At 42.4% G+C, this 144,179-nt stretch overlaps 1 protein-coding gene and 1 non-coding gene across 5 annotated transcripts; both read right to left on the reverse strand.

Moving 5' to 3' along the window:
• Positions 1-4,903: 4,903 nt before the first annotated feature.
• On the reverse strand, positions 4,904-117,696 carry TMEM150C (transmembrane protein 150C). 4 transcript variants are annotated; one of them, XM_060417309.1, is made up of 8 exons: positions 117,397-117,696; positions 25,957-26,053; positions 24,805-24,858; positions 24,644-24,676; positions 24,111-24,178; positions 13,581-13,708; positions 10,657-10,834; positions 4,904-7,099 (listed from the first exon to the last, which is right to left on the reverse strand). In XM_060417309.1, exons 2-8 carry the CDS (start codon positions 26,034-26,036, stop codon positions 6,891-6,893), a joined length of 750 nt encoding a protein of 249 aa, XP_060273292.1. In that variant the 5' UTR covers positions 26,037-26,053; positions 117,397-117,696; the 3' UTR covers positions 4,904-6,890. The 4 variants fall into 4 exon arrangements, with proteins under 4 accessions (XP_060273292.1, XP_004009996.1, XP_027826939.1 ...); XM_004009947.6 differs by lacking the exon at positions 117,397-117,696 and adding an exon at positions 117,328-117,375; XM_027971138.2 differs by lacking the exon at positions 117,397-117,696 and adding an exon at positions 117,063-117,171.
• Positions 31,660-31,800, reverse strand: LOC114115469 (U4 spliceosomal RNA). Its single transcript, XR_003589806.1, has one exon. It is a non-coding gene; the product is annotated as a U4 spliceosomal RNA (small nuclear RNA).
• Positions 117,697-144,179: the final 26,483 nt, after the last annotated feature.

Here is a 144,179-nt window from a genome sequence, read left to right on the forward strand (position 1 = left end):
CACTTGAGGAGGCGAAGAAGGTGAGAGTTTTAAACATCTGGAGGAAGATTGCCAAGCCAGAGGTTTTAACAAATGCAAAGGTCCTGAGGTCAGAGCATGCCTGGCTCTTAGGGGAACATATGGAGTCAGAGGGACTAGATCAGAGAGAATGAAAAGTAGAGAGGCAAGGACTTCCCTGGTGGTCTAGCAGTTAAGACTTCACGCTCCCAATGCAGGGGGCCTGGGTTCCATCCCTGGTCAGGGAATTGGACCCGACATGCCATAACTAATCCCTCATGTGGCAATAAAGATCCCAGGTGCTGCAACTAAGACCTGGCTTGCAGCCACATAATTTTTTTTTTTAAGGTGACGAGGTAGGTCCTACTGGCCTTTGTAGGGCATTTCAGTGAATTGGGCTTTTAGTCTAAGTAAAAGAGAAGCCGTTGGAGGATTTTAAGTGGAGTGTGATGATCTAAGATCATTTTGAATGCTGTGTTGAGGACGGTCTGAAGGGAGCAAATGAAAAGGCAGAGAAACTAGTTTTTGTAGGCTATTATAAAAATCCAGGAGAGATGGAAGTGGTTTGGACCAGATGGTAGCAGGGGATAAACTCTACTATAATTTGAAGATAAAGCTGAATGAATTTGCTGACAGATGTGGGTGTGAGAGAAGGAAGAGATAAGAATGACTTCAAGGTTTCAGTCTGGCAACACAAAGATGAGTTGTCTTTAACTTATACGGGAACATGCCTGAAGGAATGACTTTAAAGGGATCAGATCAGGACTGTTAAACTTGAGGTGCCCTTGAGGGGAGATGCCACAAAGGTAGTTGAATATATGGGCCTGGCATTTAGGATAAAGGTCTGGGCTAGAGAAGCTGCGAGAGGTGAGTAGATGGCAACAGTCCAAACTGGAAGACTGGACGAAGTCACCAAGAGCAGGAGCATAGACGAGAAGGAACAGTTCCAAGGCCCGAGCCACGGAACCTGGGTTAGGATGCTCATCCGACGTTAGGATGTCTGGGAGAAGGCGGCCCAGGAAAGGCGTCTGAGGAGTGGAGAGGAGCAGGAAGGAGACTAAGAGTGTGATGTTCTGGAAGCCACATGAAGAAAGTGTGGGTGATCCAGTTGTGAAGCTGCGTAAACTATTAAAAGAATGAACTGTGTCTACAGCATGACAAGGAGCACTTGAGGGAAGCAGACCCAGTGAAGTGGTACAAGCAAGAGTGTGATTGGCGTGGGTTCAGCAAAGCACTGGTCCTACTGTGTAGCACAGGGAACTATATTCAGTATCCTGTGATAAACTGTAATGGAAAAGAATATGCGAAAATATATATATATGGATAACTGAGGTCACTTTGCTGTTCAGCAGAAATTAACACAACATTGTAAATCAACTGTATTTCAATAAAAAAAAAAGTGGGAGAGGGGCTAGGAACAGCAAATATGGACCTTTTGTTGTTTCTTTGTTTGCTTTAAAATTGATTTATTTATGACTGAGCGGGGTCTTCATTGCTGCCTGGGGGCTTTCTCTAGTTGCAGCCGTCTGGGGCTCCTCTCGTTTCGGTGCACCAGCTTCTCTCTGTGGCTTCTCTTGTTGCAGAGCGTGGCTCTAGGGCACCTAGGCTCAATAGTTGTGGTTATGGGCTCAGTTGCTCCGCAGCATGTGGGATCTTCCCGGACCAGGGATTGAACTCATATCCCCTGCATTGGCAGGTGGATTCTTAACCACTGGACCACCAGGCAAGTCCCTGCTTACTTTTTAAGATAGGAGAAATAAAACAATATTTATGCTCATGGGAAGATCTTTGCTTTTCCAGCGACGGACCTAACCTTCTCACTCACCTTCCCTTCCTTGCGCTTCAGATATGGATGTTTGCTGTTTCTTGGAACCCTCACTTTGAGGAATGTTAATAGGGAATCTGAACAGATAGAGAACTAGTTATCGTTGCCATGATAACTAGCAAATTGCAAATTTCAGGATATGCAAGTTTTGCTTTTCTATACCATGTGAAAATCAACTTGTTTCATATGTGGAATTCTCTTTCTCCAAACTTCCCACTACTTTGGAGGACATGACACATTTTAAATGTGGCTGAGAGTCCTTAGACTTGGTGGAATTGCACTTCTGTCATTTAGCTGCTGTTTGGATGGTTCTTCACACTTGTAATAGGTGTTTAACCAACCCCACAGTTGGCCTCCTTCCTCCATTTCTGTATCATGATAAGTTTCTTTTTTTTGGCTGCACTGGGTCTTAGTTGCAGCATGCAAGATCTTCCATCTTGGTGGTGGCATGTGGGATCTTTAGTTGTGGCATGCAAACTCTTAGTTGCAGCGTGTGGCATCTCATTCCCTGACCAGGGATCAAACCTGGGCCCCCTGCACTGGGAGCGCGAAGTCTTAGCCACTAGACACCTAGGGAAGTCTCTGTGATGAGTTCTTTAACAATTCTTCTCCCATTTCAAAGGAAGGACAGTAACTCAAAAAGTCTTTAAAACTTAATGTGAATCAATTAGATTTCAATAAAATAAATCAATAACATCCCCCCTCCAACCCCCCCGCTGCTGCTGCTGCTGCTAAGTCGCTTCAGTCGTGTCCAACTCTGTGTGACCCCATAGACGACAGCCCACCAGGCTCCCCTGTCCCTGGGATTCTCCAGGCAAGAACACCGGAGTGGGTTGCCATTTCCTTCTCCAGTGCATAAAAGTGAAAAGTAAAGTGAAGTCCCTCAGTTGTGTCCGGCTCTTAGTGATCCCATGGACTGTAGCCCACCAGGCTCCTCCATCCATGGGATTTTCCAGGCAAGAGTACTGGAGTGGGGTGCCACTGCCTTCTCCCCAACCCCCCTAAAAAACCTAAATATGAATCTTGTGGCAGTAAGTACAAGGTTGTTCACAGAGGCTTCTCCCACTCTGGGCACACGGCCAGAGGGCCACCCTTGGCTATGGGGATTTGCCCTCACCAGTGAAATGTAAGCTAAGTGATGTTTGTCCCTTCATAGTGGTTTTAAGACCAGTGAGCAGTCTCCCACATCTTCTTGGCTGTCAGCAGCTATGGAAGCAATGTCAAGTTGAAGACTTAGAAGTTCCCTGGCAGTCCCATGGTTAAGCCGCCACGATTCCACAGCAGGAGGGCTTGAGTTCGATCCCTGGTCAAGAAACTAAGATCCCACATGGTCCGTAGTTGTGGCCAGGGGAAAAAATAGAGGAAACCTCTATCAGCCAGTATTTGAGTCATAATGATGAGCAGAGCCTCCTTGCTCATCCAGGATAGACACCTAGCATGAGAAATAAACTTTAGTTTCGTTAGTTTTATTTTGGGAAGGCAAAAACCTAATTCATCCTGACACAGTGCCTAAGGACAAAAATAAGCAGTGATGTACCAGTCTCCACGATAACTAGCAAATTGCAAATTTCAGGATATGCAAGTTTTGCTTTTCCGTACCATGTGCAAGGAAAATCCAATAAATAACACAGGTAACACAACTTGACCTCACTGTCAGTTCTCCACTGAATCAAAAACTATTGAACCTTGAATGCTGTTTTTAAAATATTTCTCTCCTAACCAAGAAGGGTACTTTTCAAGAGACTTAGCTGATTACCAGAAACACAGTGTAGTGTATTTCCTATTGTGTTCTCTGGGACGTCTGCATTAGCTCCTCTAAGAATGCTCACTCCAAATGCAGGCTCCCTGGTCTTGTCCTAGATGAATACTGTGGCCTTAACTCCTAGGAGGTTCTGTCATCTGGGTCTTTAAGGGTCTGTGTGCTCTGATACAAAATTTTATTTGGTCTTTGTCTTTGGTTCCTGCCAAGAGCTCCTAAAACTCTTGGGATTTTCCAAGTGACAGGGGGAGCTTTTGTTTTTCATAATGAGCCCCTTTGGCCACACTTGAGTTTATGCTCCTGACATCACTATGGGTGGGGGCCTCTAGATGGCCTCAGGGTGAAGCTGGTCACCAGGAAGACCAAGTGGCCAGATCTCCTGCCGGACCTCCAGGCAGGGGTTGGGGAGGGGGCTGGAGGGGAAGGTCTATACCCACTTCAGCAGTTGAGATTCAGAGAGCTTCTGTGTTGGTGAGCACATTGAACCCTGGGAGGATGGCGTGCCCCTGAGTCCCTCGCTTTCCTTGTCCTTTGCATCTCTTCCACTTGGCTGTTCTGAAGCTATAGCTTTTTTTTTTTTTTTTTTTAATGGTTTCTTTATCTTTGGTAGCACTGGGTCTTTGTTGCTGCACCTGGGAGACTGGGATCCACCCTGAAGTTGTGATGCATGGGCTTCTCGTTGCAGTGGCTTCTCACGTCGCAGAGCACAGACTCTAGGCATGTAGGCTTCAGTCCTTGCAGCACGCAGGCTCAGTAGTTGTGGCGTACAGGCTTAGTTGCTCTGAGGCATGTGGAATCTTCCTGGACGAGGGATCGAACTTGTGTCCCCTGCATTCATAGGTGGATTCCTATCCACAGTGCCACCAGGAAAACCCAAGTGATATCTATTGTGATAAACCAGCAAATTGAATTAAACTGTCTTCCCAAGTTCTGTGAGCTGTTCTCAGGAAACCACTGAAGGGAGGGGTAGGGAGTTGTGGGAGCCCTCTAATTTTATTACCAGGTTGAACCTAAGGTAATCTGGAGACCTGACGCTTGTGACCAGCATAGGAAGTGAGGGCAATTTTATGGGGCTGAGCCTTTAAGCTGGTGGAGTCTGACAATAACTTTGGGTAGTGTCAGAACTGAACTGAATTGTAGGACACCCAGTTGGTGTCTGGAGAATCAGAGACTTGGTTGTTAGTGTTCCCAAACACCCTAGAAATATGCTATCGGTATAACACTGAAGTTCATTTTCAACATAATGTCTCACTGGGTTTACCTATGCTTCAGTATTAGAGAAGAAATGTTCTTTGAAGAGGCCAAAAAAAAAAAAATCACAATTCTGCATAAAAGAATTTTATTTAGCGATCAGATCTCAATGAATAATGCCAGTCATTGCTTGATTGTTAAAATGTGCTATTAGATATACTCTTAAAAAGTGTACAGTGCATCACCAAAAGCTATTTAACTTGGATTGTGTAGAGTAAAAGAAAACTTCATAGATCTTTGTTCTTTGATAAAATTTTTAAAATATAAAAATGAAAAAAAAAAAACCCTCCAAAGCAGTATTCAAAAATAACAAATGTCACCTTGGACTATTTACAGTAAGATGCCTTTCTAATAGGAGAACACTCTTTTTCTCACATTTTACTTGGCTGTTAGAGGCATTCTCCCTGCACCGCCTCATGATTTCTTCCATTCCTATTTTGCAGGAAACGGTTATCTTCTCTCTCATTCATCTTTGAGTCTTTCTCTGATACACCCTTTTCCTACTCTAAATTACCAGGAATTCTAGTCAACAGACGTTGGTTGAGCACCTAATGTGTGCCAGGCACTGTGCTAAGAAGTGGGGATAAATACAGAAGTGAAAAGTCATTGAACCCCCTCCTCAAGAAGCTCAGAGTTTGTGTTTAATTAAAAAACATTGTTCACATTATAGTCCTTGAAATCTCAAGTCCCTGCGAAGTGAATTTGGGGATTTCTTGAAACAAAGTGCACTCACAGCGTCTGTGAGCTTGGCCCACTCCAAGACATTTTGAATTTAGAATTCTGCTCATTTTTATGAAACACAGCCTCTATAAAGCCCAGGCCTACAGTTTGAGTTCTAAACTCTTTGCAGGTGGAAACTGCATGCTGGGTTGTAGGGGACCAGCTGAACCAATTTGTTTTTGGCGGGGAGGGTACCCTTCTAATTGGCTCCTACAAATTCTGAGTATGAAAAGCCCTTAACCTCCCCCACCCTAATACAAAATTTAAGCGATAGGTACATTTGAGAAACTCCCCTCTTATGTGAACCTCCAACAAGATGCTCTAAAACTCCTGTCTTTGACAAATGTCCAGGAGGAGTTCTTTTTCTTACCTGTGTGCTTTTCTGTGAATACTTAGCTTCAAACATAAAATTGAGCCTACAGGTGACCTTTCCCCCCCCACTTTATCATGGTTGAACCCCAAACAAGTTTATTTCTGGCATTTGGTCTACACCCTCTTTATCCATGAGACCTCGAAAGACCCATGGTAGTTACTTACGGAAAAAAAAAAAAAAAGGCAAATCATGAAGTAGAAAATAGAAACCAAACATAGCGTACTATGGAAGCAAAAACGAAACTACACCCTGGCTGCCCCCATCTCTCCATGCCTGGCAGACCTTGGTCCTGCAGATATTCACACTGGGAAATATTTCTCAGTCACAGGAAGTCCAACTCATGTGGTGGGCTTCCCTCTCACAGCTTATAGCGTCGAATCTGGTCAGCCAACTGCTGAACGATGATGAAGGGAGTTTCTTTGGGAAAGTTCCATCCTTGATCCCACATCGTCTGCAGGTTACGAGGGGTCACATCTCTATACAGTGCCTGTCCAAGTAAATGATACTTGGTCCATTCAAGAGCCAGATTCACAATTTCTTCATGAGCTGGTTCCAAGCCCTTTGGATCTGAAGGCAACGTTGGGAGTTGGCGTTGTTCCCACGTCACATTTGGCCTGCCCTACCCAAAGTAGGGTGATCACGGTGGCTAGAGTACGTGAAGAGGACAATAAGAACGCGGGTGTTGGGAGAGAGGGGAAAAGATGTGATCATGCACAAGCTTCTTGCTCTGTCGTGCGTTATATTTTCAGTGTAACAGCATGTGTTTCGACACACAGGGCTTGTGCTTTTTCGTTAAATAACTCGCCCTGAAAAGCTCATTTGGCAAATGTGGCCACGAATGTGTGTTTCTGCGGGTGTGTGTGTGTGTGTGGTGTGTCACGAGGTTATGTGTCAAGTCCTATGGGTGTGTCCTGGCCCCTCCCTCGCTGCCACACCCACCTCCCCAGCAAGGAAAAGCTGAAGGGTTACACTTGGTCGGTTTGATATTCGGAAGCTTCAGACAGGCTTTCTGAGAAGCTTAGGAAGTTCTCCTGGTATTCGGAGCAAACAATCTCGTAGCGATAATGCCGGAACTCCACAGCAAAGGTGCCAAAGTAAGACAGGAAGCACATGACCAGGCCCCACTGGACCCTGGCGGCGTACATGTGGATGCCTTGCGCCATGAGGATGAAGTCTGGGGAGAAGTGGTCAAGGAAAGTACCTCTGTCGGCCATGTTAAGGCTGGGCTCTTCTCTGGGCAGAGACAGGTTACAGAAAAGAGCCAAAGAACTTGACAGGGCCATCTGAGCCCTATCTACATAAATAATACATCATGCTGCCCTTCCTTTGTGCCAGACATGCTTCTAGGTGCTTTCATGGAGCACCTAGCTTGATCCTCACAACATCCTATTATCTTCAGTTTGTTTAAAATAGGGAGCACAGACTGATGAACCTATTTTCAGGGCAGCAGAGGAGACGCAGACATAGGGAACAGACTTGGCGGACACAGCAGGGGAAGCGGAAGGAGGGGGTGGGATGAATGGAGAGGATAGCATGGAAACATCTACACCACCATGTGTAAAAGAAACAGCCAGTGGGAATTTGCTGTATGGCTCAGGTTAACTCAAACCGGGGCTCTGTGACAATCTCAAGGGGGTGGGAGGGAGGTTCAAGAGGGAGGAGACATATGTATACCTATGGCTGATTCATGTTGATGTATGGCAGAAACCAACATAATGTTGAAAGCAATTATAATTAATTATTTAATTGTCAATTAAAAATAAGTAGATTAAAAAAAATTAGAGAGTACAGGGGCACGTATGCATGCTCAGTTGTATCCAACTCTTTGAGACCCCATGGACTGTAGCCTTTTATCGCTCAGTCACGTCTGACTCTTTGCAACTCCATGGACTGTAGCTCGCCAGGCTCCTCCATCCATGGAATTTTCCAGGCAAGAATACTGGAGTGTGTTGCCATTTCCTACCCAAGTCTCCTGCATTGCAGGCAGATTCTTTACCTATTGAGCCATCAAGGAAGCCCTTAATATAAGGAAATGGAGGCCAAATGGGTAACACACGTGTTAACTGGTGGAACTGGGGTTCAAAGACAAGAACTCTGACTCCTTGCCCATGCATTTGACCAGTATTCTCCATGGCGACCTAATATACTGTGAGACTAGCTAAAGACTTATAATTCCAAAGTAATTATTTGGCCAGAAAAATAATGTTATATTTTTAAAAGACACTGCAAATGACTATGGAGCAATGTGTACTTACCAAAGAGTGAACTACATCCATATAAGCTGTGTTTGTCTTTGCAATGCTACTAACAATGTTTAAGTGGCATTCCTTCCTCTCTCTAATTTTTATTATTGTTTTTCAGACAATATTATGTAGGCTGCTTTCATTCCTGGTGTTGTATTTAAACTTGTGCCCAAATAAAAATAGGCAACTAAGAAACCAAAGGAACAGATGATATGTCTATGCCTGAATATACATGAAGTATATGCATACACACACACACACACACACACACAAACACACTTCAGGATACATAAAGGTAGGCGCTTGGAAGAAGAAAGGTTCACAATATTTTTGATTGTAGGAGTTTGCAACCCCAGGTCATGGACCGCTGCTGGTCCATAGCCTGTTAGGAACGGGGCTGCACAACAGAAGGTGAGTGGCTGGCGAGGGAGCGAAGCTTCATCTTTGTTTACAGCTGCTCCCCATTGCTCTCATTATACCTGAGCGCCACCTCCTAACAGATCAGCGGAGGCATTAGATTCTCATGAGAGCGTGAACCCTATTGTGAACTGCCTGTCCAAAGCATCTAGGTTTGGCACTCCTGATGAGAAGCATCCTGAAACCATCAGCCTCCCCTCCACCACCCCAGTCCATGGAAAAACTGTCTTCTATGAAATGTCCCTGGTGACAAAAAGGTTGGGGATCAATGCTCTAGTGAAAGGCTAAGAGGTCAAGGACTAAATAAAGTTATTTAGAAAGTCAGAAATGTCCCCTTAGAATTAGTTCTACCTTCAGAACTTAGACTTAAAATCTTGGGTAATTTTCAGAGAGTAAAAAAGTATGTAAGAACTACTTCAGCTAAACTTTGCTCTCCTGACTAGACTTGAATCCATTCATCAGGGAACCAAGAAATCGTTCCAAGTCTTCAGAAATAACATGGATCAGAATTGTTTAGTATAAGCTCAAAATTAAAAATAATTCAAAACCCTTACATACTCTTCCGACTGAGGGTTCAAAATATTGCCGAAACAATACTATTATTACTTAATAGGGAAGGGATACATCTTCAGATCTCACACTGGCAGAATTCTAACCTGTTTACTCATAAAATAATTTTGACTTGTTTACTCAGATTGCTAGTAGTAAACAACTTTTTTGGCTTGAATTTCAAGTCCTTTGATGTTCTTTATCTAATGTGACCATAGAACTTCAGAAAACCCCTAAAATGACTGAATGGCAGTTTGGAAAGGAAGAAGAAATAAACACTTCCAAATAATCCACTAACTAAAGAACATCTTTGAACACTAAATGTTTTCATATTTTAAAGCCACTCTAAGTAAAAAGAACTGAGCCTGAGTTTAAAACAAACTGACACATTCCATGTGTGATCTTGGGTAACTAACCTCTGTTACTATTCTTGTTAAGTGAGGATTAAAAGTGTAGACATATTTAAAGTTGCTTAGAATAATGTCTAGCACATTATAAGTGCCCAGTAAATACTGGCTATTCATGAAGACTGTAACAGTGTTAGTTTACAGTTTGCCATCTAGGAACCTTATTCCCTTCTTCTCCACGGTTTCCAGAGGACCTATTGGAGGGAACACTTAGGAATGATTGACTGATCTGATTGGTGGGCTCAGAACTGGCCTGCTTCCACTGGGCTCTTCTATAGTAGGTGGGGTCACTGTGCTCCACCCTAGACTAGTCCCTCTGCAATCTATTTGGGGTTCAACTGAATGAAGTGCTATTCTCTGTCTTTCCCTGATTTCTCTACTTGTTACTGGGTGGATAAGTTGAATTCTAACATGTGAGATAGGAGACCTGCACAATTCTCCTTTCCAAATTTCCTAGGAATAAAGGCTGATTTCTTCACACCTATTTGGCACCCATTTGGCTCCTTGTGACTGTTCTCCATTGGTTCAAACTCCAAGGGAGGAAGGGAAATAGCATATCAAAATCTCAAAATTATTTGTTTGGGATAACAGTGCATGCCATGGTAATCTAGATCTTGAATTTCTTTTCCAGAAAAGCTTATTTGTTTTTCTGAAAGATAGAAATGTATTTTTGTCTCTCGAAATTCATTTTTACAGTTTAATAAATTAAATGAAATAACAGAGCCATGATAAAGTCACAAATGAAAAAAATATTGTCAAGATGGAAGAAATTAAGCATAATTCTCTCTCGGATTATGCATTCTATCTATTTCACAAAAGGAAGCCTTACGCCATTTGTGATAAGGGGAATGCATGACACCATTCCTACAGATTGAAACAGTTTTGAGCAGGCAGCGCTTGTTTTATTTTTAGTTATCCATCTCCTCTTTGGTATGAAAAGTAGGTCTGAGAGTTTTCAGTTTTTACTTTTACTTTTTGTTTTTGTCTAATATTCTGAGATGATCTGACAGTATATCCTAAGCAACTGAGAATGGCAATGTTCTCATCTTCCACAAGGACAAGTCATCTGTGTTTTAATCTCACTGGTAGAGACCCTTTTCACACTCAAAGGATACAGAGGACCACACAGAGAGTGATAGACGCTGAGAGAATAACTCGTGGAATTCCAACCTTCCGTCCTTCATTCTTGATGTTGACTTTGAGTGTCAATGCCGCCTGAATCCAGCAGGTCAACGTGCCAAACCCAAAAGTCAAGGAAGTTCCAACATTATGGATTTCTTCATCATTTGTGAGCTAAGGGATGAACAGACAATGACCTGTGGAGGCCCATTCAGAAAACACACACAGGCCAATGGAACACATGAAGGAGAACGAAACAGGTAGAGAGATGTTCTAAGAGTGGGCTAACAGATTGTAGAGACAGCCAAATCCTTTCCCTCCACTAGCTCTCTGTGTCTATTCTCCATTGGTTTGAACTCTGAGGGAAAGAAGGGAAATGACTGGTACCCTCAAACCTCAAAACATTTGCTTAGATGAGCCAATGAATGAACAGGCAGCGGTAATTTAATTTTTGAATTTAGTTTCCAGAAAAGCTTTGGAGAAAAGTAAAAGAATAAAAACAGGAAAGTTACCCATAAAAAGAGAAATGTCAAGTTTCTACAGACATAAACCCCAAACTCTGTTCTCTAGATTAAGAAATGAGAACAGAATCTGGCTGTGTATTTACTGATTGAGCATGGTCAATTCTAAGCAGGTCAAGGTTTCATTGGCCTGGACAACTAACAATGCTGGTTGTTATCTATTCTTATAGAATTGTCCATTTTCTGTAATATAGCCAATTATTGTTAATGGGGTTGAACCCGTGCCCCCTGCAGGGGAAGCATGGAGTTCTAACTACTGGACTGCCAGGAAATTCCCTTTTCTCCCTCATTATAATAAGAAAAATGCACTTATGAGCTTTCGCCATATCTGGAGACCCGTTAAAAGGCAACAGTGTTTGAAGATTCCTGGTCAAGACCTTCATACAGTTAATAGGTTAAAGGAGACCCATTTGGGTTGTTTCAGTTGGAAGTCAGAGATGTAAACTGCTCAAATCATTGTCCACTGATTTAAAAAATATACAGTCGTGCAGTAGGATTTTTTTCTTCTTTGAAAAAAACCACCAGCCCACAGGTCAAAACACATATTTTTAAAACACTTTAAATAATGATTCCCCAAGTCAAATTTTACTTCTAGAAAACTGGCTTTCCATGCTATACACAATCTGTTTATTTATTTTAAAAATCTAATTTTAAAAATAGATGGTATATTTAACTACATGGGTCAAATTTTAAAAAATTACGAAAAGAGTACAGGCAACTGCATTATTTGTTTCCCGTGTAATCTCTGTAGATACTCCAGAAAATGTTCTATGAAGAACATGTAGTGTCATCATTGATGGTTTTGAATATTTGTGGTTCAATCAAACAACCCCACCAATGGAATTCTTTAGGGAACTTAAGTGAAAGACAAAATGGCTACTCAGTAACTTCCATCCGAGACCCAGTTGAAAGAAATGATAGTTATTGAGCATTTTACAACATGCCAGCCCTTGTAGCACAGAAGCATAAGTGGAAGGAAGATTCCCACCAAAATCTCAACAAAAAATGCTCTGTGTCCTAACATTTTGGAGCTCAACAGATAAACTCTCAAATATTCTCCTGATAATTCACTGTCCAAGGCAATAGGTTCTAAGAATGCAGCTTTCTCATTATTGAGGTTGATGAGACCTTGGATAATTAGAGGAACTGGTGAGATTGCATGCCTGTCTGTCAGATGACCCATTAAGTAAAAAAAAAAAATACTGTACCAGGGGATGTCCAGGGGAATGAGATACTAATTTAATGGATTATCAGCACTGAGGACTCACGGCAAGAGTCAGTCTTAGAAAACCCACTACCCTATTTTCAGTGAGAACATTACGAAATGCTCACTGGAGTGCTGAGTGTCTGGAATGCCTTCACCATTTGGATTTCACTCAGTAGACAAGGGAGAAGTTTAGGATCAGCGTTTAATTGCAAGGAGGAGGTTTCTAGTAGCAGTATTTAGCAGGGCTGGAGGATGCTGGGGAGGAAATGGAGGCAGGGAAAACAGACAACCACTGTAAGAATGCAGTGGTCTCCATGACTTAAAAATGAAGTCAAGAGTTGGGTGATGGTGTTGACAAGGGAAATTATGCTTAAATGACCTTCGGTGTGTGTGTCAGTCACTCAGTCGTGTACGCCTCTTTGCGATCCTGTAGACTGTAGCCAGCCAGGTGCCTCTGTCCATGGGATTTTCCAGGGAAGAATACTGGAGTGGGTTGCCATTTCCTCCTCCAGGAATCCCTCCTCTAGGGATCAAACTTGAGTCTCCTGCATTGCAGGCAGATTATTTACCACCTGAGCCACCAGGAAAGTCCCTAAATGACCTGGCATTTTTATACTTCTGGGAAGAAGAGTTAGGGTTAATACATCTTTATACAAGTCATATTCTAAAGAAATTCTGGATTTTCAAACTAACTCCCACGTGAGCCTGCTAATGTGAAATGCAAGCTTTCATCCAATAAGGATGTTCAATGTTTAATTATAGAAAGGCAATGGTCCTATTAGTTTTCTAGAAAGATCGATTAGGTTACAATTTATTATGAAAAAAGTATACAGTACTTTGAAAGCCCTTGTAGAAAATACACAGCTATTTTAGTAGCTGCATTTCCCAGCAGCTGTGCTATATGTCTGAGGTACAGTGAGGACTTTCCCATGTATGGACAAGGGAAGCCTGGCATGCTGCGGTCCATGGGCTTGCAAAGAGTTGGACATGATTGAGCGACTGAACTGACTGAGGTGGGGCTCAATGATCAGACAGGCTGACTGCTGGAGAACCTGTGCATATTAGGAACCACTGTAGAATGTTTAAAAGTCCATGGAGAAGTTTATGGGCCACATAGTGACTATACCTCACTGGCTGTGATAATCATATAGGTGAAGCATGAGATGGAGATGAAAAAGGCCAAATGAAGTACCTGAAAATTACCAAGTAAGGTCATTCCAAAGGAAGCCAGACAGAGAGCCACCAAGCCACTAATATTCAGCCACGGATTTAAAACCTTTGGTTTCAGTTGTATGAAGCGCAGAACAGCTACCACAAGAGCTGGGAATAAAACAAAATGTTATAATTGAAAAATTGAAATCACACAGCCAGACTAGGAAATGGCATTCTAAAGCCACAATGTGCAAAAGTAAACTTGCCATTGTACATTTTAAAATCTCTGAAACGACCATTTTTAAAAGAAAACCTGCAGGCAATGTTTCTGATTATTGAGATGTTTTATTCTAGCTAACCTGGGGAAAGCAGAGAGGAACTGAAGCAGCAGTGTTACTTGGGTGAGGCAAGATGATAGACTGGTAATAGTGTTTTTCCCAGAGTTTTCAAAAACAAGGTCAGCACAAGACAGACTGGCTTAGGAGAGCATTGCAGAGGCTTGGCATACGACAAATCAGATGCAGAGAGTCGGCCCATGGCACAAGAATTCACTGATTCAATCACCCTTTAATTGAGAACAGTGTTAGGACAGACAGGGCAAGAAAAAATGGGGAAGAAGACGTGGTTATCAGTCTAGACAAATCTGCTGGTGCCTGTGCCAGAAATCATTCCTGGGCATGGGAAGGAAGATAAAGCAAGTATAGAAATCCCTTCGTTACTAGTTTACTCCCCCTCTCCTCTGATTCTACCTGTGGGTGTTCATTGTCAAAGGACAAAGATAGTTCATCCAAATTAGGGCACTGGCAGTAAGAAAATCATGGAATCTGTATTTTAACAGAGCAGATTTGGGGGTTTGGTATATATTAAAAATCATACTGTGATTATATTAAGAAAGCTCAGTTCTTCCAAATGATGTTAATTACTCATTTTAAAAGCCCACTCTTTTCAACCAAATTGTCATCAGAGAATCTGAAGAGAGATGAAGGAAGTTATTTAGATTTCAAATCTGACTTCTAATAGTGACTTTGAGGCTAGTCCATACTCAAGCCATTAATCTAAGAATCCCCTTTTATTAATTGCTTACTGCAGGGATATTTTCATATTTATACAAGAAGTTGGGAGAGCCTAGTTTACAAGTGATTTTTAAAAAGCACTTACAATTAATATGTTATAGCTAATATAAGGAAAGGCAGTTACTACTTCCTAAGGCAATTTATTTTGACATTAAGGTCTGGAGAAGGAAATGGCAATCCACTCCAGTACTATTGCCTGGAAAATCCCATGGACAGAGGAGCCTGGTAGGCTACAGTCTAGGGGGTCGCAAAGAGTCAGACACGACTGAGCGACTTCACTTCACTTTACTTCCTAAGGCAATTTATTTTGACATTAAGGTTTAGCAGGGAAGATGATTAGGAATTCAGGAATTATCCTATTTATACAGCAATTCAGTAGGTAGTTATTTGCTAAAAGTCTATCTTGATTACTGGCCAATATTCAGTTCAGTTCAGGTCAGTTCAGTTGCTCAGTCGTGTCCGACTCTTTGTGACCCCATGGATTGCAGCCAAGCACGCCAGGCCTCCCTGTCCATCACCAACTCCAGGAGTTCACTCAGACTCAAGTAGCCATTAATAAGAAACCATCCACAAATTTGCATTTCTCAAGTCTGCCGAATTTAACAGTTTCAAGCTACGAAGTTAGTTCATCGAATTGACTTTCAGTTCCAAGTACCTTTGGTGAAAGAGTGGTATACAGCTTGGATAATATTTGGATTTTGGAAGCAAAATAGAAATAAACCATAATTTATGAAATCGTAAACTGTTTGGCTCTGATTTAGCTTTTAGTATATTTATATTTAGCCCACGATTCATCATCAGATTAATAGATTATACTTGAGTTGATAATAGTTTTCCAACCTAATGGTTTGAGAGATCCAGTTGGGAGCTACAGGGCAATATTTTCAGAAGTCTATTAACAGTGACAACAGTTACCCTTGTTTAGTCGCAAAGTCGTGTTCGACTCTTTTGTGATCTCATGGACTGTAGCTCCTCTGTCCACATTAGGAGATGAAAAAATTTCTATTACTTTGGGGATGGAAATAGGAGGAAGAAGTGGGGAGAGGAGAAATTCACTACAAGCGCCTCAACACAAAGTGATCTTCAGAAAAGGAAGCCATTAGATTTAGACCAGAAATCTCCGCACAGGCCATCCGGGAGACACTTGCTGGTTACCTGTGTGTGGATATTAGTCAAGGCATAATGACAAAATCAATCCTAAAGGAGATCAGTCCTGGGTGTTCACTGGAAGGACTGATGCTGAAGCTGAAACTCCAATACTTTGGCCACCTGATGTGAAGAACTGACTCATTGGAAAAGACCCTGATGCTGGGAAAGATTGAAGGCAAGAGGGGAATGTGATGACAGAGGATGAGATGGTCGCAAAGAGTCAGACACGACTGAGCGACTGAGCGACTGAACTGAACTGAATGACAAAATACCAAGGCAAATATGACAAAATGTATTTGAAATACATTTCAAATGTGCTTTTAAAAATGACTAGTGGCGGGTATGACTCTGGGAACTCTCTGGCTGTCATTCAGTTTGGAGGGCTAGGATGGTGCTGGAACTCTGGCCGAAGCCCTGACTCACTGCTGAGGCAAACACCAAAATGGCTCTTCATGTTGGCCAGCCAGGTAGTTGGTGCCACTGTACCCCCAGGGACACAGTCACTGCCACTCTTTATGTTACTCATTTCTCGCCAGTGAACTTCAGACGTGCACCATTCCCCCGGCTCCAGTTATTCTAGCCTTCTCTTTTGTAATCTGGATGGTAAATCATTTCATCAAGAATAGATAATGAAATTAAGCAGGAAGCAGAAATCTTCCTGAAGACAGGAATCAACCCAAAACTTCCAGAATTGCATTCCAAACACCACACTTTGCCCTTTTCACCTATTAACTCCATTATAAATCAGCTGAGGGCTTCCCTGGTGGTCCAATGGTTAAGAATACTCCTTCCATGCAAGGAATACCAGTTTGATCCCTGGTCTGAGAAGATCCCACATGCCATGGGGCAACTGAGCCTCTGCGTCATAACTACTGCGCCTACGTACTGCAGCTCCTGAAGACCGTGGACCTAGAATTTGTGCTCTGTAACAAAAGAAGCCACTGCGATGAGAATCCTACACACACGAGAGAGTAGCCCCTGCTCACTGCAACTAGAGAAAAAGCCAGAGCAGCAACAAAGACCCAGCACAGCCAATACATAAATAAATCTTAAAAAAAAAATCAACTGAGACAAGGCACACTTTCCTTTTAAAATAAGATCTAGTTGAAATTTTATGGTTGTGGAAATAATAAAGTTTCTAGTCTGTTAAGAATTTTATTAAGAGGTTTAAATGGAGGCAGATTCAGACTCTCTGTTATGAAGTCCACTTACAACCAAGTAGTGATTTAATTATAGCTTCTTGAAAGGGTCTTCTGGGCAGTAGGGCAATTTCAAAGCTATCTTTATATATGCAAACCAATTTTTACCACATTAACATTCTGCTCAACAGATCTTTTTAAAGTTTCCTTAAACTTTTACAATTTTACTTACAGTTTTAGAAAAGATTTAAAAAATCCACCCATCTGTGGTTTTTGATACTTACAACAGTTCTTTGCTATAGAGATGCTCTTTTTAATTTATCTTTCTGTTAAAAAATACAAATATTAGAGAGTAATCGCTTATTTTCTTTGTTAAATTTTTTATGTTGAAGCTGATAGGGTTCTTCAAGTTCAGACTCAAAATAGCAGCACTTCACTGCAGTGGTAGACTGGTGCCTGGCCAAATTCTTCTTCATTTTGTTTAGCATCAATAATACCTATTTATTGATAGAATTTGTGCTCTAGGAATGGCAAACCACTTCAGTATTCTTGCCTTGAGAACCCCATGAACAGTATGAAAAGGCAAAATGATAGGATACTGAAAGAGGAACTCCCCAGGTCGGTAGGTGCCCAATATGCTACTGGAGATCAGTGGAGAAATAACTCCAGAGAGAATGAAGGGATGGAGCCATAGCAAAAACAATACCCAGCTGTGGATGTGACTGGTGATAGAAGCAAGGTCCAATGCTGTAAAGAGCAATGTTGCATAGGAACCTGGAATGTCAGGTCCATGAATCAAGGCAAATTGGAAGTGGTCAAACAGGAGATGGCAAGAGTGAACATCGACATTTTAGGAATCAGCAAACTAAAATGGACTGGAATGGGTGAATTTAACTCAGATGACCATTATATCTACTACTGTGGGCAGGAATCCCTTAGAAGAAATGGAGTAGCCATCATGGTCAACAAAAGAGTCCAAAATGCAGTACTTGGATGCAGTCTCAAAAATGACAGGATGATCTCTGTTCATTTCCAAGGCAAACCATTCAATATCACAGTAATCCAAGTCTATGCCCCAACCAGTAACGCTGAAGAAGCTGAATGGTTCTATGAAGACCTACAAGACCTTTTAGAACTAACACCCAAAACAGATGTCTTTTTCATTATAGGGCACTGGAATGCAAAAGTAGGAAGTCAAGAAACACCTGGAATAACAGGCAAATTTGGCCTTGGAATACGGAATGAAGCAGGGCAAAGACTAATAGAATTTTGCAAAGAGAATGCACTGGTCATAGCAAACACCCTCTTCCCACAACACAAGAGAAGACTCTACACATGGACATCACAAAATGGTCAACACCGAAATCAGATTGATTATATTCTTTGCAGGCAAAGATGGAGAAGCTCTATACAGTCAGCAAAAATAAGACCAGGAGCTGACTGTGGCTCAGATTATGAACTCCTTATTGCAAATTCAGACTTAAATTGAAGAAAGAAGGGAAAACTGCTAGACCATTCAGGTATGACCTAAATCAAATCCCTTATGATTATACAGTGGAAGTGAGAAATAGATTTAAGGGCCTAGATCTGATAGATAGAGTGCCTGATGAACTATGGACTGAGGTTCGTGACACTGTACAGGAGACAGAGATCAAGACCATCCCCATGGAAAAGAAATGCAAAAAAGCAAAATGGCTGTCTGGGGAGGCCTTACAAATAGCTGTGAAAAGAAGAGAAGCGAAAAGCAAAGGAGAAAAGGAAAGATATAAGCATCTGAATGCAGAGTTCCAAAGAATAGCAAGAAGAGATAAGAAAGCCTTCCTCACCAGTCAATGCAAAGAAATAGAGACAAACAACACAATGGGAAAGACTAGAGATCTCTTCAAGAAAATTAGAGATACCAACGGAACATTTCATGCAAAGATGGGCTCAATAAAGGACAGAAATGGTATGGAACTAACAGAAGCAGAAGATATTAAGAAGAGATGGCAAGAATACACAGAAGAACTGTACAAAAAAGATCTTCATGACCAAGATAATCACGATGGTGTGATCACTCATCTAGAGCCAGACATCCTGGAATGTGAAGTCAAGTGGGCCTTAGAAAGCATCTCTACGAACAAAGCTAGTGGAGGTGATGGAATTCCAGTAGAGCTATTTCAAATCCTGAAAGATGATGCTGTGAAAGTGCTGCACTCAATATGCCAACAAATTTGGAAAACTCAGCAGTGGCCGCAGGACTGGAAAAGGTCAGTTTTCATTCCAATCCCAAAGAAAGGCAATGCCAAAGAATGCTCAAACTGCTGCACAGTTGGATTCAGCTTACATGCTAGTAAAGTAATGCTCAAAATTCTCCAAGCCAGGCTTCAGCAATATGTGAACCGTGAACTTCCAGATGTTCAAGCTGGTTTTAGAAAAGGCAGAGAAACCGGAGATCAAATTGCCAACATCCGCTGAATCATGGAAAAAGCAAGAGAGTTCCAGAAAACATCTATTTCTGCTTTATTGACTATGCCAAAGCCTTTGACTGTGTGGATCACAATAAACTGTGGAAAATTCTAAAGGAGATGGGAATACTAGACCACCTGACCTGCCTCTTAAGAAACCTGTATGCAGGTCAGGAAGCAACAGTTAGAACTGGACATAGAACAACAGACTGGTTCCAAATAGGAAAAGGAGGACATCAAGGCTGTATATTGTCACCCTGCTTATTATTTAACTTCTATGAAGGGTACATCATGAGAAATGCTGGGCTGGAAGAAGCACAAGCTGGAATCAAGACTGCGGGGAGAAATATCAGTAACCTCAGATATGCAGATGACACCACCCTTATGGCAGAAAGTGAAGAGGAACTAAAAAGCCTCTTGATGAAAATTAAAGAGGAGAATGAAAAAGTTGGCTTAAAGCTCAACATTCAGAAAATGAAGATCATGGCACCTGGTCCCATCACTTCATAGCAAATAGATGGGGAAACAGGGGAAACAGTGTCAGACTTTATCTTCTTGGGCTCCAGAATCACTGCAGATGGTGACTGCAGCCATGAAATTAAAAGATGCTTACTCCTTGGAAGAAAAGTTATGACCAACCTAGATAGCATATTCAAAAGCAGAGACACTACTTTGCCAACAAAGGTCCATCTAGTCAAGGCTATGGTTTTTCCAGTGGTCATGTATGGATGTGAGAGTTGGACTGTGAAGAAAGCTGAGCGCCAAAGAATTGATGCTTTTGAACTGTGGTGTTGGAGAAGACTCTTGAGAGTCCTTTGGACTGCAAGGAGATCCAACCAGCCCATTCTGAAGGAGATCAGCCCTGGGATTTCTTTGGAGGGAATGATGCTAAAGCTGTAACTCCAGTACTTTGGCCATCTCATGCGAAGAGTTGACTCATTGGAAAAGACTTTGATACTGGGAGGGATTGGGGGCAGGAGGAAAAGGGGACAACAGAGGATGAGATGGCTGGATGGCATCACTGACTTGATGGACATGAGTCTGAGTGAACTCCGGGAGTTGGTGATGGACAGGGAAGCCTGGCGTGCTGCGATTCATGGGGTCGCAAAGAGTCGGACACGACTGAGCAACTGAACTGAACTGAACTGAATACCTATTTATCACAGCAGTAAAACATAACAATCAATATGTTTTGGCTGAAGGAGGGAGAGAGGCTAGTGTTAGGTGACCAAAATCATTCAGCTAATAACTTTATCCTCACAACCTCTCCAGGGAAGAAATATTTCTATTAAGAAGTGTGTCTTACAGCAAAAGAGATGCAGATGTAAAGAACTCTGTGGGAGAAGGCGAGGGTGGGATGATTTGAGAGAGTAGCACTGAAACATGTATATTATCATATGTGAAATATATCACCAGTCCAGGTTCGATGCATGAGACAGGGTGCTCAGGGCTGGTGCACTGGGATGACCCTGAGGGATGGGATGGGGAAGGAGGTGGGAGGGGGGTTCAGGATGGGGAACACATGTACACCCATGGCTGATTCATGTCAATGCATGGCGAAAACCACTACAATATTGTAAAGTAATTAGCCTCCAATTAAAATAAGTAATTAAAAAAAAAGAAATGTGTCTTAGATCACAAAAGTGCAGATTTAGGACAAAAAATATGAATAATTCCATAAAGAAAATCACTGAGCATTTATTGGATCTTTGCTTAGTCCATCAAAAAAAACACAAGATTTTTGCTAACTGATTTTAATAAATACCACCCCAACTCGTTTGTAAATTATAATCTATATGGCTGCCAACAAGCAGTGATTTATATGAGGTCTTTGTTGTTTCTTAGGGCTTCTTCCATGCCTCAGTAGTAAAGAATCTGCCTACCCTGCAGGAGACACGAGAGTCACAGGTTGGGTCCCTGGGTTAGGAAGACCTGCTGGAGGAGGAAATGGCCACCCACTCCAGTATTCGTGCCTAGAAAATCCCATGGACAGAACAGTCTGGCAGGCTACAGTCCATGGGGTCACAAAGAGTCAGACACAACTGAGTAAGCACACAGGATGCGGGCTGTTTCTTATAGTCAGTTACGTCATCTGAAACGATACTCTGAGATCTAAAAGGGACAGGCCTGGGGAGACAAAACCAGCCACAGTGCAAAGCAAGAATTATTCGGAAAAGGATTCTTTTTCCCTCCCAGATAAGTAAATAATAGATGGTTCGCTCTCACTGAACACTAATCTTACTCAGTTTTGTGTCTACCAGATGGCACTAAAAGTGATGAAATATAATTAACACCGGACGCTGCAATACCTTAGAGCAAAAGCCAGTAAAAACTTAATTGCTTCTTGATGGAGCAGGGGAGGACTGGAGAATCAGATGCTGACAGATGTCATCTGCAAGAGGGGAACTTGTTTTCATGACTGTGTTTTTGGAATTGCTTTTATAACAAGTTTACCATCAGCTTTGTAAAGGGATAAATTTGTGAGCTGGGAAAACCGGCATATTTTAGATGTTGCGCTAAGGACTATTGGGACATATCAATTTGTCTTAAGAATACAAAGGGTAATCTGTGGCTTCTAACATGTTCACTGGTTTCTTTAAAGCCCCATGGAGGACAGACATCCTGTGACATTTCCTCGTAAGGGAAGTCTCCAGTGTATTACGATTAAAAGAGGTAATGTTTGCAAAGCACTTAGCATTGTGCCTGGAATATTAAGGGACTGTCATTAATTACTGTTATTGCTGTGCTCCGTGGGGATGATGGTATGAGTTGGTACCAACCTGCCTATGTGGTGTGATTGCTGACGGATTGGGAAAGGTCTCTGACCCTGTGAGCCCAGAGTCACTCTTGGGACTTTGTGTTCTATTAGATGCAAATATCTCCTTAGAGGTCATTTACACCTTAGCATGAGTACATTTATTACATCTTTTCAGAAGGATGGTATGAAGAATAGGAAAAAAGAGTGAGTACTGAGTTCCTGTGCAGGAGACACGGGTTCGATCCTTGGGTCGCAAAGATCCCTTGGAGAAGGGAATGGCAACCCACTCTAGTATTCTTGCCTGGAAAAAACCATGGACAGAAGAGCCTGGCTGGTTACAGTCCATGGGGTCTCAAAGAACTGGACACAACTGAATGACTAACATGGAGACTGAAGGCAGTGAGGACAAAACCAGGCTGGCTAGTGTTTCCCCTGGGGGCTCAAGGGAACATTCCCCATGTTTCTCTGCCTTCTGAACCAACTGAGATTCTGCTTGTGGTGCAGGTTGGACCAACCATCTCTCTTGATTTTCCAGGGAATTTTATAGGTCTTCCCTTTTCCTATAGCAAAAATTTAAAAGAAACATGTAAGAGCCAGTAGAAAATTTTGGGGGTAGGAAAGTTATAAATCAATGAACTAACAGGCCACCTCTTTGGGGGACAGGTGCTACAAAGGTCAAACACTCCCTCAGTAATAACATCATCATTAGCTCTCACTTGGAGTGGAAGTTTCAGTATCCAAAAGGACCATGTCCAGAAAACTGCTGTTGAAGGATTTAGCTATCACTGACTGGACCCAACAAAATGCCAATGGTGATAATTGGTTGACCTTTCTTTCTTTTTTTTGGGCGCACTGCACGGCATGTGGGATCTTAACTTTCAGACCCAGGATCAAACCCATGCCCTCTGCATAGAAAGCATGGAGTCTTTAGCCACTGGACCACCAGGGAAGTCCCAGCCTGTTGAAAGACACAGAGGAGTCCTTGGCCTGGATGAAATGAGCTCCGCAATTTGAACTGTGGTGCTGGAGAAGACTCCTGAGAGTCCCTTGGACTGCAAGGAGATTAAACCAGTCAATCTTAAAGGAAATCAACACTGAATATTCATTGGAAGGACTAATGCTGAAGCTGAAGCTCCAATACTTTGGCTGCCTGAGGCGAAGAGCCAACTCCTTGGAAAAGACCCTGATGCAGTCGGTGATGGCATCACCGACTCGATGGACATGAGTTTGAACAAACTCTGGGAGATGGTGAAGGACAGGGAAGCCTGGTGTGCTGCAGTCCATGGGGTCGCAAAGAGTCGGACACAGCTGAGCGACTGAACAACAAGGCTGATTTGGAGGAAGACAGAGAGTATGGCTGGTTCCCACAGCCCCCGGAGAGAAGCACTCACAGAACAAAGAGGACAGGATATTAAATGAGAACTTTAGTCCCTGAAGGAAAAGGGAATTAGGGCCGGACATGAGTACAAAAGGTTTCTGTCTGTTTTTTATAAACCTGTGTTCCCATTTGCCAGCTTGATATGTGTATAGGAACAGGGGAGGGCATAATCCTAATGATAATGCCAATCTTTAGACTGAAAGATGATGTCTATACACATCAATATTTATCTCAGACCCTATGCATTTTTCATGCTTGCCAGTGAAAGACTACATAAAGCATTCTTTTTAAAGAAAACATATTGTACAATATTATAGTCTCATGCAGGATTTTATGGCACATGAAATATATTATTTCATGCAGCAAGAGAAATAAAGTCAAGAATTTGCTGTAATGATTGAAGATGGTAAAGGGAAAAGAAAATGGAAGGTAAGCAGGTGAATGTAAAGGGATTTATGAAAAAAAATGACCCTCAAAACAAAAAAAAGCCCACTTTAGCATACTGACATGATATGACACTAAATTATCAACTAAGCCCACCATACTTTTGATATGAGTTTTTGGAGACTTTAAAATAAAAAAGAAATATCCCAAAGCACGTAAAGCATTCTTCATGCTCTTCTTACCTAGGAATGCTGCCATGTTGACAACTTGACTAAACACACAGCTTGCAGGAGGTTCAGCACCTGCAATGCTTGAAAAATATGAAGTGTTTTATTATTTCTATGGTATAATCTATGACTTTGGAAGGGACTGAATGTCTATGTCCCCTCAAAATTCGTATGTTGAAATCCTAACCTCCCACGTGATGGTATTAGGAGGTGGGGCCTTTAGGAGGTGATTAAGTGATGAAAGTAGAGCCCCAGTGAATGGGATTAGCGCCCTTCTAAAAGAGTCCCAGAGAGCTTTCTAGTCCTCTTTCTGCCGTGTGTGGACACAATGAGAAGACAGAGTCTGAAATCCGGCAGAGGGTTCTCGTCAGACCCTTGACCATGCTGGCACCCTGATCTTAGACTTCCAGCCTGCAGAGATGTGAGAACTAAGTTTCTGATGTTTATAAGCCACCCAGTCTAGGCTACTTTATCCTAACAGTCAGAACTAATACATTCTGCCAACATTGCCTAAGATACAGCAGATCAGAAGAGAATTATCAAGTTACCTTATATATGGTGCATGCTTCACACCAGGTTTCCTGGATGACAGAAAAAACCCAGAAGCTCAGGTTAACACACAGTTACTTTTGCATAGTTTAACTTTACCAGTGGCAAAGGTTTGCTAAATCTACTGATGAACAAAGAGTTACCCAGAGATGAACTTTACCTTTCAGCTGAATTTAATGGGAAAATTTTGTCATCTTCCACAGCTATGAAGTATCTAGGAAGAAAAAACAATAAACTTTATAAAACAAATTAAAAAAAAGAATTATCTGATTCCCAATATTACTGGACTAACCACATTAAATCATATTTGCTTGTTTAACAGTCATTGAGTATAAGGACGTCCTTATACTCAATGACTGTTAAACAAGCAAATGTTTGAGTATACGTATGTGTGTGTGCTCAGCTGAGTCCGACTCTTTGTGACTCCATGGACTGTAGTCCGCCAGGCTCCTCTGTCCATGAAATTTTCCAGGCAAGAATACTGGAGAGGGTTGCCATTTCCTTCTCCAGGGAATCTCCTCGACCTGGGACTGAACCCTCATTTCTTGAGTCTTCTGCATGGGCAGGCAGATTTTTTACCACTGCATCAGCTGGGAAGCCCGAATCTGTAGCAGGTTAGCATCAAATTAGCAAATCTTGCAAATAATGAGTCCATATCACCAGTATTCAATATATGCTCTGCATAATTTATTACTCATACTTATTATTTACTTTGGGTGATAGAATAAAGAAAGGGAAACGGGGACTTCAGGAAGGCTGAGTTAGCAAACATTATTTTAAAGTGTTTACAGATACATTCATGAGAATATGACATAGACAGTCGTCCATCTGCATTTGCCGGGGACTGGTTCCAGGATGAGCAGTGGATACCAGAATCTGTGGATTCTCACACAGTCACCTCCACATCCTCGAACTCAACCAACCATGGACCACATAGTACTGTAGTATTTATTGAAAAAAAAATCCACGTATAAGTGGACCCTCACAGTTCAAACTACTGTTGGTCAAGGGTCACCCGTACTCTCTGCACATCCTCTTGTATACTTTCATTTCTAAGTTATTGATGACACTTAATACAATAGTTGTAAAAATAAAGTAAAATGCCATATAAGTAGTTGCCAGTGAGCAGCAAATTCAAGTTTTGCTTTTTGCAACTTTCTGGAATTTTTTTTTTTCCTGAATATTTTTGATTAGGAGTTGGTTGACTCTGAGGGTGTGGAGCCTGCAGACACAAAAAACGGGGGCTGTACTGTCAAGACTTTACTTTTTTAATCTACATTACACCTGAGTCCTTAAATAAGAGAATACTCACACTATCCACAATCCAGCAGATGTAAACAAGGTAAAAACAAGAGGTAAAAACATCCATACACTGCATTTCTTCCCATCCATGCCTGAGGCCTGTACCCCTGAAATAAAACAAACAAGTGTTAATAACTAAGGTAAAACTTGATCTCACTCTTTCAAGATAGAAAGGAAGCTTACTTTAATGAAGAAAACAAAAGCATATTTTATGAAACAAAGATTCACATGAGTATCATTACTGTCAACTACACAGGAGGAAATCCCTTGAGCAAGTAACATGTTTTCTATCATTACCTTAAATATTCCAGAATTTTAGTTGAGAATTGATGGAAACTTTCTCCTAAAGATGTGCATCCTTATACAAGCATCAGTGTATTCAAGAAAGGACCAAAGAGTTTGGATTAGGACTTTCAGGAGAAAATCCAGATACCAAAGGCATACAACCTACTTTTAGTGCTGTTAATATTACTTAATATAGTTTTCTTTTTAAAAATGTTTATGGATTTATTTGTCTGTGCTAGATCTTAGTTGTGGCATGTATGATCTTTGATCTTCCTTGCAGCATGTGGAATCTTGAGTTGAGTTATGCAAACACTTAGCTGCGGAAGGTGGGGTTGAGTTCCCTGAGCAGGGATTGAACCCTGACCCTCTGCACGGAGAGTGTGGGGTCTTAGCCACTGGATGACCAGGGAAGTCCCTAACATAGTTTTCTAATAATATGACATTTTGAAACTATCTACATTCATCATCTTTTTATTTATTTATTGGCTGCATGGCATGTGGGATCTTAGTTCCCCGACCAGGGATCAAACCCATGCCCTCTGCATCAGAAGTGCAGAGTCTCAACCACCGGACCACCAGTAAGTCCTAGCACTATTATTAACATTTATGGATTTATAGAGCTATGGACCTGGCATCCACATGTCTACAACTTGGCAGACAAGAGTGTGAGAAATGGCTACTAAACAAATCACCTGCACAGAAAGAAATGACAAATGCTTTGCAAATCTGGACTTTCCTCATGACATGTTATTGAGCAACCATCTTAGAAGACTTTGAAGATGAATGCTCTAGAAAACAATGTGTTGTGGATAACTTTAAATTTGCTTCAACCAACACAACAACAACAAAAATACAGATGTCAGGCATTTTGGATATTGTATTTTAAAGGAAAAATATGTGAACAAAACATTCTCCACAAAAATGAAATGAAAACCAGAAGCTTCAGATATATCTGTGAAAAGTTATTGGTATAGAACAGAAAGAAGTAACTAATTATCAGTTTCCTTCTTTGCCCAAATCTATCAGACAAAATTGATTTGAGACACTGGATGCCAACAATCCTTAAGGCAAAAAAGAAAGCTTGTTCCAAGAAACTAAAATGACCTCCACAGGTGACCTGACAAACAGGATAGTGTGATTAAATGCACCTCTAACAGTGGCTATTATTTTTGTTTGGCAAAGAGGGATGTTCACAGGGAGCTAAAAGCTCTGAATGCAGGTCTCTTGTTTGAACTGGTAGAAGGTAATGGAAATTTCCACCACCATCATCTTGCCTGCTTTAGCAACACTGTATAGAAGACATGATGACAACTAAAAGTCTCATGGCCCAGGAGTAAGAGCGGATGGCTCAGACAGTAAGGAATCTGCCTGCAATGTGGGAGACCCAGGTTCAATCCCTGGGATGGGAAGATCCCCTGGAGAAGGTAATGGCTACCCACTCTAATATTCTTGCCTAGGAATTCCCAAGGACAGAGGAGCCTGGCTGGCTACAGTCCACGGGGTTGCAAAGGGTCGGACACGACTGAGCAACTAACACTTTCACAAGGAAATATCACTGCTCATTATTAATATTTTGGGTTTTATAATTAACCACAAAAAGTTACTTACTGGGGTTGAACCAGTGCTGCCACATTTCTGATACCTTCATGATACCTGCTTTCATGTGCTGAGATTCCCTGGCTCTTCCGAGAGACAGAAGACAGACATCCCTTCCAGGCTGCTAACCTGCGAGGACTCAGGAAGATCCTAGTTCTCAGAACTGACCTACCTGATTAGGTACGTCTTTCACACTAAGGCACAGACGACTGGCCTAACACTGTGTCAGTGAACAATCGTGCTGTGGTCTAAACATCTGTCTGAGTAGGGGTGTTAAATAAATTACAGAATCTAGAAGTTGAAACACATTAGAGCCACTTTCAATCAATTTAATTCAATCGAATCCAATCCAAACCCGTTCATAACTGTTGACAACCTACTTGTGACAGGTACTATAACAGGTGGTGGAAATACGCTAATGAATACAGCTATTTATAGGCAGTAGTCTGTGTAATATATAAAAGCTGTTCTATGAGCCAGTGGTGCATAGCTATCCAGTTAATATAATATGAAAAATGATGAACGTTTTAAGCATTCACAATAGTTTTCAGTATCCATTCATTAATTTATGTACAGAATATTGTGGGCTCATTATAAAGCTACAAATAATGCTAACAAAAATAACTCCACCAGTACTCAAAATGCAGAGGGAGTACAGAAAATAAGGACGTTAACTGAGCATGTAAACCAATTTTTCTGGATCTGCCCCTGAAATAGGGTGCTCCATCAGGATAAGTAGAGCTGAAATGGTTATACCAGAGTAATGGGTAGGAGACCTATTTCTCAACCTTAGCTTTGCCAATAACTGATGCTGTAAGCCTGGGACAGTTACTTAAATCAGTAATACCATATCTCCATCTTGAAGACTGAATTCTGACACCCCACAGGGTGGTGGAATACCTTGGAAGTTAACCCAAGTTCAGTATCTTGTATTTTTACAGTAACAGAATTCTCCAGTATACCCAGAATTATCAGCCATAGAAGAACGCATGCCTATTAACCATTGTTAAAATGGACTGGTGACAAAATCACAATGTCAACCGATTCATGTACAGTGAGAAACTCAACTGCCAAAAGGACAAACACTCGCACTGGATCCCCTTTTAAGAACATCTATATGAGAAAGCAAAACTTGCAAGCGAGAAGAGAGAGGAGAGTTAACTAGACGATTCCAGGACCATGGCATCAAGCACGGCAGCTTCGCGCGCTCACTGCAGTGTGGTGGGCAGGAGATGGCATGGCAGGCAGGGGAGCGAAGCCCAGGCCTGGCATCTTGTAGCTGTGTGATCTCTAGCAAGTTTTTCCGACTCTCTCTTTTTATTTTTTTTAAATTTTATTTATTTTTTATTATTTATTTATTTTTTACTTTATTTTGTTTTACAATACTGTATTGGTTTTGCCATACATTGACATGAATCAGCCACGGGTGTACATGAGTTCCCAATCCTGAACTCCCCTCCCACCTCCCACCCCATATCATCTCTCTGGATCATCCCCGTGCACCAGCCCCAAGCATCCTGTATCCTGTATCGAACACAGACTGGCGATTTGTTTCTTACATGATAGTATACATGACTCTCTCTTTTTAAAATTTTGGTCATACTCCGAGGCACGCAGGACCTTGGTTTTTCCCAACCAGGGATCGAACTCGTGCCCACTGCATTGGAAAGTGATGTTTTAACCACTGGACCATCAGGGAAGTCCTAAGTTATCTCATCTCTTAAGCCTTAGTTTCATTATGGAGATAACTATTTTGTAGGGTTGTTCGGAGGATTAATGACAAGGCAGGTAAAGCACCTCATACATAATGCATGTTCTGTTAGTGGCATCTCTGTCAACTCTACCTGCCAAGCAGGCCAATACTCCTATAAGGACAAAGTACTCTCCCTCCAGGGCTGGGGTGAGGACGGGTTAATGCTTTCCGCTCTGGGCTCATGCTTTTCTAGAACAATACAGACACCCTTCCTGGTAGTAATAGTTTCTTTCTTCAGAGGACTTTTCAAAAGTTAGTTAACACCTTTTCCTTGCATATATATTGAAGGCCCACCTTTCTAAGTGTTTACTCTTTGGCTATCTTTAGTTATGCATTGCTTTTCTTATTTTGTTTTGGAAGCAGTTAAGGTGGCTAATGGCTACTCTCCTGAACTTTACTAGCTTAATTCTCACAAGAAAACCTTATGTTCAAATTAGGAAAAAACCAGACTGTATCCTTTGTCTAACAAGAAATGAAAATTTCCCTTTTTTAACCAAAGAGATGCCTTGGGAGGTGATAAGAATAAGTTTATGGATAATTGTTTTACTTGCTTCTAATGGATCTACTTTGTGCTTCTTCATAATGTTTACTTTGGTTATTTTTTTGTCTGTTTTAGAAAATTCCAAGTCCATGGGCAGTTGTAAGAAAGAATAGAGTGATCCTGTATATCCTTCACTCTTTATCCCCGTCCTGTATAACCACAGTACAATATCAACACCAAGATACTGACACTGATACAATGCTTCACTTTATTCAGATTCCATGAGCTTTACATGCTCTCCTTTCTGTGTATGTGTATTTTGTTGCTGTTCAGTCACTCAGTTGTGTCTGAATCTTTGTGACGCCATAGACTGCAGCACGCCAGGCTTCCCTGTCCTTCACCATCTCCCAGAGTTTGCCCAAACTCTTGTCCACTGAGTCGGTGATGCCATCCAATCATCTCATCTTTTGTCATCCCATTCTCCCCCTGCCTTCATTCCTTCCCAGCATCAGGGTCTTTTCCAGTGAGTTGGCTCTTCACATCAGGTAGCCAAAGTATTGGAGCTTCAGCTACAGCATCAGTCCTTCCAATGAATATTCAGGGTTGATTTCCTTTAAGATTGACTAGTTTGATCTCTTTTCTGTCCAAGGGATGCTCAAGTCTTCTCCAGGACCACAGTTCGAAAGCATCAGTTCTTCGGCACTCAGCCTTCTTTATGGTCCAACTCTCACATCCATACATAACTACTGGAAAAACTATAGCTTTGACTAGATGGACCTTTGTTAGTAAAGTGATATCTTTGTTTTTAACATACTGCCAAGGTTTGGCATAGCTTTTCTTCCAAGGAGCAAGTGTCTTTTAATTTCATGGCTGCAGTCACCATCTGCAGTGATTTTGGAACCCCCCAAAATAAAGTCTGTCACCGTTTCCACTTTTTCCCAATCTATTTGCCATGAAGTGATAGGACCAGATGCCATGATCTTAATTTTTTGAATGTTGAGTTTCAAGCCAGCTTTTTTACTCTGTGTCTTTAGTCTATGCAGTTTCACATGCGTAGATTCATATGGCTACCACTATAGTCGAGGCACGGGGCAGGCAGTTTCATCACCTCAAAGACCCCTAGTGCCACCCTTTTATAGCCACACCCACTTCTCTCCTCCACATCCTTCTTAGTGATCTCTGGCACTCAATAATCTGTTCTCCAATTCTATAATTTTATCATTTCAAGAAAATTATACAAATGGGATCATGCGGAATGGAGCCTTTAGGACTGAGTTTTTTTTTGTTTGTTTGTTTGTTTTTTAACTCAGCATAATTCCCTGGAGACCATCTAAGGTTTGTGTTGATCAGTAGTTTGGTACCTTTTATTATTGGATAGTATTCCCTGGTATGGATGGACTAAGTGTGTTTATTCACCCCTACAAGATACCTGGTTTATTTCAAGTTTTTGGCCATTGCAAATCAAGAAGCTATGAACATTAGTCTACAGGTGTTTGTGTGAACATAAGTTTTTATTTGTCTGGAATAAACACCCAAGATTGCAATTGCTGGGTCATTTGATAATACATATCTAGCCTTTTTTTTTTTTTTTAACTCGGTCTCCATAGAGAGTGTCAGAAATTGCCACTGCAGACTATATTTCAAGTCATCACAGTGGGGTATTGGGAAGAGCTTTCAATTAGCAATAATCACACTTTGGATAAACCTCATTGCCTACAAAACTGCCACTGTACAAAGCTAACAAGCATTTAGTTCTTTCTTAAAAATAATATATTTATCTTAATTTTATTTTTGGTTGTGCTGGGTTTTTGTGGCTATGCTCAGACTTTTGTCTAGTTTTAGCGAATGAGGGCTACTCTCTAGTTGTGGTGTGGTGGCTTCTCTTGTTTCAGAGCACAGGATCTAGGCACACGGGCTTCAGTAGTTGCAGAACAGAGGCTCCAGAGCACAAGCTCAGTAGCTGTGGTGCACGGGCTTAGTTGCTCTGCAGCAAATGGGATCTTCCCGGACCAGGGATCGAACCTATGTCCCCTGCATTGGCAGCTGGATTCTTATTCACTGTATTACCAGGGAAGTCCTACATGTTTAGTTTTTAAGGACTTAGTCAAACTGTTTCCAGAGCAGCTGTACCATATTATATTCTTACCAACAATGTATGATTGATCCAAGGTCTTCCTATCATCATCAGTACTGGTGATATCACTATCTGGTGTTATCATTAAATAATTGGTGTTAGCCAGTGCTGTCACTATTTGTTATGTTAGCCATTCTGATAGTTATATATTTGATAATTCATGTAGTTTTAATTTGCATTTCCCTGGTGCTAGTGATGTTGAATATCTTTCCCTGTGCTTGTTTGCCATCTGTATGCCCTCTTCAGTGAAATGTCTATTCTTTTTACCCATTTTCAATTTGGATTTCTTTTTTTTTTAACAGTTGAGAGAAAAAAAAAACAGTTTGAGATATCTTCATATATTCTAGATACTAATCTTTTTTGGGAGGATACATGGTTTGGAAATCTTCAAGCCTGTAGCATCTCTGTTCTCTTAAACAAAGTCTCTTATTAAAGAATTATTTTAAGTTTTTTTATGTATGTATGGTAAAATATACATAACACTAATTTTTTTTTACTATTTTAATCATTGTAAGTGTACGATTCAATGGCATCAAGTACCTTCATATCATTATGTAACCATCACCACTATTCATCTCCAGAACTTTTTAAGTACCTTCATATTGTTATGTAACCATCACCACTACTCATCTCCACAATTTTTTCATCTTCCCAAACTGCAACTATATACCTATTAAACAATAACCCTCTTTCCTCCTGCCCCAGCCCCTGTTGCCCACCATTGTACTTTCTATGATTTTTACTAGTCTAGCTACCTCATGTGAGTGAAATCATACAATATTCATCCTTTTGTGTCTGGCTTACTTCATTTAGTATAAAGTCCTTAACGTTCATCCCTGATGTGGTGCGTATCAGAGCTTCATTTCTCTTTAAGGCTGAATAACACACCATTGGATGTATATACACACACCTGTTTCGCTTGCCCATTCATCTATCAATGGACACGTGGGTTGCTTCCACTTTTTGGCTGCTGTGAGTGATGCTGCTATATATTACATCTAAACAAACTCACGTCCCTGTTTTCAGTTCTTTGGGGTATATACCTAGGAATGAAATTGGTCACATGGTAATTCTATGTTTAATTTTTTGAGGACCCCTCATGACGGCCACACCATTTTACACCCACACCAGTGATACACAAGAGTTCCAATTTCTCCATATCCTCACCAACTCTGGCTATTTTCTGGTTTCTTGATAGTAGCCAACCTAACGGGTGTGAAGTGAAGTGAATGTTGCTCAGTCATGTCCGACTCTTTGCGACCCCATGGACTACACAGTTTATGGAATCTCCAGGCCAGAATACTGGAGTGGGTTGCCGTTTCCTTCTCCAAATGGGTGTGAAGTGGTATCTAACTGTGGGTTTGATTTGCATCTCCCTAATGATCAGTTTTCATTCCAATCCCAAAGAAAGGCAATGCCAAAGAATGCTCAAACTATCGCAAATTGCACTCATCTCACGCTAGTAAAGTAGTGCGCAAAATTCTCCAAGCCAGGCTTCAGCAATATATGAACCATGAACTTCCTGATGTTCAAGCTGGTTTTAGAAAAGGCAGAGGAACCAGAGATCAAATTGCCAATATCCGCTGGATCACTGAAAAAACAAGAGAGTTCCAGAAAAACATCTATTTCTGCTTTATTGACTATGCCACAGACTTTGACTGTGTGGATCACAATAAACTGTGGAAAATTCTGAAAGAGATGGGGATACCAGACCACCTGACCTGTCTCTTGAGAAACCTATACGCAGGTCAGGAAGCAACAGTTAGAACCGGACATGGAACAACAGACTGGTTCCAAATAGGAAAAGGAGTACATCAAGGCTGTATATTGTCACCCTGCTTATTTAACGTATATGCAGAGTACACAATGAGAAATGCTGGGCTGGAAGAAGCATAAGCTGGAATCAAGACTGCCGGGAGAAATATCAATAACCTCAGATATGCAGATGACACCACCCTTATGGCAGAAAGTGAAGAGGAACTCAAAAGCCTCCTGATGAAAGTGAAAGAGGAGAGTGAAAAAGTTGGCTTAAAGCTCAACATTCAGAAAACGAAGATCACGGCATCTGGTCCCATCACTTCATGGCAAATAGATGGGGAAACAGTGGAAACAGTGTCAGACTTTAATTTTGGGGGCTCCAAAATCACTGCAGATGGTGACTGCAGCCATGAAATTAAAAGACGCTTACTCCTTGGAAGGAAAATTATGACCAACCTAGACAGCATATTCAAAAGCAGAGATATTACTTTGCCAACAAAGATCCGTTTAGTCAAGGCTATGGTTTTTCCAGTAGTCATGTATGGATGTGAGAGTTGGACTGTGAAGAAAGCTGAGTGCCGAAGAATTGATACTTTTGAACTGTGGTGTTGGAGAAGACTCTTGAGAGTCCCTTGGACTGCAAGGAGATCCAACCAGTCCATCCTAAAGGAGACGAGTCCTGGGTATTCATTGGAAGGACTGATGCTAAGGCAGAAACTCCAATACTTTGGCACCTCATGCGAAGAGTTGAGTCACTGGAAAAGACCCTGATGCTGGGAGGGATTGGGAGCAGGAGGAGAAAGGAATGACAGAGGATGAGATGGCTGGATGGCATCACTGACTCGATGGATGTGAGTTTTACTGAGGGAGTTGGTGATGGACAGGGAGGCCTGGCGTGCTGCAATTCATAGGGTCGCAAAGAGTCAGACACGACTGAGCAACTGAACTGAACTGAACTGAATGATTAGTGATGTTGAGCATCTTTTCATTTGCTTACTGGCCATTTATATTTCTTCTTTGGGGAAAAGTCTATTCATGTCTTCTGCACATTTAATTTTTTTTTAATTGTTGAGTTGTAGGAGTTCTTTATATATATAAATATTAATCCCTTATCAGATATATGACTTACAAAATTTTCTCCCATTATGTGAGTTGCCTTTTTACTTTATTGATAGTGACCTTTGATGCACAGAAGTTTTAAATTTCCATGAAGTCCAGTTTATCTATTTTGTTATTATTGTTGCCTGTGGTTTTGGTGTTCCATCCAAGAAACCACTGTCAAATCCAGTGTCATGAGACCTTCTCCTTATGCTTTATTCTAAAAGTTTTATGGTTTTATCTCTGCCTATTCAAATCTTTGCTATATCTTGATTTAATTTCTGTATGTGGTACAAGATAACTTCATCCTTTTTTTGCATGTAAATATCCAGGACCATGTATTTAAAAGAAAGTCTTTCTCAATTTTGATAAATTCTAACTTACCAAGTTTTCCTTGCGTGGATAATCATTCCAATGTCAAGCCTAAGAACTCTCTGTTTAGTGCTTAATATAGAAGATCTCCTTCTGAAGTTTTTTCTGAAAGATGTATAGTTTTAGATTGAAATCTGTGATCTGGTTATGTCTTTAAAACTATGGATCTTTACTATCATATTCAATTGGATTAGACTGCCAAAATCACTTTGATAGGAGTCAGGAAATAGGTGATGAGCTAAATCAGTCTTCTGACCTAGTAATACGTCGTAAAGAAGATTCTTACAATGAAGAACATCTACTCATCCATAATATATCCTAACGTCACTAGGTTCTTTGGCAATTGACGAGTATGAGCTTAAGGACAACGATAAGGTGTATGTGTGTAAATAGCAGAAGCTCCCTTACTTCCTCCACCTCCCTACCCACTTTTGAGTTAACATGGAGGCCAGAAGATCAAAGTAAAAAGCTTTTAGGACCAGCTTCAGTTTTGTGGTGACTCAGATGGTAAAGAATCTGCCTGCAATGCTGGAGATTTGAGTTCAATTGCTGGGTGGGGAAGATCCCCTGGAGAAGGAAATGGCTACCCACTCTGGTATTCTTGCCTGGAGAATTCCATGGACAGAGGAACCTGGCTACTACAGTTCATGGGATTGCAAAGAGTAGGATGCAACTGAGCAACTAACACTTTCTGGTTTTGTTAATCTACCAATACCCCATCTCACATATGTTGATCCTTTTCCTTCTTTCTCTTTCCCTGGTTAGAGAACAACTGTGGTAACTGAACCTGGTAACTGAACAACTATGTTGTTGTTCAGTCACTAAGTCCTGTCTGATTCTTTGTGACCCCATGGACTGTAGCAGACCAGGCTCCTCTGTCCTCCACCATCTCCTGGAGTTTGCTCAAACTCATGCCCATTGAGTTGGTGATTCTATCTAACCATCTCACCCTCTGCTGGCCCCTTCAATCTTTCCCAGCATCAGGATCTTTTCCAATGAGTTGGCTCTTCGCATCAGGTGGCCAAAGTACTGGAGTTTCGGCCTCAGCATCAGTCCTTCCAATAAATATTCAGGACTGTTTTCTTTTAGGATTGATAGGTTTGATCTCCTTGCAGTCCAAGGAACCCTAAAGAATCTTCTCCAGCACCACAATTTGAAAGCATCAATCCTTCCTTGATGCTCAGTATTGCCTTACGGTCCAGTCCTCACATCCTTGACTACATGGACCTTTGTCAGCAAAGTGACGCCTCTGCTTTTTAATTCACTGTCTTGGTTTGTCACAGCTTTCCTTACAAGGAGCAAGCATCTTTAAATTTCATGGCTGCAGTCACTGGCTGCAGTGATTTTGGAGCGCAAGGAAAGAAAATTTGTCACTTTTTCCACTTTTTCTCCTTCTATTTGCCATGAAATGATGGGACCAGATGCCATGATCTTAGTTTTTTTAATGTTGAGTTTCAAGCCAGCCTTTTCTCATGCCTCTTTCACTCTGATCAAGAGGTTCTTTAGTTCCTCTTCACTTTCTGCCGTTAGAGTGGTACTACCTGCATATCTGAGATTGTTGATATTTCTCCCAATAATCCTGATTCCAGTTTGTGACTCATCCAGCCCAGGATTTCACATGATGTATTTTGCACAGAAGGTAAATAAGCAGGGTGACAATATACAGCCTTGTCATACTCCTTTCCCAATTTTGAACCAGTCAGTTGCTCCATGTCCAGTTCTAACTGTTGCTTGATAGTCCATGGGGTGCAAAGAGCCAGACACGACTGAGTGACTAAGCACAAGATACCCACATACAGGTTTCTCAGGAAGCAGGTAAGGTGGTCTGGTATTCCCATCTCTTTTAAGAATTTTCCACAGTTTGTTGTAATCCACACAGTCAAAGGCCTTAGCATAGTCAGTGAAGAAGAAGTAGCCATTTTTCTAGAATGCCCTTGCTTTCTCCATGAGCCAGTGAATGTTGGCAATTTGATCTCTGGCTCCTCTGCCTCTTTGAAACCAGCTTGCACATCTGGAAGTTCTGAGTTCACATACTGTGAAGCCTAACTTAAAGGACTTTGAGCATCACCTTACTAACATGTGAAATTAGCACAACTGGTAGTTTGAACATTCTTTGGCATTGCCCTTTTCGGGGGTTGGAATGAAAACTGACTTTTTCCAGTCTCAGCAGTGGCCACTGCTGAGTTTTCCAAATTTGCTGACATATTGAGTGCAGCACTTTAACAGCATCATCTTTTAGGATTTGAAACAGCTCAGTTGGAATTCCATCACCTCCACTAGCTTTGTTTATAGTAATGCTTCCTAAGGCCCACTTGGCCTCACACTCTAGGATGTCTGGTTCTAGGTGAGTGACCACACCATTGTGGTTATCCAGGTCATTAAGACCTTTCTTGTTTAGTTCTTCTGTGTATTCTTGCCACTTCTTAATCTCTTCTGCTTCTGTTAGGTCCTTACTTTTTCTGTCTTTTATCATGCCCATTCTTGCAAGAAATGTTCCCTTGATAACTCCAGTTTTCTTGAAGAGATATCTGGTCTTTCCTATTCTATATTTTTCTTTTATTTCTGTTCATTGTTCATTTAGGAAGGCCTTCTTATCTTTCCTTGCTATTCTTTGGGAACTCTGCATTCAGATGGATATATCTTTCCTTTTCTCCTTTGCCTTTCTCTTCTCTTCTTTCCTCAGCTATTTGTAAAGCCTCCTCAGACAACTATTTTGCCTTCTTGTGTTTCTTTTTCTTTGGGATGGTTTTGGTCACTGCCTCCTGTACAGTATTACAAACCTCCTGTCATATCAGGAGGTAATTACCTATAGTGCCTGTCAGGAGTTCTTCAGGCACTCTGTCTATGAGATCTAACCCCTTGAACCTATTTGTCACCTCCACTCTATAATCCCAAGGGCCTGTGTTATACACACCCAAAGAACGGGACTCTGTTGTAAGCCCCATTTTGTCCAAAATAACCTGTCTTTCCTTAGCCCATACCTAGCTGATAATGTGACCAAAAGAAACTGCAATAGAAAAAACACTGATGTGCTCTATTCTTTCTGTGCTGGAAGAGGATTCCTGGATGTGCCAAGAGATGAAAGTTTGATTTCTTTAAAAAAATATTTCTTTATTTGGCTGCACCGGGTCTTACTTGCGGCACATGGGATCTTTAGCTGTGGCACGTGGGATCTAGTTCCCTGACCAGGGATGGAACCCGGGCCCCTTGCACTGGGAGCCCAGAGTCTTCGCCATTGGACAACCAGGATGGTTCCTGGTTTGGTTTTATAAGCTGTTCTGACTTGGTAAGTTCAGATATTGACTGCAAATATCTTTCAAAGAAAAAAAATGAATAGGTCTATTCAATCAACTCTCTTCACTGCCTCAGTGTTACCTGAGAGGTGGTTCTCTTTTTCTCATCTTTCCTGACACCATTAAAATAAACTGGCCCAGTGCTTCCAGTCACAGAAGCAAGCATCACAGAAAGTTTACTTACATTTCCTAGTAAGGACAAGTTCCACTCTTTCCCTGAGTTGTATCAGTGTGGTACCTACCAGCTAGGAGGCCACTTTTTTTTTTTTTTTTGCCTTTTTAAAGATAAGAGGGGAAGAAGGAAGGACTACGCCATACTTCTAAGATAGCTTTATCTTTGCATTCTGAATTATGTTTCTATTTAATGTAATATTTACTCCATTGGTATTAATCTTCCAATAATATCTCACAGGAAAAACAGGATAATTGCTCCCATGTCCCAAATAGTAAACTATATCTGGAACAACGTCACCCAATACATTTCTGACAAAAGGAAGAAAAGAACCAGAATTGCGTAAACCTTCTCAAAAGGGTTCTGGCATTTAGACTCGGTTTGGGAGATTCTCCTCCAAATGGTGTCCTTTATCCAAATGATTTGCAAAGCTGTTATCCAGACGGTCAAATCCTCCTCATGTGCCAGTACTGTTAATCCTCTGTACATTTCTACTGGGTGTTTGTTTCTTTCAGTAAATAGCAATTCCTCGACTTAACTTTAACTTTGGAGAAGGAAATGGCAACCCACTCCAGTATTCTTGCCTGGAGAATCTCATGGATGGAGGAGCCTGGTAGGCTACAGTCCACGGGGTTGCAAAGAGTTGGACACGACTGAGCAACTTAACTTTAACTTTGGAAGATTCTCCTCCAAATGGTGTCAATGATTTGCAAAGCTGTTATCCAGACGGTCAAATCCTCCTCGCGTGCCAGTACTGCTAATCCTCTGTACATTTCTACTGAGTGTTTGTTTCTTTCGGTAAATAGCAATTGCTCAAGTCTGAGGCTTCCCTAGTGGCTCAGACAGCAAAGAATCTGCCTGCAATGTGGGAGACCTGGGTTTGATCCCCGGGTTAGGAAGATCCCAGGAGAAGGGGATGGCTACCCACTCCAGTATTCTTGCCTGGAGAATCCCATGGACAGAGGAGCCTGGTGGGCTGCAGTCAGAGGGGTTGCAAAGATTCAGACGGAACTGAGCGACTAGCACACGAGTCTGAGCAGTCTTCACTGTCTTTCGTGGTGTCTGTGGTAGGAGGGACTGCACAGCGGGGACTGTCGAACACTTGGAGTCAGAGGCTGAACACTTCAATCTGCTCCCTGGTCCCCTGAAGCTCTCCCTCTTCCTCAGAGAGAAAAATGAACTGTCAAACGCCTGCAGCGGCTCTGCCATTGCCACTTTTATTCCTCCGTAAATCTGATAGCTTTTTAAAAATCTTCTGGCTGTGCCATGGCATGCAGGATACAGGATCTTAGTTCCCTGTGTGTGTGCTCAGTCATGTCCAACTCTGCGCCCCAGTGGACTGCAGCCCGCCAGGCTCCTCTGTCAGTGGGATTTTTCCAGGCAAGAATACTGGAGTGGGTTGCCATTTCCTTCTCCAGAGGATCTTCCCCACCCACGGATCGAATCCACGTCTCCTGAGTTTCCTGAATTGGCAGGCAGATTCTTTACCACAGAGCCACCTGGGAGGCCCTCTTAATTCCCTGACCAGAAATCAAACCCTTTCCCCCTGCATTGGCAGCGCAGAGTCTTAATCACTGGACCTCCGTGGAAGTCCTAAGTCTTCTAGCTTTAATGCTCAAGGAACATCTGGTCACTTGAACATTTACAGTCTCAGGGAAGCAAATAAAACGTTACCTTAAGCCCAAATTAGCTTGGCACCCAAGCCTCCAACTATGTAAACGTGATCTGAAGAGGGGGTCTTGATAATGGTCGTATATTCATATTTTTTATCATCAAATTCCAAACAGATGACTCATAAAGTATTATCTACTGAAGCTACTCAAGTCAAAGACTATAGTGTACTGTTACCATGATAACCTTTGAAGACAAGCCTTCTGCTCTTTCAAGTGGTGGTAAAATTGGGAAAAAGTAAAGCCTACTAGATCATCTTCATTTATGGATTTTATAATTTTACCTAATGAGAAACTACTTATGACAGTGAAATGTCTCAAAAGTTAAGATAATATCTTCTGGAGCTGGAAACAATTTTCTTGTTATAAATTAGAAGGATTTTATAAAACAGAGGTTAGTGGAGAGATGCAGCTATAATTCATGGACTTGGGAGCCAGGTTACCAGAGCCTGGAATCCCAGCTCTGCCACGTATTACAGTGGTTGTGTGAATTCAGTTGTTCAGTCCCCTGTGTCTCAGTTTTTTCCTAAGTAAAGTGGGTACAGTAATGGTACCCACTTCATCGGGTTTTTATGAGGATTGAAATACATCTAAAGCTCTGATAGCAGTGCCTAGCATCTGATGTCTTTTCAATGTCTTAACTACATACTACTGCAAGTGATATTCGGGGTCTTCAGTTATCTTTTTTTTTTTTTTTAATTTTGTAATTTATCAGGAAGTAAGCTCTCTGCCAAAGCAATTTTTTCATTCTGCTCTTAGGGCCAGCTGGCATGGAGCAAGAAAGATTAACAAGTCACTACTAATGACCAGGAATGTCACAGGGTCTATGAACCCAGCGCATCTTCGATTTTTTTTTAACCTTCAGGGAATCTTGAGTTATTTTTCACATGTGTCGTAGACAAATGTGGAGGGTTTGTGTTATTTCGTAATTAACTTACAATTATAAATTGTAATGACAAGGACTATTTGTTTTGTTTTGTCTTTAAAATGTTTACAGAGTCTCAGATATAAGCCAGCATAGACAGACATCTGCAAAACAACAAACTCAATATGCTGGTGGTTAAAATTCTGCTTTCAATATTCTAAATCTGGGAACGCATGATAGCTTGAGTGACCTGGTGTCACTCTAAAAATACACGACTTCCTCCAATCATAGAGATATAAACAATACTATTCAGGCTATGAGGTCAATTTCCAAAATAATTTCTCTGAGCACTGGAAAGAAACAATATATTAGTTAAAAAGGGAAATCTGTGAAATATTACCATCTCCAAAAGAATAGGATAATTTCGATATCGAACCAATGGTGATTGTTTTTTTTTCCCCAATGTACTCTTGATTTCAAAAATCAATCACTTTGGGACTACCCTAGTGGTCCAGTGGGTAAGATTCCAAGATCCCAATGCAGGGGGCCCGGGTTTGACAGCTGGGTGGGGGACTAGATCTTGCAAGCTGCGACTAAGACTCTGCATGCCACAGTGAAGATCCTGCAAGCTGCAATGAAGACCCAGTGCAGCCTAAATAAATATTAATAAAGAAATATTAAAAAAGATAGTCAATCACTTTCATTCAATTGACAGATGACTTATAAGGATCCTTTTATGTCTGTGGCCCAAATGATTCTTTTTCTCAGAAGTAGATGGAACATACTGACCTCACGTCATTCACGGAATAATCCCAGAAGGAAGTCTCTTCTTCCAGTATTTCAATTCAACAATATCCTCTTAGAGTTTCTATGCCAAGAACCTCCTCAGAGGCCATTTATATCTTCAATAATATTAAAAATATTCCCCATGTGTAGCAGATATAAATGCCAACCCAATAGTCATTTCTCGGCGTTGTCTTAGCTAACAGAATCTAGTTCTACTCAGGACACCAATGTGTTCAACCCAAGGGTCTAAGTCATGACCAGTCTAAGCCCATCATAGGTATCTCATTTTCCTATATTTCCAGACTCCCTTGCACCTAGCCAATGAGATGCAAATGGGAAGGATTTGCATCCCTGATAACAGAAAGTCTCTTTTCTGCCCACTCTCCTCGTTTCTCATTTGCGATGCTGTTGTGAAAGTATGATACCCAGTGCTACGGCATCCATCATGTAACCATGAGACCACAAATACAACGAGCCAAAGCCAACATACTGAGGATGGCAGAGCAGCAGATGGAAAGAACTGACCCCTTGATAGTATCATTGAGTGTCGAGGTCCAGCCTCAGCAGAGTCCAGGGAAATCCTCAGGATGGACGAGGTCGGCGAATGAAGAAAGACAGAGAAAGCGATAAGGAAAGAATGACACGGGGTGACCAAGCTTCAGTGAGCAAGGCCCGTTACTTTATTTTCAGAGAGGGCTTTTATACCCTGAGTTGTACATACAGCAAGGTAAAAAATGTAGAGTCAACTCAACATTCCATCAGTATTAACTTTTATCGATACCAGGTTCCTTCCTGCAAGAGTCTCGTTTTTTGTACATTATCTTCTGGCCCAGAGGCCTGTTGATATTTTATGACCTCTTTTTGATAAAGGTTGGTCAGCCAGAACAATAATTTTCCCTTAAAGTGTTTTTTCTTAAATTCTTAGCCTGCATCACCCTTAAAGTACAGAGTTACATTTTTATGGAGCAAAGATTTAGTGGGTTACAGCAAAGAAAGAACGTATTAACTCAAAGTCTAATGTTGCTAATGCTAAAGCTACTGCTTGTTATTTCTACATCCTGACCATATGCACTCCCAGGAACACAATGGATAAGGGATGTGAGAACTTGGCAGCAAGCATTGGCTCAACAATGTTGCAAGAGTCTGGATAAACCTGCCAAGTAAGCTAGAATGCTAACAGAGGGTTTGAATTGAAACACTCTTTTCATGCCCAGATTTATTAGCTAGAGCCCTAAGTTGATTTTTTTCAGAGAAAGGTGGTCAGGGATAGCCCCCTGTTAATGTCAGAGGAGTTGGTGAAAGTCATGAAAAAACAGACAGATTTTGGTTTTGGGGTAGATGCTTGAGAAGGGGGGCCCCTCGAGGCCTGATCTCGCCTTTGCCCGCCAGGCCTCTTCCTCATGACCTTTGTCATGGGTGGGATTCTCCACGCTGGCTCCCGGCAATTGAGACACTGCACTAAATTCTAGCTATCACCAGCTTCCAAATTTTTTGTAATGTGAATCAATGAAGTCTTTATTGTTTTATTACTATAGGTTGGTATAGCATCAAAATCTATCCTCCCTTCTTTCATTATAGCTAGGCAAATGGCCAAGACATGGAAACAGCCTAAATGTCCATTGACAGACAAATGGATAAAGATGTGGTCCATAGATATAATGGAATATTACTCAGCCATAAAAATGCCATTTGTAGCCATACAGATGTACCGAGTGATTACCATACTAAGTGAAGTAAGCCAGACAAAGACAAATATCATATGATACCACTTATATGTGGAATCTAAAGAAAGAGATACAGGTGAACTTATTTACAAAACATAAAGAGACTCATAGACATAGAAAACAAACTTACGGTCATCAAAGGAGGATGGGAGAGGGATCAGTTAGGAGACTGGGGTTAACACGTGCATGTTACTATATGTAAAATGGATAAATTACAAGGTCCTACTGTATCACATGAGAAACCATATTCAATATTTTGTAATAACTGAATCATTTTCAGGTGCTGTACACCTGAAATTAACATGGCATTGTGAATCTACTATACGTCAATAGAAATAAAATAAGATAATTAGATAAAACTGTTCAGAAAAAAAGAACAGATACAAGAAAATTGCCTTCCAAAATTTGGTCTGTGCCAAGAAAGTCCCTTGATTCTTTAGAAGAGAAAAAGAAAACAAAAATCATCTGATATGTCTGATGGTGATTGCAGCCATAAAATTAAAAGACGCTTGTTCCTTGGAAGGAAAGTTATGACTAACCTAGACAGCATATTAAAAAGCAGAGACATTACTTTGCCAACAAAGGTCCATCTAGTCAAGGCTATGGTTTTTCCAGTGGTCATGTATGGATGTGAGAGTTAGACCATAAAGAAAGCTAAGTGCTGAAGAATTGATGCTTTCAAACTGTGGTGTTGGAGGAGACTCTTGAGAGTCCCGTGGACTGCAAGGAGATCCAACCAGTCCATCCTAAAGGAGATCAGTCCTGGGTATTCATTGGAAGGACTGATATTGAAGTGGAAACTCCCATACTTTGGCTACCTGTTGCGAAGAGCTGGCTCATTGGAAAAGACCCTGATGCTGGGAAAGATTGAGGAGGAGAAGGGGACGACAGAGGATGAGATGGCTGGATGGCATCACTGACTCAGTGGACTTGAGTTTGAGTAGGCTCTGGGAGTTGGTGATGAACAGGGAGGCCTGGTGTGCCTCAGTCCATGGGGTCGCAAAGAGTCAGACATGACTGAGTGACTGAACTGAACTGAACTGACAGGTGGGAAATGCCAATGGCTTCTCTATCTCAGACATCAGGAGATTAGAGATGAGAAAATGCATGCTGCCTTTCTCCTGAAGTCTACTGTTCCAGAGGCCTGCATAGAACTGCCACTGATTTCAGTGTGGGAGGCAAGGAAGTAGAGAAATAAGGCTCAAGACCCAGGGCTTGGAAAGGATTTGCGAAGAGACTTCTGGTCTATGAACTGCCAAGAAGTTAATACATCACAAGCCAGCTGAGTCTCAGAGGGATTTGTATTTGCAAAGGTACTACAGCCACGCCAATAAAACTTTGACTGCTGTGCTGAGACCTCTGGCTGTCAGTGTGTAGAGAAAATAGCAGAGCCACTAACAAGGGCATGTCTCTAAAGCTTGCTTCAGATGTGGCTAAAGGGGAAACTGAATAGGAAGAGCCTCCCCTCCCTCAAAGACGAGGCCAAAGGACACACAGAGCCATGGACAAGAGGGTCCTCCTGAAGAAGAGAGCCAGGGCCTAATCAGGGAACCCCCTCCTCTGCTAGGGCAGGGGTCTTGCCCACCACCTGCTCCATGGTACCAGCATTGCTATGGGCCAGGGGCTGCTATGTGCATTTCTTTCTCCTCTTTTTCAAATGGGAGTTCCAACTGAGGTTTTCTAACCTCTGTTCCGTCATTGTATATCAAGTGTGAGTATGAGTGTACTTGAGTTCACAGGTTGCCAGGTCATTAGAACCATATCCAAACCTGATGGAAGCGACTGTGCATTCCCCAGAGACCATGGAGTTTGAGCAGGTATGTCTACTGTGTGGGCTCTTGTCTGTCTCCCTTGGGATGAAGCAGCTGGGTTCTATGTGTTGGAAAGAGGGTATTCATGATACTTGGTGGCCAGAGGGACTGACTGTGGCAAGGCTTTAGCCATCAACCTAGGTGTCCGTCAACAGAGGGATGTATAAAGGGAATGTGGTATATATACATAATGGAATATTATCTCATCCATGAAAGAGAATGAAATGCCATTTGCAGCGATACAGATGGACTTGGAGATGATCCTACTATGTGAAGGAAGTCAGACAGAGAAAGACAAATAGATGACATCACGTATAAGTGGAATTTAAATAAATGATACAAATGAATTTATTTACGAAACAGAGACAGACTCACAGACTTAGAGAATGAACTTATGGCTACCAGGGGGAAGGATGGGAGAGAGGGATAGATTGGGAGTTTGGGATGGATATGTACACACTGCTATATTTAAAATGGATAACCAACCAGGACCTACTGTATAGCACAGGGAATTCTGCTCAATATTATCAACCTAAATGGGAGAAAAAAATTGAAAAAGAATAGATACATGTACATGTATAATTGAATCACTCTGCTGTACACCTGGCACTAACACATTGTTAATCAACTATAATATAAAGTTAAAAGTTAAACATTTAAAAAAATGATACAAATGAAATTATTTACAAAACAGAAAGAGACTCACAGACATAGAAAACAAACTTATGGTTACCAAAGGGGAAATGTTGGCGGAGGCGGGAATAAATTAGGAGTTTGGGAATAACAAATACATATTACTGTATATAAAATATTAATAGATAACCAACAAGGACCTATTGTATAGCATATAAGTAAGTGTTAGTTGCTCAGTCATGTCCGACTCTTTGCGGCCCCATGGACTGTGGCCCACCAGGCTCCTCTGTCCATGGGATTCTCCAGGCAAGAATACTGGAGTGGGTTGCCATTCCCTTCTCCAGGGGATCTTCCCAACCCAGGTAACGAACCCGGGTCTCCTGCATTGCAGGCAGACTATCGTCTGAGCCATCAGGGCCATAGCTGTAAAGCATAAGGAACTATATTTAATATCTTGAAATAACCTACAATGGGAAAGAATCTAACAAAGAATACACACACACACACACACACACACACTATATATATATATATATATCTGTATCACTCTGCTGTACAAAGGTAACTAACACAGCATTGTAAATCAACTATATTTCAATAAAAATTTTAAAAAGACTAGCTGTCTATGAAAATCCATTCTCCCTTACTTCCATCGAGTTAGAAGAACTAGGCGTTTGGCTGCCCAGCCTGCTCTGCACTGGGAATTATCCACCGGATGAAACTCCTGCTAATGGAATGTGAATAGAGGAGTGTGTGCCACTTCCTGGCCCAGTGCACACCTTTCAAACACTCATTTCCCGTGGGCTGAGCCGGGGATGATCAGAAGTAAGAAGTTATGTTGAGCATGGCTTGTCATGAAAGCCTCCTCTCCCACTGATGTGGGACACCTGCCAGGGACTGATACATGAGGAAACAGACCTTCATTTTTAAGGCACATTATTGCTGGGTTTCTTTTAACAGCAGCTGAATCTTTTACTATAGCTAATACATTCAGATACTCTGTTAACCCCAGCCCAAATATCTTATCTGATACCTGCCATTATTTCCCATAAAAATAATGAAGTGACTGTTCAGAGCTCCTGGAGAAGCACATGGATTCTGAGGTGATGATAATTTAACAGAACTTGCCCTGATACCCAAGAGCTTCAAGTGACCAGGTGTTTTCTCTAAGTATAGGAAATAATTAAGGCCAAGGAACGGCTTCCTCACTTAGCAGTGATTGATGTTATACATAATTTTTTTTTAGAAGACCTTACAAATACTCAAAACATATGTTTTTCCTAAAGAGTTAGTTGTACTTTATAGATCTGAAATCAAATGAATCCTCAGGACATCCTGGGAGGTATAATAAAGGTTGGGTAACATTATTAATTTTATAGATGACAATGAAGTGATTACTTTTAACATTTGTGATTCACCAGTTCTAAAGAATCTTCTCTAGACTTTTCGCCACATGCAATTATTTTATAAGTCTTTTGGTCCCTAAGGCAAAAAACAAACACATAAAGAAAAAAAACTATAAAGCAGTCTGATCACAGGCTAACTGAAAATGAAATCCTTGTGGTGGGAAGTCCCTGATTCAGAGCTTTGAAATAGCATCGTAACAAGCCTTTCTAACCCAAAGTCGCAGCTCCAAGAACCCAAAACAAACGACTCCTCACGATGCTGGCACTCTCTTGCCAGGCTCTGACACCAACGCCTCAGGCCTGAAACAGACGTGAAACAAACCAGAGCATAAAAGAAATCCAGGAAGATAGGTAAGTTCAGGAAGTTCAAGATCTGAGAAGGAAATGCAGGGAGAATCTTATGTGGCTTGCGGTAGGATGCTATGGCTAAGAAATGCTAGGTTACTACTGCACATAATCGTCAAGTCCTAAGCATGGAGCTTGGATCTCTTCATCCAACAAACAAGCTGCTCATAGAATAAGGCCAAAAGTGATGGTCAAAATGGTCCTTCTTCCACTGTCCATTACAGTGGGGACACAGAACTGAGCTGGATTCCTGAGAATGTGTCCCTGATCCGGAGACTCTGGTTTTAAATCTAGGCTCTGCCACTGAGTTGCTGGGTGAGTGAGGGATAGTTGCTCAGTCATGTCCGACTCATTGCAACCCCATGGACTGTAGCCCACCAGGCTCCTCTCTCCGTGGAATTCTCCAAGCAAGAATACTGGAGTGGGTAGCCTCTTCCTTCTCCAGGGAGTTGCTGGGTGATGCTGTGCAAATCCCTTAACCTATCTAAGCCTTGATTTTCTCATCTATAGAATGGGATCATAATAGTACCTCCTTCCTACTGCTGCCAAGATAATTAAGGAAGTTAATCCACATCAGGCTCTTTGATAAATATATGGCAAGAGCTCAATAACTGGAAGCCCATTTTTATAAATTGCTGTCTTACTGTTGCTAGAGCCCACCCATTTGTGGTTGAGAAAAAGAAAGTAGAAATGCAGATTTATTCCAGCTTAACAGTGACTGCTTAGGAATTCAGTGAGGAGCCTGAAAGAGAAAGGAAGATAGGCTTTTAATGTTCTCTCAGTGGAGCAGGGTATGACCTTGTACAAAAATCCTTCAAACAGTCTCTTAGAAATTATGCTGATGATTTCTTTGGAAGGACAAAAAAAAAAAAACAACAACATAAAATATCTGAGACCAGAGGTTGCTTTGCAGAGTTCAGACAGGCACCAGTAAAGGTCATATATCATCCTGCATCTTTCTCAAGGCCAGAAGAACTAATCAACAACTCAGAACCTGAACTCCCTTGAACACTCAGAACCGCTACATCACCAGAATAAAAATCAGTGAAACCAAGGACTTATAAAATGTCGTTAACTTGCCTGATGCCTAGTCTCCCACAGCCAGCTGGTGTTACACACACTGTGTGAACGGTGACCTAAGGCAGTTTCTCATTTCATACAGTTCCCTTGCACAAAAAACAACCTGGAGTAGACCTCAAAAATCATCAACCTTGGGGCTTCTCGGTGGCTCAGTGGTAAAGAATCCATCTGCTGATGCAAGAGGTACGGGTTCGATCCCTGGTCCAGGAAGATCCCACATGCCTCTGAGCAATTAAGCCTGTTTGCCACAACTATTGAGCCCGAGCTCTAAAGCATGGGAGCCGTGACTAGCGAGCCCACATGCTGCAACTACTGAAACCCGTGTGCCCCAGAGCCAGTCCTCCACGACAAGAGAAGCCACCATAATAAGCCTGCACGCTACAACGAAGTGTAGCCCCTGCTTGCCCCAGTTAGAGGAAAGCCCGTGCAGCAATGAAGACCCAGTGCAGCCATAAATAAATAAATAAATAAAATTATCAGTTCAGTTCAGTTCAGTTCAGTTCAGTCACTCCATCGTGTCCAACTCTTTGCGACCCCATGGACTGCAGCTTGCCAGGCCTCCCTGTCCATCACCAACTCCCGGAGTTTACTCAGATATCCATTGAGTCGGTGATGCCATCCAACCATCTCATCCTCTGTTAATTTTAAGCACTTAGAAGGCTACCCTGTTGGCTCAGATGGTAAAGAATCCGCCTGCAATGCGAGAGAACTGGGTTCGATCCCCAAGTTGGGAAGATCCCCTGGAGAAGGGAAGGGCAACCCACCTCAGCATTCTTGCCTGGAAAATTCCACAGACAGAGGAGCCTGGCGGCCTACAGTCCACGGGGTCGCAAAGAGTCAGACTCAGCTGAGTGGCTAACACTTTCACATTCAGAAGGCTACAGGGTATACTTAAGGGGCATGATCACAGAATTCAGAGCAAAACTAGGAAAATCATCAACAAAGGTGGCTCCATAGTGAACAATGACTTTAGCATTTAGAGGAGTAACACATCTGTCCAACCGTACAATCTGTACACAATCCATACAACCTAGAAGCGAAGCAAAGTGAAGTCGCTCAGTCATGTCTGACTCTTTGCAACCCCGTGGACTGTAGCCCACCAGGCTCCTCAATCCATGGAATTTTCTAGGCAAGAATATTGGAGTGGGTTACCATTTCCTTCTCCCTGGATCTTTCCGACCCAGGGATTGAACCCGGGTCTCCCGCATTTCAGGCAGACGCTTTACCGCCTGAGCCACCTGAGCCCTCCCTAGAAGGCTGGAAGCATCTGCTAGCCTAGAGGCTAGAAGCATCTGCTAAGAGACTGGTCTGCTTCCCAACTCTCAGAAAGTAATGACTGGCGTGAAACTGGAACTCTAAACTGCTCAAGAGGGACTTCCCTGGTAGTCCAGTGAACTGCACTTCTAGTGCAGGGGACGCAGGCTTGATCCCTAGCCAGGGAACTAGGATTCCACAGGCTGGGCGGCCAAAACAAACAAACAAACAAACAAACAAAATTCAAATTACCTAACTTGCACAGTATGCTGGGCCCAATGGCTAGTAGTGCCCTTTTGGTGGCTCTCCAAAGGCACCAATGTCCTTCGCCACACCAAGGATGCTTTGGCTTGGGTCCTGGGTTACTTTTCCAGTGCTCTCCCAGCTGTCCCCTTCCTAGCTCAGATGCCAGCTCCCTTCTGTGGTCCATCTCTACTTCTCTGTGAAGATGGGTCAGATGTATCCTGCATGCTATCCATTTCCTGAGAGTGAGAGGGAGGGGCACGGTGGAGGAGGGGAATCACCCCCTATGACACTCACACCATCCCTCCCAAGTGCTTCCTTTTGCTTTTGTTAAAGTCAAACACAAATGGGACCATACTTGAAAATGCCCTGAGCAAAATCAGTTTAGTTACACAAGCAGAACTTAATTTGGTGTGTTTTGCAAGACAAGCAAGGCTAATGTGACCTGAGTCACTTCACGCTTCTGCCAGTGGGAAACTCAAAACTGAAACTTCAATCCTTCTCTGAAACTGATAATGAGGTCATCACTAACCAGTTCCCTTTCATTTAAGAAAATTCTAATACTGTAAACAACCACTGTGAAAAATAAACAGCCAATACTATATATAAGTTGGGCTTCCCAGGGTCATGGTGGTAAAGAATCCAACTGCCAGTGCAGAAGGTGCAGAGGACTCAGGTTCAATCCCTGGGTCAGGAAGATTCCCTGGAGGAGGAAATGCAACCCACCCCAGTATTTTTGCCTGGGAAATCCCATGGACAGGGGAGCCTGGCGGGCTACAATCCACAGGGTCCCAAAGAGTCAGACACCACTGAGCACACACATCACACTGTGTAAGTTGCTTTATAACAATATGCCTCTGAACCTTGTTCCATGTTTTGGTTTGAGGGCTCCTGTCTTGCAAACTCTTTATTTTTGGTATGTGCACAATAAACTTAAACTAATACAACTACTTCAGTGATTCACTGGTTTTACTTCTGCTTTTTTCCTAAACTTTTGACAGTTCACAGCATCCAAAGTAGAATCCAGAGAAGATCCCCAATGACTTTGAGGTCGATGAGCAACAGGTGCCGGGACCCAGGGAGCCCACTGTGTCTGCTCCTTTCTCACGGACCCTGCAGTCTCAGGGGTAGGTCTCTCGGATCTGAGCTCTTCTCTCTGAGTTCTCCAGCTTGACTGTGCACTATTGCTTTCTGTTTCTGTATGTGTAAGCTTCTTTAGAAGTCTGACTCGGAGGGGCAGAAACCTGTGATTCCCCCGGGGTTTAGGCAGCAGTAGGATTCCTGGGCTCCGCATAGATTATTTGTTTCAGGAAAGTTCCACCTGATCTGAATCTCCTTCTCCCTTTGAAGACTTCCTCTTTTATATGTACGCCCACTATGGATCAGGATCTTGCGCCTTTCCGGGAAAATGAGTGAACTTTCAGATGATTTAGAATGATAGTGGCCACTATGGAGAAATTTCAATTTAGACAAGTCCACCTTAAGAGACACTCTTGCAAAGAGAAAGTTCCAAACTTCTCAGGGACAATGGAATGCATTCTTTGACTGGCATGAAGAAGCATCTAAAAGACAAGATGACCCCAAAAGTATCTTCTCTAAAAGAATCCTTACAGGATGCCCCAGAAACCTTTTGCAAAAGAAGACTTTGTCCATCTAAGCAGGCTATCTTTGGAGAAGGCAATGGCACCCCACTCCAGTGTTCTTGCTGGGAGAATCCCAGGGACGGGGGAGCCTGGTGGGCTGCCGTCTATGGGGTCGCACAGAGTCGGACACGACTGAAGTGACTTAGCAGCAGGTTATCTTAACTTAGTCCATCTCCCAGAAACACAGTTTGGATCAAGTTTTTCTTTTGAGTTTTGTATCTGAGATATGGCTAAAAATTTTAAATGAAGGCTAAAAGATCTGTATTCATGTCTGTCTATGTTTATGTGTGTGTCCATGTATATTATTTTTGTGTGATATTTTAAAAAGAGTTATATTTAGTTGAGTTAAAGAAAAGCAATGTTTATATAAATTAAATTTTCCTAAACTTCTCAGAATATAAAACCTAACCCAAATGTTTTTCAGGCTAACATGATATGGGATAATCTTTGATAAATGGAAGCTAATTCAACTCCTAGAAGAAAACATAGGCAGAGCACTTTTTGACATAAATCACAGCAATATTTTCTTTTTGGATCCATCTCCTAAAGTAAAGGAAATAAAAGAAAAAAAAAGAGACCTAATAAAACTTAAAAACTTTTGCATAGTAATGTGAGCTATTGACAAAAGAAAAGACAACCTACTGAAAGGGAAAAATATTTGCAAGTGATATGACTGAAAGGGGATTAATATTCAACATGTATAAATAGTTCATACAACTCTACATAAAAAAGCAAACAATCTGATTACAAAATGGGCATAGAACTGAGTAGACATTTTTCCAAAGAAGAAATGCAGATGACCAACAGACACACGAAAGGATGCTCAACATCACTAATTAACAGGGAAATTCAAAATCATAATGAGATATCACCTCACACCTGTCAAAATGACTATCGTCAAAAAGAACACAAGTAACAAATGTCGGTGACGATGTAGAGAAAAGGGAACCCAGTGGACTCATTGATGGGAATGTACATTATTGCATCCACTGTGGAAAACAGTATGGCGATTTCTCAAAAAACTAGAAATAGAGCTACCATATAACACAGCAATTCCACCCCTGGGCTATATATCAGAAAAAACCAAAGACACTAGTTCAAAGATACATGCACCCCAATGTTCACAGCAACATGATTTACAATAGCTGAGATATAGAAGCAAGCAGAGTGTCTGTCCCTCAACAGATGAACGGGTAAAGAAGATGTGGTGTACATATACAATGGAATACTACTCAGCTATAAAAAGTGAAATATTACCAACTGTAGCACCATGGATGGACTTAGAGGACATTATGCTAAGTGAAATAAGTCAGATAAAGACAAATGCTATATTATATCACTTATAAGTGGAATCTAAAAAAACATCAAAAATAGTTGTACTGAACTGTTACAGTGAATATAACAAAAAAAAAAAAAGGAGTCTCAGAGATAGAACAAATTAGCAGTTACCCGTGCACGGGGGAGGGGCAACATCAGGGTGAAGAAGTGGGAAGTCCAAACAATTAGGTATAAGAGAGGCTACAAGAACGTATGGTACAACTTGGGGCATGCAGTCAACATTTTGTAATAACTGTAAATGGAAAGTAAGTTTTAAAAATTGTATAAAACTAAAAAAAATTTAATAAAAGAATACTTTGGAAAAAATGTAGTTTAAGTTTATTGGTTCAATAAAAACAGACGTGTCTTCAGAGTTGTTGACATTAAATGTAATAAAAACATACAATTTTTCCTACCTGGGTTTGCTCTGTCACATAAGCTCATGCTATCTCTATGTTAAAAAATTTGTCAATAAGAAAAATAAGAGGACGTTTAGTTGTTTGATGTCTAACAACTAAGAATGATTGTTAAAAACAAGTAATTTAAATAAACAAGATAAAAGTTTATACTAAGTTAAACTACATAATAGATATTCATTGAATATCTAGATTATTTCCAAATAAGATAATATACTGAGACATTGCTCATTAAACATGTTCATCTACTTTTGGCTTTTTAATTTTTACAGACAGACTAAAGATAATTGGGTCTATCAATAAATGTCTTTTACCACAGTAAAAGTTAGACTATAAAAAACATATCTTTAAAAAGTACAAGTTTGCATAATTATACATTTATAAATTGGCTAAACTCCTGATGGTGGTGCTCAGACGCTCAGTCACGTCTGACTCTTCATGACCCCAAGGACTGTAGCCTGCCAGGGTCTTGTGTTCCTGGGATTACTGGAGCAGGTTGCCATTTCCGCCTCCAGGGGATCTTCCCAAATCATTCCCAAATCAGGGATTGAAATGGTGTCTCTTACTGTTCCCTCCATTCTAAAGGAGATCGGTCCTGGGTGTTCTTTGGAAGGAATGATGCTAAAGCTGAAGCTCCAGTACTTTGGCCACCTCATGCAAAGAGTTGACTCATTGGAAAAGACTCTGATGCTGGGAGGGATTAGGGGCAGGAGGAGAAGGGGACGACAGAGGATGAGATGGCTGGATGGGATCACTGACTCGATGGACGTGAGTCTGAGTGAACTCCTGGAGTTGGTGATGGACAGGGAGGCCTGGTGTGCTGCGCTTCATGGGGTCGCAAAGAGCTGGACACGACTGAGAGACTGAACTGACTGACTGACTGTCTCCTGCATTGTCAGGCATGTTCTTTACCACTGAGCCACCTGGGAAGCTAATCCCCCACAGGATGCTAACATGTGATAGATAATTGATAAGTACCTCTTTCCTAGCCTGCACTGGAAGGCAAAAGCTACTAAAGGTTAAATTTTATAATTAATATGTAGGATAAAACTATAAGAAACAATAGATGAAGGGAAACAACTTTCCATACAAAATATGGGAAGAAAATGGGAGGTATTTTTAAATGCAGAGTATGCAAGGAATATAAAATGAGTTTTTGTTAAGGAAAAAGAGGGTAAAGGTGTCTAAAATAAAGTAACTACTTGTTCCAGAGTAAGAAAGGAAACGAATAAGACAAAAGCTAAAGGAATATAGAAAGTCACAGGTTCGTAGAAAGGAATTTTATGCTGTGAAGTGAAAGCTGGGTGAAATTGAATGGACTTATTATAAAGGTTTTAAAAATAATCTTTAATAAGTAATGTCCTTATGTAAAACTAAAACGTAATATCCTTTCATCTGCTAAAAGGACAAAATTGTATTAGACCATTGGTCTGCTCCTAATAAGCTTCTTATCCTTAAAGTAACCTGCCTAGAAAACAAGGATTCTATGTTTTATCAAAATAATTTCTGGGGCTTCACATTGTCTTCGTCACATTTTTGATTAAGAAAACTGAGTTCTCGCTATTAAAAGAGCTAAGGTTTTCTACAACTATATAACTTCCTCGATTATTCTGTGAAATCCTTTGTCACTGTGGTTGAATAGATAACTAGGTATTGTTTACAGTGACCTGTAATCCTGTTTGTTCAAGTGTTTTAAACCTTTTGACATTTTGGACAAACTTCCCCAAATCAAATTCTGAGTTGTCTTTTTGACCTTAAACTAACTTTGGGATTTTCCAGAGGGCCCATGGAAGATCCCAAGAGATACTCTCTCTCTCCTTATAAAAGAAAAATGTTAATTTATTTAGGCTTATTTGATATGTTAAGTTGCATGGGAAACACGGTAAAATAAAAAGTAATGTTGTTTTAGATTACATCTTAGATTACATTTACATGGCTATATAAGTGCTCCAGAAATTACACAAAATTCCTAAAAATCTGATATGTCCTGGTACAATGCTCTCAGTCATAATTCCAGTTATTATTTTATAATACTGTATATCATAAAAATAACAATTTGTTTCTCAATTGTATCATTCAGGTGAACTTTCCCGCACGAGATCCTGAACGATGGTTATTTTTAAGCCTTTTTATGCTCCATTCTTCTCTGAAAACATTTACAATCGCCTATAGCAAAATGAATCTGCAAACAGATTCATGGAAAAGATGCTGGCAAGAACTTTAGAATACAGGTTTCTGATAACTTCAAGATCATACTACTGAACTGAGCAAGAATTTCTGAAGTTTAATGGAAAACTGATAGAATCATAAAGCTTCAAACCCAAGATGAAGCAAAACAAAAATTAATTACAGGAGACTGAATGAAGTGATGAAGATGATTATAATTTTTATGACTTCATTTAAAATACTGTTGGTTCTTTAATGTTTTATTTTCCAGATTTAAAGGACCCTTTTTCTCTTTTCTTAAAAAAGCTATTTATACTCATATCTGTTTGATAAAGCATACTTCTATAAACAAAAGTTAAAACATTTTTTTCTATCCAATCCCTCCAGAATTCAGAAACCTTTATTAAATTTTTTTTATTTTTCATGACAATATATGTGTTTATATAAGTCCAATAAGAATCTTTTCTTCTTGTAGTAGGACACAATTAGACAAGTTCTTAGCTTGGTTTCTTATCCTAAAGAAACTTTAAAAATTTAATCTGAGATTCCTTATTACCAAATAGTGTTAAAGAACTAAGGTTGACTTTAATCAATAAAACTTAGGCTAAAATGTTATATTTGAGAATATGCATAGAATTACTATTGTTACTACATTGATATGAATACTAAGACTAGACCTTTTGTTTTAACAAACAAATTAGTTTTGCTGTAAATATCTTTGGCAAAAATGGGTAACTATAAAAATTGTATCTCAGTAGAAAACTCTAGCACACCCATTCTCAGATTCTGGTCCAGTTTGCTGTCTTGGGGGCTGTGTTATTGACTTTAAACTTCAGAGACATCAGCACAGTAAATTTCACATGGACAACCTTCCGGCCTGTTGCTGTGTGGGCCACTCAAGAAAGTTCAACAGAACAGCTGACGACTTCATCAAAGATAGTCAAACTGCTTGATGTATGACACAGGGAACCCAAAGTTAGTACTCTGTAACAACCTGGAAGGATCAGGTGGGGAGGGAAGTAGGAGGGGGGTTCAGGAGGGAGGGGACAAATGTATGTCTATGGGCTGATTCATGTTGATGTATGGCAGAGGCCATCACAATATTGTAATTATCCATCAATTAACATATATATATAGTCAAACTGCAAACCAGGAAATCCATCCAACTGAGACTGCCACCCTCATTCCATCTGCTAAGGATGCTTTGAACTCAAACCTAGAAATATTCTCAACTAGCTGTTCTCCAAATTTTAAAACTGAATATATAATTTGCTGAAACTATTACTCTTGGTTTTCTTTCTGTTTCCATAGAAACACTTCTTATTAAATTACCTGACAGTTCACATTACACAGACACCCAATTTAGGTGAAGACTCACCTGTAACACTCCCTCCTGAAATAAAACACCCTCACATTCATCCTGTTCTACGTAGTCAAGAGAATATGTGATTGCTCATACATTATGTTGGGCTATGTGAATCACTCAAAAAAGGTAGAGTGACTTAGAAAGGTAAAGTCTGAATCTGATTATAACCCATTCGAGTTGTTTCATTGGTGAATCTTGGCCTCTGAAAACCTCTGCTCTGGGGAATTTTTCAATCCTTGGCTAATAACCTCCTTATAGTCATTATATTAACCTTTCTAGTGTGTTGTATACTCTGAAGGGTTTTAAATACCTTTCGGCAGCCACACACACATCAGTGATATCCATCAGGATTAGACAACTTGAGGAACACAACGATCTGACCTCCCAGGTCTATGATGTTGATGCAACTGTTGGTAACAGCAATTACAGGACCCTCAATCCTGATGACTACTGCATTCAGTGAATATGTGAATCAAAGATTCAGTGAATCTTCAGCCTGGCTACACCAAGAGTGGTAATCAAAAGTTACCAATTTGCTCATACTCTGTGCTATACAAGTTGCTCACATTCTGTGGCATACAAGTTGCTAGACAGGTTGCTCAGACTCTGAGCTTGCTGAGAGAAAGAACAAAGCAGGTAATTGTTAAAATCAAACACAAACGGAAACTAGACTTGAAAATTCCTTGAGCGGACAAAACCTGTTTAGTTATAAAAGCGAAGATTGATTTACCTCATTTTGCAAGATGAATGACGCTAACTTGATCTGGGTCACTTCTTGCTTATGCCTCTGGAAACCGTAAGTAAAACTAAAACTGTTTCCCTAAATTGATATGAGATCATCATGAACCAATTTCTTTCATTTAAGGAAATGTTAATATTGTCATGAAACACTGTGAAGAATAAACAATCACTGCCTCCACACTGTATAAGCTACTTTATACTAATAACAATATACTTCGGAGCCTCATTCCAAGTCTTGGTTTGTATGCTCTTGTCTTGCAAACTATATTTTTGTGGTGTGTGCACAATAAACATACTAGTGACTGCTTCAGTGATTCATTGGTTTTACTTCTGTTTTTGCCCCGCCTGAACTTTGGACAGTTCCCTTTACCATACGTAGACCAAGTCTCTTCCCAACTGTGGTTTGGCTGCTCAGTGTCTGAATAAGTACTGTTCTGTCTTTCAGGATGTGAGTAACACTTGCCTGTGTTACTTTTCCTTTTGCTATGGTATCTGCAAAATTCTCCTTTAAAGGTTCTGCAGCACTTGGCCCCCTTAGAAAAAACAAGTGGAAAAAAATAGTTCTCTTTTAGAAACAGCTCATCAGCAAATAGACAATCTATTCTCTCTTTATATAACTAATTTCTAGCATATTATTCACATTTTCAAATCAGTTATATGTCCCTTAACATCTTGAATTGTTCCTTGCCCGGTGTAAATTAAGGACAGATTCTTTAACTGAGCAACTTGAACCATTAGAATTCTCAGTATGTCTCAGTATGTCAAAGTTTCTTTGATTCTAAAAGTGATTAGTTTTCCGGGGAGAAACAGCTTGACAGAAAAAAATAGCAATTTGCCAAAGTAGTCTTTTTTGATAGAAATATCCTCACTTCCATTGTTCTAAATCTATATTTACCAAGTCACATTTTGGCTTAGAATATGGTATTCTGAATGGAGTTACAAGAAAGAATTTTCCTAAGCAAACAATTAATGCCACTTTCACCCCATTGTGCATACATTTCTATTCTGATTTAGAAACGTCTTATGAATTTGTTGATGTGAGTTGCCTTCCAGAGTTTGAGCACTTTCTGGTGAATGATGAAGGAAACCTGCAAAGTTGAGAGCTTAGACCTTGGTCTGATGGCCCTACCTTATCCATCTTTGCTGTTCGCCTTCTCACATGCACTGAGGGAGGGCCACGTCATGCATTTTATGCTCCTCATATCACTGGATTTGTGGATTATATGCACATGAAAAATAGAAGGTGAAGTCCCCAATAATGCCATGCCCTAAACAGTTAATTGGTGGCACTTAAACATATGTTTTCCCAGGCTCCCCACCCCCATACGTCTAAGCGTGAAATTTTTTTACTTAATATATTGTGGGCAGCTTTATACATCAGTAGACACAGATGTCCTCCTGACCTTGTTCCCCCAAACCTGTGGCCTCCACTCCTCATTATTGGTGGCTCCACCCTTTCTGATTCTCAGGCAAAATCCTCAGGGTCTCCTTCAACGGCGCAATTTCTCACCCACCCTACATTCTGTGAAGAAAGCTGAGCGCCGAAGAATTGATGCTTTTGAACTGTGGTGTTGGAGAAGGCTCTTGAGAGTCCCTTGGACTGCAAGGAGATCCAACCAGTCCATCCTAAAGGAGATGAAGGACTATTTTATCAGTCCTGGGGGTTCTTTGGAAGGAATGACGCTAAAGCTGAAACTCCAGTACTTTGGCCACCTCATGCAAAGAGTTGATTCATTGGAAAAGACTCTGATGCTGGGAGGGATTGGGGGCAGGAGAAGGGGACAACAGAGGATGAGATGGCTGGATGGCATCACTGACTCGATGGATGTGAGTCTGAGTGAACTCTGGGAGTTGGTGATGGACAGGGAGGCCTGGTGTGCTGCGCTTCATGGGGTCGCAAAGAGTCAGACACGACTGAACAACTGAACTGAACTGAACTACACTCAGTGTGCCAGGAAATCCTGATCCGAAACCTAGCCACTTCTTTCCACAGTGGTCTGGTCATTTTAAAACATAGATCAGATCACTGTTTAGCTCAACTCCTGCTCAGGGTAAACACCAGCCCCTACCCTGAATGCTCACTCTGCTCTGACTTTGTCCATGTCTTTCTCCTGGCTCCAGACACGCCAGCCTCCAGGTGAACCTTGGATACCTTCAGCATTTCCTGCGCTACTCCCCAGAAATGGACATGATCGCCCTCTTACCCCCATAAATCTTCACCCAAATGGGACCTCCTTGGGGAGAAAGTGAAAGTGAAAAAGTGCAAGTGTTAGTCACTCAGTCCTGTCTGATTCTTTGTGAGAGTAGCCTAGATTGTAGCCCGCCAGGCTCCTCTGTCCATGGGATTCTCCAGGGAAGAATACTGGAGTGGGCTGCTATTTTGTCCTCCAGGGGATCTTCCTGACCCAGAAATTGAAACTTGGTTTCCTGTATTGCTGGCGGATTTTTTACTGCCTCCCTGAAAACCCATTTAAAATTACCCTCATGCCTCACCTCCAGAATTCCCTGAATCACCTTGCTCTATTTTTCTCAACAGAACCCAGAGTGATAATTTATCTATTTTATTAACAGACTTTCTTCTTTGGCTAAATATAAGCTCCATGAGGGTAGGTTTTTTTTTCTTTTTGGCCTGGATGTTTTTTTTAAAATAGTAGCATAGTTGATTTACAACATTGTGTTAATTTCTGCAGCACAGCACAGTGAGTCAGATATATGTATGTTCTATGTACATATATGCTCTACATATATTATATATATATATATATATATTCTTTTTAAAATATTCTTTTCCATTATTATTTATCCCAGGACATTGAATATAGTTTCCTGTGTTGTACAATAAGACCTTTTACCCATTCATTCCATATGTCATAGTTTGTATCTACTAACCCCAAACATGAGGATAGGAATTTTTATATTTTATTTCTGGCTTCATCCCCAGTGTCAAGAACAAGGCCTGGCCCATGGTAGGGTGAATACTTGGTAAAGAGTCAATGAAAGGCACTCTGCTAGGAAATGGGAAATACAAAAATTTTTTAAGGCAAACAAAAGCAGAAGCCTTGGCCCAAGAAATGTAAGTGTGAAAACAAATAACTACACTCTAAGGAATAACCTGATCACTGCTACACACAAGTTGAAAACAAAGATCTATACCCATACTACAGAAAAAGTGCTTCATGCTGATGATAGCGATCAAGACTATGATGGAGAGGGAGGCATTTGAGCTGGGTCTTGATGGGGCATAGGACTGCAATATGCTGGAAGGAAAAGAAGGTTATCAAGCAAGGTAAATTGTCTAAAAAGGACAGAAAATATTTGTGGAGAAGAACATGTGAGGCAGTGGGGCTGAGGAACAGAGAGGTGGGAAGTGTGGTCCCGGAAGGTCTGCAGCCAGGCTGTGTGGGCTGGAAGGCACACTTGGGAGGGGACTACATTCTTGGGTAATGGGGAGGCACTGGCAGGTCATCTATTAGCAATAATACGGTAAGTGAAAGCATTAGTCACTCAATCATGTCAGTCTTTGAGACCCCAGGACTCTTGCCCACCAGGCTCCTCTGTCCATAGGATTCTCCAGGCAAGAATACTGGGTAGCCATTCTCTTCTCTAAGGGATCTTTCCAACAGTGGTTTAGGAGGATGACGTGTGCTATTTGTCCGCAGTATTCTCCCGAAACATATGCTTGATAACCTTTCTTTTCCTTCCAACATCTTGCAGTTCTATGCCCCATCAAGACCCAGCTCAAATGCCTCCCTCTCCACCATGGTCTTGATCACTATATTCAGCATGAAGCACTTTTACTGTAGTATAGGTATAGATCTTTGTTTTCAACTTGTGTGTAACAGTGATCAGGTTATTCCTTAAAGTGTAGTTATTTGTTTTCACACTTACATGGGAAAAAGGCTAGAAGGTTGTAGGAAGGGCTGCTATTCCCATTTCTAATCACACTTCTCTGCCTTGGGAGTTGTCTGGTTAAGAATGGTGAGCTAGGGACTTCCCTGGCAGTCCAGTGGTTAAGACTTCGCCTTCCAATGTAGGGGGTGCAGATTGGGTCCCTGGTTGGGGAGCTAAGATCCCATATGCCTTGGGGTCAAAAACTCCAAACATAAAACAGAAGTAATATTGTAACTTTTCCAGTAGTCATGTATGGATGTGAGAGTTGGACTATAAAGAAAGCTGAGCGCCGAAGAATTGATGCTTTTGAACTGTGGTGTTGGAGAAGACTCTTGAGAGTCCCTTGGACTGCAAGGAGATCCAACCAGTCTATCCTAAAGGAGATCAGTTCTGAGCATTCATTGGAAGGACTGATGTTGAAGCTGAAACTCCAATATTTTGGCCACCTCATGTGAAAGGCTGACTCATTTGAAAAGATCCTGTTGCTGGGGAAGATTGAGGGCAGGAGGAGAAGGGGCTGACAGAGGATGAAATAGTTGGATGGCATCACTGACTCAATGGACAGGAGTTTGGGTAGGCTCCGGGAGTTGGTGATGGACAGGGAGGCCTGACATGCTGCAGTTCCTGGGGTCACAAAGAGTCAGACAGAACTGAGCAACTGAACTGAATTGAACTGAATATTGTAACAAATTCAATAAAGATTAAAAAAAAAAAAAGAATTGTGAGGCATACCCTGTCCTTGTTACCAAAGTCCATAACTGACCAAATGAAACAATATGGAGAAATCAAACCATCGAATATTCTAGAAATGGTTCTGACATAATGGAAGTAAGCACCAACAAAACAACCCATAATATATTCTGAAAGTTAGTGGGGGTCACAGCACATAAACTTTTACTTCCTGTTGCATTAAATGATGGATTTACAAAGATAAAGAGGTACCTCTAGGTTTATTTGGGGTGCAAAGAAAATCTGACATCTTAGTGCATGAAATCAAAGCGTGTACTGTCCTGAGAGGCATCAGATAGCCAACTGTAGGGTCCTGAGCATTCTATATGATGATGACAGCATGGCAGGAAGGACTTCCCTGGTGGTCCACGTAAGAAATAAAAAAACTTAAAGTGGTTCATTTTCAAGAATAGCTAGCTTTGAGTGACAGAGTGCTGATGTAATAGCCGATAGCCATATGGCTTACAAAACTGGAAAGTCCGGGCAAAGAAAGGGAAGGAGGGATGCGTAAGATTTTGGCGTGGGTTCATTCTATTGGTGAATTCAAAACATAAGAAGGAGAATAGGTGAGCAGGAAAGGGGAAACAGGATGTCAGGCAGGGGGCAGCCCATAAAGAGGGAGGGAACAAACTTATGCAACGTCTGGCAAGATTTGTTCACCCCATAGAACTCAGCCATTGAGGAACTGGGGGAGGGACCTGTGTGCTAGGGATAAGATGCTCTGTGGAACTGCTGTGGGTGTGCCTGCCCATCAGACACCTGACCTTGCAACACCGTCATTAAAGCCTCGTTTCTCGCTGCACCACATGTCTCCAAGTCCATTCTTTGAGTTTGGGCTGGTGAGCGTGTTTCTCACATCCAGAAGCTAAGACTTCAAGCTCCCAATGCAGGGGCCTGGGTTCAATCCCTGGTCAGGGAACTAGATCCCACAGGCAGCAACTAAAGACCCTGCACGCCGTAATGAAAATCGAAGATCCTGCATACACCAGCTAAGACCGGTGCAGCCAAACAAATAAATTTTTTTTTTAAAGAGAGCAAAGAGTGGGTAGGGTCAAAATAACCTACTTTATTGAAACACAACACCTAAAAACATGACCATAATTCAAAATCGGGTCACAGAAACTAAGATTATCTCAGATGTACTATTTTACTCTTTGATCTTTTTTGAACAAAAACAAAATCTGTTTTTTTTCTTTCTACAAAGACATTCATTGTATATTTAGGCAGGTATTACCCATTTCTAAAAAGAGTGAAGTATATCTTGGGAGCTCTGCTTTTTATCCTCTGACTGTGAAAGAATAACCCATTTCTTTTAAATTGCAAACAAGTTACTTGCAGCTTTCTCTAGTTTCTTCAGAAAAATATATAAGCAATTGTCTCCTTTATTCTTTCCTATTTATGTACCAACCTAAAAAAAAAGGAGTGTTTTTTTTTTTTTTTTTTTTTAAAGGAGATTTTGTTTTCATTTGCTCAACAAGTATTTACCAAGTGCCTTCCCTGGGTACATTTATGAAGAAGGCAAGGATTCTGTTATCAAGGTGTCTAGAGGAGGAGTGGGACAGCGTCAGATAATTAGACATGCAAATGTCATAGCTTTCATAATACAAACAAGCTCTACAAGCCCAAAGTCAGGCATGCCTAATCCCCCTGAGGAAGCTAGGGAGAGGTGAATAGAGAAGGTGACATTTAAGATGGCCTGGAAGGAATTCACCAGGCAGACAAAGCTGACAGGGAATCCTGGGCAGAGGAACAAAGCCATGGAAACACGATTAGAAAATGAATTTGTTTTACCACCAAAGAGGATTTCGGTATGGCTGTGGTACTGGGGGAGCCGAAAGCTCTTGTACTTGTCTCTCCAAGAGAGACACAGATCAGTTCAGTTCAATCGGTCAGTTGTGTCCGATTCTTTGGAACCCCACAGACTGCAGCATGGAAGTCTTCCCTGTCCATCACCAACTCCTAGAGCTTGTTCTGGAGACACAGATATCTTGAGCCAAAGCAGTAGCAGTTGGGGCATGGTGAAATGCATGAATTCAAGATACTTTTTAATAAAATTTTTGGCTGTGTTGGGTCTTCATTGTTGTGCGCAGGTTTTCTCTAGTTGCAGTGTGAGGGCTTCTCATTGTGGAGCATGGGATCCAGAGTGTAGGCTGAGTAGCCTCACAGCATATGAGATCTTCCCAGACCAGGGATTGAACCTATGTCCCCTGCACTGGCAGGCAAATTCTTAACCACTGGACCACCAGGGAAGTTCGAGAAATATTCTGAAGGTGGAAGGTGAAAGCAGAAAGAATGCTTGAGGCATTTCATTCTTGGAAACAGCTGAGATAGGGTCTGCAAAATACACCTTTCAATGACTTGGAAACCTTTATTCTACTGAGGGAATTTTTTGTAACTGGAATCAAATCAATTTGGGCTTAGAAAAGACATGATTTTTTTTTTTAAGAAGAAAAATATGATTTCTTTGAAAGGATCCATAGATTTTGTTTTAAAGGAGAAGTATATAAATGAAAATACATTCTGGGGATCCAATCAATACTGAGTTAGCTTAAAACTCAATATTCAGAAAACTAAAATCATGTCATCCGGTCCCATCACTTCATGGCAAAAAGATGGCGAAACAGTAGAAACAGTGACAGACTTTATTTTCTTGGGCTCCAAAATCACTGCAGATGGTGACTACAGCCATGAAATTAAAAGAAACATCCTCCTTGGAAGAAAGACTGTGACCAACCTAGATAGCATATTAAAAAGCAAAGACATTACTTTGCCAACAAAGGTCCATCTTGTCAAAGCTATGGTTTTTCCAGTAGTCATGTATGGATGTGAGAGTTGGACTATAAAGAAAGCTGAACGCTGAAGAATTGATGCTTTTGAACTATGGTGTTGGAGAAGACTCTTGAGAGTCCCTTGGACTGCAAAGAGATCCAACCAGTCCATCCTAAAGATCAGTCCTGGGTGTTCACTGGAAGGACTGATGATAAAGCCAAAAACTCCAATACTTTGGCCACTTGATGCAAAGCACTGATTCACTGGAAAAGACCCTGATGCTGGGAAAGATTGAAGGCAGGAGGAGAAGGGGATGACAGAGGATGAGATGGTTGGATGGCATCACTGACTCTGTGGACATGAGTTTGAGCAAGCTCTGGAAGTTGGTGATGGACAGGGAAGCCTGGTGTGCTGCGGTCCATGGGGTCACAGAGAGTTAGACACAACTGAGCGACTGGATTGAATTGAACTGAACTGATACTGAAACTAAGTAATAAAACCAGAAGGGACTGTATTTCAAATTCCACTGCAGTGATTTTTCTCCAGTTAAAATGGTCACAAACCAGGAAATCTAATTAAAGATGGTGCGGGGTGGTGGGAGGGGGGTGGGTGGATGGTGGAGGGAGCAGATGAGACTGAAGATTTGCAGGAGATAAAGATTTATGAAAACTCAATGATGATCAAGTAAAGAAAGAGGTTAGGATAGCTCTTTAATTAAAGGATTTAAAGGATAATATTTTGTTTGTTGTTTTTTATTGTTTAACAAAGATAAAGAAATATGCAGGTCTTTCTCTCAGGCAGAAAAAGGCTTAACAGTTTCTAATTATGGTTGTAAATTGAAACCCACGGCTGTGGGCGGACATTAGTCTATTTCTCCACGGCTTCACAGAACAAATCTCTACACTCTGCTTCAGGGAAGACCTATGACTACTTTATTTTTGTTTAATTTTTAGTTTTTTTAAATTTCTTAATTGGAGTATAGTTGCTTTACAATGTTATGTTAGTTTCTGCTGTACAGCAAAGTGAGTCAGCCACACATATATGTAAATACCCTCTTCCTTGGATTTCCTTCCCATTCAGGTTGCCACAGAGCATTGCCCTTCAATATAGCTTTAACCTCATCTCATTCCTTTCTGCTAGCACCTGAGAGTGGGTCAAGTCACCAACTATGGGGGGTGTGCACATGGACACCTAAGTCGTGAACAGGCCAGGAGGCTGGGGCTCAAGCCATATTAACTGCTGCGCTTTGGGCTTTCAAACCATTCTTGCCCAAGGCTTTGTAGAGCAGGTTGTAGAGAAAGGTTGCAAAGCCCATGACTTAGGCAAAGGAAAGAGAAGGTTTACAGGAAAGCAGAGAGATGAATTTTGGGGTTGAGCTGAAGAGACAAAGGCAACAACATTTAAATCCACAGGAAAGATAAAAATAACAAGAGCAAATTTCTTCTGACAATAATGATCTTGTCTGCTGAGATCAAACGTATCACTGAATCTTTGAAATCAGCCTGCCTGGAAAGTATTTCTTAAAGAAACAATAGCAGTATCGGTAATAACAGCACCAACAATGACAATGCGATATTGGCAGCAGTTAACATACTACATGCCTAATATTCTGCCAACCAAGTACTTGACATGCATTCTCTTATTAAGTCCTCACAACAGCTCTGTGAGGTAACTGGCACCATTATTAGTGCCAATTTACAAATGAGAACACAAAGGCTTACAAAAGTATAATATCTTGCTTCAAGTCACAGGGCTATTAAGTGAGGAGTCCAAGCTCTCACCCACTATATTCTACTAAACTCTATTATCCTTTATTACACTCACTAGTATTCGGAGAAGGCAATGGCACCCCACTCCAGTACTCTTGCCTGGAAAATCCCATGGACGGAGGAGCCTGGTAGGTTGCAGTGCAACACGACTGAGTGACTTCACTTTCACTTTTCACTTTCATGCATTGGAGAAGGAAATGGCAACCCACTCCAGTGTTCTTGCCTGGAGAATCCCAGGGACAGGGGAGCCTGGTGGGCTGCTGTCTATGCGGTCGCACAGAGTCGGACACGACTAAAGCGACTTAGCAGCAGCAGCAGTAATAAAAAACCTCACTAAACCATAACGTGTAAAGGATATTCTAATGAATTAAATTTAGATGGCTTTGTTTTAACTTTTACTGATAATCTTTCTAAAATCTGGCCTTCCTCAATAAAGATAATGTCCTCAGCATAATTACGCCTTTCACTGGTGACTGAGGATCTTGTGTTAAGAATCATGATTTGTCTCCCCTGGGACGTCCTCATCTTCCCCTATGTAATTCTTATCCATCTTTCTGGGACCAGTTCCACTGCCAGCCAATCTAAGCAGGGTTTTCCTTTACAATCCAGCTCACAGTGTGGTTTTTCTTGCAAAATATTGCCAATATGGCAGAGTTTTCAGTTCGGAGAGTAAATCTCAGGTATTTCAGAATCATGCAGAGTACATCATGTGAAAGGCTGGGCAGGAATCAAGCATGGAATCAAGCATGCTGGGAGGAATATCAATAACCTCAGATTTGTAGATGACACCACATTTATGGCAGAAAGCGAAGAGGAACGAAAGAGCCTCTTGATGAATGTGAAAGAAGAGAGTGAAAACGTTGGCTTAAAACTCAACATTCAGAAAACTAAGATCATGGCATCTGGTCCCATCACTTCAAGGCAAATGACAGGGAAATAATGGAAACAGCAACAGACTTTATTTTTCCTGGGCTCCAAAATCACTGTAGACACTGACTGCAGCCATGAAATTAAAAGACGCTTGCTCTTTGGAAGAAAAGCTATGACCAACCTAGACAGCATATTAAAAAGCAGAGACATCACCTTGCTAACAAAGGTCTGTATAGTCAAAGCTATGGTTTTTCCAGTAGTCATGTATGGATGTGAGAGTTGGACCATAAAGAAGGCTGAGCACTGAAGAATTGATGCTTTCAAACTGTGGTGTTGGAGAAGACTCTTGAGAGTCCCTTGGACAGTAAGGATATCAAACCAGTGAATCCTAAAGGAAATTGGTCCTGAATATTCACTGGAAGGACTGATGCTGAAGCTGAAGCTCCAGTACTTCGGCCACCTGATATAAAGAGCTGACTTACTGGAAAAGACTCTGATGCTGGGAAAAATAAAGGGCAGGAAGAGAAGGAGGTGACAGAGGATGAGATGGTTGGATGGCATCCCCGACTCGATGGACATAAGTTTGAGCAAGCTCTGGGTGATGGTGAAAGACAGGGAAGCCTGTCGTGCTGCAGTCCATGGGGTCAGCAAAGAGTCAGACATGATTTAGCAACTGAACAACAATAACAACAGTTTCAGAATCAGACTCATGGATACTGCGGTGACTTTATAAGGTGTCAGCTTGCTAGCCTAAACTAAGTTTTCCCGAATTTCCTTCCTGGTCTGTTCTTGGTGAGAATGGGGCACAAGGGCATATTTTCACATGAGATTTGGAGGCAAAAGTGAAAGAGCAGCCATTTAAAAAAAGTTTATCTTGAAGTACTTTTAGAAGCACAGAGGCATTTTATTTTCACTCTCAGAAGATCAGGGCAGGTTTTTTTTTTTTTTTTCATTTTTGGCCCCGCTGTGTGGCATATAGGATCTTAGTTCCATGCTAGGAGGTGAACCCATGTCCCTTGTACTATGGGTGGGAAATCTTAACCACTGGACCACCAGGGCAGTCCCTGAGGCAGGTGCTCTCACAGCTCCCACCTGAGGTTGTTTATCTGCTGGCCTTCTCTTCAGTGAGGGGCATCCACTGGCCAAAGCTGCCCCCCTTTCCTGGATTCTCCTTTAGCGCCTCCGACTGCTGGGTTGGGAGTGTGTTCAGCTCCATGGCGGTGGCACTTGCTACACACATGGGACATCCATATCATCAAGGTCTGAGGCGGAACTGTCCTGTTCCAGTCTGTCCTTAGGTTCAAGTTCATGCTCATGAGTTCCACCGTGCACTTATGGGGTCTGGTTTTCCTTCACTTTCCCCACACACTCCCTTTATAGCTCTCTCTCCCTTCCCAAATGTTGGCCCAAATGGACTCAAGTTCCAGCATGCAAGTGAAGACAGTAGCTTTGCACAGTTAGTTTAATTAGCTTATACACGTATGAGCTCAAATCCCTGTAACAATTATCCAAAAACACATACACACTCACACACACACACACCCCTATGTATATCTATCTGTGGTTCTGCTCTCTTTGAATTCCAGCTGATAGATGTGAATGGGTTAAACCCTTGAATCCAATGAGAACATTGCTTTTAAACAGTAAGATCTCACTGTAATGATTTATTCATACCCAGAAGCCAGGTTCAAGGCAAGGAGGGAAGAAAAAGAATGGGTAAGAAGGGAGTGACAGGATGTCATGGAGGGCAGAATGAATAAAAGTAATTTGTGATCAAGTAACATGTCTACTTCATACCAGGCACCATGCCTTGTGCTTGAAATATGAAGATCAATAGTAACCCTGGACCTTATAATCTGTTGAAGAGGAAGGATTCTTAAAAAGCTAACTAAAATAGAATAAGTGCTATATAATTGGCATGGATAAAGTACTATGGGAAAACAGAGGAGGAAGTAATTAATTTTGTCTAAGAGGATTGGGGAGGGCTCTGCAGATGAGGTAACACTGATGCTGGGCTATGAAGGATGAATAGGGAATTCACTAGGTCAGGGATTTTCAAACCTTAGCAGGCCTCAGAATCTCCTGGAGAGCTTATTTTTAAAAAATATATTTACTGATTTACTTCCTTACTGGCTGCACTGGGTCTTAGTTGCAGCATGCGGGATCTTTAGTTGCACCACGTGAGATCTAGTTCCCTGACCAGGAATTGAACCCAGGCCCCCTGCACTGGGAACACAGAGTCTTAGCCACTGGAACACCAGGGAAGTCCCTGGGGATCTTATCCAAACACAAAACATAGATTTTTGGACCTGACCTCTGAGTGTCTGATTCAGTAGGCCTGGTGTGGGGCCTGAGAATCTGTATTTCTAACAAGCTCCCAGGTGATGCTGGCTGGGAGCCTAGACACTGAAAACACGGCTCTAGTGCGGAAAAGTGGGTGGGGTGGTGAGCATCCCCAACACAGCAGGGGCAAAGCGGGAGAGGCATAAAAATTCATTGACAATTTTTTCCTTCCCAAGACCCTCCTTCTTCTGTTCTCCCATTTCTCTTACTATTTCTACTTTCTTTGCCCTCTTGGCCCATTATCTTGGACACGTCAAGTTTTATGGAGTCTCTGAGGGATGAAAGCAGAGTTTTAGGAAGGCAGGAGATGATACAGGCCTGGCGTTCAGGAAGGCAGGCAGTCTGGACATATTGATTTGGGAGTTAAGCCTCCTGGTGACGGGGGAGACATCACTTAAGGAGAGTGTGGATGAGGGCAGGGGATGAGCGAGCGGGGAGGGAGCGGGAAGAGGGCAGAGCAGAGGGAGAGCTCAGCAGGGCCAAAGACAGGACCCGGGCACATCAGGAGGCGAGGACAAAGTGTGAGTCATCAGCCAGACAGGAGGACAAGGGAGAGTGTGTTGCAGAAGGCAGGAAAAGGGTTTTTGTTGTTGTTGTTGTATTGGCGTGTAATTGCTTTACAATGTTGTGTTAGTTTCCGGTGTACAGCAAAGTGAACCAGACAAGAGCAGCTGAAGGAAAATCAAAATGCCCAAGGAAATGAACAAGTATGATAATATGGAAAAGCTGCATCTTAAGAGGCCTTTGGGACATTCAGAAAAGAAACACACAGCTCAGAACAGAGGGTGAAGTTAAAGACAAGAGGTTTGGGAGTCAGGTCCACACAGGTTCAAGTCAAGATTCAAAGTTCAAGCCAAGGCAGCCACTGCAGTAATTCAGACAGCGTAGGATGAGAAGAGTTGACAGAAAATTAGCTGGTCTATCGAAAAGAAATGAAAATTTTAATTTGAGGGTTAAAATCTGGGAACAGCATCTCAGAAAGTTCCCAGAACTGTTCCACCCCTTACAAGTCAAAACACGGTTATGGAAGTTTTCTGAGACAGAAGGCTGAACATTAGATGACATATTGACAGTTTGCACAATCCAGATCTAAGCATCATTGTGGTCTCTTAAAAGTTCAAGAAGGAATGTTATGTTTTAAGGAGTTGTCTTGTTGATGCTGGGAAAAGGTTGCTGTTTATGGTTGAACGGGTATTTCTGCCAATGGGGGAGGTTTGGTTCTTGTATAATGCAGATATACAAGGTATGGTAGGGGAAAGAGAGGAGGCCAAAAGGCAGACAAAATGTTTCATGTTTAAATTTTTCTTGTCTTGCTATAAAATATGAATTTTATTTTATGGAAAAAAGGTTGCAGAACACTCATGTTTAGAGGCAAGGGAGGAAGGGAAGGTTGCTCAGTGGGTAAAGAATCTGCCTTCCATGCAGGAGACGCATGAGACATGAGTTCGATCCATGGGTGGGGAAAATCCCCTGGAGGAGGGCATGGAAACCCACCCCAGTATTCTTGCCTGGAGAATTCCATGGACAGAGGAGCTCGGTGGGCTACAGTCCACAGTTGAAAAGAGTCAGACATGACTGAAGCAACTGAGCACGCACACACGGAGAAAGAGAAGCTGAGAAAACAGTCACGGAGGTTGAGCCTAAGGAAGAAAGAATATATTGTTAGAAAAGATGGCCAACAACATCAAATGTTTTGAGAGCTCAGCCAAGACCAGAAACAAGATGAGATCATTGGATCTGACAGTTCAGAAATCATTGATGATGCTGGCATGAATGGTATTCAGAGCATGGCTCAGAAGCTAGAGTGCAATTGGGTTGAGAAAAGAGTGGGGTGGGGAGGACTGTTTCAAGAGGTTTGGCTCTAAGTAGACAGATGGAGCAATAGTTCCAAGAAAAGCCAGAATCAAAGATCTTTTGGGATGGGAACTATGGCAAGATCAGCACAGTGGATTATATAAGCTGAGAATAAGAAGCCAGTGGAGAACATAAAAGAGGAGTATAATTAAGACAATGAGATAACATGCTTGCTTCTTAAGTCAGAAACATTTTAATAAAAATGACAAGAATTAGTGCTGATGATAATGCATACTGGCATAATCTTTATGACTTTGTCAAATATTGTATGTAGCAAGGTGCAGGTCAGGTTATACTCAGGAATAAATGGGTGACCTTAAATATTTTCATTATAATAACAAACCATAGAAAGAATAAAAGAAGCAGTCTCTTCATGAATTTAGGGGAAAAAAGACAAATATAAGGAAACTAAGAGGGAGAATTATAACAAAGCTAAAAGCAACAATCAACGCATTATAAAAAAAAAAGAGCAAATTAGCACAAAGAAAAATCCAAGAGCTGGTTCTTAAACCACCACTACCTCCCTCGCAGAAAATTAAATAAATCAAATATCTTAAGAATAAAAATATGCAAAACTACTGCTGGAAAATGTCTACAATATGTATTTACATTGACTGATGTTACCAACTAAAGAGTATCACTTCCCACCAGGCTCTGCAACCTATAGCTCTATTAAGCAGTTCAGGCTCTGTCCTCCAACACATCCTAAAAGGAATTCAGGGCAGAGATCAGGTCATTCTGTGTTCTGGGGGAAACTGGCAGAACAGGCCTTTGGAGGGTTTGATATTTTCAGAAGAAAATTTTATGAACCCAAATTCTTTCACCTTCTCACACGTAGAAAAGCACTAAAATCATTAATGGTGACATCTGCTCCTTGTGACTAGCAGGAAGTCTCCGCCAAAATGTGTGCTTGACTGCACATACCCCCTTTGCCAAAGTCATATATATGCTGACCTCACACCACCCCCACCTCTGCAGAGCAGGTCCTTGGACCTATTAAAGAGGCTGTCAGTTTACCCCCAATAGAACTGAACTCATAGCTCTCGGTTGCGTGTCTTTTTTCCCACTGTATACTGGGTATATATATGTGTGTATAGTTTTATATACACACACCATATATAAAACAAATAGTAGTTGTTGGGAGGAGTGGGAATTAGGCAGATACAGGACATAGATGAGAGGGCTTCCCAGGTGGCACTAGTGGTAAGAACCTGCCTGCCAATGCAGGAGACGTAGGAGATTCGGGTTCGATCCCTGGGTCAGAAGGATCCCCAGGAGAAGGAAATGGCAACCCACTCCAGTATTCTTGTCTGGAAAATTTTATGGACAGAGGACCCTGGCAGGTTACAGTCCACAGAGTCACACAGAGTAGGACATGACTGAAGCCACTTAGCACGAATGCATGAACATATAGGAAAGATATACATCACTATATAACTTCATAATTTTTGATACTTGAATCATAGGACTTCAAAAATAATTTAAAAGAAAATTCTAGAAGATAGAGAAGAAAATACCGTAAGCAACTGAAAACTAATACATTTGAAAATCTCAATGAAATGGACTATATTCTGGAAATACACGAATTTCTAAAACTGAATCTAAATGTAGGCAATCCAAATGGGTCAAATTTAGAAAGAACTAGTACAGCCACTATGGAGAACAGTGTGGAGATTCCTTAAAAAACTGGAAATAGAACTGCCTTATGACCCAGCAATCTCACTGCTGGGCATACACACTGAGGAAACCAAAATTGAAAGAGACACGTGTACCCCAATGTTCATTGCAGCACTGTTTATAATAGCCAGGACATGGAAGCAACGTAGATGTCCATCAGCAGATGAATAGATAAGAAAGCTGTGGTACATATACACAATGGAGTATTACTCAGCCATTAACAAGAATACATTTGAATCAGTTCTAATGAGGTGGATGAAACTGGAGTCTATTATACAGAGTGAAGTAAGCCAGAAAGAAAAACACCAATACAGTATACTAACGCATATATATGGAATTTAGAAAGATGGTAACGATAACCCTGTATGCGAGACAGCAAAAGAGACACAGATGTATAGAACAGTCTTTTGGACTCTGTGGGAGAGGACAAGGGTGGGATGATTTGGGAGAATGGCATTGAAACATGTATAATATCATATATGAAATGAATCGCCAGTCCAGGTTCGATACATGATACAGGATGCTTGGGGGTGGTGCACTGGGATGACCTCAAGGGATGGTACAGGGAGGGAGGTAGGAGGGGGGTTCAGGATGGGGAACACATGTACACCCGTGGCAGATTCATGTTGATGTATGGCAAAACCAATACAATATTGTAAAGCAATTAGCCTCCAATTAAAATAAATAAATTTATAATAACAAAAAGAAAGAAATTGACACTGGATAGAAATTAAAACTTTTGTTGAATAAACATATTTCTTTAGCTTTACTAATGTGTCACTTCTGTAGGAAAAAAGTTGTGCTCAGTGGAAAACTGTATCATCTAGAGGATGGCCTTCCGGGTTATCTGATTCTATGAAAGCTATTTTATAATCATAAATTATAGGTAATTAAGAGTAACACAAAATAATTCTTATCGACGACATGCATATTCTGTTGTGTCTGGTAGAAGCTCAACTGATTCCCCTCTTATCTGTGAAAAAACACTTTGTGTTTTCATTTGTACATTTATACATTCATTTCAATATTGAATATTCATTCAATATTCAGTACATTCATTTCAATATTCAGTATTGATCTGTAAATGTGTCCATTTGAAAAAGTTCACTTTGAACTGGTTATAACATCTGCCTGGCTCCCTCCCTGACTACTGAGTGTGAGTGAGTGAGTGACTGAAGTCGCTCAGTTGTGTCCGACTCTTTGCGACCCCATGGACTGTAGCCCACCAAGCTCCTCTGTCCATGGAATTTTCCAGGCAAGAATACTGGAGTGAGTTGCCATTTCCTTCTCCAGGGGATCTTCCTGACCCAGGGATCAAACCCAGGTCTCCTGCATTGCAGGTAGATGCTTTACCACCTGCACCATCATGGAAGCCCCCTTTATAACAAGGCAGGGATATAATAAAGTCCATAACACATGTTCATTTTTCTATCTGTGTGAGTCAAATTTTTCCTTTTTTCTGAATATTATCCCTTTAACAGTTGCAAAATTTTAAGAAAAATCCAATTTTAAAGCTGAATATATTATATCAGAACATGAAAACTATGAGAAGCTACTCAAAGCTTTTTGAAAATTGGGTATTTTTGATACCAAAAACATTATCTCCAAGAAAAACTATAGACCAATTTCATTTCTGAATAAAAACAAAAGACATCAACTCTCAGTTTTGAATTGATGACATTTTATAATTCTTTACCAAAAATTATTAATTCTTCATTTTTCCACATATCTACAGTTTATGCCCTTATACCAAAAAAAAAAAAAAAAAGGAGAAAAAGAAAAGACAATAATCATTTCTGTCCCTGGATCTTGTGTGTGAGTCTCCTGAGTGAACCAGAAAGATCTCTTTAGCTCCATCTTCCCAATCAGATTGGCCATTAGGGAACCACCCCAAAACATGCCAGTAAGTATTCTGATAATCTTCTCAAATGACCACAGTTTAAGAAGTATTCAGCTAAATTTATAGAAACAAAGGAGACTCCAAGTCCAAAGCACACTCAGTTTCTCAATGAATCAGGAAACCACAGAAATGTTTTCTGATCAATTAGATGGCGCAGTGGTAAAGAATCCACTTGCCAATGCAGGAGACACAGATTTGATCCTTGGATCAGGAAGATCCCTTGGAGAAGGCAAGGGCAACCCACTCCAGTATTCTTGCCTGGGAAACTCCACGGACAGAGGAGCCTGGCGGGCTACAGTCCACGGGGCTGCAAACAGTTGGACATGACTGAGCATACTCACAAACACACACAAAGAATGTGAATCAGGAGAAAGGTTTATCAACACAGGTTTTAGCATCAACAAATCTGGTTTGTGTTAGAAGAGGTTACCACCTAGAACTTTCCCTTTGAATTTGGCTCCATATTCAAAACTGAAGTTGGTGCCTTGCTTCAGTCTCCCTTTTTTTTTTAACCCCCAGGTCTTTTATTTATTTTTTTACTGCAATCTGCTTTTAAACCTTGGTCTTGACAACTGTAGTTGTGCCAGGCAATGAAAATTCTCACAGTTGGAGAGATTGCTTTTGTAAGGAATAAAATTCAGAGCGCAAGAAAAGAATAAGCTATAACTAGATATGAATTATTTCAGAAGAGTGGGGATGCCTTAGGAATTATATTAAGATCCTTTTTCTTTAAAAAAGAAAAGAAAATAATATTATCACTTAAATAGACACTAAAAAGGCACTGTGTGAGATTTGAGGGGATCAGGATATGCCACCCCCAAATCTACCCCTTTGACATAGAACTATTGTGAAGTAAAGGTTTTGGAGTTCCTGAAATCCTTCATCTGCCTAAGGGATTTCCCAAAGAACTTGATTGTCCTAAATCCTTTCAGAAGCAACTGTAATCTTCTTTATGCACAGTAGAAAAGTCAGGCGTTGTCACACCATCTGCTCTCCCAAGGAAGGGCCGATTCAGCCAGAGTCATTTGCTTTTGCTAAGTTCCCCTTCTCCCCTCCCCTTGGAAGTTAGGTATATATTCCAAATTCTTCTTTTTTTTAATTGAGGTGTAATTGACGTACAACAAAATGCTTTTGTTCAGTTGCTAAGTTGCATCTGATTCCCATGGACTGCAGCATGCCAGGATCCCCTGTCCTTTACTATCTTCTGCAGTTTGCTCAGATTCATGTCCATTGAGTGACGCTATCTAACAAGCTCATCCTCTGCCAGCCCCTTTCTCCTTTTGTCTTCAATCTTTCCCAGCATCAGGGTCTTTTCCAATGAATTGACTTGTCACATCAAGCGGCCAAAGTATTGGAGCTTCAGCTTCAGCATCAGTCAGTCCTTCCAATGAATACTCAGGGTTGATTTCCTTCAGGATTAACTGATTGGATCTCCTTGCCATCCAAGGGACTCTCAACAGTCTTCTCCAGCACCACCGTTCAAAAGTATCATTTCTCTGGTGCTTAGCCTTCTTTATGGTCCAGTTCTCACATTTGTACATGACTACTAGAAAAATCATAGCTTTGACCATGCAGACCTTTGTCAGCAAAGTGATGCCTCTGCTTCTTAATATGGTGTCTAAGTTTGTCACAGCTTTTCTTCCAAGAAGCAAGTGTCTTAATTTCAAGGCTGCAATTACCATCTGCAATGGTTTTTGAGCCACCCAAAATAAAATCTGTCACTGTTTCCACTGTTTCCCCATCTACTTGCCATGAAGTGATGGGAACGGGATCTTAGTTTTTGGAATGCTGTGTTTTAAGCCAGCTTTTTCACTCTCCTCTCTCACATTCAAGAGGCTCATTAGTTCTTCTTGGCTTTCTGCCATAAGGGTGGTGTCATCTGCATATCTGAGGTTATTGATATTTCTCCTGGCAATCTTAATTCCAGCTTGTGCTTCATCTAGCCTGGCATTTCACATGATGTACTCTGCATATAAGTTAAATAAGCAGGATGACGATATATGTCCCAATTTGGAATCAGTCCATTGTTCCATGTCCATTTCTAACTGTTGCTTCTTGACCCGCATACAGGTTTCTCAGGAGACTGGTAAGGTGGTCTGGTATTCCCTATCTCTAAGAATTTTCCACAGTTTGTTGTAATCCACACAGTCAATGAAGCAGAAGTTTTTCTGGAACTCCCTTGCTTTGTTCATGACCCAGCAAATGTTGGCAATTTGATCTCTGGTTCCTCTGCCTCTTTGAAATCTAGCTTGTACATCCAGAAGCTTTTAGTTCACATACTGCTAGCTTGAAAGATTTTGAGCATCACCTTACTAGCATGTGAAATGAGCATAGCTGTATGGTAGTTTGAATGTTCTTCGGCATTGCCCTTCTTTGGGATTGGAATGAAAACTGACCTTTTCCAGTCCCATTGCCACTGCTGAGTTTTCCAAACTTCCTGACATACTAAGTACAGCACTTTAATAGCATCATCTTTTAGGATTTGAAATAGCTCAGCTGGAATTCCATCACCTCTACTAGCTTTGTTCATATTAATGCTTTCTTGCACTTCCCTGGTGGCTCAGACAGTAAAGAATCTGGGTGCCGATGCAGAGGAAACAGGTCCAATCCCTGTGGTGGGAAGATCCCCTGGAGAAGGGGATGGTTACCCATGAGCAACTAAGCAGAGCAGCACGAATGTTTCCCAAGGCCACTTGACTTCACACTCCAGGATGTCTGGCTCATTGGTCCCTAGATCCTAACCACCCTTGTGAGTTATTCATCTCTGCTCACTCCCATGTGTAAGCAGGATGCACATGCTAATAAACTTGTTGGTTTTCTCTTGTTCATTTGTCTTTTGTTAGTCCTTTTTATCAGGCCTCAGCTGAAACCTAGTAGGACAGAAGGAAAAAGAATTTTTTCCTTCCCACAGATTCTATACCCATTTCTTTTTTTAAAGGCAGCTTTAAGAAAAGTAGGAACAGAAGGCTATTTCCTTATCATGATTTTGTAAAGGTCCATAGAACAGCAACCTGGTGGCTCAGATGGTAAAGGGTCTGCCTGCAGTGCAGGAGACCCAGGGATCGACCCAGGTTCGATCTTCCTGGGTCAGGAAGAAGGAAATGGCAACCCACTCCAGTATTCTTGCCTGGAGAGTCCCATGGAAAGAGGAGCCTGGCAGGCTAAACCTCATGGGGTCGAAAAGAGTCGGACACGGCTGAGCGACTAACACACAGAAGAGCAATGGCCAAAACCGTTCTTAACCACGAAGCCACAGTAGAGACATTCCCTTTAAAATCAGGAATAAATTAAGGGTGAATCCTATGAGTGTTCAGCTTCCCTTGTAGCTCAGTTCTCTGCAACAGGAGATCTGGGTTCAATTCCTGGGTCAGGAATATCCCCTGGCGAAAGAAATGGCAGCCCACTCCAGCTGGACGTGACTTTGTGACTAAACCGCCACCTACGAGTGTTCATTTAGCATTGTTCTAGAAACTCTAGGCAACGCAGAGACACATAAACTAGGCAGAATAGTTTATGCTAAATTTAATGTTGTAAAGAAGGAAGCAAAAATCAAGTGTTCCCAGGTGCTGGGCTGGTTTACCAATCTCACTCTCCCCTTGTCCTTGCAAAAGATTTAACTGAAAAACTATCAGGCTTAACAAGAGGACTCAGCAAAGTGGCTGGATAAAAAGCAAACATCTAAGAAATTAACAGCTTTCCTGTGTACTAGCAATAACAATTACAAAATATAATAGGAAAAAAAACCCCACTGACAATGAGCAAGATGTAACATACAGAGGGAAAACTTGACTAAAAGATAAAAGGAAGACCCAAATAAAGGGAGAGACAGTAAAAAGTTGTCAATTTCGTGCAAATTACTCCCAGCAGTGCATCTTTAACTGGGGTCTAGGGATTACTGCTTTACAATGCCTCAGATGCTTATTAAAATTCAGATTCCTAGGTTGAGCCCAGACTTAAAAGAAAAACAAGAGGAGTAGTAATTTCAAGTAATTTCAAGAAAATTATCTTCTTACCAAGCCCTAAGTGATTCTAATACACATTAAAGTTTACCAACCACAGGTTTATGCAGGTTTCCTAAAACTTCAAGAAGATTCCAACTTCATCTGGAATGAGAGACAAGAAGGGGGCACCCTGACATATGTTACAGTGTATTACAAACTTAAAAAGTACACATAAAAACATCAAAAATTTCAATAATAAAAATAATGTGGCCTTTTGCAAGAAGCAACAAACAAATCAGCGGAACAGAGCAGTCCCAAGAGAAATTCCTGCATTAAGTTACAGAAGTATAATTGTTTCTGTGTGTTAAATGATTACATCACCAGAAAACTGCTGCTTTTTTTTTTTTTCCCACCCACTTTGGAGGTTTTGTTTGGAAAGATCCGATGCTGCATGCGGAAGAAGTGACTTGGTTGGGGAGGCCACAGGTACCTGGGTTGTAAGGAATAATTATGACTTAAAATGGGTTTTTGCTGATGATCAGTCTGGTGCGAACTGGTTTAACACCACAAGGAAGGGTTTGAAAGTGAAAGAGACGGATTATATTCACATGTTCTAGAAGGGGGAGGCATGGCAGAGGACTACAAGGGAGAAGGGGGCCGGCAGTCAGTAAGTGGGTTCAGTCAAGCCAGGTAGGGAGCAGAGAGGGGGAAAGAAAGAGGGCACCTTAGGCAGATGACTTTACTGGGGGCTAGGGGAGTGTGCAGAAGCGAAAGATATGAGGGGTATCATTGGCCCTTTTGAATGTCACTAGGCCAAAAGCGGGGGAAAGGGTTTCCCTGGTGGTTCAATGGTTAAGAATCCGCCTGGCAATGCAGGGGACACGGGTTCAATCCCTGCTCCGGGGAGATTCCACACACCGAGGAACAGGTAAGCCCACCCACCACAACTACTGAAGCCCATGTACCCAGAGCCCGTGCTCTGCAACAGGAGAGGCCACCGCGATGAGAAGCCTGCACACCACAACCAGGGACCAGCCCTGCTCGCCGCAACTAGAGAAAGCATGCTTGCAGCAATGAAGACGCCAGCACAGCCAAAAATAAAGAAAATGAATAAAATTTTTAAAAGAAACAAAATGAAATCAGAAGAAAACAAGAAGAAAGAAACTTGCGGTAGGCACCAGCCTATTTCTAACCTGGCCACCTGGGCAGGGGTGCGCATAGCCTGTTTGTGGGGATGTTGAGGCGGTAGGAAAATATGAAGTTTCATAAATTTATAATAGTATACAATTGGCCTTGTGACGCTGCGACATCACTGACAATACCAGGCAGGCTGGATGACGTTTGCCACCTGGGCTGTGGAGCTGTTAAAGTGAGTGGGACAGCTTGACTTGGCCGTGGAAGGCTAACTCTGCTATAGGTGACAGTATATGATAAGAGTGTGGAACCCAGTCCCACAACCAGGCATGTCCCTTTGTTAGCAATAGCCAAGAAGAGAATAGGACAACATCTCTGATTCTAGAGAAATCTTTTAGAAGATGCTGGTATGAGAGAACTTTACCTCTTGGCCCATGCCTTGTAGTCTGGCCTGTATCTGAGTTAATAATGCCATACAGTAGGACGTACTATGTGTGATGAGAAAACAGCTATTTTGAGTTGCTGCTCAGGCATTTTATAGCATATTTTATATTCTAATAGTAGGCATTTGGGGCTTCCTAGGTGGCTCAGTGGTAAAGAATCCATCTGTAAATACAGGGAGATGCATGTTTGATCCCTGGGTCGGGAAGATCCCCTGGAGAAGGAAATGGCAACCCATTGGCCTCCTGCACTGCAGGCAGATTCTTTACCATTTGAGCCACCAAGGAAGCCCCAGATAACTAGTGGGAAGCTGTGATATAATTCAGGGAGCTCAGCCCAGCACTCTGTGATGACCTAGAGGGGTGGGATGGGGGGAAGGTGTGAGGGAGGCTCAAGAGAGAGGGGGTATATATATATAATATATATATAGTTACAACTGATTCTCATTATTGTACAGCAGAAACCAATACAACGTTGCAAAGCAATTATCCTGCAGTAAAAATAACCATTTAGCGTTGAGCCCCCAGAAAAGTTAGTAACCTTGGCCCCAACCATCTTATCAGTGAAAGGTGCTTGCTACCCTGCTCTCTATCTTCTTTCTGCTCCCCGCAACCACCCCACTATGGAGGGCTGCCCTTCCCCTGGCTCATTGTACGCTCCCATTTCTGGGGTCTGTAAGTAACAAAGCTTGTAACTCTACTTTCATTGTGTGAGTGTACTGAAACTGAACCATCAAACAAAAGAATCCAGGCTTTCACCTTCCCAGCGTGGCAGCTCAGATGCTGAGGAAGTCACCTGTCAACTTGGTATGGGTGGCCTGTGCCTCCTTGTGATTTGCATGTTTCTTTTAAAAGTATTTGTTTATTTCTGTTTATTTATTTCACTGCGCTGGGTCTTAGCTGCAGCATGTGGGGTCTTTTAGTTTCGGCATGTGGGATCTAGTTGCCTGACCAGGAATTGAACCCGGACCCCTGCACTGGGAGCATGGAGTCTTAACTGCTGAACCACTAGGGAAGTCTCTGATCTGCATGTTCTTACTTTAAGACAACAGGTGGGAAGAAAGGCACACACCCATCCCTGGCTAGTAAGTAGTCAAGAGCCAGTCTGTCATCTATTACCATGTGAGTTAGGGACTCATGGGCTTGTTGCCTAAGGGACAGTATTTTGTCTGGCCTCTGAGCGATCTGAAAAGGCTATAGAAAGATGCTGGGTGGCAGTCAGGACTTGACTTTGTTTGAGAACAGCCCCTATACTGGTGCCAAGGCTAGCTGCTCCTGAGGTGAAGACAAACCTTATCAGGATAGGAATCAATATTGTCCTTGGGTTGACGGAAGCCAGAAACACCCGGTGGGTAAAGAACTTGGAAACTCTAGTGTAACCATTGCACCCTGGGGTATGGTTTCCTTAGGAAAAATGTTGGTGGGGGAGCCAACCAGGAAAAATATATAAAGTACTGTGCCTATGAGTCTGGGTCACAATCATACCTGAAGGTGCCACTATTTAGAGCACAACGTACTGTGCTTAACCGATGGGGAGGGGAAAGAAGGTCATGGTTGGAGAAAGAAGGCAAGAGGCAAGAGACTGTGGTTGCAAGGAGTGGGTGGTCCTTTCCCCAGGAAGTCAAAGGGCTGGCTGACATGAGACAAATGCCTCTTGGAGAAAGCAACAGTCTATATCAATTTAATTTAATTTTCTTTGGGAGGGGGCTGCACAGCACAGCCCTGGAACTCCCCTGATCAGAGATTGAACATGAGCCCCCTGCTGTGGACGCATGGAGTCTTAACACTGGACTACTAGGGAAATCCAAAGATTCTCTTTTTGGCTGTGCCACTTGGTTTGTGGGATCTTATTTCCCAGTTCAGTTCAGTTCAGTTCAGTCGCTCAGTCATGTCCGACTCTTTGTGACCCCATGAATCGCAGCACGCCAGGCCTCCCTGTCCATCACCATCTCCCGGAGTTCACTCAGACTCACGTCCATCGAGTCCGTGATACCATCCAGCTATCTCATCCTCGGTCATCCCCTTCTCCTCCTGCCCCCAATCCCTCCCAGCATCAGAGACTTTTCCAATGAGTCAACTCTTCGCATGAGGTGGCCAAAGTACTGGAGCTTCAGCTTTAGCATCGTTCCTTCCAAAGAAATCCCAGGGCTGATCTCCTTCAGAATGGACTGGTTGGATCTCCTTGCAGTCCAAGGGACTCTCAAGAGTCTTCTCCAACACCACAGTTCAAAAGCATCAATTCTTCGGCGCTCAGCCTTCTTCACAATCCAACTCTCACATCCATATATGACCACAGGAAAAACCATAGCCTTGACTAGACGGACTTTAGTCGGCAAAGTAATGTCTCTGCTTTTGAATATACTATTTAGGTTGGTCATAACTTTTCTTCCAAGGAGTAAGTGTCTTTTAATTTCATGGCTGCAATCACCATCTGCAGTAATTTTGGAGCCCAAAAAATAAAGTCTAACACTGTTTTCACTGTTTCCCCATCTATTTCCCAGGAAGTGATGGGACCAGATGCCATGATCTTCGTTTTCTGAATGTTGAGCTTTAAGCCAACTTTTTCACTCTCCTCTTTCACTTTCATCAAGAGGCTTTTTAGTTCCTCTTCACTTTCTGTCATAAGGGTGGTGTCATCTGCATATCTGAGGTTATTGGTATTTCTCCCGGCAATCTTGATTCCAGCTTATGTTTCTTCCAGTCCAGCGTTTCTCATGATGTACTCTGCATAGAAGTTAAATAAGCAGGGTGACAATATACAGCCTTGACGTACTCCTTTTCCTATTTGGAACCAGTCTGTTGTTCCATGTCCAGTTCTACCTGTTGCTTCCTGACCTGCATACAGATTTCTCAAGAGGCAGGTCAGGTGGTCTGGTATTCCCATCTCTTTCAGAATTTTCCACAGTTTATTGTGATCCACACAGTCAAAGGCTTTGGCATAGTCAGCATCAAACCCCAAATGTCCGCATTGGAAGTGCACAGTCTCAATCGCTGGACCACTAAGGATGTCTCTCCGTTTATATTAGTAACCTCGATCTCGTCCTTTAGCCGTGGGGGTAAGGGGTGTACATTTTATTTTATTTTATTTATTTATTTTTTTAGGGGTGTACATTTTAATAGACAGCAAGGAGTATACTAGAATTGAGGGCTAAGCAGACCAAAGGCTCAGGAAGGAAAAAAAGATGTCCCATGTCCACTTTGTGCCACAGGAGAGGTGGTCCGTGAGTACCCCTGGGGTGGAGGTTTTAGTGTAAGATGTGAAGACATCTCAGACACCAAGGGTGAAGTTGTCTCCAATGCTGTGGTCTTGGGTTGGGGCAATGTCATCTCCAACCATGAGACTCTGGGCCAGGACAATGTTGTCTGGGATGTGGGACTGGGGGGACCCTTTCCAAGTGGGTACACATTTGAGTTGCTGAGAACTTCCAGACTGTAAACCAATGGAAATGCCTAAAACAGCAGTAATAAGACCAACAGTCAACAGAGTGGTGTGTGGCTATTTTAGTTTTGGTGAAAGTTTTGGTTCAAATGAGTCCTATATCAGGCGAGCAGGGGCCTGGCCTGTGGAATAAGCTGTGGTTAATGACTCCTAGGAAAGTATGTGCCCTTGATCTGGCCTCTAGCCTGAAGTGGTGAGAGGTAGATTGAAATTTTATAAAAATAAGTTAAGGCCTGGGGCAACATAGAGAACTTGAGAGTTTGCTATTGGTTGTACTAGAATTTGAAAAGGGGTTGTTTGAGAGACCAAAAGCTGAGTGCTCAGTCGTGTCAACTCTTGGTGACCCTGTGGGCTGCAGGCCCTCAGGGTCCTCTGTCCTTGGAATTTTCCAGGCAAGATTACTAGAGTGGGTTGCCATTTCCCAACCCAGGGATCAAACTCGTGTCTCTTGTGTCTCCTGCACTGGCAGGCAGATTCCTTACCACTCCTGCCACCTGGCAAGCCCATTTGAGAGACCAAATGTCTCTCAATTAAACTGTGTTACTTGAAATCTCTCAGGGACATAAACGTTCCATGGGAGACTTCCCTGATGGTCCAGTGGTAAGGAATCTTCCTTGCAATGCAGGGGACTTGAGTTCGATCCCTGGTCAGGGAACTAACATCCCTCGTGCAGCGGGGCAACTAGGCTGGCAAGTTGCAACTACTGAGCCTGTGCTCCACAAGCAGAGAGTCTGTGTATTGTACTGAAAAGATCCCACACGATGCAATGAAGATCCCATGTGCCACAGCTAGGATCCGACAGCCAAAAAACAGGACCTCTCGGCTAGTTTTCCAAGTGTCCCACATTGCGAATTTTGAAATGTGAAAATGTGCATCTTGGTTACTGCCAGTAATGTCTGTAACTCTGAAGGCAAGGAGTGTCCTGGCAAAGCCTTGTATTGTGGCCTTAGTATACGCAGTGTGTGCGTGTGCTAAGTCACTTCAGTCACATCAGACTCTTTGCTTCCCTATGGACTGTAGCCCACCAGGCTCCTCTGTCCATGGGATTCTCCATTCTCCAGGTGAGAACACTGGAGTGGGTTGCATGCCCTCCTTCAGGGGATCTTCCTCTCTTGCATTGGCAGGCGGGTTCTTTACCACTAGTGCCACCTGGGAAGCCTCTTAGTATATGCAGAGACCTGTGTAGTTGTGGTTTATATTCTGGGTTATCAGTGAGGCAAGAGATTTCTAAACTATTTTACCCTGAAGGGGATAATTTTTAGGCTATAGCCCAACAGTTTGTAATAAATATGAGGTGGAGCCATTGTTGGGCTGGGTTTCCAGACAGCGAGATGACCCCCTGGAGTGTGGCTGAGTATGCTGTTGCTTGGGGCCCCTCCTTTATTGGGGACAATCTGGCTCAGAACAGTCTGGAAAGGAGCAGCATCTCACTGAACTCCATCCTGTCTGAAGCGAGAAGTGCCGCCTGTACAGCACGTGAACTCCCACTGCTCTCCCCTCAGTTAATCCAAAGACACCTTCCAGGTAGCCAAGTGGTCTGGGGGTGACCTCCTCCAGTTCCCTGGCATCTGGCAAGGGACAGAGGTATAGGGAAACCACCCCATTCTCTAGGTGGAATACACCAAAGGGCCCAAGTGGGGCTCCATCTTGTCTTAAGGAGGCCTTGGGAGCCGTGCTAAGCTTGTGGCATGCTTAGGATCCAAGCAGAAGCACTCACAGTGGCTCAGATGGTAAAGAATCTGCCTGCAATGCAGGTGACCCAGGTTTGATTCCTGGGTTGGGAAGATCCCCTGAGAAGGAAATGGCTACCCACTCCAATATTCTTGCCCAGAGAATCCCATGGACAGAGGAGCCTGGTGGGCTACAGTCCACGGGGTTGCAAAGAGTCGGACATGATTGAGCAACTAACGCACACATACAAAGCAGTAGGGACAGCTGGGTATGGAGGGTCACAGGCTCGAGGTCTGTGAGAGCCTCTGTTTTCAGGAAAGCTCAGTAAGTAGCCATCACTTGTTTTAATGGTGTATAGCAGGAGACCAAGGGGGGCAGTTTCTTGCATCAGAAGCCCTGGGGCAGCCAATGGCCATTATATTAAGTGATCTGGAGGCATGAAAAGAGGCTGCCAAAGCCTCTATAGTGAAGGAGTTTTTGAAGACATCAGTAGGAGTGCCTGTAGATTTCAATTTGTAAGCAAAATTCATAAATGAGAAGTATGTTGTCATCAGAACCCAAAGAGGACGAGATGATGTTTAGTTATTAACATACACTATAATGTGTGTCCTGTGCATGTCCTTGGAGGAGGCTGTGATTTATTTTTCCTCTACTTAGTTCTTTGTTGTCACTGTTGGTTTATCAGTAAGTACTCTTGGACTAGGATGATGCTCGCTGCCTCTGGTTTTTGCTGGGTTGATAAGGTTTGCAGCTCCTCCCTCCCTCCCTCCCTCGTTTCCTCCCTTCCTTCCTTTTCCCTTGGGCTTGCAGCCACCAAAAGTGGCAGTTTGTCTACCCAACACTTTATTTATTTAGCTTCCTGCTAGCACCGGTCTTCAGTCGTGATAAAGGGGAAGGGAGAAGAGGAAGGACCGGCTTAATTCCAGGCAGAAGCCGCTCTCTGGGACCTCCTTCCCCTCCTGCCCCCAACCAACCACAGGATAATCAGCGCATTTTTTTGTTCCCTCTTTTTTTTTTTGCTGTTTTGTTAAAATCTTTTTGAGTGTTTTGTATCTCCCAGCAGATATTTTTCCCCCCTCTGTCTTTGGACAAATTCCTGGTGGTCTCCAGTGACTGCAGCTGTGAGGAAGGGGGTGGGAGATGTCCTCTCTTGGGGTGGGAGTTCCCATCTACCTCCCTTCAGAGGGGTTGGGGTCTATAAGCAGGAGATCTGGAGCAGCCTCAACTTCTTTGTTTTGTGCCAATTTAATTCTAAGGAGACTACTAGCATGTCAGTAGCACTTAAGTAGACCCAGAGATCTCAGGCAAACTGAGCAACAGCCTCAGGTATTTGGGGGGAGGTAGGATTAAAGTGCTCCTCCCCTCCCCCTACACACCCCACAGCCCTTTTTTTTCCACTTGGGCCACCTGTCTGCATAAACGGGATCCCTGATACTCTATGGGCTTGGGGGCTGAAAGAGGGATGCTGCAGATGGGATTGCCATCCCCAGCAGGGCAGATCCTTACAGGACCTCATGGCTGACACTGTGGGGGGGTCTCCCAACACCAAATGAGAAGGGAGGTGTACTCCTGGTGTCACTCAAAGCCACAAGAGCAGTGTGGACAGGGTCATGAGCCAATACCATGGGACACAGTGACCCCTCGGCTGTGGGCACTGACTCTCAGCCCTTGGCACCACTTCACAGTGCCTTAACCAAGATACGGTTAGTAGAAGGAAATGGCAGCCCACTCCAGTATCCTTGACTGGAAAATCTCATGGAGGAGACTGGCAGACTACAGTCTATGGGGTCGCAAAGAGTCAAACATGACGGAGTACAGCACAGCCCTTCCCTAATTAGTCCGAGCTCCGTCTAGTCAAAGCTATGGTTTTTCCAGTAGTCACCTATGGATGTGAGAGTTGGACAATAAAGGAGGCTAAGCACAGAATTGATGCTTTCCAACTGTGGCATTGGTGAGGACTCTTGAGAGTCCCTTGGACAGCAAGGAGGTCAAACCAGTCAGTCCTAAAGGAAATCAACCCTGACTATTCATTGGAAGGACTGATGCTGAAGCTGAAGCTCAAGCTCAAGCACTTTGGCCACCTGATGCAAAAAGCTTACTCTTTGGAAAAGACCCTATTTCTGGAAAGACTGAGGGCAAGAGAAGAAGCAGGCAAAAAAGGATGAGATGGTTGGAAGGCATCACTGACTCAATAGACGTGTGTTTGAGCAAACTCAGGGAGATAGTAAAGGATGGGGAAGCCTGGCCTGCTGTAGTTCATGGGGTCACAATGAGTCAGACAAGACAGCAACTGGACAACAACCACCAGGATGCAGGCAAAATGACAGGCTAGCTGCCCAGCGGCTCTGCTTACCTGCAGCCCCAAGATGACCAGCCTTCTCCTGTGAGGCTTGCGACTGGGAAACGAGATCCTGGGACGTTCTACTGGGCTCGGGGCACGGTCTGCACTTTAGCGTGGAGATTCTTGGAGTCTAGGTGGTGCCTGAATGCCAAGACACAGAGTCTTCCAGATGCCTGAGCCCAGGTGCCACAGCCCATTCATCAGCCAGTGCCGTCCCGGGGCATCTCCGTGGGGCTTTCCATCCCTGGCTTAGATCATCCCATCCTCCACGCCAATTGTGTTGCAAGGAGTCATAACATTACTTAAACTGTTGTTGGGGTGGTTTTTTTTTGTTTATGAAGGATCAGTTTGACAAGGACATGGAATACCACCACGGGGAGGGGTATGAAAGTGAAAGAGCTTGGTCAAATGCAGGAGTCCTAGAAGAGGGCGATGCGGCGGGACATGGAGGGGACCACGCGGGAGGAGCACCCAGGGAACGGCTCAACCAGGCAGGTGGCAGCCGAGACAATGAGGCCCCACGGGCAGTGCCTTCACAGGGGCTCGGGGAAAGTGCACACGGCAAAGGCGCCAGCGGATTTCATTGGTGTGTTTGAAGGTCACAAGGTCACAGTCAGGGGAGGGTCAGAGGGGAGCTTGTGGCACCACCAGCCTATCACACTGACTTGGTCATTCAGGCAGGGTGCCCACAGCCTGTCTGTGGAATGTTGAGGCACCAGGAAAACATGAAATTTTAAAAATTTACAATACAGTACACCTCAGATAGGGAAAGGAGTATGTCAAGGCTGTATATTGTCACCCTGCTTATTCAACTTATATGCAGGGTACATCATGAGAAACGCTGGGCTGGAGGAAGCACAAGCTGGAATCAAGATCGCAGGGAGAAATCTCAATAACCTCAGATATGCAGATGACACCACCCTTATGGCAGAAAGCAAAGAAAAACTAAAGAGCCTCTTGATGAAAGTGAAAGAGGAGAGTGAAAATGTTGGCTTAAAATTCAACATTCAGAAAACTAAGATCATGGCATCTGGTCCCATCATTTCATGGCAAACAGATGGGGAAGCAATGGAAACAGTGAGAGACTTTATTTTCTTGGGCTCCAAAATCACTGCAGATGATGACTATAGCCATGAAATTAAAAGACACTTGCTCCTTGAAGGAAAAACTACGACCAACCTAGACAGCATATTAAAAAGCAGAGGCATTATTTTGCCAACAAAGGTCTGCCTATTCAAGGCTATGCTTTTTCCAGTGGTCATGTATGGATGTGAGAGTTGGACTATAAAGAAAGCTGAGAGCCAAAGAATTGATGCTTTTGAACTATGGTGTTGGAGAAGACTCTGAGAGTCCCTTGGACTGCAAGGAGATCCAACCAGTCCATCCTAAAGGAAATCAGTCCTGAATATTCATTGGAAGGACTGATGCTGAAGCTGAAGCTCCAATGCTTTGGCCACCTGATGTGAAGAACTGACTCATTGGAAAAGACCCTGATGCTGGGAAAGATTGAAGGCGGGAGGAGAAGAGGATGACAGAGGATGAGATGGTTGGATGGTATCACTGACTCTATGGACATTAATTTGAGCAAGCTCTGGGCGTTGGTGATGGACAGGGAGGCCTGGCGTGGTACAATCTGTGAGGTTGGTCACAAAGAGTCAGACATGACTGAGTGACTGAACTGACTGACAACTGGGGAAATATTTATAAGCAGCACAACCAACGGATAATGTTCTTCATTTATAATGACTGTATAAATAAGAAAACAGCAAATGCATTAAAATAAAAATGGGCAAAGACATTACAAAAGATTTTACAGAGGTATTTCTCTGGTGGTCCAGTGGTTAAGATTCGTGCTTCCAATGCAGGGGACACAGATTCAATCTCTGGTTGTGCCACTTGGCCAAAAAAAATTTTTTTTAACAGATAAAGAAATTTCCATGTTAAGTACACAGAATTTTGTCAAATTTATGAACAATTCATGAAACGAACTGTTAAAAATCAGTTTCCATTTGTACCCAATCCAAAAACAGGTTTTTTTTCAATGGTAATATTTGGGTGAAGCTGTAGGTAAATGAGTACTCTACAATGCTGATGAACCAGGCCATCTTACCCATTTTGGAAAACAATTTGGTAATAAGTATCAAGGGATACTTTAATACTTGTTTTTTATGTTTATATTTCTACTCAAAAAAAGTGTAGTGGGTTAAATATTGTCCCTCTCAAGTAAGATAAGCCCAAGTCCTACCCCTCGTTACCTCTGAATGATACCTTATTTAAAAACAGGCCCTGTGCAGGTATAATTAACAAAGCATCTTAAAAACAAATCATCTTGAATACATACTGATGGCCAACAGGTAAATGCAAAATTGTTCAACATGCTAATTATTAGGGAAATGCAAATCAAAATACACAATGAGATTTCACCTTATGCTCGTTAGAATGGCCATTATCAAAAAGATAAGAAATAACAAATGTTGGAGTGTCGGAGAAAAAAGAATCCATGTACCTTGTTGATGGGAAGGTAACTGATGCAATCACTATGGAAAACAATTATGGATATTTCTCAAAAAATTGAAAATAAAGCTACCATATGATCCAAAAATTAAAAAAAGAAAGAAATCATCATAGATTTAAGATATGGCTTAAATTCAGTGACTGATGTTCTTATAAGAAAAGGAGGGGACACAGAGACATACATTGAGAAGGCCATGTGAAGACAGGTAGAGACTGGAGCGATGATACCACTAGGAACGCCAGGAGGTGCCAGAAACTGGAAGAAGCCAGGAATAATTCTCCCTCTAGAGCCTTCAAAGGGAGCATGGCCCTGCCAACACCTTGGTTTTGAATTTCCGGTCTCTAGAACTATGATAAAATAAACTTCTCAGTAGCTGGATTAAACTACTGTGCGGGCATGCTCAGTCCAACTCTTTGCAACCCTATGGAGTATAGCTCTCCAGCCTCCTCTGTCTGTGGGATTCTCCAAGCAAGAATACTGAAGTGGGTTGCGTACCCTCCTCCAGGGGATTTTCCCAATGCAGGGATCCAACGCATGCCTCTTACATCAAACCTGTATTGGCAAGCAAGTGCTTTACCACTAGCGTCACCTGAAAAGCCCTAGTTAAGCTAGTGCTGCTGCTGCTGATGCTGCTACTGCTAAGTCTTCAGTTCATTTCAGTTCAGTCGCTCAGTCGTGTCGACTCTTTGCGACCCCATGAATCGCTTTGTATAATTTGTAGCGGTAGCCTTTGGAAATGAGTACACTACAGAAACAATCAGCAGTAAGAACAAATGTTTACACATAAAGATGCTCATCTTTGCATGACTTATGCTTTTGCTGTTCAGCCGCTAGGTTGTTTAACTCTTTGTGATCCCATGGACTGTAGCCCAATGGGCTTCTTTGTCCTTCACTATCTCCCACAGTTTGTAGCAGTCCAAAATTAGCAAAAACTTACAGCAATGAAAAAAATAGGAAGATTAAGGAAGTTATGATAAACCATAACATACTGTGCAGCCATTGAAATATGTTTTGAAGAACTTCTAATGCCATAGGAAAATGCTATTGTATTCAAGTGTAAAATTCAGGATACAAAAGCATATGTACAATGTCATTCCCAAATACAACTGTATATAATACACATACTTATTTTTTGAATAACAGTGATGAACAACATGAGGAAAAAGTCCTAAATAGAAAATAGCACATAAAGTCAACAATAAAGTAAAAGAAAAGCAAATCATGCCCTAGGAGAGTTTATCTCAGGAAATAAATAGTTATTATTATGAAGATAATGCAGTACACTATTGAGTCAAATAAGATAAACCCTACGAGGACTTTGAAAAGGCTGACCACATTCAGTGTTCACTCCTTGCAAGGAAAGCTAGGGTTAGAAGGATTTTATAATGGGTATCTCTCATAAGCCAACAGCCAATATTATCTTTTTGGCATGAAAAGGAAGCTTTCCTATTAAAACTAGGATGAATGATAACGATGTTAAAAAAAGAGACAACAGTCCCCAAATGGAGTCTCTTGTACTAAGCCCACATCACTAAACCAAGAGTTAATACCAAAGCTAGCTGCTATTTCAACCTCTCCCAGGATATAACCTTTAACCAGTCAGTCTGGAATTACTTGGTTAGTACTAGCACAGTAAGCTGCTTGACAGACCCCTGTCTTCTCCCCAAAGAAGGGGACATTGCCTGAAACAATCGACCCTGTGCTAGAAGAAATTTTGTGTCCTGCCTCCTTCTGCCTATAAAAGTCTTCCATTTTGTACAGCTTCTTGGAACTCCTTTCTATCTCCTAAATGGGATGATGCCCAATTCAAGAATCATTAAATAAAGCCAGTAAGATCTTTAAATTTTACTTGGTTGAATTGTTTTTTTGAAAAAACAACTATCAACACTGTTTGGGCAGGTTTTACCAATTCCTCAAAAAAGAAACAGAAATAAGGGGCTTCATCATAAGAAATGCAGAAATGGAATTATCTGCAACAATAAGGCCAGAGAATTGATTAAAATACTATTTGAATTAATGAGCATTCATATAAAGGGTTGGATAAAAGATGAAAATTCAAAGTTTTTTATTATACAGTAAAGAAACAGAAACATAATAGGTTTACAATAGCAACAAAACCCATAAACTATCTAGAACTATCTGTAATGAGAAATGTACATGAAAAAAACTCACAAAATTCTGAGAGACAGAAAAGCTTGAATAAACGCTTCTGGAGAGTTAATTAGAATGCTGTGAAGAAAGTCACTCTCACCAATTTAATTTAGAGATATCAAAGAATTCAATAGAAAAAAATTCAAGGGGATTAATTTGGAATTTGACAGTGTTTTTAATGTTCATCCAGAATAATTGCTGAAATACACAGCTATATATAAAAACTGTGTCTAAGTCCCCTTTTGCAATCTACTTAATAAGCCTAAAGAAAGTTAGTTTTATTTGAAGATTCACAAAATAATCATTCAACATCTCTACCTGCTCTTTTAGTGTCAAATTAATAGAGAAGATATTACCATTCATTACTTGGGAGGTTTCAAAACTGAAGGATATTTTCTTTAAAGATTTTTTTTCCCCTTGTGCATTATATCTTTTATACTTTATCCCCTTTTATCCTGGCTAATTTCCTCTAGGGAAATGCCAACCTCTGCAAAGCTTTGTGGTTATTTTGAAGTATCCAACAAAACATTTTTATTTACATATCAAACTTTATTTTTATACTGGCATAAAGACAGGCTGGTATAATAAAAGACTGGGCTATATTTGAATTATAGCTATGCCTCTTTCACAGTTTGCTTCAATTTACTTGTTTTTGAAAAGTAGATTAATATATCCAACTCAAATATTTGTCAGGAGGATATATTAATGGTAACATAACTATGACCTAGCACAGAGCTTGGCACACACTAGAAAATTAGTAAGTATGATTAACTATGTTTATATACTTTCTAAGCTTGGCCTTCTCTCTCTGTATTTACCCAGTTTTCGAATGAAACTATTAACCCTTGTTTAATCCAATCTCATCGTTAGACCACCGTTGTTCACATAGGTTTCCAGTGCTGGGCTGTGATCTCTTAGCAGGAGAAGGCCATGTTTTACGCACAGAGCTCCGTCGAGACCAACGCTGTCTGCATTTCAGATGCCCATTGATTGAAAGAAAAGAAAAATGAAGGAGGGAGAAAGGACAGAAGATGAAGTTGATTCTCACAATGTATGTAGTATGTTTGCACTCCAGCAATAAAATTTTATTTCAGTATGGTGGTGCATGGGGCTCAGTCACTCAGTCGTGTCCAGTTCTTTCTGACCCCATGGACTGTAGCCTACTAGGTTCCTCTATCCATGGCATTTCCCAGGTGAGAACACTGGAGCGGGTTGCCATTTACTTCTCCAGTGGATCTTCCCAACACATTATGTCTTAAGTTTAATAAAAGTCTAATATTTTACCAGATCTACTAAATTAGTATGGAAAAGTAAACTGACACATACAGACCAGACTAAATCATTGAAGGGCCCCAAATAAACCACAGACCAATCTGTCCATAACAATTATTGAACTCCCACTATGTATTTAAGTGGTTTCAGGGTTCTGGCTCTTTATTCTATCACCTGTCCATGGCTGAATAGTGAATAAATGTTGATGTACTGAAACAGCCAAAGTCTCATGTATTATAAAAGTCAAGAACTAGAGACTTATGAGTCCCATAATAGCAATAGCAGTCCTGCCTTGCTCTACAATATTATTTTGTTTTACTGCATATGGCCTGGACTCCAGGGCTTTATTTATGAGCAGTGGGGTGGAATTACAGCTGCCAAGAGGAAAAGGTTACATTTTTTAAAAACTTATACTACATATAAAACAGGTACAATTTTCCTGAATGCCTAACAGGTAAGCTTACAATAATTTTAGTATTATCAAGTTAACGTCTGAGTCATTATGAGAAGATACTAATTTCAAAATGGTACCTAAGAAAGCTGTAAATTAAATATAATCAAATGCAAAAATACAGGAGATGCCAATCAATGTTCAGGAGGAGACAGGGTTTAGGGAAAAGGTGGGGAGAGGGCCTTAAAGCTACAGGCACATGTCAGGCCTTCCCTGGTGGTCCAGTGGTTAAGACTTCTCACTTCCACTGCAGGGGGCATTAGTTCGATCCCTAGTCAGGGAACTAAGATCCCGAGTGACAAGTGGTATGGCCAGAATAAAAAATAAAAACAAAATAAAAATTTTAAAAGCTATTTAAGTGTAAATAGAAGGGACAGGGAGGGCATTTCAGTGTGGGGACCTTGAAAACAAAAGACCACAAGTGAACGTGAAAGAAAGTATTAATTGCTCAGTTGTGTCTGACTCCTTGCGGCCTCATCGACTGTAGCCCACAAGGCTCCTCTGTCCATGGGATTCTCCAGGCAAAAATACTGGAGTGGGTTGCCATCACTTCTGCAGGGGATCTTCCCAACCCAGGGATGGAACCCGGGTCTCCTACATTGCAGACAGATTCTTTACTGTCTGAACTACCAGGAAAAAGAAGATTAGACCCCAGTGTGTGGGAAGTAAAATTCTACATTAGAGAGGAACTGGAAGTAAAACATGGGTAGATAAAATGGGCTCAGATTATGTATGGCCTTGAAAGGCAACACCGGGAGCTTGGATTTAATCCTACAGTAAGATACTGTCTCAAGAGCGTTCTTGGCCTGGGGAGACCTGACAAGAATGAAATAATGGGGAGATGAGGCAGACAGCACTGTGTAAAGGAGACTCTAGTGGCCAAGAGGCAGAGAAACCAAGGTGAAAACTACTTCAGTGTTTGCACATAAGAAATCAGTATTATTTAACATCATCTTAAAAATCTCTACTGCCTAGGAATTGACCAGTTATTTATACATAGCCCTTCCCTGGTGGCTCAGACGGTAAAGAATTAGCCTGCAGTGTGGGGGATCTGGGTTCAGTCCCTGGGTTGGGAAGATCCCCTGGAGTAGGAAATGGCAACCCACTCCAGTATTCTTGCCTGGAGAATTCCATGGACAGTGGAGCCTGGTGGGCTACATACAGTCCATGGGGTTACAAAGAGTCGGACACGACTGAGTGACTTTCACTTTCACTCATTTCCCACAAAGCTGACAATGGAACACAGAGCAGGCAGCAGTGCCAGGCCGGGGCAGCCCCAGGTCAGGCCTTCTTTGAACTTATACTTTGCATCCAGTGGTCATGGGTGTCACTAAAAGGGTCCAGGTGAAAGACACCCTAAGTGGGCTTTAGAAACTGTGCAATGGAATGACCACTAACTCAGTTAAGATAAGGAAAGATCCAGCACTAGTATTTCACAGTGTGTCCAACGCTCGGTAGGCATGCATGCATTCTCAGTCATGTCATGTGACTCCATGGACTGTAGCCCACCCAGCTCTATGGGATTACCCAGGTAAAAATACTGGCGTGGGTTGTCATTTCTTTTCCAGAGGATCTTTCCAACCCAGGGATCAAACCCGAGTCTCCTGTGTGTCCCACACTGGCAGGTGGATTCTTTACCACTGAGCCACCTGGGAAGCCCCTGACACTTGGTAAGACATTATCAAATAAGTAGCACCTTTAAGTGAGTACAGAAAGGTGAACTGACCTTTCTAGGGCTCAGGCGGTAGCAGGCATAAGGTTCGCAGTTGTGCAGACACAAAACTGCTCCGTGTCTTCAGTGCCTGTGAAATTCTTTATGAAATGAGCCACCTGTGTTAAACTTATTTTTTTTTAAAAATCAGACTAAATCATCGAGGAGCCAAAAATAAACCACAAACTGATCTGTCCATAATAAGTACTGAATTCCAACTCTGTACTTCAGTGATTTCAGGGTTCTGGCTCTAAATTCTATTGCCTATCCATGGTTTAATAATGAAGAAATGCTGATATACGGAAATAGTCAAAGTCTCATGCATTATAAAAGTCAGGAACTAGAGACTTATGAGTCCCATAATAGCAATAGTAGCCCTGCCTTGCTCTACGATTCCCACTAATTCAGTTAAGGTAAAGAAAGACCCAGTACTTTCTTTAGTGTAAAATACAAGTATTTTACAGTGTGTCCAACACTTGGTTAAGACTTCAGCAAATAAGTACGTTTATGTGAGCAGCACTTTGCAAAGGCCATTCACATGTTATATCAATAGCTGGTACATATATAGCACTTATGTTGTTCAGGCACATTGATTACAACCCTTGGAAGCAGGTAGCATCATCCACTTTCACAGATGCCCAGAGGAGAGTTACTGCTCCTTCCTGGAGCCAGAACTGGGGCCCAGGGACTGTGCTCTTAACACTACACTATACTGCTGCTCATCCTACTTGCTCTTTCAAACAACCTATGAAATAAGTAAGACAAATCTGATTTGTTTGAAAAATATTTATAGAGTTCTTACTCACCAGGCCTCATACCACACACTGAGTTTCCAATGATGGATGAACCATACCACCCCTACTCTGAAGAAGTTTACAGTCTAGTAAGCAAAACTGACAGACAATCCACGTTTTCCTGATGAACAACAGAAACTCTAAGCTCCCATAAATTAAATATCTTATCCAAGCACACAGCCAGCTAGAGAGTGGTCAGGCCAGGGCTTAAATGCTGACATCACATCTCTGAGTCTAATACTTACTCCAGGTAATGGTGTTACTTCATTTGCTGGCCTATTGGGCAAAAACAAAAGAAAACAAAACAACAATATCATAACCAGGACAATCTAGTCTAACTCAACTTTTATTAAAAAAAAGCCTGATCTTGGTAAGAAGGAAACATTAAACCCAGCTATTGTGATTCTGATGCAAACAGCACAGACCACCTATGCCAATTTACAAATCGTTTCAACAGCTGGAAAACCTAGCATGTCAACATTAATTGTCCTGTCATCAAACATTTTGCCTAAACATATTTCAGATACTTTGGGTGAATCGCTTACATTGGGCCACTTTTCTCAAGAAAAATCAAGATGAATTCTTGTGGTCTGCGAAGCTAAAGAGGGCCCCAAAAGATTCAGTTCCACAGTAATTATAACTATTTTTCATTTTCCCTTCTCTTCTTTTAATGCCCCCTAAAATTCTGAAAGAGATGAGAATTCCAGACCACTTGACCTGCCTCTTGAGAAACCTGTATGCAGGTCAGGAAGCAACAGTTAGAACTGGACATGGAACAACAGACTGGTTTCAAATAGGAAAAGGAGTACGTCAAGGCTGTATATTGTCACCCTGCTTATTTAACTTCTATGCAGAGTACATCATGAGAAACGCTGGGCTGCGAGAAGCACAAGCTGGAATCAAGATTGCTGGGAGAAATATCAATAACCTCAGATATGCAGATGATACCACTCTTATGGCAGAAAGTGAAGAGGAATTCAAAAGCCTCTTGATGAAAGTGAAAGAGGAGAGTGAAAAAGTTGGCTTAAAGCTCAACATTCAGAAAACAAAGATCATGGCATCTGGTTCCATCACTTCATGGCAAATAGATGGGGAAACAGTGGAAACAGTGTCAGACTTTGTTTTTGGGGGCTCCAAAATCACTGCAGATGGTGACTGCAGCCATGAAATTAAAAGACGTTTACTCCTTGGAAGGAAAGTTATGACCAACCTAGATAGTATGTTGAAAAGCAGAGACATTACTTTGCCGACTAAGGTCTGTCTAGCCAAGGCTATGGTTTTTCCTGTGGTCATGTATGGGTGTGAGAGTTGGACTGTGAAGAAAGCTGAGCGCTGAAGAATTGATGCTTTTGAACTGTGATGTTGGAGAAGACTCTTGAGAGTCCCTTGGACTGCAAGGAGATCCAACCAGTCCATTCTAAAGGAGATCTGTCCTGGGTGTTCTTTGGAAGGAATGATACTAAAGCTGAAGCTCCAGTACTTTGGCCATCTCATGCGAAGAGTTGACTCATTGGAAAAAACTCTGATACTGGGAGGGATTGGAGGCAGGAGGAGAAGGGGACGACAGAGGATGAAATGGCTGGATGGCATCACCAACTAGATGGACGTGAGTTTGAGTGAACTCCGGAAGTTGGTGATGAACAGGGAGGCCTGGCATGCTGTGATTCATGAGGTCACAAATAGTTGGACACGACTGAGTGACTGAACTGAACTGAACTGAAAGGAGGCCTAGAACCTTTCTTTCATATGTAAGAGAATTGTCCCAAATGACCTAACTGTACCAGCCTGCAAAATCTGTTTCACAAAACTTGGCCCATTACAGCTTTCAGAGTGAACATTACACAATAAGACTTTAAGCCCCTCTTGGCCCAGGAGTAACTGGCAACAGCAAGTACAGCAGGGATTCATTAGCTGCTTTTACACATGGGATGTTTAAACACTGCACTCAAGCCATGCCAGTAGTAGATCTTTTTACTTCTTTGTTTTTTCTCAAAAGGGTCCTGACTGGGATCAATTATACATGCGGTGTAGGCAGCTAGTCACGATCACATGACTTGGAGGGTGATAATAATGGCTTCCCAGGCCCCTAAATAATCCCCCTCCCAGCCTCTCAAAGTAGCCAAATTTAAGGAAGAGAAGTTTGATCACAGGGAGCTACTAGGCTTATTAAGGAGGTTAATAGGTATTTGTCCTTGTGATACTGGAGAAGACCCCTGAAAGTCCCTTGGACAGCAAGGAGATCAAACCAGTCAATCTTAAGGGAGATCATCCCTGAATACTTGTTGGAAGGACTGATGCTGAAGTCCAGTATTTTGGTCATCTGATGCAAACAGCCAAATCATTGGAAAAGTTCCTGATGCTGGGAAAGATTGAGGGCAGAAGAAGAGGGCATCAGAGGATGAGATGGCTGGATGGCATCACTGATGCAATTGACATGAACTTGGGCAAACTTCGGGAGATGGTGAGGGACAGGGAGGCCTGGTGTGCTGCAGTTCATGGGGTTGCAGAGTCAGACATGACTGGGCGACTGAAAAACAACAGGTATTTATCAAATGTGTGTTATGAGTCCAAGACAACAGGAGACCAATATCAGTAAGACATAAATGCAGTGCATTTCAATAATTTTAATATCTATTTTTGTTGTTTTTTGTTTAGTTGCTAAAAGTCGTGTCTGACTCTTTTCCGAATCCATGGACTGTAACCCACCGGCCTCCTCTATTCATGGGATTTCCCAGGCAAGAATACTGGAGTGGGTTGCCACTTTCTTCTCCAGGGGATCTTCCCGACTCAGGGATTGAACCCACAATTCCTATGTCTTCTGCACTGTTCACGAAGGGTATAGTAGCATGAAGGGCCTTGAGGGAGTCTTCCAGCCTCATTTCTGAGCAGCCAGGGAGCCAGCCCCTCTGAACAACCAGTGGCTCCCCAAGCTGCCCAGCATCATTGCTCAGGGTCCGTGCTATGGCCTGCAGATACAAAGATGTAGGCACAGTCCCCACCCCCAGGCGGCCTACAGACAACCAGGAAACAAGTGCAGTGACAGATGGGTACAGGGATTAGGGAGCTCTGAAGGGAGGAAGCTGACTCTGCACTGAGGGCAAGGGAGGGCAGGTGAGGAGGAAATGGCCCTGAGCTATGTCTCCAGGAATGCAGGGGGTTCCCACGCAGCTGTGGTGGCTCGTGCAGGTCATCCTACCACTGTGGGCACAGGAAGCAGAGTTCCGTGGTGCTCAGAGCAGAATGGGTCAGGCTGTGAGTGGTGAATGAGATGCTGGGAGGAGGGCAGCACCTGGCATGGCGGGGACGGCTACGGTGAGCTGATGTGTACCTTTTCCTGATGTGTACCTTTTAAAGTATTTGCAGTGAGCACACTTCCCTGTTGTAAATGTTGAAGGATCCTTCAGTGGAGCCTGCATTACAGACGGATTCTTTACAGTCTGAGCCACCAGGGAAGCCCAAGAATACTGGAGTGGGTAGCCTATCCCTTCACCAAGGGAACTTCCTGACCCAGGAATCAAACCGGGGTCTCCTGCACAGCAGGTGGATTCTTTAGCAGCTGAGCTACCCGGGAAGCCCGTATTTACCTATACTAACATACATTGTTCTTTAAAAATGAAATCATTTAAAGTGTGGTGGACTTCCCTGGTGGCTCAGACAGTAGAGGATCTGCCTGCAATTCAGGAGACCTAGGTTTGATCCCTGGGTCAGCAAGATCCCCTGGAGAAGGGAATAGCTACCCACTCCAGTATTCTTGCCTGGGAAATCCCATGGAAGAAAAGCCTGGTGGGTTACAGTCCATGAGGTTGCAAAGAGTTGGATACGACTGGGTGACTAACATACACACACACATACATACAATGAAATATTATTTAGCCTTAAAAAGAAAGAAAGTTCTGGGACTTTCCTAGCGGTCCAGTGGTTGAGACTTCAGCTTTCAATGCAGGGGGTGCAGGTTTGATCCCAGGTTAGGGAGCTAAGATTCCACAGGCTTCCGTGGACAAAAGAACAAAACATAAAACTGAAGCAATACTGTAATAAATTCAATATAGACTTAAAAAAAATGGTCCAAGTCAAAAAAAAAAAACCCTTAAAAAAGAAAAAAGGGAAAATTCTGACATGCTACAACACAGATAAACCATCACAACATTGTGTTAAGTGAAATAAGCCAATCAGAAAAAGACAAATGCTGTACAACTCCACTTATATGAGTACCTGGAGTAGTCAAATTCATAGAGGCATAAGTAGATGGTGTGACAGTCGCCTGGGGGAGGAGGGGGAGAAAGTCAGCAGTTGTTTAATGGGTAGAGTTTCAATTTTGTGAGATGGTAAGATTTTTGGAGATTTGGCTATACCTATGTGAATATACTTAACACTCCTGAAGTGAAGTCAAGTGAAGTGAAGTGAGCTCACTCAATCGTGTCCGACTCTTTGAGACCCCATGGACTGTAGCCCACCAGGCTCTTCCATCCATGGGATTCTCCAGGCAAGGATACTGGAGTGGGTTGCCATCTCCTTCTTCAGGGGAACTTCCCGACCCAGGGATCGAACCCAGGTCTCCTGCATTGCGGGCAGGCGCTTTACCCTCTGAGCCACCAGGGTAGAATTAAAAATAATTAAGATGGTAAATTTTATGTTATCTGGTTTTTTTAACCACACAAAAGAAAAATAAATAAAATGTGAAAAAGAAACTCACTCAATAAAGCTATTTTAATACTTTTTTCACTCATTTTTCTGTGATCGCCTTTCCATGTGAGATACATATATATATATGTATATATATATATATGTATATATATGTATATATATATATATATACACACCGCTATACATATTTCAGATAACTCTATAGTATTCTAATGTTGTTCAGTCGCTCAGTTGTATCTGACTCTTTGCAGCCCCATGGACTGCAGCACACCAGGCTTCCCTGTCCTTCACCATCTCCCAGAGCTTGCTCAAGCTCATGTCCATTGAATCGGTGATGCCATCCAACCGTCTCGCCCTCTGTCATTTCCTTCTCCTCCTGCCTTGAATTCTAGTGTAGAGATCTACCTTAATTTACTTAACCCAGGAGAATTACTTTTTAAGATGGATGAAACCTGCAAAGTCTTGGTTGATAGGAAGGAGCTGCGATAGCCAATGGGAAGGAGCCAGTAAAGAGTTTAGAAAGATGCAAGACCACAGAAGAGAGAGGAATATTAATAGATCAAAAGTTCCAAAGAAATCATGAGGGGACCCCCCCCCGGGGGTCCAGCGGTTAAGACTCCCCACCCCCAGTGCGAGGGGGCATAGGTTTGTCTCTGGTCAAGGAACTAGATCCTGCAGCCTCAACTAGGAGCCTGTGTGCCACAACTAAGACCTGGCACAGCCAAATAAATTTTTTTAAAAAGACCATGCTTATTAAAAAAACAAAACAAAAGTGAAACAACAGCAACAACAAAAAACCCCCACAAAGACAGCATGAAAAGACGGCATTCAGGGTTCAAGTATTGGGCCAACCTTAAACATGGGTCAAAATGGACCACATCTCTTGAGGAAAGGAAATGAAGATGAGTACAAAAATATATATTTGGGTTCAATTCCTGGGTTGGGAAGACCCCCTGGAGAAGGAAATGGCAACCCACTCCAGTATTCCTGCCTAGAAAATCCCATGGACAGAAGAGCCTGGCAGGCTACTGTCCATGGGGTCGCAAGAGCCAGACATGACTTAGCGACTAAACCACCACCGCAAATATATTTGCACGTGTAGAGAAAAGTCTGGGTAACTGAAGAAGTCAAGAGACGACATCTTAATGAAGATAAAGACGTAGAGAAGCAGGGCGTGAAAGAGTTGGAAGGATACATGGCTATGTTCAGAAATAAGACACTGAGGTTAAAATTCCTGAAGGTGAAAAACTACCAGCTGGACAAGGATCTGGATGGAGGGTTGGGAGTGAGTAGCTGAGGTTCTCAGAGAACTCACTGAGCAGGTCTAGTGATTTTGAGGCCAGATTCACAATTAGATCACCTGGGATGGTGCTGTCCCCAAGGGTTATGACCAGTCAGGAAAGGGAGGTTCGGGAAGACCAGGTATTCAGTTTTTCAGGCAACAAACGAAAGTGACTGGAAGCTGGATGGAGAGTAGCGGTGAGAAACAGTGAAAGGTGATTGACCACATTTAGCCTCAAAGTCGAGGATAACAAGGCTTTTCATTCAGTGACCCCTGGAAGAGGGTGACAGAGCAATCAGCCAAAAGGTCGAGAACTTTACTCACCCAGGGGCAAAGAGGAAAAGCACGAGGGAGGGAAATCAACAGAGGACAGAAGAGCTGATGCTAAGAGACAGTGAAAATATAAGACATGACGCATGGTGGCGGGGGGGCGGGGCGGCAGGTGGGTTTGAGAGGTTTGTGTTGGCACAAGTTACGGTCCTGCAGAAGCACATAGGGTTATGGACACAGGTGGATGGCCAGGCTTGAGCAAAGGAGGGAAAATGACTATGGAACCCAAATCCAGTCTCCGAAAAGTGGTAAGAACTGTTACTAACGGACTTCCCCGATGGCTAAGATGCTGTAGAGCAGGGGGCCTGGGTTCAAGCCCTGGTCTGAGAACTAGATCCCCCATGCCAAAACTAAAGATCTCTAATACCACAGCTAAGGCCCAGTGCAGCCAAATATATACATATACATACATATATATATATACATACATATATATATATATATATATATATATATATATATATATGAGAAGGAAATGACAACCCACTCCAGTACGCTTGTCTGGAAAAACCCATGGATGGAGGAGCCTGGTAAGCTACACAGTCTATGGGGTTGCAAAGAGTCAGATACGACTGAGCAATAGGTTCTACATATATATATGTGTGTGTATATATATATATACATAGAGAGAGAGAGAGCGAGTGAGCAAGCTGCTACTAAGTTCATAGAGAAATGTGATGTGACTTCTGGTTCTCAGAGCACAGTCTCCAGAATCCCCAAGTTCCTCACCATGTTTGATTTCTTCTCTCTACCACGTCAGCCACATACTATACCATTTCCTTGTTTACTTCCAGCTAGCTTGCTCCATTAGCATATAAAGCTCCCTGAGGGCAGGAATGCTGTCTGCTTTGTTCACTGCATCCTCACCAGCACTTAGGTCATATCTGCACACAGTAATGCCTCCATAAGTCACACTTATTAACAAATAAATGATAAAGGCCAGTTAGGCATAAGGATATCCCGTGAGGTTTGCTAAAACAGCAGGTAGGGTTTCTGCCAGGAGGAAGCAATCTTATGGTATTCAGTCCTAAAGGGACAGAAAATGTTGGCCAAACTCTGCTCCCAAACTCTATCTGCTCTTTTTTCTCCATCTCCTCTTCTTGTGACTACTTCTGATTCTCCAAGACTCAGTTTGGTGTCACCTCCTCCGGGAAGCCCTCACTGATGTCTCCTCTTGGGTGCTCTCAAGGCACCCTATAATTCTTCTATTACTGTGCTTACCCTCCTGTATGATAACTGTTTACCTGTTGGTCTCCCCCACTAGACTGAGCAAGGATAGAAAATCTCATACACTCAGTAGGAACTCCATACACGAGGGCCAAATATACAAATGGAAAGTACTGGCCATGTGAGTTGGTCAATAAAAGCCTGTACTTTTTCCTCCTTTGAAGTTCAACTCGGCCACACACAAATTCATACTTTGATACCACTGAACAAGAGGGCCCTTGTTGCCAGGGCATCCAGGTGGGAAAACAGCTCAACTTCCAACACTAAAAGTAAGCTGGAGCCTTTCTGTTTAAGGTGAGATGGAGTTCCACTGTCTTTCATGCATCTGTTCCCCTCTCTATCTGATTCTGGGCATCCCTGTGATACTATGGGTTGCCTTGCTCATCTGTGATGCTTCCCAAGTGAAAGAGTATGATAGAACACCTGGTGAGCCTTGTAAAAATGTCTGCTTTAACAGACCTGGGGTGCGGCCTGCATTTTTACAGATTTTCAGATGATTCTATTGCACAGCCAGAGTTGAGAACCATTACCCTCTGGCTCTTTGCCATTTTCCCCTGGCTTGTGGCGCTGTCCAAGGTAGCAGTTCACCAAGAGCTTCTTCACCCCACTGTCTGCCCAAACCAGCCATGGGCAACAGTCAGTGGTCTTTTGACTAACCCAAGAGAAGGGTGCTGCACCTTAGGACTTAACACAAGCCAAATTTATACAGTTAGCTGTGCTGGAGAAGGCCACCATTGGGTGTTCAAACTAAAACTAGGCTATCCAATAACCACACATGACTACTTAAATTTAAATTAACACAAATTTGAAATTGCTCTAATTAAAAGTCCAGCTCCTCGGCTGCACAGTCAAGTGCTCAATAGCTAGTGGCTGCTGTACTGGATAGTTCAGAAACATAACATTTCCATTACTGTAGAAAGTTCTGTTGGAAAATGCTGATACAAAAATATTCCCTTCTTCAGAAAATGATCTATGTGGTTATATTCATCTTCTGCTAATCATGGGCAAAATGAGCCACACAATAGGCTGAGTGTGAACACACTGAATCGCTGGTCATTCCTTTTCAGATGAGTGACAGTGGCCCTTTACCTATTTCCTTTCCTTTTTTTCTTTTTTTGGCCACACTATGTGGCCTGTGGGAACTTAGTTCCTGGACTAGGGGTGAAGCCCATGGCCCCTGCGGTGGAAGTGTGGAGGATTAATCACTGGACCACCAGGGAAGTCCACCCCTTTCCAAGAATAAGAACAAAGAAAGAAGTTCTATGCTCTCTTGAACAAAAGTTTTTCTGGACAGTTCCACCTATGTATTAGGGCAGCAATGGCTTTCCAACTTTTTTGACTAACTGACAGTAAAAAATACATATTTCACACCATAATCTTGTGTACAGATACACACATATATAACAGAAATTAAAAGTTTTACAAATCAATATTTATCCTTACTACATATTTTGCACTTGGATACTTTATTATTCTATTATTTTCTATTTTCTGTTTTATTAAAAAAAATAAACCTACTTAACTGAAACTCCAGTACTTTGGCCACCTCATACGAAGAATTGACTCATTGGAAAAGACTCTGATGCTGGGAAGGATTGGGGGCAGGAGGAGAAGGCGACGACAGAGGATGAGATGGCTGGATGGCATCACTGACTCGATGGACGTGAGTTTGAGTGAACTCTGGGAGATGGTGATGGACAGGGAGGCCTGGCGTGCTGCGATTCATGGAGTTGCAGAGTCAGACACGACTGAGCAACTGAACTGAACTGAACTGTTCTCATAGCTCTGGTGGCCGGTATTTTGAAAACTACTAGCTTAAAACATAAGTGCTCCACACAAAACTGGGACTGAATTTCACACTGCCAGCTGGATAATAATAGCTAACATTTACTGGGCACTTACTATATGCCAGGCACTGTGTTAAATGTTCTATATTCATTGTTCAATTCTCATAATAACTCCATAGAACAGTTGTCCAAGAACTGTGAAAGGGCTGAGATTTTACTTGCAGAGTTTAGCAGAAGACACAAGACTCCCGGGGGCGGGGGGGGGGGGGGGAGACAAAGGACTTTAGCATCCATAGCAATAGCAGTAGCTAAAGCACCAGCATTTCCTTGCACTAATTCCCCAGCTCCAATTCCCAGGGCATTCAAAGAGGGCCATAACACCTGCATATGCAGTGAGTAGCTTTACTGGAGAGGAACTCTGAGCTGCAAGAACTCAAATCCATTATACTGAATATCAGCAAGCCTGCTCTGCACTTCTGAGGGCAACAGTATTCAACCATCAAGAATGTTTACTACATAAACATCCTTGTAAAGACAATCTAGACCAAAAGGGCAGTCAGTGCCTCACTTTGTAAGTCCTGTCGAAATGCACGGGACGCAAGAACTGTCTCCCAACAGCAGGTACCGTACTTATCCCCACTTTGTACATGAGGAAACAATGATTTTAAAAGGATTAAGTCGCTTATTTAAGGTTACACAAGTCAACTTGACATCTAAGTGTATGCTGATAACACCTTCTTTCGCAGCCACTGACAGTGAAACAGGAAGAGAGAAGAGCGATGTCATTCATTCAGTCATGCAGCTGTGAAATTTGCCCCTACAGAAAGGAATTCATTATATATAATTTGTAAGAAGCTATTTTTTTTCATCTTTTCTTCCAGAATCCCATAGGAAGAGTATCAAATGAACAAGTCTTGGAGTATCAAATGAAAGGGCCAAGGAGTAGAGATTTTCTGCTTTATGGGCCAGATGGATTCTGTTTCAGTTGCTACTTAACTCTGTAGAGGAAGTGCAGAAGTAGTCACAGGTAATTCATAACCAATGGGTGTGGCTATTTTCAAAATAGTGCAATTTGCTAACTCCTGTTCTCAGACAGCTCAGTGGGATACCAAAAATATTTGCATAGTAATTTCTACACACAATGATTTAATTGGAAAAAGATGATAAATAAGCAACAAGCAAGCAAACGAGTCATATGGAATGGAAGTGAGCCTGGCTTCTATGCTGGAGTGCTCTTAAGTCACCCTGGATAAACAGTGTGTCAAGAACTAATGTAAAATATTCACAGATTAAAAGTAGAATAGAGTCTACACAAGGGCTCCCCTGGTGCTCAGTGGTAAAGAATCCGACTGCCGATGCAGGAGACATAAAAGTTGCGGGTTCCATCCCTGTGTCACGAAGATCCTCTGCAGAAGGGCTTGGCAATCCACTCCAGTATTCTTGCCTGGAGAATCCCAAGGACAGAGAAGCCTGGCGGCCTACAGTCCATAGGGTCACAAAGAGTCAGAATCGCTGAGCAACTGAGTACGCACACATACAAAATCTACACATCACCTCTCTGTGATGACTGTGGTCATGCCAAGACTCTAAGAAATGAATTCTGTGACTTCCAAAGGCTTTTTCTAGCTCTTAGATGCTCAAGAGGGGAGCAGTTATCATCCAGAACAATCCTCTTTAATTTTCCATGTGATGACATTAGTTAGAAAACCTATGTTATAAATAAGGGGGAAGTAACATTACTTTGCCGACTAACATCCATCTAGCCAAGGCTATGGTTTTTCCACCGGTCATGTATGGATGTGAGAGTTGGACTGTGAAGAAGGCTGAGCGCCGAAGAATTGATGCTTTTGAAGTGTAGTGTTGGAGAAGACTCTTGAGAGTCCCTTGGACTGCAAGGAGATCCAACCAGTCCGTTCTGAAGGAGATCAACCCTGGGATTTCTTTGGAAGGAATGATGCTAAAGCTGAAACTCCAGTACTGTGGCCACCTCATGCAAAGAGTTGACTCATTGGAAAAGACTCTGATGGAAGGGATTGGGGGCAGGAGGAGAAGGGGACGACGGAGGATGAGACGGCTGGATGGCATCACTGACTCGATGGACGTGAGTTTGAGTGAACTCCGGGAGTTGGTGATGGACCGGGAGGCCTGGCGTGGTGCAATTCACGGGGTCGCAAAGAGTCAGACATGACTGAGCGACTGAACTGAACTGAACTGAACTGAACAGTGAAAAAAAAAAAATGGTACTCTGGGCCAGGGACCATTCTAAGGATTTCACAAATAAGGCCCAGTAACTAATAAAGAATACCATTTCTGAATTGCCAAAATTTATGGCTCAGTGAGTGAACACTCACATGGCCTGATCTTTAAACACACACACACACACACACACACACACACACACACACACACACACACACACACACACAGTGTGCCACTATTTGATCACAGTGGTATTTTTTCCCCAAATCAGTTTACTGGAAAATTTTTGTCTTTATTCTTACATGCATACATATACAATCAAAATTTTGTTGGTTCTTCTTTTTCTAATTCTTTTAGATGGTAGACTAGGTTGTTTATTTGATATTTTTCTTATTCATACAATGAAAATTTTGGTATACAAAATAGAATTTTTATGGAATTTTCATAGAGTCATTTTTCTGTCACATATAGCTAAAATTAAAATGGAAAAACACCAATCAAAATGTCACAGAAAAGATAATCAGCTTTCTCAAGAACAATTCTATTAGCTGCAAAAATTATAGGGAGATAAATATGATTCTTGTAAACACTGTGCTGTCATTGACAAGACCAGCAAATTTTTCAAAATGACATAATTTTAAAGTCTAGGCTATGTGGGAACATAATACCACAAAGAAGAAAAACTGTCATCCATAAGTTAATACTCCTGTTATAACAGTTGACACAATTTAGATACTATTGTTTCTATGTAAATATACTTTAAATTTTAGTGAAAAGTAGAACTTACAAATTCCAGGAGATAGATTGCCATTGAAATTCCAGAACAATTACATTTCATAATTCTAAGTATAATTCACAAACAAAACACTCCAAGTTCAGTAAAAAAAAGAAAAAATTCATATTTCTATTTGGTTTGCTTTACCATGGTATCAGCACCTCTTAATTAACACCTTTCACTCATGAATCGATAGAATGAAAAATCATTTGAACACTATTTTATTAACCAGCCCAGTTAAAAAAAATACAACACTCATTTTAGCTATGTACAGTCAGTTTTAATTTATGTTTCAAAACTTCCAGTTATTACCATTTAAAATATCTCTTTGGCAGCTAAGTCATCAGGAAGACATCTACTTTGTTAATACATGAAATGCTTGATGAATGCTAAGGCTATGCTATTTTTGGAGACATTTATGTTTACATTTAGTTGAAAGCCATTATAATTCATTATAATTACTTCAGAGTTAAATAACACCAATTAAACTACAGGCTAATTTCCACTACTGCCATAGTTAATCACAATTACTTCTTAAGCTTTGTCTACATTAGCCTAAAAATATTACATGACTTTCAATGTCTTCTCAAAGACACTTCATCTCATTCCTTTGCATTCCAAAGATAGAGCCTGCATCACTGTCCTCGAAGATGGACAGTTCTGAAGCCCTGAAAAAAATCTGCGTATCTTATGGGTTTTTAGGATGTTAGACACAGCCTCTGTAGTTTTTAAAGAAGAAAAGTAACCATGATGACAAGCTGTTGCCTTTTCTATTCGACCTGACAAAGTCTATGAACAAGTGATTGCTCATATTTAGTTCGACCTTTAAGAAAAACTGAACTCTGCTTCTAAAGCGAAATTAGTTTTACTTTTCGGATTGTTCTGGAGCCAAGGAAGGGTACAAGGAGATTCCTAGCCTCAGTTTTAGGACATCTCCTTTTATATGAAATTCTTAAAGCAACATTGTTCTCCTTTTATTATATTGAAAAATAGGTCATGAAGCACTTACAGGCAGAAAGTGATTTTGAAAAAGAATTAATTTAGAATCAAGTAAAAAAGTCGGGGGTGTATGGGAAGGACATATTTAGACCTGTTGTGACTATTTGCTACAAAGTAGTGTGTAGAAGTGAGGAAGTGATCAGGAGGGAAAGAAGACTGAGTCCTCAGCTTCTGGGACGTCTGGGTTTCTTTGGGCCCCAGACTGCCTGTCCATTAAAGAGCATTCAACTTTAGAGGCCACAGGCTGGCAGCAGTGAGTTCTCTTCCAGCCAAAATGTACGACTCCCCTCTCACTCATCAGGCCTTGTCTTACACAGAAAACAACTGCGGTCAGCTCGTTTCCAGGCTTGTACAATGCTGTACAATGTTGGAGTCTCACAAGTCTGCAGACGTGCCTCTGTGTCTCCCTACTGCATTGCAACATGCGAGCCAAAACAGTTGAACTTTATGGACTCTGTCACCAGACACCCAGGTTCAGCGTTCCGCGTGGAGTCCTGTCTTAGACAGGTGTTTCCCAAAGTGAGTCTCAAGCCTAGTTTCAGAGGCAGTATTTTACATCACAATCCAGTATACATACATACATTTACCTAATAATAAAACGCACAAGGCTTCCCTGGTGGTGCAGTGGTTAAGAGTCCATCCTGCAATGCAGGGACAGGGGTTTGATCCCTGATGGTGGAAGATTCCATATGACAAGGAGCAACTAAACCTGGGCATCACATCTACTGAGACCACGCTTAAGAGCCCGTGATCCACAACACGAGAAGCTACTGCAATGAGAAGACCATGCACCATAACCAAGAGTAGGTCCTAGTAGCCACAACTGGAGAAAGCCCACTGGCAGTAACAAAGACCCAGTACAGCCAAAAATAAATAAATCAGTGAACAATGAGTAGGCTTACACAGTGCTTACTGCACACAGAGTCAGAACTGGAACCCAGGGGCCTTGATTCTGTAGTGCTTTTGACCACTACTCTCCATTGTCTCATGGCCTTGCACTTACATACACGAGGAAACCAAACACTTCACCAAAGCCCAGTAACTCCCACTAAGAGGGATGCACAGTGATAATTCCTATTCTAATATATATCCCATCTCATTCACTGGTGGTTGAGTGGTTAAGAATCCGCCTTCCAACACAGGGGATGTGAGTTCGACTCCTGGTCAGAGAACTAAGATCCCACATACCATGGAGCAACTAAGCCCGAGCGCAGCAACTACTGAGCCTGTGTCCTCTAGAGCCTTTGAGCCACAAGGGAAGATCCTGTATCCCAAAACTAAGACCTGACAGGAAGTGAAGTGAATTGAAAGTCACTCAGTCATGTCCGACTCTTTGCAACCTACAGTCCAAGGAATTCTCCAGGCCAGAATACTGTCTTGGATAGCCATTCCCTTCTCCAGGGGATCTTCTGAAACCAGGGATTGAACCCAGGTTTCCCAAATTGCAGACGGATTTTTTTTTACCAGCTGAGCCACCAGGGAAGCCCAAGGCCTGACCAAATAAATAAATAAATAAATATGTTAAATGCTGATACAAACCTGTTAAATCAGACTCAGAACATGTGGCTTGAAAAATACTATGGTAAGTGCTATATGAAAAATTTTTTGAAAAACCTCAACAATAAAAAGGTTAAATAAGTATAGGCATCTCATCTTAAAAACTTAACATGAGGTAGTGCATTGAAAATCTCCAAAAAGGAGGTGGATTATATGGAACAGTTCCTAAATTCACTCGAGCATCTCTGTCCTCTCGTGGAATGGACACTAATTTGGGAAATTTTATCCTATAGTGTTAAGACCTTAAGGGCAGGGACAAATTGGGGGTTAATTTACTTTATATTTTGTGCATTCTTAGTCACACAGTCTCTTCTGACTCTGTGACCCCCTGGACTGTAGCCTGCCAGGCTCCTCTGCCCATGGGATTTTCCAGGCAAGAATACTGGAGTGGGTTGCCACGCTCTCCTACAGGAGATCTTCCCGATCCAGGGATCAAACCCGTGTCTCCTGCATGGCAGGTGGATTCGCCATCTCTATGCATGAACATTTGTGTCACATTTTAAAATAACTGATTGCTATTCCAGAGAAGGGGAGCACCCAGGACCTCGAGCTCTGGCCTGGGGAGAAGTATTCCAGGTGCCTAGGCTGGGTGAGGCAGCAACTTTCTGCCTCTCTAAATCCCCCTCCCCTTGGACTTCCCTGACAGGGCAGTGGATGGTAGTTCATCTGACAATGCAGGGGATGGGGGTTCAAAGACTCCACGTGCTTCATAGCAATCAGGCCCGTAGGCACAACTACTGAACCTCAGTTCCGCAGCTACTGAAGCCCCCATGCCTAGAGTTCGTGCTCCCCAACAAGAGAAGCCCACACCCAAGAGTAGACCCCTACTCGCCACAACTAGAGAAAAGCCAGCGCAAAACACTGAAGACGCAGCACAGCCAAAAATAAAGCAATAAATAAAATTATTTAACCTTCACCTTGCAATACTGAAAAGAATAGAAAGTGACTCTAAGAATGAATGATTCCGTAATGGGTAAATAAGCAAATAATAAAACAAGTTTAAGAACTCAGACACATGGGGCCAAGTATCTAAACAAATCTGAGTGATGCTTATTTTTGTGGCCAGTAGACATATGGAAATTTAAAAAGAAAAACTACTTTTAGAATAGAGTTGAACTTCAGCTTGACACACCTTCTTCGGGGTAACTGTGAGTATTTTTTCATAACAACAGGATTAGAGTCAAATCTTAATTCCTGGTTCTATTAAGGCTGATCTCTACTTTCTTCTAATTAAGGGTAATTGCCATTAAGTACTATCTCTGCAGGAAATGAGGTGGGGGCAGAATTTAAAGCTGCAGGGTCCAGTATGGTAGCCACAAATTAATTTAAATGAAATAAACTTTAACATTCAGTTCTTCAATTATAATAGACACATTTCAAGAATTCAACAGCGACATGGGGCTCTTGGCTACCATGTTGGGCAGACTATAGAACATTTCCATCATTGTGGGAAGTTTTATTGGACAGTACTGATCTAGAGAAAGGCCATTCGCAGATGTTAAAAAGAAAATTATTCATTTCTCCCTTTATAAAGAGTTCCAAGTGCTACCTAATGGTGCTGGCATGACTTAAAATACTGTGAAGTTGACTGAAGGCTACTGCCAAAGATTTCATTATTATTTCAAAGTATCATTCCAATTGGCCAAATATCTCTTTGCATTAAGATTTTCCATTTCCACAAGTTATCTTACAAAATTCATACATGCCAGGAAATGATATTTGGTGATAATAATAACTTGTTAAAGTTCTACTAATTTATGAGCTAGTGCTAAGAGCAAATTATGAAGGAAAAAAATAAAACCATAAAGATACATGGCACCATCAGCTCTCAGAATAAAAGTTTATAGTTAAAACAAGTAGGGATGCCCTTAGGATAAAGAAAATATTTATTACACACATGGGTCTGTTTCTAGCCTTTTCATGAGTTTAGACTCAGATTCTGTAACATTTGTTTTTTGCATCACATGTTGAGAACTTTAGCTCATATATCATCTGAGCTTCACAGCACCTAATCAGCACTCTAGTGTGGATTCTGAATGTTGTAGATTCTTCTCCTGAAGGGGAAAACAGAGGTCATGCATTATCTTGTCAGTGTCTGTCTTGCTTAGTCAGTTACTGAACTGATCCCAAGCGGCCAGATTACGCTGAAACCAAATGGCTAGGATTGCAGGGGCCAGCTAGCTTTTCGTCCTTCATGTCTCCAGGCTGCCCTGCTAATCTGGCCACTGTACTGCACAGGTACGCATAGGTCACAGGGAAAACAAAGCAGAAAGGCACACCGGAGTATCAAGTCAGGTGCCATCACTCTTGATGATCACACGCAGATAAAGTGAGTACAAGAAAACCCTGCAAGGTCATCATAAGCATGACCACGGTAGTTCTAGAACAAAGCCTAAATGTAAGGCATTACTATGTTCATGCCAAAAAAAAAAAAAATACTCCACAGAGTAACCTATCTCCCCCACAAAGCAACTAGTGAAAGGCATTTGATGAGAAATACAAGAGTTAAGCAACTGCTATAAAGACAATTTAAGGTCAATTTAAATAATCCAAACAAATTGCCTTCAGCTAAATGGCAGGTTATAATAAACATGCGTTTCCCAAATACTTTAATATGTTTGTTCAATGTCATAACATCTACCAACTGTCATTATTGTTAGCAAAACTTCTTTATCCTTTTATTTACCATGTCTAGTTTATGAACTTCCAACTTGAGGAGCTTGCAAAATATTTATTAAATACTGTATAAATAAAAACCACCATTAAAATTCTTATGCTTATGCCTCGAAGATGAAACTCACATTTCTAGCTCATTAAGAGATGGTAGCTATAGTTAATCTTTGAAACATGGTGTTTCTGGGACACACAGAAGAAAAAGTTTGGGATTTAATGCACCAGAGCTGAAATTGTAAAATTCTTTGATCTGCAAATATCATATTTTGTATGATTAAGAAAACTAACAATTTTTCCTTGAAAACTTTAAGTAGGTCAACTTATTAACTGTTGCCATGGAGTTTATACATTCACATTTGCCTATCCTTTTGATGAACTGCAGCCCAGGATGGAGTTACAGCCCTGCATTATTAAAAAACCTGCCTTTGATTCAAGCACAGAAACGGAGAAGCAGAAATTAATATTACCGTTTAGGCTGTGTTATTGTAATTCATCCAAGAACTTAAAAAAAAAAACATATTATTAGTATATTTGGTTGCCTAACAGGACCTCTCCTGGTCTCCCACAGGAAGTGGGAACCGGTTCACTCCAGGAGAAGGGTTTCCATCCCAACTGGGCTGTGTTCTCACATTTGTAGTCACAATCCTGGCTCGACCAGGAAAGACAGTCTGGTTGGGGGAAAAAAAAAAAAAAACCTGACCCAAAAAAAAAAAAAAATCGGGGAAGTGTCGGGAATATAATAAAGTGCTGTGGAGCTAGGGGTGGACGGAGGAGAGGGATGAGTAGAGAAAAGGAATATGGATTTAGAGTGGGAAAATAACCCGCTGGTTCTCCGCTGGATTCGTTTAAGGAGGAGAGAATCGTTCCACAAAGGCTCTCTCCATAATCCACAGCTAATCACTCTTTTATTGCAGCGAATGATCAGAGCCTCGGTCGTCACCCACTCACCGGCGTCTCGCCGGAGAAACCGAAAATCCCATTTCTTTCTCAGGGCGCACCCGGGGAAGGACGGCGAGGCTGTGGGTTTTCGAGCGGAGGGCTGCGCACAGGGCAAGGCAACTTAGAGCCCCTGACCGGCTCCCCGCGCCAGCCCGCCGCGGCGAACGGGAAAGTGAAGAACGGCGCGCGGCGCGGAGACCCGGGAGGCCGAACTTGGGGTCGCTTCCCACCCGCGCGCCCCCGACCACCACCGAAGGCCTGGGCACCCGATGGGGCGGCGGGCGGGGACACCTGTCAAAGGAACCGGACCCGAGCCGCAGCCGGCGGGCGGCGCCGGGGCCCGGGGGACGGCACTGCGGCGGCGGCGGCGGCGGGGACCGGGAGCGCCGGCGGCCACCGCGCCTCGCTCGGGGCGTGCGCCCGCGGGGGGTCGGGGGGCGGCCTCGCGCCCAAGGCGCTCGGGGGAGGGGGCTTAGCCGAGCAGGGCCCCGCGGCCGGGAGGACCCCGCCGCCCGAGCCCCTCTGCGGCGCCCGCCGCCCCCGGGGTCTCCGCCTCGGGGCTGGGCGCGGAGGCGAGCACGATGACCCCGGGCTGCCCGGCGGCCCCGCGCGGAGGAGGGGGCGCCGCGCCTACCTGCTCCCGGTGCGGCGAGGCCGCGGTCGCCTGGCGGGGCCGTGACCTGCGGCGGCGGCAGCAGCAGTCGCGGCGAGGAGGGCGCTTCCTTCAGGAAGGGGTGGGATCTGCCCGCCCGCCCGCCGCGCCGCGCCGCGGCCCGCCCCCGACTTATTCTGGGGTCCCGGCTGCCAGGCCACCGGGAGAGACTCCCTCCACCTCAGCCCGCCTCTCCCCACCCCGGGGTCTCAGACCTCCACCACCCCGCGGGGCCCCGCGTGGTTACCCGGGGCTGGAGCCGAGCGGCGCCGGTGGGACCGCTTCTTTCGCCTTTGTGGACGCGATCGCCGCTCACCCAACAAAAGGAAGGACGGAATCTGGGATCCTCCGCCTGGCGGTTATTTATTCCTGACCTGTTGTAACCTTCTGGCCGGCTCCCTTCGGTCCACACACCTAGGGCTTTTGCACAGAGCAGCTAAAATTCATTTTCGTGCCCATCGGCTGAATGCAGTTCGCCGCCGCTCGGCGCTCTCCCGCGGTTTCCTTTCATCGGGAAGAACAAACACAGGGCCAACTTCTGACCCTGGCGATGAGCGGCACTCCAAGGCCGTCCTCCCAGCGACAGCTTGCTGTCTTCCTCCCAGAGTCTCATCTCTTTGAAAACTGTCTTCATCGGTATTTGAATAGCTTTCCCCACCCGGGATCGCAGCCTATCAGGGCACCATGTCGGTGACCTCTGGCAGCGGCGTGGATCAACTATTTTTATCACACGCCCACGGGTTAACTTCTCTTCCAAAGGCATCCTTCCGGTGCTCCCACAAGAGAACCCTCTTTATTAACCTGCCGTAGGCTGACCTCCGTTCTTTTGCGGGGGGAGGGGGTCTCCCCAGGCGCTCCCTACCACACCTGCCTCTTCTCTGCTGCCTCTCAAAGCACACAGTTCAAATCCTCCAATTCAACCTTCCAGAACTGTTCCTTCACCCATGATATACTACTCCCTGACAATACACCATTATCCGTGTATTGATTTGTTTTTGCTGGTTTCTCCTGGCTACTAAACTGTGAGCTTCTTGAGGCCAGGAACTTGGCCTCTTCTCTTTCCTTCCCTTAAGGCAATGGCACCCCACTCCAGTACTCCTGCCTGGAAAATCCCAGGGATGGGGGAGCCTGGTGGGCTGCCGTCTATGGGGTTGCACAGAGTCGGACAGGACTGAAGCGACTTAGCAGCAGCAGCAGCAGCAAGGTTAAAACATCTGGTTAAAACAGCCAAACCAAAAACTTGAAGTCCTCTGCTGCATTTTGTAAGGGTTAGTCTGCCCATTTTTCTGAGGAGAGTGATTGTAGCTTTCATCATCTCCTCAGTGATCTCTTTCGAGAGTTCAGAATGGCGTGAGGCCAGTTCCTAAATGAACCCCAGCTCTGAAGCGAGGACCTTCCCCCAATTTCATCTCTCCTAATGCCAATCATTTCTCTCTGGGATAACTGAAGGAACCTTCTAGTTACACTTGATTCCAGTCCCTTCTTTGAAAACTTCTGAATTCATCCAGTTAGTGGTCCCTTTCAACACTGTCTGCACATTTGAATCACCAGTGGAAACTGTAAAAAACAGAAACACTTGATCTACCTCAGACTCCCCCCTAAGTCTGAACCTGGGTTGGGGAATGTTGAACAGAGAAGAGCAAACTCAGCAAGGCTATGTTTTTTAAAAAGAGCCAAAGGCGATTCTGACATGCCCAAGACTAAGTTATTGCTTTCTTTGAAGCATTCCCTATTTGTAAAATGTCCTGACTTTTCTTTGTCTTTATGGAAGGATTGAGAACCCTTGCACTACGTTAAAGTTATTTGAACATTTTCATTTTCACTTAATGCCAGGCCCACTTGTGCTTAAGAAACAAACTTGAATTTGTGGCATCAGGCTCTGTGCCATTTGTCAGCAGCACTAAATCATTGCCAGTTTCATCTCTAAAACGTCCATCCAAATGTTAACTCAACGAGTGGAATAAATTACCTTCCAGACTGGGATATTGACAGCTGAAATATTATGTTAAGATGCTGGCTATGAAGGAGAGTTGGTTGTTATAAGCAGATTCCATTAATGTCACGAGAGTTCTAGTGAAGCTTCAAGAGAACCGAAGACAAACAAAATAGAAGTTTATCCATGCTTTGATCTTTCTTTTATTGGTCTTGGTATCTCACTTGTGAAAAATTCATCCACAATGTACTCAATATAATCTAGATATATTAAATCATCTGCGGGTATACGAGTAAAAATCTATCCTGGAGCTGGTCCTCTTTTTAAAAAATGTATTTAAAGATCCATTCTTGGGACTTCTGGTCCAGTGGTTAAGAATCTGCCTTCCAATTCAGAGAAAGTGAGTTTGATCCCTGGTTGGGGAACCAAAATCCCACGTTGCCTCATGGCAATTAAGCCCATGCTCCACGCAAGAGAAGGTCACATGCCACAACAAAGACCCAGTGCAGCTAGGGGGAAAAAAAAAAAATCCAGCCTGTATTCCTTTTTTTTTTTTTTAAAGTTTCTTTAGTTGTTAATTAGTTAATTTTATTTTTATTTATGTATTTTGGTTGTGCTGGGTCTTTGTTGCTATGAGCGTGCTTTTTCTGGTTGCAGTGAGCAGGAGCTACGCTGTTGCCTCACACAGGCTTCTCATTGTGGTGGCTTCTATTGCAGAGCGCAGGCTCTAGGCTCATGGACTTCAGTAGCTGCAGTCTGAGGGCTCAGGAGTTACGGCACACAGGCTTTAGTTGCCCGCAGCACGTGGAATCTTCCCAGACCAGGGACCAAACTTGTGCCTCCTGCGTTGGTAGGCAGATTCATATCCACTGTACCACCAGGGTAGTCCCGTCCTGTATTCTAACACAATCTGTTGACAACAGAGCAAACAGGGCTTAAGACCCAGTTAGAGGCCGGCATAAACTTGGTGAGTAAGATGGTGATTGGTACTCAGGGACAGGATCGTATCCCAGGGCCACCACATGGCACCTGTGATTCTGACCCCGTGGTGCTCTATCAGTCCACTGACCTGACTCACAGCACAGGCATCCTACATCTGAGTAGGTGGTGACTTTCCAGATATAAGAGAACTTGTTATCTAACTGAAACCACTACAGAACATTTAGGGGGAAAAAAAAATTCTATATTCTCATTTCCTTTCTCTCATCAGCCAATTTATTGTTGTTTAAGATTCAGATCATTTTCTTTATTCAGTTGGCAAAACAGACTTGAGAAGCACAACTCATAAATAACACTCCCAGGATTCTGGGAATCCTGCTGCTGGTTCAATTGCAGTGAATCTTGTTATAATAATAATCTCTGTATAACAAAATCATTGCCGAGCCTTATTTGGCCATTGATCATTCAGGTCATCTTTGGTGAAAAACACCACCATACAAAGTTCATCGAAATGGTATTTGATCTTTACCAACATCTATTTTGGCCACCAGATAGGAAGACTTGACTCATTGGAAAAGACCCTGATGCTGGGAAAGATTGAGGGCAAGAGGAGAACAGGGCAACAGAGGATGAGATGGTTGGATGGCATCGTTGACTCAATGGATATGAGTTTGGGCAAACTCCAGGAGCCAGTGAAGGACAGGGAAGCTTCAGTCCATGGGTCACAAAGAGTCGGACACGACTGAGAAACTGAACAACAAAAACAACCTATTAAAGAAAATCTCATGGGGTAATTGGAAAGCAAATGAGAAAACATTGGGTGACAGGATGTTAAATGCAAGCTATTGTTTCCACTTTGACAGTGGCCCCAAATAATAGTTGCCAACCATTCTCACATTCCAGATAAGGTGCAGAACCACCAAGTAGGGCTTAGAAGGAGGGTTCCCTTAAGTTCTCACTCACCTTGAAGGTATAAAAGGGTTGAGGTGGAAGCTGCTGAAGAAGGGTTTCTGTGGAAGGAGTTGTTAAGTGTCCCAAGCAGCCCTCCTGTGCAGCTGCCAGCGGGAGGACGAAGAGGGCTCTTCTCTCACCTTGAGTCTGATGAGAGGGACTGAGAGCTTGAGGTGTGATGCCTGCAATTTGGGGAACGCCATGGACCATTGTCTGGCTCATGCCTGAGAAATCTAAAGGGCCAGCGTTGGCAAAAGTGGCCTGAACACAGGTTAGGGACTCTGGTAGGGGAAGTAATTTACACCCACGGAAGATAAGTCTAAGATAGTGAGACAGACAGTGTGGGCTTGACTTTGATCAAGAGGACTGCCTGGAAGGGCAAAGAGACCTCAGCAGAAAGAAGCTAGAGGTTTGCCTCCGGAAGTTCACAGCCCAGGCGAAAGAATCTCAGGCAGCCAGTCAGAAGCGAAATGAACTTGCCCGTGCCAAGGATATGAGTGGTGAGAGGCTGCCCAGTAGGGTGGTGGTGGTGAGTCTGGTTCTCACAAACGCATGAAAGCACGAATGAGAGGCAGTGTCACCTCCGCGTCCAGAGGAAGCTCTGCCCACCTGGAGCCAGCTTTCTGCCTCCTTAGCTCTCTCTCTTCCCCGCTTTCCTCCTGGAGGAGTCAGACAGCCTCCCTCCGGTGCAGGAAGGGGAGAAACCAGGCTTGAGAAATAGAGATAGAGCCTACCATTACTCCCCTTGGCCACAAAAAATGTGGGGTTTTTATCATTACTCTATACCAGACATATTAATTACTGTTATAAGACTATTTTTTAAAACAACATATGCAATCTGTTTTAGCAGCTAATGACTTTTTAAAAAATACATGTATTCATTTGGCTGCCTCGGATCTTAGTTATAGCACACGGGACTCCCTAGTTGTGCCACATGGATCCCAGAACTTAGTTCCCCGACCAGGGATAGAACCTGCGTTCTCTGCATTGGAAGGCAAATTCTTAACCACTGGACCACCAGGGAAGTCCTGGTATAAGCCTATTTTTGGCTATAAGTAATGAGAGGCCTTTTGTTTTGTGTGTTATTTTAATTGAAGTATGGTTGGTTTCCAGCAGCAGCATGGTTGTTTTCCCTGATAGCTCAGTTTGTAAAGGATCCGCCTGCAGGAGACCCTGGTTCAATTCCTGGGTCGGGAAGGTCTGTTGGAGAAGGGATAGGCTACCCACTCCAGTTTTCTTGGGCTTTCCTTGTGGCTCACCTGGTAAAGAATCTGCTTGCAATGTGGGAGACCTGGGTTCGATCCCTGGGTTGGGAAGACCCCTGGAGAAGGGAACAGCTACCCACTCCAGTATTCAGGTCTGGACTTTCACTCACTCACTCATGGTTGATTTACAATGTTTCAGGTGTACAGCAGAATAATTCAGTTATACATATTTATGAATATTTTCCAGATTCTTTTCCATTGTAGGTTGTTATAAGTTAATGAATATGGTTCCCTGTGCTATGCAGTAATCCTTGTTGGTTATCTATGTTATATTTAGCAGTGTGTATATGTTCATCCCAAACTCCTAATTTATCCCTCTACTCCCTCTTTCCTCTTTGGTGACCATGAGATTGTTCTCTATGTTTGTGAGTCTCCTTGTGTTTTATAAGTAAGTCTTTTTATATCATTTTTTAAAGGTTCTACATATGAGTGATATCATATGATTATTTGTCTTTTTCAGAGGCTTTTTCCTTAAATTTATTTTTTAATTGAGAGTGACCCCAAAGTTACCAGACCTACACATTAATTTATACAAGGGGCAGGAAAACAACTAGCCCCAGACAGAGCAGGTTTCAGCAGGCATGATAGAAGGGTATCAGGCTGTTTTCTGATTATACCATGAGTCCCACTGGGTCAATATTTCAGCTATGTATTCAAATATAATGTGTTCCCTATTATGTCTTAAAACCTCTGGGAATGTCTCAAGTGGCCATCTTATCTGAATTACAAATAACTGATATGTGTCAAGAAATTCCCTTCATGTATAATAAATTATAGTTAAGCTTTCCAACAAGAAAGAATTAAGGATACTGGATTAAAAGATCCAAATGGATCTAAATGTTGGTTTAACCTTCGCTGTGGTTTCCTCTTCGAGGGTTCGATAAAAGGTCCCTTTTAGTCAGGAAAGTCTGGGTTTTGAAAAGGCTATGGCCACATACAGCATGCCCTAGATCAGGGACCAATGAACTCTTCAGGAGATTTTCTTATTGGTCCAGTGGTTAAGAAAACCCCCCTCTCCCCCAGTGCAGGGGACGAGGTCAACTCTTGGTTGGGGAACTGAAATCCTACATGCTGTGGGGGAACTAAGATTTGGGTGCAACAACTAGAGAGAAGCCTGTACACGCCAACTAAGACCCAATGCAGCAAAATAAATATTTTTTAAAAAATTAATTCTTTGGGTCCTGTTCCACCAGTCCAGCAGCCCTCAGGCCAGCATATCTTGTGCTAGAGGACTGCAATGCTTTGGAGTAAGGAGGGAGAAACATTTCTGAAATGCAGACAAGTGAAGGGAGATCAACGTGTGGCTGAGGATGACGTGATTACCTTGGCGATGGTTTCCATACCACGCGCTTGGCAGCCGTGATCTGGGAATCCCCGAGCACTTTCCTGTATTCTCTAGAGTGCGAGGTATTATCATCTTGCTGTCCTCCACCAGTGGGAAGGCGGAGTTGCAAAAATGTCTGTGGCTGGTGTTCAGAGGAAGAACCTCAGATAAACACCAGATTTTGCGTCCTGAAATTCACCCCATTTCCCCCATTTGAACTATGAGACTGTCCTTCACTATGAGAGAATCAGCCAAAAGAGTGTGAACAATTTTTATTTCAATTCATCCTCTCTCTTTAGACCGTTTGCCAACACACATTGTGTTTGTGAAAGGCATCCATTATTTATTTGATTAAAAAAACAAACCAAAAAACCCTTCCTCAGTCACAGAGCTAAATATTCATCATACGATGGTACGATATTCTTTTTGTCACGAGTGACTGGTTTTGATCACTTGTATTCAGTCTTTTAGATTTCCAACTAGGAGATGTTGCTTCAGCCCCAGCGATCTGTTCTTGCCTTGGCTGCTGCCCCGGCCTCCACCCTGAGACCTCGCTTTGCCCAGTAACTAAAGAGTTGACGCAGATGGAGGAGAGGGCTTCCATGTGGTGTCTGGACACTTGGGGTCCACCCTGCCGTCATCGTTAAGTATTTAAAATTTCATCCCTGGGATGGAGGCTCAACTTCTCTCCACCAAAAAACATCTTTTTATTTTCTATAATTCTTCTCCTTGTCATTTTCTCTTAAAAAGGAAATTCTTCACTTTATTTCCAAGCCTAGCTCTACCATTGGCTATTCTTTATTCTACTTCCAAGACTTTCTTAAGGGTATCTAACCTCTCCCTCTCAAATGGCTCGTTCTCTTCATCTATCAATGTGGACATATTTCACATTAAATACGCACAATGTTTTAAACATTTATTATTTACTGTTAATTGAAACATGGAACAACAGACTGCTTCCAAATAGGAAAAGGAGTACGTCAAGGCTGTATATTGTCACCCTGCTTATTTAACTTCTATGCAGAGTACATCATGAGAAACACTGGGCTGGAAGAAGTACAAGCTGGAATCAAGATTGCTGGGAGAAATATCAATAACCTCAGATATGCAGATGACACCACCCTTATGACAGAAAGTGAAGAGGAACTCAAAAGCCTCTTGATGAAAGTGAAAGAGGAGAGTGAAAAAGTTGGCTTAAAGCTCAACATTCAGAAAACGAAGATCATGGCATCTGGTCCCATCACTTCATTTCATAGCAAATAGATGGGGAAACAGTGTCAGACTTTATTTTTTGGCTCCAAAATCACTGCAGATGGTGATTGCAGCCATGAAATTAAAAGACATTTACTCCTTGGAAGGAAAGTTATGACCAACTTAGACAGCATATTCAAAAGCAGAAACATTACTTTGCCAACAAAGATCCATCTAGTCAAGGCTATGGTTTTTCCTGCGGTCATGTATGGATGTGAGAGTTGGACTGTGAAGAAAGCTGAGCACCGAAGAATTGATGCTTTTGAACTGTGGTGTTGGAGAAGACTCTTGAGAGTCCCTTGGACTGCAAGGAGATCCAACCAATCCATTCTAAAGGAGATCAGTCCTGGGTGTTCTTTGGAAGGAATGATGCTAAAGCTGTAACTCCAGTACTTTGGCCACCTCATGCGAAGAGTTGACTCATTGGAAAAGACTCTGATGCTGGGAGGGATTGAGGGCAGGAGGAGAAGAGGATGAGAGAGGATGAGATGGCTGGATGGCATCACCGACTTGATGGACGTGAGTTTGAGTGAACTCCGGGAGTTGGTGATGGACAGGGAGGCCTAGTGTGCTGCGATTCATGGGGTTACAAAGAGTCGGACATGACTGAGAGACTGAACTGAACTGAACTGAAGTGGAGAATAGTTGCTTTACAATATTGTGGTAGTTTCTGCCATACATCAACATGAATCAGCTATAGATACACATATGTCCCCTCCCTCTTGGACCTCCCTCTACAATTTTTGTTTTTAAAAAAGATCCAAAAATAAGTAATAATAAAGCTGAAAAAAATGTAAAAACCACTCAGTGTTCCTATTAATATTCATAAATAACCTATATGAGAAAAGAAACCGAAAAAGAATAGATACATGTATATGTATGGGCTTCCCAGGTGGTTCAGTGATAAAGAATCCGCTTGCAATGGAGGAACATGGGTTCGATCTCTGGATCGGGAAGATCCCCTGGAGGAGGAACTGGCAACCCACTCCAGTATTCTTCCAGAGATAATCATATGGACAGAGGAGCCTCGGGGGGCCTATAGTTCATAGGGTTGCAAAGAGTCAGACACAACTGAAGTGACTAAGCATGCAAGCACATATGTACAACTGAACCATCTTGGTGCACACCCAAGATCAATACAGCATTGTAAATCAACCACATTCCAATCTAAAATAAAAATTAGCTTAAATTTTAAATATGTAAAAATGATTCTCAGCTTGCACCCAGCCACTATTTTAATAGCAATTGCATTGAACCTATAGATCAGTTGAGGGGATATTGCCGTCGTAGCAATATTTCTTAATTAATCATCTATTTTATACATAGTATCAATTGTGTATATATGTCAATCCCAATCTCCCAATTCATCCATCCCCCTTTCCCTGTTGGTGTCCATGTTTGATCTCTATGTCTGTATCTATGCTTTTGCCTGGCAAATAAGATCTATATTATTTTTCTAGATTCCACATATACATAGTAATATAGAATATTTGCTTTTCTCTTTCTGACTTACTTTATTCTGTATAATAGTCTCTAGGTCTATCCATGTCTCTACAAACTGGGTCATTTGTAGAGAGATGGAGAGGGGACTTTCTTGTGGAACTAAACCCTTAACGTGTGAGATCTAACACTACCTCCAGGTATATCTTTCAGTTCAGTTCAGTTCAGTCACTGAGTCGTGTCCGACTTTTTGCTCCATGAACCACAGCACGCCAGGCCTCCCTGTCCATCACCAACTCCTGGAGTTTACCCAGACTCATGTCCTTTGAGTCAGTGAGGCCATCTAACCATCTCATTCTCTGCCATCCCCTTCTCCTCTTGCCTTCAATCTTTCCCAGCATCAGGGTCTTTTCAAATGAGTCAGCTCTTCTCATCAGGTAGCCAAAATATTGAAGTTTCAGCCTCAACATCAGTCCTTCCAATGAACACCCAGGACTGATTTCCTTTAGCATGGACTGATTGGATCTCCTTGCAGTCCAAGGGACTCTCAAGAGTCTTCTCCAACACTACAGTTCAAAAGCATCAATTCTTCAGCGCTCAGCTTTCTTTATAGTCCAATTCTCATATCCATACATGACTATTGGAAAAACCATAGCCTTGATTAGACGGACCTTTGTTGACAAAGTAATGTCTGCTTTTGAATATGCTGTCTAGGTTGGTCATAACTTTCCTTCCAAGGAGTAAGAATAGAGTTAATAAGACTGGTGTCAGAGGACTATTTAATGTGTGGAAAACCCATATGTCTGGTATCAAAAGTGATAGTGCTGAAGAGTATTGAGAGTACAGGGGACACACCAACGGAGGAAAGGGTGTAGATGAATTGGGAGATTGGGACTGACATATATACACGATTGATACTATGTATAAAATAGATGATTAATTAAGAACCTACTGTATAGCAGAGGGAATTTTACTCAATACTCTGTGGTGACCTAAATGCGAAGGAAATCCAAAATGAGAGGGGATATATGCATACATATAACTGATTCACTCTACTATAAGCAGAAACTAACACAACATTGTAAAGAAACTAAACTAATAACAATTAATTAAAAAAAAAAGAAAGTCCTCCCTCCCCACTTCAGATGCCCACCTCAAGTCCAGGTTATTATCAGTGCTTCTGACCAATAAACTATAGATTGGAGATTCCAGTGACCCCTGCCTCAGGTTCAGTTAATTTGCTAGAGCTGCTCATTGAACTTAGGAGAAGAGTTTACTTACTAGATTACTGGTTATCATGAAAAAGTGAAAGCGTTAGTTGTGTCTGATTATCTGTAACCCCATGGACTCGCAGGCTTCTCTGTCCACAGGATTCTCCAGGCAAAGATACTGGAGTGGGTAGCCATTCCTTGCTCCAGGAGATCTTCCTAACCCAGAGAATGAACCCAGGTCTTCCACATTGCAGGGATATTCTTCACCATCTGAGCCAACAATTGTTGTTGTTCAGTCCCTCAGTCATGTCCGACTCTGCGACCCCATAGATTGCAGCTAGCCAGGCCTCCCTGTCCTTCACTATATCTGAGTTTGCTCAAGCTCATGTCCATTGAGTTGATGATGCCATCCAACCTTCTCATCCTCTATCATCCCTTTCTCCTCCTCCCTCAATCTTTCCCAGCATCAGGATCTTTTCCAATGATTCAGCTCTCTGAATCAGGTAGCCAAAGTGTTGGAGCTTGAGCTTCAGCATCAGTCCTTCCAATGAATATTCAGGGTTGATTTCCTTTAGGATTGACTGGTTTGATCTCCTTGCTGTCCAAGAGACTCTCAAAAGTCTTCTCTAGCACCACAGTTCAAAAGCATCAATTTTTTTGTGCTCAGCCTTTTTTATGGTTCAACTCTCACATCCATACATGACTACTGGAAAAACCATAGCTTTGACTAGATGGACCTTGGTTGGCAAAGTGGTGTCTCTACTTCTTAAAATGCTGTCTGGGTTTATCATAACTTTTCTTCCAAGGAGCAAGCATCTTAATTTCATGGCTGCCGTCACTGTCTGCAGTGATTTTGGAGCCCAAGAAAATAAAGTCTGTCACTGTTTCCATTGTTTCTCCATCTATTTGCCATGAAGTGATGGGACCAGATGCCATGATCTTAGATTTTTGATTGTTGAGTTTTAAGCCAGATTTTTCACTCTCCTCTTTCTCATTAAGAGGCTCTTTAGTTCCTCTTCACTTTCTGCCATTAGGGTGGTGTCATCTGCATATCTGAGGTTATTGATATTTCTCCTGGCAATCTTGATTCCAGCTTGTGCTTCATCCAGCCTGGCATTTCATATATGTACTCTGCATATAAGTTAAATAAGCAGGATAACAATATGCAGCCTTGACGTACTCCTTTCCCAATTTTGAACCGGTCCGTGAGCCACCAGGGATGGATATAATTCAGGAATGGCCGTAGGGAAGAGACACATAGAGTAAGATGTATGGGAAGGAAAATGGAGCTTCTGAACACTGTTCTTTAAGCTTCATTACATAGATGTGATTGATTATATCACTGGCCATTGGTGGCTGATTGAATTTTCTCCTTCCAATTTTTTTCTAATGCTTTTACTGTTTTGTTTCTTACTGTTGGCTTTCTGATACGCTTGGAATTTCTTACTTATGTTGCAATGTCCAGGGATCTAACTTGATTTCTTTCCAGTTCAATTGATAATTATATCAATACTTTTCATTAAACAAGCTGCCATCAAATTGCAGCATTTGTCATGGGACTAATTTTAAAGCCAATTTGGATTTATTTCTGCATTCTTTGTGCAACATCGTTCTATTTTTGATCATTTTAATAAAGTAAAGCAAATTCTTCCTTGCTGTCTTCTTTTGCATAAATTCTGTCCTCATAATTAGACATTTATTTTGTCATATTGTAGTGAACATTGTTGGTTGCCTTCTCAGCTTTCCAAACATCACTCTCCTATGGAGACGCAGCCATGAAGTTCGGATGGATTGATCCACTCTTGGCCATGAGGGTGGCCTCAGTTGTCGTAGGGCATCAGTTTAATTCTGTTTCTCTGGCTCTGCATCATGAATTCACTTATGCAAGAATGAGAACTGTATTGGTCTAATCAGAGTGAAACTTTGGACTTTTCACTAAATGCTGGGAGAAATAGCAACTAGCCTTAGTAGCAGCAGTCTTGCAAGCATAAAGATAAACTAGTTTGATAATGATGCCAGCACATGGAGGAGGACAAGGCCAAGATAATCATAGAGAAATAAAACTGGGGTCTAATGAAAGTGTGCCTGTAATCTGCCCTACCTCTGGAATTTTCAGCCGTATAAACCACTGAATTCCCTTTTTTTTTAATGTTCACGAGAATCAGGTTTTCTGTTACTCTCAATGGAAAGCCCCCTAACTGATACACATATGGGCTTTACAAGAATTTTCTTTTTAAAAACTGAAATGAAAATGATCTTTTATTGATCCCCAAACCCTTTAGTTTCCCCCTTGGATACAAAACTAGATTCCATCTCTTTAGCATGGGCTTTCAGTCTCACTGCAATCTGACCCTATCCCACTTCCCAGGCTTCTTTCTCATTACTGCTGTTCCTCCCCCAAACCCCCACCACCTAAATCTTGAATTTATCACCCATTCCCCATCACTCTATTGGCACCTTTGTTGGCTCAGCCTCCTAGTAAAGGTGTTCCACATTTTGACATACAGTCTCCAAATATGTATTGAGTGTCTAATCCTATGGGGATGGCCCGTGTGAGGTGTTGGAGACACAGGCCTGAGACATGAATGCGGCCTTGTGGAGTGGGGCTCAGACTCACATGCAGATGGTTTTCACACAATGTGCTGAAGACTCTTGTAGACACCTTCGGTAAACCTCATGCATGGTAGTGATGAATAAGTATTTGTTAAATAAAGTGGCATTGAAGGCCATGTTAACTAACACAAACATGGATTCTAGATCCCTAAAATTATAGGAAAAGGAGTACGTCAAGGCTGTATATTGTCACCCTGCTTATTTAACTTCTGTGCAGAGTACATCATGAGAAACGCTGGACTGGAAGAAACACAAGCTGGAACCAAGATTGCTGGGAGAAATATCAGTAACCTCAGATATGCAGATGACACACCCTTATGGCAGAAAGTGAAGAGGAACTCAAAAGCCTCCTGATGAAAGTGAAAGAGGAGAGTGAAAAAGCTGGCTTAAAGCTCAACATTCAGAAAACGAAGATCATGGTATCTGGTCCCATCACTTCATGGGAAATAGATGGAGAAACAGTGGAAACAGTGTCAGACTTTATTTTCTGGGGCTCCAAAATCACTGCAGATGGTGACTGCAGCCATGAAATTAAAAGACGCTTACTCCTTGGAAGTAAAGTGATGACCAACCTAGATAGCATATTCAAAAACAGAGACATTACTTTGCTGACTAAGATCCATCTAGTCAAGGCTATGGTTTTTCCTGTGGTCATGTATGGATGTGAGAGTTGGATTGTGAAGAAGACTGAGCACCAAAGAATTGATGCTTTTGAACTGTGGTGTTGGAGAAGACTCTTGAGAGTCCCTTGGACTGCAAGGAGATCCAACCAGTCCATTCTGAAGGAGATCAGCCCTAGGATTTCTTTGGAAGGAATGATGCTAAAGCTAAAACTCCAGTACTTTGGCCACCTCATGCGAAGAGCTGACTCATTGGAAAAGACTCTGATGATGGGCGGGATTGGGGGCAGGAAGAGAAGGGGACGACCAAGGATGAGATGGCTGGATGGCATCACTGACTCGATGGACATGAGTCTGAGTGAACTCTGGGAGTTGGTGATGGACAGGGAGGCCTGGCGTGCTGCGATTCATGGGGTTGCAAAGAGTCAGACACGACTAAGTGACTAAACTGAACTGATTCCAAGATAAAGCTCTGCAAAGAAAAGCCCAGTAAACAGGAAATGAATAGGACCGTTTAACAAAGTATGGTCATTGACAACTCTTTTCTTGTGATGTCTTTGTCTGGTTTTGATGTTAGGATAATCTGGCCTCAAGAAAGGTAAGCTGAATATGACAGAAACCAGTACAATATTGTGAAGCAATCATCTTCCAATTAAAAATAAATAAATTTTTTAAAAATTAAAAAAGACAACCATTGACCTAAAATATTTTCCCAGGAGATAGTTCTCATCATCTGATATAATCACTTAAACACATTTAATAGCATGTTTCAATAACACCAAACTTTGAATCTTGTGACACCATGGTGAACTCTCAGTGCTAAATTAGTTGTGAAATGTAATAAAATAATCAAATTTTTTAAAAAAAGAGAGTTGAGCAAAGTTTTTTTTTACAGCCTTATAATATTCCATAATTTGCCATCACAGCTTCCCCCTCTTCCTTTCGGGACTGTGGAAGGCCCCAGACTGTTGACGATTGCAGTAGGATGAGTAGAACTAATTGATACAGAGGAGAAAGTATGCCTCAGACACACGTGTTCAGAGTAGAGTGTGGGCCAGTGGAAGGGGGGACCTCTGCTTTGTTCACCTTACTAACCTCAGGAGCCCAGTACCCCCCAGTGCTTCAGCACAGCTCCTGACATATGAAGCAGGCACCCAGGTATTGCTCTCCAAATTGCAAAAACACTTCTATCTTCCCCCTCAAAAAGCTGGGCCTGTCTCTTGCTAATAAAGCCGTATTTTATCTCCAGGCTATTTGTTTCCTTCTCCAACATTTTTTTTCTTATTTTATTTTAATTATTTATTTAGCTGCACAGAGTCTTCATTGCAAGATCTTTGATCTCCATTGCAGGATGTGGGATCTTTAGTTACAGCAAGTGGTAGCTAATTTCCTGACAAGTGATCAAACTTGGGCCACCTGCATTGGGAGCACAGAGTCTTAGCCACTGGACCACCAGTGAACTCCCACCAAGGGAAGCCTTCCCAGTAGGGAAGTCCCCTCCAATATCTTTTCTTGCCCTTTTCTCCTGAAGGCTGCCTCTACCTTCATTTGAACCACAATGACCAGTAGAAGAAGCTGAACAGGGCCTGTCCGCACAGAATCTGACCCATCCTGGATTCCAGACTCACCAGGGCCCATCTCCTAGGATGAAGTTACTGTCAAAACTTCGACTGTACCTTTCTGGAGAACAGTTTCCTGAGAACCAGACCATGCTGTCTCAGGCCACAGCTACCACTATGTGAATCTGTAAGGTTTTTATATGCAGCTCAGCTCTGCAAATACACACCTAATTACTTTCTTCACCTTTTGTTCCTTTATATGTACTAACTGATCCTGGTGGCTTAGACGGTAAAGAATCCTCCTGCAATGCAGGAGACCCCAGTTGGAACCTGGGTCAAGAAGTTCCCCTGGAGAAGGGGTAGGCTACCCAGCCCTGGAAAAGGGAGAGGCTACCCACTCCAGTATTCTTGGGCTTCCCCTGGTGGCTCAGACGGTAAAGAATTTGCCTGCAATGAGGGAGACCTGGGTTCAATCCCTGGGTTGGGAAGATCCCCTGGAGAAGAGAACTGCTATCCACACCCGTATTCTTGCCTGGAGAATCCCCATGGACAAAGGAGCCGGGCAGGCTCCATGCAGTCGCAGAGTTAGACAGGACTGAGCGACTAAGCATGGCACATGTGCTAACTGAAAGTTAGGTATCTAATGCGGCCCTCTGGTAGTCTTGGCTGCTGGCTTCCTCAGGTCCTGTTTCCACAGCACCAGTCTTCCAGATTCCCCTCAGAGAGCTCAGAGCCTTGGAGAGGCAGGCTGGCCCGATCATTGCCCCAGGAGTGCTGGCTGGACCTCTCCTTGGCTGCCCGTTGTTGTCAACAGTTTCTGTCACTATAGACACAGTACTTGGAAGTAACAGAACTGTCCTTGTTCTAATATCTTCTACAAATTCTTCCCTTTGGCTCTCCTGCTACTTTTAAGTCAATGAGACTAAATTTAAGTTCAGTTCTCCATGAGCACAACTTAGCAAAAGGTCATTTTGCATTATAAACAGGTATGGGAGTTCTCATCCCTGGTGGCTTGGACAGTAAAGAGTCTGCCTGCACTGCGGGAGACCTGAGTTTGATCCCTGGGTTGCCATGATCCCCTGGAGAAGGGATTGGCAACCCACTCCAGTATTCTTGCCTGGAGAATTCCATGGACAGAGGAATCTGGCAGGCTGCAGTCCATGGGGTCACAAAGAGTCAGACACAACTGAGCAACTAGCACTTTCACTTTCAGGCTCCCAGTACCTGGTGAGAAGGACGTCCCAGCTGGAGTCAAGCCAGTTCGATTAAACTCCACCCAACAACCTCTTAGTCTAAGATGGTTCTCGGGCCATCAGCTATTTGTGTCAACTTGAGTCAGCTAAATTCTCTGGGCCTCACTGTAAAATTAAAGTCTTATAGGCTATGATTGTATTTATTTTTATTTGTTTCATTTAAAACATTTTTTGTTGTTGTTGTGCAGTCGCTAAGTTGTGTCCAACTCTTTGTGACCCCATGAACTGCAGCACACCAGGTTTCCCTGTCCATCACTATCTCCTGGAGCTTGCTCAAACTCAGTTCCATCGAGTCAGTGATACCATCCAACCATCTCATCCTCTGTTGTCCCCTTCTCCTCCTGCCCTCAATCTTTCCCAGCATTGGGTCTTTTCCAATGAGTTGGCATTTCATATCAGGTGGCCAAAGTATTGGAGCTTCAGCTTCAGCATCAGTTCTTCCAGTGAATATTCAGGGTTGATTACTTGAGGATTGACTGGTTTGATCTCCTTGCTGTCCAATAAAACATTTTTATTGAAGTATAGTTGATTTTCTATATTGTGTTAATTTCTGCTGTATAGCAAAGTGACTCAGAGGTATAGATATATATATTCTTTTCCATTATGCCTTTTAACAGGATATTGAATATCGTTCCCTGTGCTATACAGTAGGAGTTTGTTTTTTCTATCCATCCTATGTATAATCGTTTGTATCTGTTAATCCCAGACTCCCAGTTCTTCCCTCCCACTTCCCATCCTTTCAACAACCACAAGTCTGCTCTCTATTATTTAGATTAGCATCACCCATTTGGTATGGAGCAGAGGCAATGGCACCCCACTCCAGCACTCTTGCCTGGAAAATCCCATGGACGGAGGAGCCTGGTAGACTGCAGTCCATGGGGTTGCTGAGGGTCAGACACCACTGAGCGTGTCACTTTTCACTTTCATGCACTGGAGAAGGAAATAGCACCCCACTCCAGTGTTCTTGCCGGGAGAATCCCAGGGACGGGGAAGCCTTGGGGCTGCCGTCTCTGGGGTCGCACAGAGTCGGACACGACTGATGCGACTCAGCAGCAGCAGCAGCAGAGGTAAGTCACTCTGGGATCCCTTGTCCTTTCCCATTAATAGATTTACACACATGGAACTTGATTAGAAATAACATCAAGAGCAACTTGGGTGATTAATTAAAGCTTCTAATGCTAAAAGGGGAGGGAGCATCATGGTTACCAGATGGCTATCAGACATCCTTTTTGGCAGAGGGGTGGGACTGGCTTGGGTCTTTTTTTAGCTGCAGTTGGTGGAGCCATTCTGTGGCTTTCTTCCTTATCTTTGAATCCTGTGGAGCTCCACCCAAACCATCCTCTTGGGAGTGTAGAGACACTCCTACTTCCTCCCTAATCCCAAAGATTTCAGACTACAGCAATGGAACTAATTTAAATCTGTATGCAGGTCAGGAAGCAACAATTAGAACTGGACATGGAACAACAGACTGGTTCCAAATAGGAAAAGGAGTACGTCAAGGCTGTATATTGTCACCCTGCTTATTCAACTTCTATGCAGAGTACATCATGAGAAACGCTGGATTGGAAGAAACACAAGCTGGAATCAAGACTGCCGGGAGAAATTTCAATAACCTCAGATATGCAGATGACACCACCCTTATGGCAGAAAGTGAAGAGGAGCTAAAAAGCCTCTTGAAAGTTAAAGAGGAGAGCGAAAAAGTTGGCTTAAAGCTCAACATTCAGAAAACGGAGATCATGGCATCTGGTCCCATCACTTCATGGTAAATAGATGGGGAAACAGTAGAAACAGTGTCAGACTTTATTTTTGGGGGCTCCAAAACCACTGCAGATGGTGACTGCAGCCATGAAATTAAAAGACACTTACTCCTTGGAAGAAAAGTTATGACCAACCTAGATAGTATATTCAAAACAGAGACATTACTTTGCCAACTAAGGTCTGTCTAGTCAAGGCTATGGTTTTTCCTGTGGTCATGTATGGATGTGAGAGTTGGACTGTGAAGAAGGCTGAGTACCGAAGAATTGATGCTTTTGAACTGTGGTGTTCTAGAGAAGACTCTTGAGAGTCCCTTGGACTGCAAGGAGATCCAACCAGTCCATTCTGAAGGAGATCAACCCAGGGATTTCTTTGGAAGGAATGATGCTAAAGCTGAAGCTCCAGTACTTTGGCCACCTCATGTGAAGAGTTGACTCATTGAAAAAGACTCTGATGCTGGGCGGGATTGGGGCCAGGAAGAGAAGGGGACGACCGAGGATGAGATGGCTGGATGGCATCACGGACTCGATGGATGTGAGTCTGAGTGACCTCTGGGAGATGGTGATGGACAGGGAGGCTTAGTGTGCTGCGATTCATGGGGTCACAAAGAGTCGGACACGACTGAGCGACTGAACTGAACTGAACTGAACTGAACTGAACTTATAAGAGCAGGCCTGGGATTTCCCTGGTCCAGTGGTTAAGAATCCACCTTCCAGTGCAGGGGACTTGGGTTTGATCCCCAGTCCGGGAACTAAAATCCCATGTGTCAGGCTACTGAGTTCACATGCCTCAACTAGAGGTCCCCTGGGCCATAACTACAGAGCCCATGTGCTCTGGAGCCCGGGCACCACAGTGAAAGATCCTGTGTGCTGCAAGTGAGAGCCGTCACAGCCAAAAATAAATAAATAGATATTAAAAAGAAAAGAGCAGCTCTAGCCATCATCCTATCATATGTGTATGTATTTGTCTGCTTACTGTTTGAAAGAATTAATGCAGCCTTCCCCATGGTATGGAATTCTTCCCCATTTGCCCCTGAGAGCCTGTCCCTGCCCTGGGTAGAGACAGGGGTCAACGACTTCTGAAACAGCAAACCAAGATTGCAAATACTTAGTTATTAAATCTACTTGTAAAACAGAGATTCCAATGCCTCTTTGTGCAGCAAATTTCCTATCACTACTGTGGGCCTGGGGCCTTCACTGGTGGCTCACACAGTAAAGAATCTGGGAGACTCAGGTTCGATCCCTGGGTCAGGAAGGTCCCCTGGAGGAGGGCATAGTTACTCACTCCAGTATTCTTGCCTGGAGAATCCCACGGAGAGAGGAGCCTGGCAGGCTACAGCTGATGGGATCGCAAAGACTTGAACACAGCTGAGAGACTAGCACTTTCACTTTATTTTCACAGTGAAAATAAAGGCTCCCTGAAAAAGAGGAGGAGGGGCAAGGATAATGAGGACAGAAGATTGTAAGTCTGAGAAACATCAATCCTCTTCCAGAGGAAGCCTCATTGCTCACCAGCGCCAGTGGGTCTCCAAGTCAGCATCCGGCCGTCTTCTCTGAGCTTCCCCAGTTGTCAGTGATCAGCACACACACATCCATCTTTCAGCCAGTGATGCTTGCCTCTTCTCTGACCTCCTCAAGCGGACAACTCCCTCCCTGTTCAATAGCCCTGGACCCTTGTTGGCCATCCGGAAGCAGTACTTAGAGGTGAAGTGGGTCTCTGGATATGTCAAGGAGGGATGGTGGGTTGAGAGGGCAGTCAGCGACCCCTGACCCAGGTGAGAAAATCTGGAACAGTTTGAAATCCTCCACTGAGGCAGCATAATGGTGGAACACGTGGTTCTTATTACACAAACAGTTCCCTGGACTTTTCTCTGTTTTCTTTGCCACTATCCTCATTCAATCTATCATCATTGTTTACAACTGGTCTCCCTGAGGCTACTGTTGTCTCCCTTCAACCCACAAAGCAGCTGGAGTGATTAAAAACAAACACATTATCACAGACAGAGAAAACAAGCTTATGGTTACCAAGACAGGGCAGGGCGGGGGGTGGGGAGGCATGGAGAGGGGTAAATGAGGAATCTGGGTTATGCAGTACTCTGTATAAAACTTCCCAGGTGGTGCTAGTCGTAAAGAATCTGCCTGCAAATGCAGGAGATGCAAGAGACACAGGTTTGATTCCTGAAGTCAGGAAGATCCCCTGGAGAAGGAAATAACACCCTACTCCAGTATTTGTGACTGGAGTCAAGAATCCCATGGACGGAGGAGCCTGGCAGGCTACAGTCTATGGGGTCACAAAGAGTCGGACACGACTGAGCAACTGAGCACAGCACATGTCTCAAACAGATAACCAGCAAGGACCTACTGTATAGCACAGGGAACTCTATTTAATATCTTTTAATAACCTATGATGGAAAAGAATCTGAAATGCTGAATCACTTTGCTGTACACCTAATTGTAAATCAAATATATTTTAATTTTTAAAAAGTTTACAAAAATACCACATTATACCAACCATTTCTGTTTTTAATGGTTTCTCACTGCACCGAGACTAAAGCTCAAGAACCTTCTGCTGCCTACAAGGCACTATGTGGTCTGGGCCCTGGCCTCTTCTTCAGCCTCGCCTAAGCCCCATCACCCTTGCTCATCTTGTCCTAGCCATGTTGGGTCTATGAACCAGTTTAGAACAAGCTAAATTATTTCCTTCCCCAGAACCTGGCGCTAAGTGTTCTTACTAGCTGGAAAGTTCTTCTCTTGGATGTTCGTATGACTCCTCATTCTCACCGGTCAGATCTCAGCTCAGTTGCTCCTTCTTGCTCTAAGATAATTGTTTCTTCTAGTCTCTATCTCCTCACTCTGTTTATTTCCTTCATAGCATCATCACAATCTAAAATCTTATGCATTTATTGATATTTATTATAGATTTCTTTCATCAGAACCCAAGCTCAGCAAGTTCAGGAGCAATCTATCTTGTTTTATCCAAGTGTCTAGCTCACTGCCTGGCACATATCAAATAGTCAATAAATATTTGTTGAATAAAAGATGTGCTGCTGCTGCTGCTGCTAAGTTGCTTCAGTTGTGTCTGACTCTGTGTGACCCCATAGACAGCAGCCCACCAGGCTCCCCCATCCCTGGGATTCTCTAGGCAAGAATACTGGAGTGGGTTGCCATGTCCTTCTCCAATGCATGAAAGTGAAAAGTCAAAGTGAAGTCACTCAGTCGTGTCCAACTCTTAGCGACCCCATGGACTGCAGCCTACCAGGCTCCTCCGTCCATGGGATTTTCCAGGCAAGAGTACTGGAGTGGGGTGCCATTTACATGCATTTGCACACATAATACCACTCATACTGTGCTTAGCTTTGCAGGTGGCTCTGGGGTAAAGAATCCGCTTGCCAGTGCAGGAGATGTGGGCTCAATCCTCGGTCATGAAGATCCCCTAAAAAAGGAAATAGCAACCCACTCCAATATTCTTGGAAAATCCCATGGACAGAGGAGCCTGGTGGGTTACTGTCTAAAGAGTTGCAGAAGAGTTAGACATGACTTAGTGATTAAACAACAACATCAAATAAAGTGCTTATTATATACCAGGCATTGTTCTAAGAATGTTCTACCTGTAAACTCATTCAGTTCTCACATAACTCTGAATAGGTGTTATTATTATCTCTAGTTTACAGCAGAGTCAACAGGCTGATTACTGAGGTCCCCTAAGTTCACGCAGTGAGTCAGGTAAAGCTGGGATTGAAGCCTAGCAGACTTTCTCCAGAGTCTGTGCTTTTAACCCATATGCTGTAAAACCTCTGAACAAAGAATAACATATTTAGCACATTTTTAGTTTTCTCGTGTGGAGACACTCTTAGCTGCCCACTCAATATCCACCACAACCTCCTGCACCCTTGACTCTTGCCAACAGAACCCCACTTTAGTCCAGCAAGGCGGTGTGGCCAGCCCAAGCACTAAGCCAGTCCTGGTAACTCCACTCCATTCGCACTGTGCTCATATATTCAGCCTCTTTTTGCACACGGGGGTAGCATGTGAGAGAGAGACCTCAGTGAGAGACCAGGAGGAGTCGACTGGGGGACATCCTCTTATAAAAGAGACTGGTGGGAGCTAAGAACTTACAGACACCTTTTTTCTTCTTGCTGTATATATGGATTTGTTTCCAGAGCTGTGGCAGCCGTTTTGGGGCCATGAAACGATGAGCATGAGGATCAGAGGCCAATGAGATCAGGCCAGCAAACTTAAAGCACAGTAAGCATGAGTCTGATGACATCGTGAAGCTGCTGGATGAAGCTGAGAATCACCTACTTCAGACATCCAAGTATAAGAGATAATTAAATATCCGTAGGCAGCTGTTTGTTTTTTTTTAATAAACAGCTGTATTAAGGTGTAATTAATTTCAGCACCATAAAATTCACCCATGTTAAGCATACTATTCTAGTTAATTTACAGAGTTGTGCAACCGCTACGACAATCCAGCTTTAGAACATTCCCATCACCCCCAGAAGATTCCTTGCGCCTGTCTACAGTCAATCTTCATTCTTACCCACAGTTCTTGGCAATCACTAGTTTGTTTTTTGGTCTCTATAGATTTGCCTTTTCTGGACATTTCATTAAATGACATATGGATGTACAAATGGTAAAGAAACCCACACCCAGGTGACAGTGAAATGAAGGAAAAAGGATGGCCACCAATATGGTGTAATAGAAAGAGCCCTCAATATCAGGACACCTTGTTCTGGCTCCAGCCCCTCTCCTAATCAGATGTGTGCTTTGGGTAAGTTTTAAAATATCTCTGAGCTGCTTTTTCTCATCCATGAAATGAAGGGATTCCAGTGAATGGTTTTTGAACTCTCTTCCAGGTCTTAGTTTCTAAACTATTTTCTTGAGAAATGTAGTTGAATTATTTCAGATAAAGCTGTATCATTCAATAAAAACTGACAACTCCACTCTTCTATGAATGAGTTAATCATGGTAAGTTCTATAAAAGAGTTAATCATGGTAAGGTAGATAATTATGTAACTGGGAGAACTGAAATATCTATGATAGATATGAAATATCTATCAAGAAAGAGATCTGTGTTGGGCAGGAATGTAATTGTATGCAGGAGAGAATGAGTGAATTGTTACAAAAGGATCATGTTGGATAGGACCACTTGTTGGAGAGAAGGGTGAAGGATGCTTAGAACATGTTCTGTTCATGGTACATTTGAACGCCTAGATATGAACATTTCTATTGTAAAAGGGACATTGTGAATTAGAGTGTTGTCTCTTGATTATAGATAAATAAGATCATGTTTATCTTTAAAAAAATCTGTTTATTACTGTTTTTAAAGAAGTGGTGGTAAGATTGCGGTTGTAGATAAAAAGCCTTCTGGGGTAATGAGACTATTCTGTATCATGATTGTAATAATGGTTACATGAATCTACACATGCATCAAAATTCATGGAAACATACACACCGCAGAAAGGCAATTGTGCTGCATGTTCATTTAAAAAATAAAATTCAGAAACAGCCTTTACCTTTCAGAGATACATATTGAAGTATACAGTATCTGGAATTTGCTTGAAAATAATGTGGGAGGGAGGGGAATGGTAGGCTACAGATAAAAGAAGATTGGCTGTGAGTTGATAATTTTTGAAACTAGGTATATTGTGCTCTCCAGGGGTTCAGTATGCTCTCTTCTCCCTTTCTGTGTCTGTTCAAAGATTTTCATCATAAAAAGTAAAAATAAAAAGCATCGGTGAGCAAGAATAAATTTTCTTCCTGCTTGCATGTTTAAAAGAAGCTTATTTTGATTTCCTGACTGATGACTCTCTCTAAGGGAAGATGTAGTCTATAGAGGTAAAGTAGTGTCAAAAATATATCATCTCTTTATATAATCTATGCTCATTTCATGATGTGAGAATGGACATTTTAATGTATATGATCCAGCTGGGCTGAACACATTTTAAAAATTACCTTTATATTAAATCAGAATTAAAAACTACCATCTGGGGGCAGGAGGAGAAGGGGACGACTGAGGATGAGATAGCTGGATGGCATCACTGACTCGATGGACATGAGTCTGAGTGAACTCCGGGAGTTGGTGATGGACAGGGAGGCCTGGCGTGCTGCGATTCATGGGGTCGCAAAGAGTTGGACACGACTGAGCGACTGAACTGAACTGAACTGAACTGAACTGAACTGAACTGATTTATTGAGACTCTTGAGAGTCCCTTGGACAGCAAGGAGATCAAACCCATCAATCCTAAAGGAAATCAACCCTGAATATTCACTGGAAGGACTGATGCTGAAGCTGAAGCTCGAATACTTTGGCCACCTGATGCAAAGAGCGGACTCATTGAAAATGAGTCTGATGCTGAGAAAGATTGAAGGCAGCTGGAGAAGGGGATGACAGAAGATGAGATAGGTGGATGGTATCACTGACTCCACAGACATGAGTTTGAGCAAATTCTGGGAGATAGTGAAGGACAGGAAAGCCTGGTGTGCTGTGGTCCATGGGGCCACCGAGAGTTGGGCACAACTTAGCGACTGACAACAACAGCAAATTATTGAGCACCTGAACATCCCAGGTGGCACAGTGGTAAAGAATCCACCTGCCAATGCAGGAGCCATAAGAGATGTGAGTTCAATTCCTGAGTTGGGAAGACCCCCTGGAGAAGGAAATGGCAACCCATTCCAGTATTCTAGCCTGGGAAATCCCATGGATAGAAGAGCCTGGCGAGCTACAGTCCATGGGGTCGTAAAGAGTCGGACATGATTGAGTGACTGAGCATACTTACATGCAAGTATTGAGTACCTGTCTATTATAGTCATCAAAATAATTCTTCAAATAAAATACCTCGAATTTTTACTCCTCCCCAGAAGATACTGTTCCCACCTCATGAAGGAAGGAACCAAAGTCTAGCAGGACTTGGTTGCATGTCTTGTAAATGAAGTTGGGATGCAAATCCACATCTCCTTCTAGAGAATGTGCTGACTTCCCAGGCAGTCAGATTTCCCAACTGGATGCTGTCCCAAGCGGGATGCTTTGTCCAGGGTCTGTGTGTCCCTCCTCCACTTCTGCCTGCTTCTGATCTAGCATCTCACACCTGGGACTTTCTTCAGAGAGTTTCAGACTCCCAGGGGTTTGCTCTGCTGAAGCCCAGAGAGCCAACAGTGTGCAGAGTTTATTACATCCCCATAAACTGGCCCAAAGGCAGTGATTCTGTGCACTGGAGTACAAAAGTTCACCTTCCCTGCTTTGACGGAGACAAACTCTGAGGAATAATGAACGTATCTGAGCTCCCCTGGGGATCGGGTGTGAGCAGAAGCAGCGTCTGAAATCAGGTCCTTGCTCAGCATCTTCCACATTCCTGGCCCGCTTCCCCCACTCCCTCACTGGTTTCTTCTGGAAGGGTTTCCCTAGTAAATCATTTGTTCATGAACTGTTGTGTCAAGGGCTGTTTCTTGTGAACCCAACCAAGGACAACTTGTTTTTCCTATTTAGATGCAGAGTTTTTTGCTAATAGTTTCTTACCTAGGAAACATTTATGAGACTATGATGTGTTTTCATAGAGTTAAGTTCATAAAGTTAAGTTCTTTTGTTAGAGAAAAAGATAGTAAAACTATTATTTATTCATTTATTTATTTAGCTGCTCTGGGTCTTAGTTGCTGCATGTGGGATCTAATTTCCTGACGAGGGATAGAACCCAAGCCCCTGCATTGGGAGTGGAAAGTCTTAGCCACTGGACTCCCAAGGAAGTTCCCATATATATTTCTGTATGCAGTTCCTGCAGTGACTGGAAAGAGACATGTCAAAGATAAAATATATTACCTGCTGTGAAGATCATGTGTGTGCCTGTGTGCTGAGTCACTTCAGTCATGCCAGACTCTATTCGACCCCATGGACTGTAGCCTGCCAGGCTCCTCTGTTCCTGGGATTCTCCAGGCAAGAATACTGGAGTGGGTTGCCATGCCCTCTTCCAGGGGTTCTTCCCTACCAAGGGATCAAACCCGTGTCTCTGATGTCTCCTGCACTGACAAAGGTGTTATTAACCACTTGTGCCATCTGTGAAGTCCTATGAAGATTATTTTGACCCATAATGAGAGGCTAAAAATATGTGCCTTTTGTTGCCGCAGCATCCACACAAGTGATCTAGCGGCTGATTCAGAATTGGCTTCCGGACGATCATCCAAATACCATCCGCTGAATCAGCACAGCTTTAGCCCCTAAAGTTGGGGTGAGGGTTGGGAAGAGGGCCTGTTAGTGTGGGTTGAAAAGAAAAGACAGAATGGTTTGAGTAGACTCAACACTCCATCCTTGGGACTTCCCTAGTCCAGTAGCTATGATGCTATACTCCCAATGCTGAGGGCCCAGGTTCAATCCCTGGTCAGGGAACTAGATCCCACATGCTACAGCTAAGAGTTTGCATGCCTCAACTAAAGAATCCACATGCCACAACTAATACCCAGCGCAGCCAAATATATGAATAAATATTTAAAACAAAACCAAAAACCTCATCCTCGAGACCTCCAAGCACAACAAGAACAATGCTTTGCAGTAAGCTCCTTGTTGGAAAGCAGCAACTGCATTTATGGAGAATAGAGCTCAACTGAGTCCCATCTCCAGTGAGAAAGGGCTTTCCATTGGTAAAAGAGTCTCCTGCTGTGGTGTGGTGCAGGAGCAAACTGTGGCGATTAATAAGAGTGTGATTCTGCATCTCGATTGTGTGAATCCATAGACTGGCTCCTTCACACCTTTGAGGCTCTGTTTCTTATTCTGTACAATGAGACAATAATAATAAAGACTTCATATTGCTGTTGAGGGAATTGTATTAGGTCCATAAGCCCCCAGAATGTGATGAGAGCTTAGTAAGTGATTCTTACATTAGCAGAACTGCAAATGTTCTTCTTTGAATGTCTTTATTAAAGACACTGTGGTTGGAGAGACTGGAATGTACACCATGTATGCTGGGGGCAGGGACCATCGGCATCCTTTTAGAAAGAA

Source organism: Ovis aries, chromosome 6, assembly GCF_016772045.2.
Source record: "Ovis aries strain OAR_USU_Benz2616 breed Rambouillet chromosome 6, ARS-UI_Ramb_v3.0, whole genome shotgun sequence".
Lineage (NCBI taxonomy): Eukaryota > Metazoa > Chordata > Mammalia > Artiodactyla > Bovidae > Ovis > Ovis aries.

Excerpts from the sequence above, each read along its gene's own strand:
- TMEM150C (XM_060417309.1), bottom strand. The coding sequence starts at position 26,036 with ATGGATGGGAAGAAATGCAGTGTATGGATGTTTTTACCTCTTGTTTTT. Across the intron at positions 24,677-24,804 it reads CCATTAAATTCAGCTGAAAG|GAAACCTGGTGTGAAGCATG; the intron begins GTAAAGTTCATC and ends TCTGTCATCCAG. Across the intron at positions 24,179-24,643 it reads AAGCATGCACCATATATAAG|CATTGCAGGTGCTGAACCTC; the intron begins GTAACTTGATAA and ends ATATTTTTCAAG.